The sequence below is a fragment of the Camelus dromedarius genome, chromosome 5 (assembly GCF_036321535.1).
Source record: "Camelus dromedarius isolate mCamDro1 chromosome 5, mCamDro1.pat, whole genome shotgun sequence".
Classification (NCBI taxonomy): Eukaryota; Metazoa; Chordata; class Mammalia; order Artiodactyla; family Camelidae; genus Camelus; species Camelus dromedarius.
Genome location: NC_087440.1, coordinates 43,374,157 through 43,515,395, shown reverse-complemented (window position 1 = coordinate 43,515,395; position 141,239 = coordinate 43,374,157). Strand labels below are relative to the sequence as shown.

Below are 141,239 nucleotides of genomic sequence, written 5' to 3'. Positions count from 1 at the left end.
CAGAGAGCCATCTTACCCAAGATCACCCCTTCGTGGGTGATCTAGTGAATAAATGACAAGGGATTACAAAGGCAGGATCATTTCAGCCTAATGTGAGACACTCTGATCTGCATTCCTCACTCCTGGGCTCCTTGTTGGGTTGACTGAAGCTCTGGAGAACTTGCATTGCAGTTTGATTTCCCCTTCTGCCCAGTCCTTCTTTCTCTTCCTTCTTTCATAGTGTTGATCCCTTAAACCCAAAAATCTGTCTCAGCATTTACTTCTAGAGGACCCAACCTCAGAAGCTAATGAGCCACAGATGCAAAAAGAGGAGATGGCAGAACTTGCACATTTTGGCCCATTGTTGGTGTTAGTCACCCCATGGCTCTTGTCACTTTTTGTTTTTGTGTTGCTGAAGGCCATGTTTTAATTCTGCCCACTTTTTCTCATTCTGTCTATCAATCAGAGTTCTACCAGGAAACAGATGGGTATTCCATTTTGAGGGATGGCATTCTTCAGTGATTGAGGAGTTTCTAATGGACTATTAACAAAGGTATGGGCAGGGTTAAGAGAGATCAGCAAGGCATGTAAAATCTGCAGGCACGAAGGAACAGTACCCACAGCCTGGGAGAGAATCATGGGAAAGGACGGCCCAACAGGCACTTGAAGCCTCCAGTAAAGGAACTCAGTCAAGAAAACTTCACTCGTCATTCTGATCTCCTGATTGTACTTCCTATTGGCCAAACCCAGCTAGATGCCAGAGAATAAGGGAAACTCTGAAGCAGTTTTAAAGGTCTGTATTCTAGGGATGCAGAGCAGAGCGGCAATAGTGGATTGGCAGGAGCAGAAAGATACACTGTCATTATTCCTTTACTGTGTGTTTTTGACTAATAGTGTGCCACATCTTCTGTATCCAAGATGGTGTGTATGTGATATTTGCATATCAGGGGACAGAATTGATTAGTCTCATCAGTTGACAGGATGGGAATTTAGTGCTTGTTGAGTACCAACTTTGCACCAATGAGCTTACTATTTCACAGACAAAACTCATCTTCCAGGACATGTATTTTTTTTTTATTGAATGCCAGCAGTGTGTCAGGCATTATTCTAGGGACTGGAGGCACAAGAGTGAACAGGACAAAGTCCTTGCTCTCATGGACCTTGTACGCTACTGAAGGGAGACAGACAAGAATAAACAAACAAATAAATGAACAAGGTAACTGCAGGTAGTGATAAGTTATTACAGAGAAGTTGTCTGCCTAGATAAAATTGTCAGGAAAGGCATCTCTGGACAGTGACATTTGATTTAAGACGGAGGAGTAGGAAGGTAGAATATTCTGAACAGAGGGAAGAATTAACGAGAAAGTCATTCTTCATTGTCTGAAGTTAGATTGCCAAAGATTTAAAGAAAAAAGGAAAGAGGCATATTGGATGCATTCTAGTGTGTCAGAAACAAAACTCTAAAGGGGAAACCAACTTGGTATATATAATCAAGAAACGTAAAGGTAAATGGAGAGTGGTCGGAGATGAAGTGGGAGACACAGACAGAAGTCCAACCATGCAGGGAATTTTAGCTGTGGAAATACATGTGAGCTTTAATCTAAGTGCAATGGGGAAGCCACAGGAAGTTTTAAGGAAGAGAATGATGTTGTGTTTTTAATCTTATAACTTCACGTTTTTGCTTTACTTACTCCTACTTATTCTTCAAGTCTCTTAGGTTACATCACTTACTGCATACATCACTCAATAACTTTTTATTGAATGAATGAATGAACAAATACATTCATCAATGAATATAAATGAATTGATTTCTTTTCAAGGTCAAGATTCTTCATGCCTCATTACTAAATGAAATTCTATCTTCAGCTGTGTAGCTCAGCTGCTTCTCTTTCATTTCAAAACGAAAGTCAAGTAATTGCTTCGATTAAATTTTCTCTTGTGTAAAACAAAATTTGACAAAAAGGATCGGATCTCATATTTATCTTTGTCACTGGGTCGTTATTAGTAACAGCAGTAAAAAGTCTAAAATATCTAGCAAGCAAAACTACGAAAAGCCTTTGTATCCCAAATACCATAGACAAGTTGCTAAATATGAGTAGGTTAATGAGCAACAGTATGGAAATATTTAGTATACCTAGTAATTTCCAATCATCAATAGCCTGAGTGTCTTTTAAGAATCCATATAGCAGCAACATGGATGGACCTAGAGATGGTCATACTAAGCGAAATAATTCAGACAGAGAAAGACAAATGTATCACTTATATGTGGAATCTAAAAAACATGACACAGATGAACTTATTTACAAAAACTGAAACAGGCTCATAGACATAGAAAACAAACTTATGGTTATCAGAGGGCAAAGGGTAAGGGGGTGTTAATTAGGAGTTTGGGATTAGCAGATACAAACTACTATATATAAAATAGATAAACAAGGATCTACTATATATCACAGGGAATTATATTCAAGAACTTGTAATAATCTATAATGAAAAAGAATATTAAAAATTGTACATATACACACATACAATTCAATCACTATTCTGCACACCAGAAACTAACACAACATTGTAAATCAACTATACTTCAATGAAAAAACAAAAATAAAGAACTCACATGAATCAATTGTATATATTCTTACATGATCTCCGCCAAAATCAGCCTTCTTCACTCCCTGCTGCCATCCTTTCCGCATTTACATACCATTTCCTTCTTGCCTCTTTTAGTGTCTATGCCCATAAGTGTCTCATGACCCTAAGCTTCTTTAAGAAAAAAAGTAATAAACTAATTCACCAAAAAAATCAGCAACTTCATGTTTATGCCTCACCCACATATTAAATTTCACAAGAGTTTATAGAAAAAATTTCTGCATGGAAATGAATAGACAAATCCTTTGTAATTATTATTTATCTATTATTTACTTTATCCATTTCTTTCAAAGATGTATAGGATAATAGATCTGATGCTTTCCTTATTTTTCCCTTTCACTTCTTCCATATTCCCTAGGACAAAGACATAAATGCCCCCTCTGCTAGGACTTGGCAAACTACTTAGCCTCTTGAAGCCTCAAGGTCTTTGTTCACGGAATGAGAGACTTGCACTAACAACATATGCAAGTCTTTTCAGCTCAGACATTCTGTGATTTCTTTGCAATCTCACTGACTCCTGCAATCAGAACATCAAGGAAGGAAGGAAGGAAGTATATAGATGCATCCCACTATGTTAGATACAAGGGGATTGAGATGTGAAAATACCATTAAATAGTAACATTCAACAAAAGGTGCACTCATTCTCTTATTTAACAAAAAGCTTTTGGGTGCCTGCTATGCCCCAGGAACTGTGTGAGGCATATGGAGCACATGGGGAACAAAGTAGACAGTGCCCTGGTCCCCCGGAGAGATTATAACCTATGGGGGAAGACAAACAAGACAACAAAATTCAAGACTGTGAAGGAGATATTCAGGATTGCTGATCAATTCATTGCAAAGTGAGGGAGAAGAGAAAGCAAAGGATGACTCTCCATTTCTTAGTTGGACAAGTGAGAGAGCATGGTACTGCCATTTACCACGACAGGAGCACAGGAGAGGAGCAGGTTTGGAAGAGAGGAAGATCAGTGGTTTAGGACATGCTAAGTGAATGAAAGTAAAGCAATGTAAATTATTTGCAGGAAAAAAAAAATTCAGTGGTTTTGGAAAATTGTATGTCAGCCTGTTTTCAGAAGGCTTACTTTTTATTTTAAAATAATTTTAGATCTTCAGGAAAGTTGCAATTACTTTGTGAATACTGGCCTCACCCCATGGGTGACCTCCTGGAGCAGAAGGGACTGGAGATGAAATGGATCCAGCAGGCTGCACCCTAATTCAAGCACACATGTTTATTTTTCTCCTGAGTCTGTATCTACAGGCTAACACTCAATGACTCACCACACATAAGCCTACTATTTAGTTAAAAAAACAACAGAAATGCACAGTCTGACTAACCTCAAAATAAGCATTTGGTACCATTTTTAACTCATCAAATTCTATTAACAATGTACAACTGCTGATGAAAACAACCAGAAACCATTTGAGAAGGTGATTTCCAAGGCTTTTCCCACCAATCAGAATTAATCCGCTAAATCTACTACAATTACACTGCCAAATACACACATTCTTTTAGCCTCAGGAATAACCATGACTTGAGCTCACCTTTGCTTCATAGAAGGCAATCATGTAACAAATGCCTCAAGCATTTTGTATTACTGTCACCTTAGGAGTTTATTTTACATTTCCTAAAGACAAAATGTTTTCAAACGCTATCTACCATGTATATGAGTCTACATTTCTCATTTCAACAGGACTTCACAGACCAACCTTCTTAAACATATGTTTCCTCCACCAATAATATTTTACTTTACATCAAACCAGTAGGATCCAGGGCAATTTTTACTGACTTATAAAGCTTTTGTGGGGGAAGTTTGCAAGTTGAGATCCCGGAAACACGTGGCATGATGTCATCCAGGCTAGTCAATCTGAGAAGCTGATAACTTGTGACTTTTTTCCGTAGATCATGTGGGATTATGTTTTATTTATTTATCTCTTACAATGTGATAAAAGAGATTGAGAATTCATCTTCACAAGGCACTCTAATTTGGAAGTTTCTAGAATTATCTGAGTGTTATGATTATTATGGTTGGTTTAGGAATAACAAATTTCCTTTCTAGTTATAAAGTTTAAAAGCATGTTAATTATGTCCTTGTTCACTTCACAACATTGAGATCTTGATATCTCTGAAGGAGACTCCAAAGGGTCTCTATTACTATATCAACTTTACTGTTCTTAATAATTTTTTCAGTCTACATGAGTTACCCCCCTGGTCTGATCAGTCCTCTATAACTGGAGGAACATCTGATATCAACTCTCAGTTAACTTCATTAATAATGTGAATAACTAAGTTATTGATATTTGTATTTGGAACACATTGTGAGAGCCTGGGAAATAATTGCCATAACTTTTCTAGCAACATTTCTCTTAAACTTATATTAAAATAAATTTATATTCACACATATGTGCACATATGTGAACTGATGGCAAAAAAGAACCATCTTAAGGTAATCTTGAGGGCAAGATAAATTTTACTCGGATTTTAAGTTTCCTGCAAATAACCACAGAAGTGAAAATTCAGATTATAACCGTTAGATACCATGACTAAGCTTGACTCTGTTATAACTTCTAATATGTCTTCAAGATCTCATACCTATGCCATCTTAAATATCTCATTCCCAAAGGCCTCAGGGCAGAAATTCTGCATCTTTGCACATTTCAGCATTTAAAGCCCTTGTGATTGATCCTCTTGAACTTTTAAGCATGTGCATTATTAGAAACAACATTACATTGCCATTAGTATAGCTATGAGGCGTATGACTCTGTGACTCAGCTGGACAAGACAAATTGCAGAGATAGCCCTTTGAACTCTTGAAAGAGTAATGAATCACTCTACAGACGTCTTGTTTGATTATCACTCTTTATGGACTTAATTCCTCCTCTTACCCATACCCCACTTGCTCCTTCAAAAAAGTACAACTTGAGCTTTGTGGAACACTGGTAACGTTGATATGAACCTAAAATTCCAAACCAGATATAATTTATCACTTCTCACTACAGTTGGGTGATTAAAGTATAGAAGAGAGTTTTTGTGTGTTTATAAAGGATTTTTTTTTTAAGAATAGCCTCAGTGACTGTTATAAGTATAAATACTATATAAAAGCTTCAGTAAAAAAAAGTTAGCTTTATCTATAATTAAAATTCCTACTGGATAAAAAATAAATATGTGAAACAATGACCACCTTAAGTGACAAAAATGGCAGAGGAGTTTTGCCTTTTTTCTTCAAGCTTCAAAAATATCTAGAAATACTTTAACAATGTGGCTACCCAGGAGAATCTAGGAGCACATTGTGAGATAATAAAATTTTAGTTGAAGAAGCACTTTCTAGTTGGGGAAATACTAAAACCCTGAAATCGTCAATAGAAACAAAAGAAGTGCCACCGGTACTATTTTTGTTTGTTTGGAATTTGTAACCCTCCAGCTTCCAGTAGATCACTAAACTACAATTTCACTGAACCGTAAAAACATTGATCATGTCCCTCTCCTCTGTTATGAATTTATGAATCCTCACATCAGCCTCCAAGGACGCATGGAGTAGTTCCACATTTTTGCATTAGATATATTTTAAGAACTATTTGCCTGTTGGATGATGGGCTTTGTACTTTAGAAATTACATATAATTGGAAATAAACTTACCTGTGTGGTTTCTGGAATTAAACAATGCCTAAAGTCATTATTAAATAGAACTATGCTAGTCAGAGAAAGCTAAAATATGCTGTGGTAACAAATAAACCACAAAATCTCTGTGACTTAAAAGATCAATGGCTTCTTCTCACTCACAAAGCCAGCCTTGTAACATTCCTTGGTGGCTTTCTTTTAGGTGGTAACCCAGGGATCCAGAATCCTCCCATTCTGTGATTTTTGCCATCTTACACTAGAGGTCCCTGAAGTTATCACAGAGGGAAAGAAAGTGTGGACGAAATGTATGGGTTTTTATGGCCAAGCCTGGAAGTATATCCTCTCTGCCCACCACCGCTGGACAGACCCAATCACACGGCTGCAAGCTAACTGCAAGGAAGACTGAGAAATGTGTGCCCAGGAAGAATACCGAGTGTCAATTCAGCTAGCTTCTACCACACACAAAAAATTCTATAGTATGGTTTGTACGAATATCCATTGTTAGTTCTGAACTAGGCCTACAGGTAAATGTTGATACTTATTTTTCCTTCCGTAATTTCAGTAATAATCATGACTTCTTTAAGTGAGCATTGTAACTTTGTTCAAATTGGCAAGTGTTGAACAACTATGAGTCTGAGGTCACATTCCCTAACAACATGTAGAATGTAACTATATTGCCTGTTAATGCTGAATCATATGCTTTAACTCAGCAGAGTGGAGGTAAGACTGATACTGTCTTATGAAAGCTGAAAGCTGAGGAGTTCAACAGGTCAAATGACTAAACAGAAAGTCACCTCCTTGCCACAACCTAAGAAGTAGCCAAAAGAGGGCCTGAGGACAGTCCAAGAGCCTTCTCAAAAAATAATCCTGCATTTCTCCAACACGCAGAATGACCAAGCCATAAAGTGCTAAATCAACATTGTCCAATAGAAATAAACAATGTGCCACATATGTAATATTCTGGTAGCCACATTAAAAAGATTTTTTTAAAAAGTTGAATTTACTTCAATTGTATGTTATCTAAGGTGATATATCCCAAATGTCACTATTTAGTTATATAATTGTATTAATTTTCTATTTGCTGCTATAACAAATTACTACAGACAATGGCTTAAACAAATGTACTTACATATTTAGTAATTTATTCAATTTTCTGTAGAAGTCCAATGTAGGTTTCAGTGGGCAAAACCCAAGGCATTGGCAAGGCTCTATCCTATTATAGAGGCCCTAAGGGAGAATCTGTCTTTCCCAGCTTCTTAGCAGCCCCTTCCTCTATCTTCAAAGCCAGTAAAGGTGCATTTCTGTATGGTCTTTTCTGTAGACCTATCTTCCTTTCCATTTTTAAGGATTCTTGTTCCCTTGGATTGTCAATTTAACTCTATAATTTGGATGTTTTTCAATATCCAATGTTCAGAGCAAAATAAGCATAATCTTCCTATCCCATGCTGTAAAATCTTAAAATATCAAAGAACAGAAAAATTTCATCTGCAATGATGATGGAAAAGTTGATACTTTTGTGTTACTCAGTGCTGTTAGTGCACCATTCAAATAAAAGTGAGGAGAGTGCAGGGCAGTAGAGGGCACAGATTATGCTAATGTCTCATTGCTGATGCTGATCTGCTGCAGTAGATGAGCTGTAAGCCTCCACAGCTGTCCACACGGTGAAATTTCTAAAATAGAGAGTTGTCACCTATGAACCAGAGTTTCTTTACTTTCGATTGCAAGAGAAACCACTGTTTCCCATCAATCTAATAAACTACCAATGTATCATATATTTTGTGTACTAAATAGCTGACACTGAGGGATGGGGATGTGATCTGCGAAAATCCATCCACAGTTACGGGATATAAAATTCCTTTACCGGTAAAGAATATGAATACTCAAAGAGGTTACACAAAACAGGAGTTAATATACCATTGTCCCCACAGTGTGAATTTATCAAGGTATATAGTTCATTAGCTAGCCCATAAATCTCAGTGGCTTAATAACAAAAAAAGTTTATTTCTTGTTCACACTACTGTCTCATGTGAACTGTCCATGAAGGAGCTAACTCAGGGCTGTACCATCTAGAACATGAGGCGTCCAAGGTCCCTGTGACTGGAGAAAAGAGCTGGAGACCTACATTTGATGCTGTTACAGATCGGGTCTGGAAGTGGTTTATGTTATTTCTGTTTACATTTTATTAGCCAGAACTAAGGACGTGACTCCACCTAACTGCAAGTGTTGGGGGATAATTTCATCTACCTGTCTGCTCAGGAATAACGATTACACAGCATTGCCTCTGACAGAGAGAGCGTCTCACATACTGAAGTTCCTCAACAGAGACGTAAACTTCTGGGTGATATCCTTAAAGACCATGAATTCTGCCCGGCTCATGAAGCTTGCATTACCATTCTCAAGGAGCATTTTTTAACTACCCTGGCCCCCACTATCACTTGACTATTTTTCTAATGTCATTTTATTTTCAATTGAAAATATGGGTCAGGGGTTAAAAAACATTCGTTCAAACCTTCAGAAACAAGGAAAATACTGAAGGAAACACCTGAAATTAAAAAGATTGGTGACGGATATAGTAGTGTTCCCTTAAGTTCCCCAGCCCAGTGCAGATAAAAGTTATGCTTACAGTATACTATAATCTATTAAGTGTGCAATAGCATATTATATCTAAAAAACAATGTACATAACTTAATTTAAAACATTTTATTGCTAACAAATGTTAACCATCATCTGAGCCTTCAGTAAGGCATCATCTTTGTGCTGATAAAGGGTCTTGCCTCAATGATGCTGGCAGCTGACTGATCAGGATGATGGTTGCTGGAGGTTGTGGGCGGCTGGGAAAATTTCTTAAAATAATAATGAAGTTTGCTGCATCAAATGACTTTTCTTTTCACAAACAATTTCTCTATAGTCTGCAATGCTGTTTGATAGCATTTTACCCACAGTAGAACTTCTTTCAAAATTGGAGCCAATCCTTTCAAACTCTGCTGCTGCTTATCATCTAAGTGTATGTAATATTCTAAATCCTTTGTTGTCATTTCAATGATCTTCACAGTATCTTCACCAGGAGCATTTTCTATCCCAAGAAACCACTTTCTTTGCTCATCCATAAGAATCAAGATCTAATCCATTCAAGATTTATCATGAGATTGCAGCAATTCAGTCACATCTTTTTTTTTTTTTTTTTATGTTGTTGTGGGGAGGTAATTAGGTGTATTTATTTATTTATTTTTTAAATGGAGATACTGGGGATTGAACCCAGGACCCTGCGCATGCTAGGCTTGTGCTCTAACACTGAGCTATACCCTCCCCCCAGGCTCCACTTCTAATTCCAGTTCTCTTGCTAATTCCACTACATCTGCAGTTACTTCTTCCACTGAAGTCTTGAATCCCTCATGTTAATCCATGAGGGCTGGATAACCTTCCTCCGAACTCTTGTTAAGGTTGATATTTTGACCTCTTCCCACGAAACACAAGTGTTCTTAAAGGTGTTTAGAATGGTGAATCCTTTTTAAGTTTTCAATTTACTTTGCCCAGATTCATCAGAGGAATCATCACCTATGGCAGCCATAGACTCACAAAATATATTTTAAATAATAAGACTTACAAGTTGAAATGACTTCTTGATCCATGGGCTGCAGAATGGATGTTGTCATGAAAACAACATGAATCTCACTGTCCGTCTCCATCAGAACTCTTGGGTGACCAGGTGCATTGCCAATGAGCAGTAATATTTCAAAAGGAGTCTGCTTCTTTTTTTTGGAAAATGGCATTTAGAGACTACAATTGGCACTGGGGATTCTCAATTCTATTGAGCGCTCTCTCTCAGTTAACAAAGCTAGGAAATAAGTGAATTTCAGAAAGAAAAATAAATCATGAATTCATATGGGTATTTCCAATGCAAATGAAAATTTATACTTTTTCCCCTTAAATCTGTAATTATTACAATTGTATCCCTTTTCTGTCACACTGAAAACCTTGGTTCTAATGACTAACATAATTACTTACTTGTTTATGCATAAATATATACATATATAATATATGTTATGTGTAAAATAGTTTCCAAGCAGCAATACTAGCATTAGTACTAACAAGAGAACTAAGTAATAGTACTAACAATAGAACACCAATTGCAACTGAATTGTGGTGCTTTTGCTCTTTAGGATATATCCCACCAGGGAGGTATATTAAAAGTTTCAGTGTTAAAGTCATTTGAAATAATTTTTTTTCAGTGTGGTTTACACCATCAATTTTATATACACTGAGGCTCATTTGTATCCATTTGTTTCAGATTTGTAGGAGTTTTTATCCTTTTTGATTCAAGCTTTTTAATTATATGAAATGTTTACATGTTTACATGTTTTTAATTATATGAATGTTTACAAAATCAAAACTATAAAACAAGGTACAGTCAGAGAAGCTTTTTTAAACCCTTTTTGTCCCTCCTCTTCACAATAAAGGTGTTTTGTAAGGTTATGGGATTGAACTGAATTGTTAAGAGAGCCTGATCCCTGAAGGAGATTCAACAGAGTGCATTATTGGTGACAGTTACAGGCACGAGAAATTTCATATTAATGAAATAAGCCTTATTCAAACCAGTAAACATGTTATAGGTCTAACCACAAAAATAAATTTTCCTGTCTTCATGATGAAGTACCTTACCTGATCTTTTTAACTAAGATCCAATCAACCATTGCAGGCAGGTGGGAAAGAGAGACACAGAAGTCTCCACTACAACATGAGGAAAACAAAAAAGCTTCCTGCAAACTAGAAAAACATTCTAAAATTTCCTATATACAAACAAGAACTATGTGGAAATAGAATGAAAGGGAAAAGTTCCTATTAAGAATAGCAAATGAAACCTGCACACAAACCCTGGGGCTAAACCTAACAAACAGGCACACTAGTTTCTGTTTTAGACAGACAATATTCTGAAGATGTTGATTATTCCTAAATTATAAAGTCAATGCAATCACAATCAAAATTACAACTTTTGAGGGAACTTGAAAAGTGATTCTAAAGTTTTCATTAAAAATATACATTTTGGGAAATTTGGAAAAGAAGCATAACTGACAGCAACCCTCCCCTCCTGCTCCTGCCCCACCATGTGTGCCCTGAATCCCACCTAGTCCGCCTGAGACCCTCTGAGTGCCAATCCTAGTCCCTGACAACGTCCCATTTCCACTCTATCCAGATGAAAAATTATCATGAACCAGGAGAAACTTGCCAAACGGCAGGCACAAGTGCACATTGATGGGAAAGGAACTGCTCACAGAAAGAAGAAGGTTCAATAGAACATCTACAACAGATGACTTTTAAAAACAAATTTCAGTTCTCCTCAAAGAAAGTTAGGGGTAAACAAAATCTCTGGTACTGGAGAATAAGTATGTTCGCAAAGCCAGGAACAGTGATGCACAATAACAACCCTGAAGTTCCAGCAACACTGTAGCTGCTACAGGCCATGCTGAGACGAAGCAGCTGACAGAAATGCTACCCAGCATCTTAAGCCAGCTTGGTGCAGTCTGACTAGTTAAAGGGACTGGTTGAAGCCCTGCCAAAATTATCTGTGGATGGAAAAGCACTGCTTGCTACTGGAGAGGATGATGAAGTTCTAGATCTTGTGGATTATTTTGCTGAGACTTTCAAGATTGAGACAAAACAAATCCAGTCAATTTCTGAAAATAAAACTGGAAGAAGTTATGGAGAGTTACTGTTTTATACTATGACTACTTTTTAAAATTTTGTTTATGGATCTGATAAAATATAGCTTGCTAATGTTTTTAAGCCCAAGCCCCTTGGACACTGCAGCTCTTTTCAGTTTTTGCTTATACATAATTCATCCTTTGCAGCTAACTAAATTGTAGAAGCCTGGTAATAAAGTGTGAAATGGAAGTTAATAAAGTACGTTGCATAGTTTTAAAAAAAGCACGTAATTGAGGGGGGTGGGATTTAGCATACTAGATATCAAAGCCTACTATAAAACAACTTTAGGGAATATAATACAGCACTCAATTGAAAAGACTAGGATCCATAAATAGATCTAGGAACATAGGGTAATTTGCTATACATTTCAATACCGGGAAGACAAAGGTTATTCAATAAATTATACTGGGACAACTAATAGCAACTTGAGGGGAAAAAGGAAGTTGATTCCTATCTCTTTTTTTTAACAAATAAATAAACTTCAGATAAATTAAAAATCAAATGAAAACTGAAATTATAAATGTACTAGAAAAAGTTTCACTGTTAAAGAAAAGCAAATCAGTATAAGATTTTTATGAGCTTGCCAAAAAAAATGGATATAGCTGACAAAAATCAGAATTGGTAAGGGATGTGGGGAGAAAAGCAATTTCATGTATAGTTGGTAAGAGTATAAATTTGTATAATTGTCCAATATGCTTCAAAAATCTCTTTGACCCACCAATTTTATGTACTTGAATTTACTTAAGGCCAGTTTTAAAACTGTCTGAGAATAAAGATGAAGCTCACATAATGATGGAGAAAATTTGGTTAAGCATTAAGATGAATTGATTTTGGTTCACAAAATGACACGCAAGCCAAGAAAAGTGCCCTTGTTAAAAGACATTATAAAGTGATGGATTGCAAAATGCTCAAAAAGCAAGAAAAAACTTAGCAAAAATCTTAAAACTTGACTCTGGGTGGCAGGGAAAGGGGAATGAGGAACACATTTTATTTGCTAGATAATAGGTTCACAGGTGTTTGCTATGATCCTGGCTAATTTTTTTAAAATGTCTGCAACATCATTACATAGTAAAAATTATTTTAACCGGAGAGACAAGGATTTAGTGGCTTCTGTTTGGATAAAATTACATGTTGTACTGACTTAATTCAATTATTTCTTCCTTGTTTGCCATATTTGATTTGATGATATCAGAGAAGACATTTATTTTCAAAGTGAAGAAGTTTTTAACAAGATATGTGAACATGTTTGTGAACTTGGAGTCCACCATAAAAAATGCATAGTTGTAGCCAAATTTCCAAAATTACAGTGTTATTCTCTGGCAGTGAGGCTGCTCTGTGCTTGTTACACAAGCATGCGCAACTTGTATAACATTCTCCAGGATGCCTCTCACCATGAGTAAGAATACATACTCACAAGAATATTTTAATTGGATTTTTAAATGATGGGTTGTAGATTTGTGTGTGTGTACACATGTGCATAGATATAGACAAAATAAAATAACAGTGGTTTGAACACTTGTATTTGTAAACTAAGTTGTTTCATTGAGGGGGGAAAACGTGTGATTCCAAGAAATGAATTAACGAATTAGAAGATTTACCTTAAGAAATTATCCAGAATTCAGGATGGAGACACAGAGACACAAAAGATAGGTTCAAAGATACTGAGGAAGGACTGAGGTCGAACATATGTTTATGCTGAAAACGGTGAGAAAAGGGAGAATGAGACAGACGGAATATTTGTAGAGATATTGGTTAGGAATGCAGGCCCCATGAAGGCAGAGGTTTATCTGTTTTTTTCAAGACTATACCCCTAAAACTAGAAAACATTCTGATATAAAGAAAGTGACTGTAAATAGCTGTTAAATTCTATTGAATTCTATTTCCAGTAATATGGGAAGCTGGACCCCTAGGCCAACTATCCCACTAGAAAGCATTATTAACACATGGGTAAAATATAAAAATCTTCTTTAAAGTACTTATGAGACCTCAAGGAAATTTTTATTAAATTAGAGTCAGAAGATGAGACAAAAGAGTTTTTGCAGGGACAAATACCAAACATCTCAAATATGACATCTGAGAAAAGAACCAAAGGAAAAGGAATGAGGTCCAGAAAAATATTCCTTAGGAGAAATAAGCATTTTATGCATGGTAGAGTTGATGGTTCACTGGACCAGCAGAGTTGATGAATTGCGGCACCAGCACAGCACTTTCTATTTTAACTGAAAGATCAGGTTGTTTATATACACCACAAGAACTACCCACAGGTTCATCAAAAGACATGAACAAGTATGTCAGTAACAGCACTGTTTACACTGACCTCAAACTGTGTGGAAACCACACAAATGGATTCATAAATTATGGGATCATCTTTCACACAATGGTATAATACACAGCAATTTAAAAAAACCCTGCAGTTACAAATAGCTAAATTAATGAACCTCACAAACCTTATGTTGAACAAATGTAAAATAATCCATTTATGTAAAACATTAAAACAGGCAATAGCTATTACACTGATTTCTAACAACATGCCACCATGTTCATGGATTGGAAGACTCAGTATTTTATAGGGGTCAATTCTCAAATTGATCTATAGATTCAAACCATATAAAGTCAAAATCCCGGTAAGTTTTTTGTGGAAATTCAAAGGCTGACTCTAAAATGTACATGAAAATGTAGATGGGCAAGAATAGCCAGAAGAGTCAGGTAGGGAGGGGGAGGGGGAGAAGGGGAAGAAGGGGAAGAAGAGGAAGAAGAAGAAGAAGAAGAGGAGGAGGAGGAGGAGGAAGAGGAGACGGAGGAGGAAGAGGAGAAGAAGAAGAAGAAGAAGGAGAGGGAGACGAGAAGAAGGAGAAAGAAGAAGAAAGAAGAAAGAAGAAGAAAGAAAAAAGAGGAAGAAGAGGAAGAGGAAGAAGAGGAAGAAGAAGAGGAAGAAAGAAGAAAGAAAGAAGAAAGAAGAAAGAAAAGAAGAAGAAGAAGAAGAAAACAGCCAGGAGAGTCAAGTAAAACAAAGTGGGAGGATCTGCTCTACCTGATATTAAGACTAAATGTGGAGCTGTGATATTAAGACAGTGCTACTGGCTCAAAGGTAGACTAACAGACCAATAAAATAGAGAGCCTAGAAAGAGAAACATGCATATATGGATACCTGATATAGGAGAAAGGTGGCACTGCAGAGCAGTGTGGAAGGCATGGACTTTTCAAAAACTGAAGTTGGGCAATCTGACATTCATAAGGAAAAAAGAAATGAGGCTTAACCCCTAACTCATACCATACAGAAAAACCAATTCCAGGAAAATGATAGAGCTACCTGTGGAAAGTAAGATAATAAAGCTTCTGCAAGTTAAAATAGGAGACTATCTTCTTGACTTTGAAATAGAGAGGTATATTTTAAATAGGACACATAAAGTATTAACCAGAAAAACTGATGAACTGAACTACATTATAATCAAGAAATCCTTAATTAAAAAATACTATTTAAATAATGAGGTATCACCTCACACTGCTCCGATTGGCCATCATTAAAAGTCCACAAATAGTAAGTGCTGGAGAAGGTGTGGAGAAAAAGGGAACCCTCCTGCACTGTTGGTAGGAACATAATTTAGTGCAGCCACTATGGAAAAGTGTGGAGATTCCTTAAAACAGAGTTGCCTAAAAAATAGAGTTGCCATATGATTCAACAATACCATTCCTGGTCATATATCTGGAAAAACCTCTGAATTTGAAAACATACATGCACCCCAGTGTTCATACCAGCACTATTTACAATAGCCAAGACACGGAAGCAACCTAAATGTCTTTTGAACCAATATCACAGTTGTAGTTACTTTAGTTTATAAAAATTCTTAATATCTGGTAGAGTAAGTTTGCAATTTATTCTTCAAGATTTTAGTTCTTTACCTTTTCTATTTCCATATACATTTTAGAAACACTTGTCAATTCTTCCATGTCCCACCTCCTCCCTTCCACTCCCTGCTGTAATCTATACTGAAATTGTATCCAATCTATAGATCAACTTGAGGGAAATTAGCATTTTTATAGTAGCAAACCTTTTGATTCATTGGTTTGACTGAATCACTGGTACATTCTTTCACTTATTAAATTCTTTAATTTCTCTCAATAATCTTTCATAGTTTTCTACATAGTTTTCATCTTTTCCTTTCTAATCTTCTACCATTTATTTTTATTTCTAGCCTTATTGCACTAGTAGTCCATTCAGTAAAACACTGAATAAAGGCAGAGGTATCCTGTTTTGTTCCCAATCTCAAAGGGGAATGTTCAATATTTTACCATTGTGCATCCTTTTTATACATTGCTTGATCTGATCTTCCAATAGTTTAAGTTTTCTCACTTACGTGAGATTGCATTGATTTTCCCTTTCTTGTACTCTCCTTGTGTCTTATTGCTATAAGGTTAGATAGGCCTCATTAAATGAGCTAAGAAGTGTTTCCTCCTCTAGTCTCTGGAAGTACTTGTATAAAATTGATAGAATTCACTGATGAAATGATTTGGGCCTGGAATTTTTTCCACTGCTCCCTATTTATCCCTCCCCTCAGGGAAATGGTTTGAATTACCTCCAAAGGAGCAAAAATAAGGCCATCATTTGACTTCTCAATAGAAACAATGAATAAAGACATTGTTTTATATCTTCAAAGTACAGAGAGAAAATACCCATCAACCTAGACTTCCACACTGAGCAAATATACCCTTCAAAAATGAAGATGAAATAAAGGAATTTTAGGATAAACAAAAACAGAGAACTCATCACCAGAAGACCCACATTAAAGGAAATACTAAAAAATTTTCTTTAGGCAGAAGGAAAAATGATCCCAGATAAAAGTCTGGAGATGCAGGAAGGTACAAAAAGCAATGGAAAGTGTAAACAAACATTGAATGTATAAATCCATAACACTGTGTTGTGAGGCTTGACACAACTATATGAAAAATTAGCGTATAAATGGAGTAAAATGTTCTAAAGTCTTGCATCATGTATGGATGCATGTTGTAAATTCTAAGAAAATCACATTAAGTGACAGTAAAAGAATGTGTAAGTATCAAGTTAATAGAGGAAAATAAAATATTAATTTTTCATTCAGTCCAAGTCAAGAAAGGAAAGGAAAAGAAACAGAATAGGCAAGAAAAATAGAAGGCAGTTAGTAAAATAGTAAGATTTAAACTTAAATATGTCACTAATTAAGCTGAAGCAGACTACTCCAAATAAAAGACAAAGGCTATCATATCGGCCTTTAAAAAATATATTGCTTACAAGACATATCTTTAGTAAAAGGATTACTAAAACCTGAAAGTAAAAGTATGGGAAAAGATAAACTATGCCAACACTATCCCAAAGAAAGCTGCAGTAGCAATACTAATATCAGGCAAAGGAGACTTTAAGACAAAAGCATTGTTAGAAGCAATAAGGATACAAAAGATTTGAACAAAACAAGTAATAAAAAGGACCTAATTGATGTAAACTAAAGTGCACATAGCTATAGAATCAATATTTTTAAGGCCACATGGAATAGTTATCAAACACAATCATATGCAAGGCCTAATAGCAATTCTCAACAAAATTTAAACAACTGAAATTATACAGAGTATGCTCTTTAATGACAGGGGAATTAAGCTACAAATCAATAATAAAAAAGATAACTAGACCATTCCCATACATTTGGAATTTGTATTTGGTTTTCAAAAGTTTTAAAATGCTTAAGTGTGGTTTTATTTATCCTACTTGAGGTTCAAGGCTATGGGCTTACTGTTTCTTCAGTTGTGGAAAATCCTCAGCCATTCTTCACTGACCAGCTCTGATCTACTGTTAAATTTGGCCACTGAATTCTTGATTTCAAAAATGATGTTTTTCAGTTCTAGAATTTCCATTTGATTTTTAAAACGTTTTCCATTCTCTGTTGAAATTCTCAATCTTATCTTTCAGTTCCTTGAATATGTTGAGTTATTTTAAAAGTACAGGACTGATAACACCATTATGAGGATCCCCTTTGGCTCTGTCATCTGTTCTATCTGTAGTCTTTTAATCACAGGATCTTATCTTTTATCCCTTGTTGTGTTTGGGCAGGCAGGCAGGCCAGAAGCACCAGCAATCCCAAATCACAATCCAGTAAGGTTCAGTCCCTTTGAAGACTGGTCTATTTCTGCTTCACCTTATTTTTGAGTGTAACACTTTAGGGTTCCAACCCAAAGCTTGGGGTGTAGGAAGGTTAAAAGGACTCCCCTTGTTAGTGACTGTTCAACTCAAGATTTTGTCTGTCTGGCACCTTGATTTTCAGGGTCTTGACAGTCTCCTCCGTAAGAGGCTCTTGGGGAAAGATAGCCCAAAAGCAAGGCATCTCTGGGTTTCCTCTTTTCTCAGATATTGGCCCAATAATCCTCTAGTACCTTAATAGTTCTCTAAAGGCTTCAGATTTTTATCTGTATCTATATAACAAAGCTTTTCCAGTTCTCAGTGGGAGGTTGGTCCAATTTAACTACCTTAACTGGAAGTGATACTCGCCTCCATCTCTAGTCCTCCATCAGGCTCTTACCCTCATCTCTCCTGAGACTGTTATTTTGAAGGTCACTAATGACCTATGTTACTAAATCCAATGGTTCTTAACTCATTTTTATTAACCTATCAGCATCACTTGGCACATGATTATACTTCCTGCTTGAAACAGTTCCTTCTCTTCCAAAACAACAGTCTATTCCATTTTATTTCTCTGGCTTCTCTTTTGCTGGATCCTCTTCAGCTGTGATTACAACTTTTCTCTACACTCATTCCTTGGTGATCTTACCACTGATACGCTCAGAACTCTTAAATTTATATTTCCTATAAAGTACTGTCTCCTGAATCCAAATGGTATGCCTAGCTTCCTTTACTTTCCATCTTCACTTGGATGTCTACTAGGAATCTCAAACTAAGCACCTGGATCCGTTCATCTCCACTATTCTCAAACCTGTTCATTCAGGCCCTTCCCATCTCAGCTAATGGCAATTCATTTCTAATTGCTCAGGTAAAATCTTTAGTAATCCCTGACTTCTCACACCACATACAGTCCACCAAAAAAATTCCTTGGGGACTATGTTAAAAATGTATTTAGAATCTGATTAACCACGTCTACTACTAGCACCCTGGCCTAGGTTACTATTTTGCCTAATTATTGCAATGGTTCCTTAACTGTTTCTGTTCTCACCCTTGGTTGCATTTAAGTCTTTCCTTAGTTCTGCAGCTGGAGTAATTCTGCCAAAACGTAACTTCTGTCACTTTACCTCTGGTTTCAAACCTCTCTAACAACTTGCCGTAAATAAAAGCTAAAGAACTTAAAATTGCCTGTAATGCCCCATACAAACTGAGCCTATTACCTCTCAACTACTTTACTACTTTCCTCTCTGCTTACTCTGCTTCAGCCACAATGGTGCCTTCCTTTCTCAGTTCATTGTTTCAAGTAAGCATATATGGATGTGCTGGAAGAGGCAACTGAAAATTGGAAAAACCACCAGACAGAATCACACAAACCACATCAATGGCTTGACACAATTAACTCATATCACCTATAATGCACAAGGACCTATCCCAGGTACCTGATTAGAGCAATTGGGTGAAAAAAAAATCAAAACCAAATTGCTCTCATGGAGCTTCTATTCTAGTGGGAACTAGACAATAAATCAAAGTACAATATGATTATATTTAAATGCTATGAAAGGAGATAAAGCCAGAAAAAGGGACAATGAAGGGAAATAAGGGTTGTTACAAACTTAAAGAGGGTGCTGAAATGGCTTAGCTGTAGGTATCTGAGTACCATGCTAGGTGAAACAAAGAACAGTGTAAGGAATTTTCAGATACCTCAGGTTTATTTTTACCTAGCTGCAATCTTTCCTATTGATTTCTTAGAGTAAGAAGGTCCAATCATGTAAACAGCCAACAGGTTTTCTGGGCTAAGTGCTTTAGTGGCATTATCTCAAGGGTAACTGGGTTAACACTTTTACTCAATGATTTCAAAAAAGGTTTAAAAAAATTCATGTTGGGTCTCTCGCTCCCTCATCTCTGGAGACGGCCCCTGCTCTGTCTATGGAGTGCGTATCTACTTTAACCTAAGCACCCAACCCCTACACCTCATGGCCTTTCTCTGGCCTTCTGAAACAGCCTGCACTCTGTAATATAGATCTCTCTAAATATATCTACCTTTACTCAAAAAAAATAAAAAAAAAAATAAAAAATTCATGTTAAGAAATTGAACACCAAAACATTTTAATGATTATCCTGACAGCACTGGCCCAGATTACTACCCATGTAACCACTTAACTGTCAATTTATTAATCTATAAACTCATTTCTTTGTGGGTTTTGCTTGGCTCAAATTCCTAGAGTATACATGTATATAGCTACCAAAGTTCTAGACAGTACACAGCGGAGCATGACTGGGTACAGCTCTTTGAAGACCGAATTATCTTCCAATTTCTGTGGCCATGCCAACCCTGGAAACTCAGAGCAAACAAGACGTTTCCTAAACAGATTAACAGAGCTCCAAACTAATTTGTCCTTAATCATTAGCGATACCCTGTTCAGCTTCTAAATTTTCCCTAAAAAATAATTTCTAACCTCTAATGGGACCCCTGGAAACTGTTATTATTCTTAGTCTAACATCCCTCATATCTTTGCAAGGAATCAATCATACACATCTCTGAAAATAAATTCCTTAAAATAGAATTTTTAAGAATAAAACATTACTTGGAAACACCAAAAAAATGAAAAAGTTACTCTTCATACTCCAAAGATCTTTCCTCCTTTTTTCCTGCTCATGCATTACAGTCCCATCACTGCCACTGCCATTCCCAAAAACTGAACTTAAAGCCCAAAGTAATCTTTTCTATAAGCACCATGACAACTGTTCAAATTTCCTGGATAAAAATGTGTGAACAAAACTTAACTTGTACAAGATCTTAAATGCATACAATTATTTTAGATTCATTGAATACGGGGTTTTGGGTTTTTTTTTAAGAACCAAGTTAAGTTTTATGGTCATCCCTTTCAAGTGTTTACCAACCTTTCCCCCACCATCGCACACAGTAAAGTAAAATCTGTACTGAAAGCTGGTATTCAAATTCCTGGGCGAAGTGACTCTTGGTGGAACTGGCTCAGGGATGCAGGTAGTAGTTTGAGACATTCTACTACTTTACTATTTAAAAATTGCTTCAAGAAAGGATTTTTTAAAAAAAAAAAGATTCCGTTAACATGTTCACTTACATTTATACAATGTGGAAATGCATGATGACATTTTTACTCTTACCATTTACTCGTCAAGGGAAGGCATAATGAACATTCAAAGTGAAGCCTAAAACTACAATCACAATGTTAAATTATGAACTCAAAAAAGGCCATTTGCAATTTAAGTGCTCTCTTGTATAAAGCATCAGAAAGTTAATACAAGTACTAGTTTTAAGCAGTCACACAAGTCTAAGCCACATTTATTTGCACATTTATAGTAATGGGCAACAGATACTCCAAATTCATACAAATTTATAAAACAATGTTAATAATCATTTGGTACCACTTGCGTGTTATCTTGCTTACAGATTCAAGTGTAGATGAATTTCCTTCATTTTGTAAACTTTCATACAATACTTAAACAAAAATTCTTGAAAACACATATTGGCATGTTTCAGTTAGGGCCAACACAAAAGTTAAGACAAGACCACAAACTCAAAATCCAAGTTTAGAATATACTTTTCTACCTCCCTCCCCTGGAAAGTGATTATTTTCTTTAACAGATCAGATGTATATGTTGTATCACACAAGTAACCATGGAGACGAAAGAATGACACTCCCATAATCATAAAGAAAATGCCAACCAAATCATACCATTTTAAGTTATCTACCAAATCTATGTTTTAAATATGAAAAACAGGTGGAACTCCTTAGATTAAAATAACAAGGGAGATTAGAAAAAAGAGTGATTTTAAGGGGAACAAACTATGCTCCCATCAAAGCTGCAAAGATTTTGACTCTGACAACTCATAAGGCAAATAAAAGTGAGGAAACCTTCAAAACATTCTAATCATGTTCAGTATCTAGTGATAAAAGCTCAAAATGGTATCAAGAGGATATTTATTATACAAGCGTCAACAAGGACATCTCAAAACTAATGAAAGAAATGCACATTTATTTCTACAAAAGCAATGTATGATACAGAATTAGAAGGGAACAGACTTTAAGATTTACCTATTAAAATATACAGATTCTTACTGAAGAGTATAGAGTTTTTAAAAAAGATGACAAGGGATGTTAATCTTTTTTTATTATTATTATTTTTACATATTTTGGAACCTCACATAATTTTGATAAATAACTCTTACAAAATTATGCAAAAGTACAAGAATGTCTGGTAAACAAACAGTCTGTATTTTCCAAAAATTTTTTACAACATGCAATTCTTAAGGCAGCATTCTCCTTACAAGGAAAGATAATCCTTTTATTCAACAAGAAATCTTCTGCTGCAAAGAATAGGCTAAGAAAGCCTGGCTTCTTCCATTAACGCCTTTTGTCTTTCCTGTCTGATTTTCGGTCTCTTTCACTTCTTGAAGATCTTTTGCCTGATCGACTACTCTCTGATATAGACCTCTTTCTGTCAGACCGTGAATTCTTATCCTTTGATCCTTTCGCTTCTCTACTACTACCACCTTTTGAAGATTTGTGACTTCTCTCTACTCCTGAAGTATCCCTCCGCTTCCGATCCACGCTCCTTCTGTGCTTTCTGTCTCTGTTGTGCCCCCGGCCCCTACTCCGACTTCTGCTCTCACTACTACTAGTGCTGCTGCTGCTACTGTCCCTACTGCTGCTGCCACTGCTGCTGGAGCTGCTGCTGGAACTGCTTCGGCTACTGCTGCTGCCACTGCTGGAACTGCTGCCACTGCTGCTGCTGGATGAACTGCTACTGGAACTGCTACTGCTACTGCTTCGACTTCTACTCTTGCTCGTCTTATTTCTAGCTCGACCTCTACTTCTGCTCCTGGTTTTGGTTTTGGTTTTGCTCTCTGGATGTACTGTCAAGACTGGCTCTACTATTACCTCAGTGAGTTTTACAGACTCTACAGGAAACTCCTTCCTCTCAGGTGGTAGATGCCCTTGCTCCTGAGTAACCTGAGGTGCCAGCTGTAAAACAGCTAATGGCACAGTCTCAGGCTGGGAGAGAGGCTGGGTCTGGAGTACTGGCTGGGTCTGGAGTACTGGCTGGGTCTGGGTCTGGGTCTGGGTCTGGGTCTGGGTCTGGGTCTGGGCCTGGGCCTGAGACTGAGACTGGGACTGGGACTGGGGCTGGGGCTGGGGCTGGGGCTGGGGTTGGAGCTGAGGCTGAGGCTGAGGCAGGGACTGAGGCTGAGCCACAGGCTCAGGCTGGGACTCAGATTCTTTTTCTTCTTTTTCCTCAGGCTCATTTTCCATTTCTAGAGCACTAGCACTCTCTTTTGCAGGAGAAAGAGATTTACATTCTTTATCTGGCTCAACTTCAAATTCCATCTCTGGCTCTAATTCTTTGCTAGTTTCATTTTCTGAAGGTTCTACACTTTCAACTTGATTGGTTTCCATTATCTCCTGCTCAGCAATTACATTTTTGACACTCTCGACCATCTCTAGCACATCCATCATTTCTTCAGGCTGACTATCCTGCTGCTTCTCACTTTCCCTTACCTCAGTTTCCTCCTCCATCTTAACTTCCGCTTCCTGTTTTTGTTCCTCCTCCTCCTGTTCTTTCTCTGCATCACTATGAACTATTCCTATTTCCTTTTCCTCTTCCTCTCCTGCTTCCTCTATTTCTACATCATTGTGCTGATTACCTGTCTCCTCCAACTCTTCCTCTCGCTGAGCCACCTTACCCTCTTCTTGTTCCGACTTCTGTTCTTCATTACGCACCACCTGATGCTCTTTTTCCTTCATTGATTGTCTTCTAGGCCTAGCCTCCATTTTATTTATTTGTTCTGCAAATTCGATGCGTCTACCTTCAAATAAAGCTAAAGAACGAAAATTTACACTTGTAACATTTACTATGATTTAGAATAATCCAAGTCATAATTTGACGCCTAGTTACACATTGTCATTGAACTTTATCTAAATTTCTTCTTTGTAAAGAGATGATGACAGAAGACCAATTATGGCAAACACGTAATTACAAATTGATGTAAGATGACAAAAGCAAAGATCCACTGGAAACCTATACACTAAGAAATTAGTAGCAGGAAAACTACACAGTATCTAACCAATGGAAAACCAGGATAATCTTTTGCTATTTTACTTCATACTAGATGAAAAAGAACAAAACTTCTGAACAATTAGTTTTATGGTATCATATCATGCATTAATTTTTCTGATCCCAGGAAGAAACAAATCATCTAGCCACCATATTAGTAGTGTCTACTCTTCCATGTGTGCCCTCTATGGACTACATCAACATTCAATTTTTGATTCACTAGCATTTATGTATGGCTACTAAGACTACCAAACAAAAGAGAAGTCATCTCACTCAAATGCTTAAGAAATAAACAAGTATTAAGCACTGTCTACAATATATGAGCTTCCAGTTAAAATCTATCATGAAACAAATGCTCCTGTGCTCCAAACACCTTAGCATCTTAGAATATCTTTCAAAAAAAAATTATCTATTGAATCACATTTATTATAGCAAACAAACATGTATGTATGAGTGTGTTACCTTACTCATTTAGGAGTTTTTCCAAGGACCTTTTCATGTACACTTACCATTCATCTTTCTCTGTGACTCTTCTATTAGTTTCTGGGTAGCTGGACACATTCTTCCAGGAATATAGAACAAATGGGGCTTTGTCTTAGTTCTTATATATTTAATTATCTTGGCATTATGCTCGTTCCATTCTTCTTGCTGAAGAAAAGGTAAAAGGTCAGTGCTTTTGTCAACATGAAGGCTAACCAATCTTAGAATTTCAAAATATACTCACCAGCTGCGCAAGCTCAACCTTTTGCTCCAAAAGCCGCAGTTCTGTCTGCTTAGCACGCCTCTCTTCAAACAGTTCTCTCCTCTCATTTTCAACTTGCTTCCTTTCTTCTTCTGCCTGCACTTCAAGTTTTTGTTCAATTTCTTGGCGCCTCTTTTGCTAAAGGTAAACAGTAATCTTTAAAAGCTTATTGTATGTTGTGATTGTAAAACACTACAATTTTACTGTTGTCTGCATATATGTTTCACAACTGCAATTCTGGACACCAGCTAATTCAAACTTAGTATTTGAGGTGGATTATAATTTCTGTCAGGAAATGAGGAAGAAAACCTTTATGTAAAAATCCAAATGTTAAGGTCGTTAACCATAATACCAACAACTTCCATTCCAACATAACTTTTAGGTAAGGTTCTTCCATAAATTGATCTAAAATAGAAATAGTACTGTCTTTGTAGATTACATTCAGTTATTCTTTCCAAATCAAAGAATTTAACAGAAGTGATGTCCTCATGAACAAAGTAACTAGCCAACTATAGTTAACTCTCTATTTTAAAAATCTACCAACTTATTCCTCGAACATTAAGATGCTTTAAGCCTTTTACATTCTCTAAGAGTTGACGTATAAAAACTGAACTCTAATTTTATTTGTCTCCTGTACCTGAACTGTTATCTCCCTTTCCTTATAGTTCTCTCCTGAGAAACAATAACTTGGTATTCAACTCCAAGAACACAGTTCTGTAGCTTTAGTAAAAAACTTCCAGAAATATGACCCAGTTAATAAACTATGGAGACCAGGGAATTTAATTTGTGCTTCTGTTTCTAGAGTGCCTGAGATATAACTCTTAAAAATCAAAATTACTGAATAACTTATGATTAACAAGTTCAACTCCCTATTTGAAAGAAAGCACTCTAAGACCTAAAGAAATGAAGCAACTGTCCAAGACCGCAAAATGAGATTGTTATAGAGCTGAGACCAGAACTCAGGTTCTCCTGAATCAGACTTGGCTCTCTGAACTACAAAGAGAAGTTCACTAAGTTACTAAATGGTACCTCAAAAAGGACCAGCTAACAATTTAACAACTTCAGAAAGTTTTACCTTGGCTTCATTTTAGGCTGCAATTAAACCTCCCCGCAGCCCCAAAATATCAGTAATCCACTTTATGAAGCCTGCAGTTAAATCTTAAAAGAACTTCTCAGCTCTTTCTAAAAATACACCATCCACTACTTTGATAACTTAAGGAAGCAAAGAAAAAACTGCTTAAATACCCTTTCAGTAGCAACAGTGGATTCTTGTTTAAATTTCTGAAGGGTGCCCATCAACAAGCCAAATATTCGCCGGTTCCTGAAGAACAGAAAAAGAAAATCCAATTTCAAAAGGTTCCACTTCATGTAAGCCTGCTATTTCCTAACAGGAACATAGTACAGACATCTGAACATTTTAAAAATTTTCTTAAAATTGCATTATTTGACAAGTTTTCCTCCAAAAGAATACAAAAGATACCTTTGCTTTCCCTTTTCATCCATATTTTGATCCTGGATAAGGTCTCTACGTGTGCGCTCTTTGGAGGTAGCTACGACTGAAGACTGCAGAGCTGGCTGCAGAAGAAAAGAAATCTCAGTAATTTAACTAGAATGCGAGTGGCACTCTTTCAAATGCAATAAGGTGAAAACACTATATTCATACTCTATTGTCCCTTTAATCTCAATTACCTTCTTAACATCATCGTCCTCTGGGTCGCTTTCTTGGCGTGATTCTCTCCGAGTCCGACGCTCCCCGCCCAGCCTGACATAGGAAAAACGATTTAAAAGACCACTGCAAAATTGGACTTCAGCACATACCAAGGGCAAACTACTACTTTTTTTAGGACTCATTTCCAGAGGCTTCATTCTATGTCTCCATCACATTTTACTCTTTCCTCTGGTAGTAAAAGGACCAATCCAAACTCTGATCTCCTATACTTCTCAAGCAGGTTAGTTTTTGAAGTACAAGACAGAAAAGTGGCACAAATCGACTTTTTTCTCAGTCCTATTCTTTTCATGACCTTTGCTTTGGTAAAATTTCTATTAACAGTAACTGAACAACTGAGTTCTGAGGGATATCGGCTGTCTCAGTTTAGTCAAATACCAGGGAAACAAACTCAGGGAAAGTGGTATACTACTTAATTCTAATACAACTGAACAAAATAATATTTATTAAATATTTAATTTGCATGCTACCTCAAAAGACAGAACACACAAATATGCCTTCAGAATCTTGTCCCTCAGCATACCTACTGACTGCCCCTTCAAGGTCTCTCTGTTTGGCTGGGGGTCCTCCTCCACTATCTGAGAATCCACGCCTGCAACAAACAATGACCAATATTAAGCACTTGAAATTTTAGATAAATGATATTTTCATTTAAGAAAGAGAATTTAGTTGCAATCTTCAAAAACCCTTCCAATTAAATAAAGCAACCTTAACTGGGCATTTATTCCCAGGTAGTTTTTCAGCATTGAAAAAAAACTACATGGGAATAAATTACGTTTACACATGACTGGTACAGTTACTATATTCTTCAATCTCCATTTCTGCATGTAAATGAAGTTAAAAGGGTAACTATACAGAAAACTAAGGCTGATTACAGCTTTAAACAAAACAAACATTTCTAACATCGGCTCTACCACGAATGTTGTTTAAGTCGATACATTAATTTAGTATAATAAGTGCCAATGATCTTAGCAAATGAATCAAATCCTCAGGAAATCTTACCTCAGCAATAAACTACCACGTCCTCTACCTCCACCAGGACCAGAAAGGGCCAGCAACCTGGCTTGGATGGGCCTATGAGATATTTACAAGTCAGTACAAAAATCATATCTAAGTGCACCAAATACTTTAACGGGCGTAGTTCATCATCAAGAAAAAATAACCAGAAAAGTTCTAAAATGACGGTTTCAAAGTCACGTGTTTGAATCAAGGCAGGAAGTACTATATAGAAACCTCCCTGTTTTTCCAAGATCACTAACACAGAAATTATATTTACCTCGGTGCAACTACCCATTAACAAGCTTGGATCAGGTCGGAATTTTGCCAGCCCCAAGGAAGTTGCACGTGGGCAAGCGCCGAGGGGCGAGGGGGCGGCTCGTCCCGGAAGGGTCTCCGGGCCAGCTCCGGACCGGGGCCTCGGCGGGAGGAAGGCTTTGTGCAGCAGTTCCGGGCCTGCAGGGCCGAGGGCGGGAATCGGCAGTCCGGGCCTTTCCACAGGAGGACAGGAGGCCATCCCGGCGCAACCAGGGCCCGCTCTACTTCCTCACGTACCTGCGCCCCAGGACCTACGGCGGGGGCCTGGGAAACTCCCACCTCAGCAAGGACGGGGTTCTACGGCTGCCCGGGACCAGGCCTCGATGTTCCAGCCTCCTCAGGGCTGGCCGCCCTCCCCGCCCCCAATTCACCCCGGTTTCACGACTGGCCTCGGGGCCGGCATTTCCCATCCGCTCCTCACCTCACATCATTCGGATCCCGCCCGGTGAGCTTGCGAATATTCTCATCCACGTTCTTTAGGCTCTCTTTGGCCTTTTCTAGCTGCTCCTGTAAAGTTCTCACTGCGACCGCCATCTTCTCCCTGCAGCAGGCTTCGAGACTGCTCGGCAGGCCGCGCCTGGCTGGGTCGCGCTGCGAGACGCCAGAGGACTGACAGCAGGGCTCAGCCAATGACGAGAGGAGTTGTAGTTCGGCCTCAACCACTCAGCAACCGGAAGGGGGAGAAGCTGCCGGCCTATGGGACTCTGGGCCAATGAAAAGTCCGCCAGGCGGTGCCTCCCTCCCGGGTTAGCTGCGGGTGGCTGGGCTCTGCTTCTAGCGCAGAGCCGGGGTGGGTTTGAGAGTCCCCTGGTCCTCGGAGACGTGGGTTCGCGGGTCGGCTTTTTGGGTGAGGAAAGCGCAGTTTTCCAGCCCTTTTTACCCCGTGTATGACATGCCTCCTACCGTTTAACCACCCATTCCTGTCAGCGTAGGGCGGAGGCGAGTCTATTTTCCCCCTTCCCCGGCAAATGATTTGATTAGGAGAGGGTGCGGCCATTCTGTTGGTGCGCATGCTCACAGGAGGGGTGGGAGGGGCGCGGGCTTCCCTTGATGAGGGTAAACCAGAGACAGCCAAGGGAAGCAAAGAGCGAAGGAAGGGGAAAGCTTTTCATCGTGATAGCTAATAATTATGTAATTATTGTGAAACACTTTACGTGCCTTGTCCCCCACAAACCAAAAGCTTGAATAAAATGCCTTTTATTACTGATAGGGAAATTGAGACTGGAGATACTGGAGTTAACTGTCGCTAGGTCACAACGGCCTGGAATCATCATTCAGACCTAATACTGCAAGAAAAACGACAGTGAGACAGATGAGATGGGCATTAGCTCCTACACCCGTCCTACAGCTGACTGGTTTAAATGGGGCCTGGGGGAGCAGTCCTGTTGTTTGTATGTGAGAGTGTCGTCAGCTTTTGGTTAGGCTTTACCTGCACTGCCAACCTGAGAACCGGTTTTGTTTCAGAAATGTATTTGCAAATGGTAGCTCAGGAAGCATTTCCCCACAGAGACAATATTATGAATAATCTGGGTTTTTATCCTCCATCTGTCAAGTCAGGCATCCTTGTACCAAGTATTATCATCCCAACTTTATTTAACCCGAGCTACCATTTTAATTCATCTAACAATCCTGAAAGTTCTTACTGGGTTAAGCTTGGCTCTGAGGGAAAAGCCTAAAACAAGATAGCTGCGGTTCCTGCTTCCATGGAGTTTATAGGCTCCTCGGGGAGCAAAGATCATTCATGTACTCATTCATTAAGCAAATACTTATTAAGCCCCTACTATGTGCCAGACGCTATTCTAGGCACTTGGATACATCAGTGTACAATAAAGTTATCTACCCCCAAGGAGCTTGGTGGCAGGGAGAGTGTGGACACAGACGATAACCATAAGTAAATAACATAGCATGGTAGAAATGGGTTAAGTGCTGAACAAAAAAAGAAAAGGTAAAGCTGGGTAAGAGGGATGAGGGTTGATAAATAATTGTTTGATTCTGATGTGAGCATACTTGGTCTCGTTGATCCTTATTACAATCCTGTGTAGTAGGCAGTAGGTGAAGCATAAGAATCTGGTAACAGTAGATCCTAGCCATGAAGGGTAACAACGTTTCCATGGGAAGATGCTTTTAGAGGTAGCCAAAAACGTAGGATCTATTCCTACTTACATAGGATCTATTACTAAGATCCTGGGAAATTTAACATACTCTGATTTTGGGGGGACAATCAAGGGGATGCCATGTTCAACATTTAGTTGAACATTAATATATTCCCCTCTAGCCTCCAAAATATCCAAAGAACACATGTTGTTGTAGTTTAAGAAATCAACCTTAGTAAGTTGCCAATCTTTTGCTTAATCTTTGACCTCAGTGGTGGGCTTGGACACCTTTTCCTTGATGGTGGTGATGAAGAGAATACAGTTAGGATATAAAGGACCTAATTTCACATATGGGAAATTTTAGTGCTGGAAAAATTATGATTGCAAAATAACTCTTCAAAATGAGTGTTTTCAAAGGATTAGGTGAAACTTAAATGCTTGATTTATGTGGTGATTGAAAAAGGTGATCCAAACATTAGAAGGTACATGTTTAAAAAAATAAAGCTGGCACAATTCCAATTACGGGAACATAATCTTAAATTACTGTGAAAGGGTATGAAGAGTTGAGAGGTTACTGTTTAGAATTTGAGAAAACTCGACATGTTAATTTGGGGGAAGCAATGAATTAATTGGGAAAAAAACTCCTTTGTGAATTACTAAGAACTAATCATAGGCTAAGCAACATGTTTAAGTCAAAGTTTGCGAAATTTAAGATGTGCATGTGATTTAACATATGTATTTGCACGTCTGTAGGAGTTAAGTCCCACATCCGCCGTACATTCTTATCTGAACTCCGTCCCACAGTGACGTCGCACTTCTTAAGTCTTTCATTTGAATTTTCTGATTCAAATGATCTTGTTCTTTGCCTACTCCACCCCCCTCGTAAAACCAGTAAACTTGATGATGGCCAAAACGGTCTAAATCTTTTTTGTATACCCAAACTTAATTCAAAATGGATTGAGATAATTTCTCAATATACCTAAAATTCATAGCCTGAAAAATGACGATTTATTCATTTTTTGTTTTTACAACTTTTCATATCAAGGAACATAGGGCATAAGTGGAACCTCTGATGAAGCTAATAGAAATTCTTGTAGTTATAACATAGCTCATTAACACAGAGATCGCAGCGGATCTCCTGTAGTCGTACTTTCCCACCTACCCCGGCCGCCGCGTTCGACGGCGTGTGGGAAAGAAACCCTCTCCTATCTGGGAGCCAGCAGTTCACTCCCGGGAAGGAACTTGGTAACCATAGAGCTGGCGGAACGCCGGGTAGACGGGACCGGAAGTTGTGTTTTCGCCCCCACCCGCAGGGGTCGGATCGGGTCTCCGCGGGCTGGGTTTGGCGCCCGCCGCTGTCAGATTTTCCCGTTCGGCCCAAGGACTTGGTGCCCCTCGGGTGGGCTCGCCCCGGCTCAGGCTGAGTTCAGTACCACCCTTCCGGAAGCTGGGTGAATTCCTCCGTCTCCTCTCAGCGGGGGACGGCCTGCGGACTGAGTGAGCCGCGGCGCCGGCCAAACTGCTCAGGCTCTAGCCGGAACCTCCGAGCCTGGCCCAAACGGGATTCGGCTCCCGAGCTGGGAAGAATAAGCAGGAAATGGCGGACGAGGCGTTGTTTTTGCTTCTGCATAACGAGGTGGTGTCTGGAGTGTACAAGTCCGCGGAGCAGGGGGAGGTGGTGAGTTCGGCCACAAGCCCGTGAGGTCCTTTTGCGGTGACATTCCTTGTATCCACTCAGTGCTTTCTTTCAACCCCTGTCCCGTCGCCACTCATTGCCTCCCAAGGTGTAGACAGACTGGCCGACCTGCAGGTATCCTAAGCCCTAGAACCTGTCAGCTGTCTCCATTCTTTCATCCTTATCTCTTTCGTATCTTCTACTATTTGATACTTCTTTGTCCAGGCTACAGATTTTTAGTTTTGTCCCTTCCATGTGTTGTCCCCACAATGATTGCAGCAGAGTTAACTGCACAGCTGATTTTGGCACCCCTGCTTAATTCTGTCGTCACTTCCAGCACTTCCGAATCGTCCACTGGACAGACGTCTCCCAGCTGAGAATCCTGTCCCTCCCTTCCCATCGCTAACCCTCAGTAACACCGCAGGCAGCTCAAAGAAAAAAGGCTAATGAGAGCTGAGGTAAAAGCAAAGGAAACTTTGCAGGCATTACTATAATTAGGAAACAAAGTTTAATTAATTTTAAAATATATACTTAGTGTCCATTATACGTCAGAGCTAGGCGCTGGGGATGTAGTAATGAACGAAATAATGGCCCCATCCTTGTGGAGATAACTTCTAATGTGTGGGAGTCTTCATTCACTCATTGATTCATTCAGAAAATATATTAAGAGTGTATTGTGGGCCTGACACTGTTAGATGAATAAGATAGTCCCTACCTCCTAGTTATTAGGGAATAGGGGTTCAATGAATAATGAATGCATTGGGTGGTAATTAGATATGGAATCATGGAGTTGTATGATTTTGTAAGTGAGATATTCCAAAGTCTTGCTCAAGTCAAAAGCTCTTTCTATAATGCTGTTGATAAAGAGAGGTAGAATGTGAGGGTAAGAAAGCATCCTAGGCAAAGGTAAAGGCACAGAGGTATGAAAGAGTGTGGTGTGTTTAAGTATGCTTAAGCATTTTACTGTGGCTTGATTGAACAGGTGGAGAGTGAGAAGTATTGAAAGTTGAAGGTAGAAAGAGCCTTGTATGAATGAAAAACATGGACCTTCTCAGTGGAGGATTTTTAAGGAGGGGAATGACATTGCCCATTAGCATTTCAGAAAGAAAATCCAGTATTTGGGCTGGAGAGGGAAGATCCTTGTAAGAAGATTCAGTATTGCAGGGGTCCAGGAAGGAGCTGAAGATCTGGATAAGGAGAAGCAGAATGGTTTTAGAGATAGGAGGTAGAATTTCTAGGATTCGGTTAAATATAGGAGTGAGTGTTAAAAATTATCCAGGTTTTTAGCTTGAGCAGCTAGGTGGTCAAGCTTGTGGAGAGGGAATAAAGGAGAAGAGCTGAAGTTAATGAATTATTTTGGACAGGTTGAATTGTGGTGCCTGTAGGACATCCAGGAAGAGGTACTGCCAGTTTTAAACTACAAGAAGGATAGTGTCTGTTTGGGGTACTATAGCAAAAGTACCAGACTAGGTGGCTTATAAACTACAGAAATTTATTTCTTACAATTCTGAAGGCTGGGAAGTCCAGGATCAGGGCACCAGCAGATCCATTGACTGGTGAAAGCCTCCTCCTGGTTCATAGATGGATGCGCTTTGGCTCTGTGCTCACATGGTGGGAGGGGGCTAGCTAGCTCTTTGGGATCTCTCCTATAAGAGCACTAATCCTATTCTTGAGGGTTCCATCCTCATGACAGAATCATCTCCCAAGGGCCCTACCTCCTAATAAAATCACACTTGGGGTTAGATTTCAACATACGAATTTTCGAGGGAGACAGACAGTCTATGGCATTATGCAGTAGAGATATTAGTAAGAAGGCATCAGGAAGAGTATTGGAAATGAAACAAATTCTGTTCTTATTCAGAACCATCTGTAATAGAGAATTTTTCCAAGTTACAAACTTTTGACTTTGTCATCATCAACCAATAGTTAATGTTTAGCATCTGTGCTGAGTAACAGACATTTGCTGTTTGTGCAAAGATAGTCTTCCTTCTACCTTTTTCCCCAGAGAATAATTAGCAGCACATCCCTTTTACTCTTTTATCATAAAACCACTGCTCCCCACCCCACCACGTGTGTAATCAATTCTCTTCATTTTCCTCTACTTTCTTTCCCTCTTCCAACTCTTGCCCAGGAAAACATTTTTTTTAAACCCTTCTCTTTTTTCCCCAATGAATTAGTGAAAATAAAACAAAACATCTGTTTTAATCATGACTGTTAATTTTGAGAGCTGTGCTAGTCATATGAGAGAAAGGAGATCGTTAAGTTTTTAATCATTTAAACTAAAAATGACTTTCTTTTCCTATTGCAATTTGTAAATGGTGGGGGGAAAAGTTGAAAGTGCATCTAAGCAAAAAGGATTTTTAAAAAGTTATGTGGTAGTCTTGATGATTAGAATCCATGGTGGAATCTAGGTGTATAAAGGTTTATTACATTGCTGTCTCTATTTTGAGTGTGCTTCAAATTTTTCATAATAAAAAATGTAAAAGAAAGACATGATACCTATCATCCAGAAATGGTTTTTATATGTCTTTTCAGACATAAAGTCATAAGTTGACGTGAAATAAAGGAAAAAAACCAATGTTCTCACCTTCCAAATCAATGATTTTCAAACTGTGCTTGAAGAGAAATTAAATCTAAAAATTGAATAACTGGGCATTTACCAATTTATGGAGATACAGTTTTTAACAGATTAATGGATAAAATATTCTCAAGTTTAATTTTTCTTAAAAATTTTTTACTTACTAGTGAGTACTCACAGATGCCAAAGTGAATGAACAGGTAGCAAATTAGAAGGTTTTTACTGGGGCTCCATTCAAAAGCTCATGTGATCATAGTTAAGATTTGAGAATGTCTGCATATAAGCGTATTTCCTGCTTATCAATATATTCCTAGGTGATTGAAAAAAGAGCAGATTGTTCTATAAAGAGCATTGTGACTTACAGGTACTCATTCTACCTGAGCATGTTTGGGAGTGAGTGTGGAAAATAACAGAAAAACTAAGGATAGTGATAAATAACAGATGTATGTTCAGAGTATTAAAATAGTATAGGGCCCAAAGGAGTATCAGAGAAGGCTTCTGGGAGGATGTGATACTTGAGCAGAACTTAAAGGGTGTGCAGTCTAGGGAACAGCATGTGCAGAGGCATGGAGGCAGACAAAACCATGCCTCTGGATTCGCTATAGAAATTTCAGAGTGGTGGAAGAAGCATGTTTGTGGATACGTGGCTGTTAGTGAATCTGGGTAACTAGCCTGGGATCTTTTAAGGAGAGGCACATAATGCCATATGAAGGAGTTTGACTTTAGAAGGTGCTGAGAGGTCCAGTAGAGAAACAACATGATTTGTCTTTTAGAAAGTCTGTAATACCAGAAATACAGAAGATAAATCAAAGGAAGAAAAAACTAGAGATGAGATCAGTTGGAAAGCCCTAATTGAAGATTGGGAGAGAAATAAGGGCTAACTTAAGCAGTAAGGATGGAGAGAGAAGAAGGATTTTGGGAAGCATGTGGACAATAGGCTCCACAGGACTGCAGTGTGTGTGAAAGCAAAGAGGTGAAGAAAATGGAAGTTTTTTGTTCGTGGTAACTAGATAGATGGTGGTGCGATTAGTGAAGTTAAAAGAATTGTGGAGGCAGAGCAGGCTGAGGACATTAAGATGGTATCATTTTTAATTTGCCTAATTTGAGGGGCTATGATGGCTGTCCCCACTGAAGTCTGTACTAGAAATACAGATTTAGTAGTCCAACCCATTAGTGGAGGACATGGCTCCTTAGAAGAAAGTTCAGGGAAAGGTGAGGCCTGTGGTGTGAGTGGGAGACAACAGGCTTCAGAACAGATAAAAATTCTTGCCCTCTTGCAGCTGTATTCTAGGAGAGGGTGGGGATGGAGGCACATGAGCCATATAAAATTAGTAAAATGTACATTGCGTTAAATGGTGAAAGAAGTTTTTGGAGATTAATTAAGCAGAGAAATGGGATAGAACATTAGAATCACGTTTGGAGGGCTTCTTAAAACACAGGTTACTGATCCACATCTGCAGTTTCTGATTCAGTAAACTGGGGGTGGGATTACTGAATTTGCAGCTTTTACAAGTTCCCCTGTCATGCTGACTGATATTGCTAGTCTTGAGACAGTTAAGAATCACTAGGATAGAGTTTCTGAAGTGCAGTGATACTGCAGTTTTAAAACAAGTTTAAAATGGGCCTCACTGAGATGGTGACATGTGAGTGAAGACTTAATGCAAAGGAGTTGGTCAGGTGAGTATCTGGAGGGAGACCTGCCTATGCAAGAGCCCTGAGTTTGGAAACTGCCTGGCATGTTTAACGACAGGTAGGAGATCCGTGGAGCTGGATGGAGTGAGTGAAGAAGAGTAGAAGGTTGAGGCACAAGAATCTGGATTGTACAGGGCTTTGTAGGTCATCTGAAGGATTTGGGGTGTCTTCCACAGAGGGGTGGTATTTAAAGCCTTCAGATTGTCCAAGGAAAAGCAAAGCAACTGCATGATTCTGGGCATATGGTAGGGGGGTCATCAACTAAGACACACTGAGAATTGAAAGCTTGAAGCAAGGGACAGAAGAACTTAGTGACAGCACAGAGGCAAAGGTGATCCTTTGACCTCAGTTTTATAACTGAGGAGAGAATAGTTGAAAATGGAAGAAGGCAAGGGAGGCAGGGAGAGTAATTGGAAAGAGGCTTTGGCATTTTTGAAAAGTAATAATAGTAACAGTTCCCTATTTGTCTTATTGCCTGATGAAAATGATTAGTACTAAGAAAATTCAAGTATGATTTGTAATCCACTTTTTCTTAAAATGCTTCAGTGAAAAAAGTATGAACATTTACATTCATGTTTTTCGCCAACATCTTAAAGTAAATTTTGAATGCTAACATTCTCACATTCTAAAAGCACTTTATTATTTTTTTAAATAGGAAAATGGACGCTGTATTACTAAGCTGGAAAACATGGGTTTTCGAGTGGGACAAGGATTGATAGAAAGGTGAGCAGTATGGATTTGAAAATTTTCTTCCAGGTAGGTTATGAACAAAGATGACCCATTTGAAAAGACTGCATAAAACCTGAGATAGTTTTAATTCCCAAATTTTATTTATTCTCTGGTTTTTAATTCATAGATTGAATTTTCTTTTTTAGGTCTGATGCTATTCTAACTCAGTTATCCAACTTTCATGTTTTAATATTTGAAGAAAATATGTATCTTATGTTTTGAATATTTTTTTTCCTGAAAACTTGGATAGTGAAACAACTATCTGAAATCTTGTTGCATTTCTTACTTAGGGTCTACTAGGTTCTTTAACCGGATTGGAGTTTTGTTTAAATATATAGCTTAGTTTCTGTTATGCATGTAATAATCTTCCAGTTTATAGATCAATTCTTTTTAGTATTCCTTTCTTATTATCTGAATAGTTGAACTTTGATTATATTTTATATAACAATACCATGCTCATGCTTAGTTTTTTTTGATGTGCTAGAATAAATTGTGCCTAAAATTGCTGCTTACTGTGAGACTAATAGACCGTTAGACTGATTTTAGCCCCATAATTATATAACAGAACATGAATCCATTGAGATGGGATCTGTTTGCTTGGTGCTTATCACTTTATGACCGTCAGTAAATGTTCAGTGCTGTTGTGGCTTTTGGAAACTAGTGAATAACTTGCCCCTCCTGCTTTCCTTGGAGGAAAAATACTATATTACTTCTAGTTGATCTTTTTAGGTTTACAAAAGATACTGCAAGGTTCAAGGATGAGTTAGATATCATGAAGTTCATTTGTAAAGATTTTTGGACTACAGTATTCAAGAAACAAATCGACAATCTAAGGACAAATCATCAGGTATTTAGATAAATTAAGGCCTATTTTTTAAGTCTTTTAACTTAATATAAACCTCCTATTTTAGTGATTTACTTATTATATAAAACTTAATTTCTAATCAACTTTGGAATGTTTCTCTTATATGTTGTTAATATATCATTCCTTTTTTTCTCTAATAGGATATAGTGAATAAAGACAAAGGGACAGTTATCAGTCACGATAGCTGTTCCTTCCCTCAATCAAAATTTAAGTTTAAAAAGTAGCAAATAGCAGAATGATAAAGGTTTTAGGATTTGGTTCCTTTGTTATTATTAGTAGTAATACTATGCAGAACCACAAATACATCACATTTATGTCTTTCAGGTAATTTCTGAAGTCTAATTCATGGAGCATATTTAACTCTTAAATAACTCTTGTATTGCTTACTTGCTGTCATATTTTCTACTCTTAAAATACTTTGTAATTGTAAAAATTCATAGGTTGTATAGGAAACTATAAATTTAAATAGATTTATTTTCTAAAACTTAAGGAAATATGTAAATTTTAATAAAGTATAAAAAAATGAAGATAATGTATCTAGTAGCTGCCAATAGAATTCATTTTTTTCATATAAGAATATCAGCCTTAGCTTGGAAGTACTTGAAATGCTAATGGGAAGAAGTGACTTGGATTATTGGCCTTCTAGATAGGAGTTAATAACGTATAACTGCTAATTTCACCTGGACATGTATTTCTTTAGTTTTTTGTTTTTAGAGGTGAGGGGAGTAATTTTTTATTTATTTATAATGGAGGTACTGGGGATTGAACCCAGGACCTCGTGCATACAAAGCACACACTCTACCACTGAGCTATATGCTCCCCGCCCCGACATGTATTTCTGATTCTTTTACACTAGACTGAGTTCTTTAAGGATAGTAACTATGTCTTGTGTATCTTTGTATCTTCTTTAAAGCACTCAGTAAATATCAGTGTTAAAAATGCTGAACAACTCTCCAGCTTGAACAGTGCAGAACTTCTTCATTTAAAGAACCCATTTTACCAATGGAAAGAAGTTTTAATAACTTTTTAAAATTTTTAACTTGTTTTGAAGGGAAGAGATAATTTTTAAATACTATAGATTACATTGACTTTGGATGTTTTTTCTATTTTTGGAACAGGGCATCTATGTACTTCAGGACAACAAATTTCGCCTGCTTACTCAAATGTCTGCAGGAAAGCAGTATTTAGAACATGCGTCTAAGGTATTTAATAGAATAGAAGGTTGGGGTTTTTTATTATGAAAAAAGTAGAACCATGGGGAAGAAAACAGTGCTAATCATAAGAGACTTTCGAATTTAAAATAGTTTTTTAAATTGTTCTTTTTTTATTTAAACATTTTTCTATGAAAATGTTCATATTAAAACAACTTATATTAACTTGTAGCTAAGTAGGCTTTTTTGACCAATTAAAGAAACACTGTAGTTTAAATGCCATTAAAATGTAGATTCATGGTAGATTCTTCAATATAGCATATATAGATCAGAAAAGATATTCAAGCTTAAAAAACTAGCATTAGCTATGCAAAATTATTCACCTCAGAGTTTGTATTTGCAATCTTCAGTAAATTTTTAAAGAAATTTGATGTGGTTAACATTTTTCCTGAGAATACATATTTTAAGTATATCTGTGTTTCTGGGTTTTGTGTATTTTTGTTTTTCAGTCTCAAGTAGGAATCAATGAATAGACCAGATGTATTAAAGAAAAGCTGACAAATTTTAATGTAAGGGTTCCTCTGAAGTGATTAAAATATCTTGGGCAGTATGTATAAGCTGCTATTTATCTGTAAAATTTGTCCATACCTAAATTATCTAACACAAAGGCAGTTTGGTGTAGTGGAAATAGTATAGACTTGGGACCGAATAAATCTAATTTGAAGCTAACTGTACAATTCATAGGTTTGTGACATTGGGTAAGTTATATAACCCCTCTGGACCTTAGTTAAAATTGGTTATATTATGAACAATCTCTAAGTTCTCTTCCAGTTTAGTTTCATGACTCCAGATCTGATTACTTATCAGCACCCATTTATGTATAATTATAAAATAATAATATTCTATATTATTCATAGATATATAGTAGTGTTGTTGAATATCATGCAATACAAAAATGTAGATAATCAAAAATTCCTTGGATTATTTGATTTTTGGCTCTCAATTTTGTCCTGCTTTTTTCTGCTGAATCTTAGTCTCATTTCCTTTCCTTGTTTCCACATTACAGTGTTTTTCAACATTGGCACTTTGATGTTTTGAACTGGATAAGTCTTTGTTGTGGTAGGCTGTAAGTGTTGAATAAGTCAAGATTCTTGGCTGGAGAAAGCAGAAACCAACTCTGATTGAATGTAAAAATATTAGTTTACAGAATTGATGGGAAGGCTCAGAAAATGACTTAACCTCCCATGGTTGTTTAAAGCAGCCAGAAAGATAGCCCACATCACTCCACAAGGAGGGACTAGTTAGAATCCTTTGGGCAGTGCTGACAGTAGACACAAGCTATCTATGCTACCTCTAGAACAAATTCTTACCTGTTTCCATCTTGTTTTTGTCACTCACTCCAGATTCAGAGTCTGAGCTGGACCACCTAGTTGGCTGGGTTTAAATCATGTGTCCATGTTTTAGTGGCCAGGGAGCTGGGAAGTCTAACAACCATTTTTTTAAACAGCAATGACTTATTAATAGCAAAGTTTAACTTAATGTCATATTTATCAATAACTTTACTATCTTAGTAAATCCTTAATATTGTTTATACTTTCTGTTCCTTTTAGTATTTAGCATTTACATGTGGCTTAATCAGAGGTGGCTTATCAAACTTGGGGATAAAAAGTATTGTAACAGCTGAAGTATCTTCAATGCCTGCCTGTAAGTTGAATTGACATGTCTTACAAATGTTTTTAGCAATTATTTTTCAGGTCTGGTGTTTTTTGTTTATTTGTTTCTTGTTTTTGTTACTTAGAGGACATTTAAAATACTAAAACTTTCATTTTACTTTTATCAATTCAAACATTTACTGTGGTATAATATGTAGCATATTTATATTCATAGTGATTTTTTAATCCATAATAGACAATGATTTAAGAAAATGTGCTATAGAAATCCAAATTTATAAGACAACTTAAGGGATGATTCTTAACTTTTAAAGGAAGATTTTCTGCAGTATTCTTTTTAAGATAACAAATTTCCTTGTAGTGCTGAAAATGTTTTCTTTTGAAAAAATTTTTAAAGTTTTCTGAATATATCTTTATATAAAGCTAGATAAAGCCAATTAGTCTTTTATCACTAAACTCCTTTCCAAAGATCTTTCCACCAGAGCTACCAACTGATAATGAAATTGAGCATCACTGTATTTCCTTTCTATTAATAATGATGATTAACAATGAAATACCCAAATGGAGGAATTACAAAGAAAAACAAAGGCACTTATTCACAGACCAGATAATCATCTCATAAAAATGGCACTGACTTTATCAAATATTGTAAAGAGTGTGAAAAGTTGTTTGATAGAGAGTTTCTTGACTGAAACTACTTCCTAAATAGAACAGAAAATTGATGTTTAGGCCTGTTTTCCTTGTACCTAAAAATCAAAGAATGATTTTTCATGTTTTCTTTTTTAGGTAAATTTCAAGTGATGATACAGAAGTTGTAGAACCTACTGAAATGCAAGACTTCCATAGTGTGAAGAGATAAATTATTCCTGTATAAAGTATTTCAAGTAGCAATGGTTTAATTACATTGTTGGACATTTGAATTGATATAAGCTATTTGCTAACTTATATAATGAAAGATGCATTCTTAAGCAGGAGTAAGATTGTATTTTATCAATTTAACATAGACCAAGTTAAAACAGGTAAAAGAACATTCTACCATAACATACACTTGACTGAAACTACTCGAAATGAAAACCTGATTTCAAATAACTAAACACCAACATAGGACCCTTATTTAAACGTTCTTATTTGCTTAGAGTGATGTGTATCTAATCAGAGATGGAGAAGCAAAACTCAGGGTGTGGGAAATTAGCATAAAGAAAAGTATACACCAATCAGAATTATTTGTGTAAGAATTAACAAATTTTGGTTTGTTTTATGAATTTGTTACTTAAAAAAGCAAACAGTACACTAAATTAAACTTAATTATTTTATTGCTTATAATTTATTTCTATTAAGAATTTTTATGCCTGTTTAAGGATTTCATTATATACATTGTGTTGTGTGTGTGTGATATATATATCTGACTGCCTAAGTCACTTAAAAACTTTTATTTCACTTTAATAGAATTCAGTTCTTGAGAGCTCCATTAACGTAACAAAGTAAAATATATAGATAAAGTGAGATATAGACAAGAATTCAGTGACTCCAGGGCCAAAGAATATTAGTATCTCTCTCACCTTCTCTTCCGTCTGATGACCAAGAAAGGACAAGTATAAAGATGAAAGCTATCATCACACTGGCAGGATGCACAGATAGAAAGCACCTGAATTGTGCTTCTGAATTAACCAATCCTGAAATTGCTTTACCTTTGGACTGTTTGTTATGTTGAGATAATAAATTCCTTACATTGTTTAATCTCCTTTTGGTTGTGTATTTTGTTACTTGTAGCCCAAAAGAAGTCTCTCTTGGTAGAGACAAGGGGAAAGTTGTTAGGTTATACAAATAGTAGTATGGGAATATTGAATTTCCTTTTTCTGTGGGGGAAGGAGAACACACTTTTAAAGGTTTACTTTTAAAACAATAAAACCATAAAGTGCTAAAGAAATATGAGGTTAGTTTTATGATCTTTTAGTAGAGAAAGCTTTTTTAAGACATGCAGAAAATAGTAAAAAAAAAAAAAACCAAACTTCAACAGATGGTGCTGAGAAATATCCACATGCAAAAGAATGGAACTGGACCTTTCTACCAAACACAAAAATCAACTCAGAGTGAACTAAAGACAGACTTAAGACCTGAAACTTTAAAACTCCTAAATGAAAACAGGAGAAAAGCTTCAAAATGCTGGTCTTAGCAGTGATTTCTTGGATCTATCAACAAAAGCACAGGTGAAAACAGACAAGTAGGACTATGTCAAACTAAAAAGCTGCACAGCAAAGAAAACCATCAACTGAGTGAAAAGGTAGCCTGTGGAATGGGGAAAAGATCTGCAAATCACATATCTGGTACAGGGTTAATAACTGAAGTATACAAGGAATTAAAACTCAAGAGTAAAAAGCCTAAATAACCCAATTAAAAAATGAACAGGGTACTGAAAAAGATATTTGTCTAAAGAAGATACACAAATGGCCAATAAGTATATGAAAAGATGCTCAATATGACTAATCATGAGGCAAATGCAAATCCAAACCACTGTTAGATACCACCCCACACCCGTTAGGATGGCCCTAAAAAAAAAAGTGTTGGCAAGGATACAGAGAAACTGGAACCCTTACACACTTCTAGTGGGAATGTAACATGATACAGCCACTATGGAAAACAGTATAAAGGTTCCATTAAAAATGACAGCTAGAACTACCATGTGATCCAGTAATCCCATCTGAGAGTATTCAAGAATTGAAATCAGGATCTTGAAGAGATACTTGGCACTCCCACATTCATTGAGCATTACCCACAGTAGCCAAGAGGTGGAAACAACCTAAACTGACAGATGGTATGGTAAAGAAAATATGGTATATACATTAACAGCAAAGTCATTCAGCCTTAAAAAAAGAAGGAAGTCTTGTCATATGTGACCACTTTGAGGACACTATGCTAAGTGAAATAAGGCAGTCACAGAAGGACAAGTGCGGTATAATTTCACTTCTATGAGGTATCTAAAGTAGTCAAATTCATAGAAGCAGAAAGTAGAATGCTGCCAGGGGCTGAGGGAAGAGGGAAGTGGAGAATTGTTCAACGAGTATACAGTTTGTTGTGCAAAGTGAGTAAGTTAGTTCTAGAGATCTGCTGTACAAGCAATGTGGATATAACTAACACTACTACATGAACACTTGAAAACACAAAGGTAGATTTCATGTTTCGTGCTTTTTGCCACACAAAAGATGACAATTTTCTTAAAGTTTATATGGCAGAAAAACTATAAATTATTAAAATAGAGAAAATATTTATAGTTTATACCATGGGGATAAGTGAATATCTGCACTTTAAAAAAGCATTCACTTTTCAACTTAAAACACATATCCTTTAACTCAGCTATTTCATGAACCTAAGAAAATACATGAGGGTGAAGGTGGTCAAAGGGTACAAACTTCCATAAAGTGAGTAATTCCAGGGATGCAATCTACAGCATGGTAACCATAGTTAACAATACTGTATTGTATATTTGAAAGTTGCTAAGAGTAGATCTTAAAATAGTTCTCACCACACACAGACACACACACACACAAACTGCAACTATGGGAGGTGGTAAATAGGTTCACTGATCTTACTGTAGTAATCATTTTGCAATATATAGGTCCATCAAATCATCACATAGACCTTAAACTTACAAGATACATTTCAATAATCTCAAACTGGGAAAAAAATATAAATGAGTATGCAAATTTGTATGTATAAGGATTTTCATATTTTGGTTAAGTGTTCATTGATGGCACTTGTTCGTACTGGCACACAAGGAAATACTGTGCACCTGGGAAAGAGTATAAAATAGTTATGTATTTGCTTACATGGAATGATGTTAACTGGTATTAAGAGAAAAAAGTTTGTTTCAGGATATTGTACACGCAATATATGAAATACAATTTATGAATATAAAAATACATGCTTATGAGTATATCAAAAAGACTGGAAAGTTGCAAGTAAATTGTATAGAAGATTAAATTAAAATAATCCCACAGTAAAGTTATTTTTATTCGGTATCCTTTTGCACAACTTTATCTTAATTATAGTCATCAAGGAACCTAGGTGAAGAGTAAATTTGTTTTGAACAGATGTATTTTTCAAGAGTAAAAACTACACTGTATGAAGGACAAACTATAAACTAGTCAGTAGCCAATGCTAACCGAAACGACAGTTCAATCCCTTGCTCCGACCTGTCAAACCTCATTAAGCGGATTTAAGTCTGGAGATATCATCAGAACCTGTCTTGGCCCATTTGGGCTGCCCTAGCAGAATACCATAGGTTGGGTGGCTTATAAAAAACAGAAACGTATTTCTCAGTTCTAGATGCTGGGAAGTCCAAGATCAAGGCGTCAGCAGATCTGGTGTCTGGTGAGGTCCTGCTTCTTGGTTCACAGATGGATGTCCTTTTTTTTTTTCTTTCTCCCAGAGTTACCTTTTGATTGTGTCTTCACTTGGCAGAATGGGACTAACTCTGGGGCCTCGCCCACAAGGGCACTAGTCCTGTTAGGAGCGCCCTGCCCTCAAGACCTAATGAGCATTTCTCAAAGGCGCTGCCTCCTAACACTATCACCTGAGGGTCAGGATTTGAACATATGCATTTAGGAGGACACAAATAACAATCTACAGCAGAACCCAACATGCAGACTAAAGAGAAGCAAAATCCTAGAGCCAAGGTTATCTGGTGAACTGTTTCCAAGTCCTCCCAGAGTACAACTGTAGGATGGGAGTTCAATTCAGGCCTGGGCAAGCACCAAACTGACTGCAGAAACGGACTGGTGCAAATTTTGGAGTCATTAGAGTTAAGAAAGAAACTGGATAGAAGCCACAAATGTTTTCCAAAGTGCTCTTTGAAAAATGAGCACTGTGATCAGATACATTTTGGATATTCATCCTCTTTTGTCAACTTTCAGTGCACATGAATGGTATGTTACAGATTCTGAAAAAATCAAGTAATCAGCTTAATTTATTTTAAACTAGTATTTGATTACAGTACCTCTTTTTAAGAAACACTAACAGCTCACATAAACCAATATTCTAGGGACATATTATTTAGAAGATATTATTCTTAGAAACTTAGTGGGAATTTGTAACATACATAGCAAAATAAAATCTTATAATGGACATAGGTCAACTTGATCTTTCTCAGTAATTTCTAAAACTTTTTTTAAAAATTGAAGTAGTTGATTTACATAAAACATTTTTATATCTTTTTGTCCCCAGATGGTAAAACTGATAACCTGAGCCACTTTTAATCTAATTCGGCCTCTAATTGGCTTATTTTGCTAAGCACACAGATGAAATAATCTTATTTTAAAAGGTAGAAATGAATACAATTTTAATAAAAGAATTAACACAATTTAATCAATGTAAATGTCCTTTTGATCAACAGAAGTAATGACTCTTTCATGTGAAAAAAAAAATACGGGTACAATCTAATTTACTTGGTCCATGCTCCCACAGTCCTGATTTAAACTACCATTTGGTAGTTAATATTTTCAAAATAAATACTTCTAAATTCCATTATTTAAAATGTGTAGTTTCTCAGTGTACTTAAAGCTTTCTACCTGTGTTAAGACTTGGAAAATTTTTTCTCTTCAATTTCTCATAAAAACCAGAAGATACTTTTTATTGTGAAAGGTCTGATAAACCCTAAGGCTACACTGGATAGTCTGCATACTTACAATTACGTAAGTGGTTTTGAATATCTTTTACTTTTATCTCTACATTCCTGAAAAATATCCTTATGCCAAGTTAAGTCATTACAAAAATAAGTTCTCAGTTAAATATAGGAGTTCCTACAGCTTGCTGGAAAATGAGGTGTAACTGCATTAAAATAATTTCTTATATCACTCGTCTTCTGCACATGCAAAATTGCCTTCTTTTTTATGTTTCTAATCTTCAGAAATGTTAATTCTTTGTGCCATTAGCTATGGAAGAAATGTAAGTTAAAACAACTGACACTTTACCTTTATTAAATCAGTCCCTAGCCCCACCCCGCAAAGAGCAAATCAGCAAAGAATGTACAGCTATAAAACAGCTAGTTGTGGTGTAGGCTGAAAATCTAAACTCTTGATGGTAGACACTGCTGGCTGCCTACCCAATATCCACTCTCCCCTCTTTTCTAACAGAACCATTTTTGGTAGGAGTGACAATATGCTCACCTGAAAAGTTAAATTTTCCAGCTTTCTTTTTAAGTAGAAGATGCCATAACTCTGACAAATAATATACAAGTTGAAGAGTTTTACATAACACTTTGCTCCCCTGGTACAGACCTCCAGAAGTGGTGGTACATTTTTATCCTCCCTGGAATGCAGATTTGAAGTAAGAGATAAAGCAACCATATCATGACCAGAGAAGGATGAAAGCTACACACAAACACTGATGAAAGAGAAATCTGGATGCACCTAGGGCATCTGAGATGTTGTAAACCTGCTGCCCTAGCCCTAAGCTCCTCAGACAAGAATTATTTTATAAGAAACAAAAATAAATTTGTAATTTTTAAAACCTCAGTTAAGTTTCAAATGCAATATTAACTGATAGACTCTTATGACTTGCAACCCTATGCTTGGGAACTTCTGGTCAAAGAAAGGAAAAAGCTATGTGCATGAAGGTATTCATGGTAGCATTTTCTATATTGGATTAACACTGAAAGATTACATATTCAACAATGAGAGAATGTTTAAATTATGGTAAAATACAACTTAGACTACCATTGAAAAATCAGTTTTATGAAGACACAACAGCAGAAAAGACTGAAATATAAAATTATATCTGCTCCATTTATAAAAAGTAGCAAAACTATTGGTTGCCTGATCCACAGTTATTCCTAATCCCCTTTTCCTTTTCCACTTCCCATTAGAAAGACTGGAAAAGCTTACAGTTTCATTTCCCCAGTTTTCCTGAAGTTAGAGGTGATGATTTTATACACTTATGATCAACAGATGAAGACAAATCTGCTGTGGATTTCTAGAGAAGGTTTTGCTTTTATGAGAAAAGGATCAGATGTGGAAGGCTCTGCCTTTTTCCTCCCTTTTCCTGTCTTGAATAGAGACACATTGCTCTGCACTGTAGGGGCATCTTACCACGAGGGAAAAGCTAAGACTCAGAGACCTTGGTATCGTGGAGTCACTGAACCAGTGCCAGTAGCCAGCTCCTCCAGACGTCTTGCTGTGTAAGAAAACAAATCCCTGTGTGAAAAACCATTGCTACTTGGATCTCCTGTTACTTAACATAGGAAACATTCCCGCCTGATATAGAAAGAGATAAATTATAAGTGATATGAACAAAAGATGTGGCAGAAAAATGAAAAGTCAATAATTAGGATGTTACTGAAAATTACTTGCAACGAAAAAGTTTTGTTTATGCAATAAAGTATTTAAAAATAAAAGTTCTGAGCTTAAAGGGAAAACCTTAGGCTAATCTTGCTGCTGATTATGAATACATGTGCCACATAATCTAGATGATTAAGGACATTTATCCATTGTCTTTTGTTCTGTTCAAGAGTCAAACAAAATTTTAACAATCAAAACACATTTTCAATAAAATTTTATATGTATATATGTAAATGAACAATGAAACAGCACCAAGGGCCTTTGTACAATTTCACACAGTTTCTGTGCAGAATGCTTCATCAATAAATGGCATTCAATTTGTTTTAAAAGCATGTGACTACAGAAAACTGTTTAAACTATTCATCAAAACTGGGTAAGATCTTTCAAAGATACGTCAAATATTGAAAAAACACTATCTTCTGAATACCAACTTGAGTCGCACAGGTTAAGATGAAGACTCTTCACATTGTGCTGAAGATGTGATGCAATCTGCACTTGAACTGGCATCGCACTTCCTAAGACTCAGGCTGTCTTCATCACAAGTACCTCCTATCCCTGAGAGATCAGCTACATCAAGATGGCTCATCAGCTAAGTCACGCTGGTCAAAATACCTAGTAAAAAAAGAATGTAATGTATGCTTAAAAATACTAATTGCAGCACTACTTTTTTTTTTTTTTTTTGAGGGAGGTAATTAGGTTTATTTATTTACTTGATGGAGGTACTGGGGATTGAACCTGGGACCTGCCAGCTAAGCTATACCATCCCCCTCACAGCACTACTTGTAATAGCAAAAGGCCACAAACAAGCCAAATGTCCATCAATAGACTGGTTTGATAAACTACAGTACATTTACACTGTGGAAAACCGTGAGGCTTTCATAAAAAAGGAATGAGGAAAATATCTGCACTGCTACCATGTGATTTCCAGGATTTATTAAATAAAAAAAACAAGGTACAGAATGATATGTTTTGCATGCTACCTTTTATAAGTATGCGCAGGAATGCCGATATATTGTTACATATGCTTATAGTTTTTAAAAGAAACAATGAATGAAAGGATAAATTGAAAATTAATAATAAAATGGATAACTGCAAAAGGGAGAAAAGGGCTACAGGTAAAGGTGGATTGTAAAATGCTCCAAAATGTACCCTGAATTGTAATTTTAACTTTGGAATAATGTAAATGTTTTATGAAATTAAAAAATAAGATTAAATTAAAAAGAAAAAATAACTAATCAAACTCCACCAAATTAATCTCCTCCTATACCAAGTTGGTAGCATAACCACACAAAGAAGAATAATTTCAGGTGACCTTAAATGTGATATTCTGATATATGTCCTTAGTGAGATATATCAGAGATAAAAAGAACTGCAAAGAATTCTTAAAATGATTTCAATAGTTTCACTATCAGTAAAACTGTTAGTATTATTAATCTGAAACTATGACATACAAATTGTAGGATAAAGCCAAGGATTATATTGTTAGAAACCAGAATTTTCAGCATTGAAGAACAGAAATATAACATCAGAGAACAGTTAAATAATCTTAAATTAGAACTGAAATATCAATTTGAACTCATGATTTTATTTTTCTCTTTCTAAAAAATACTTCCCAGCTCTGTTGATTGAAAAGGCCTAAACACAACGACCAACCTAGCAACAACGAGCTTCCCTAATGTCCAAATTGTGGGCTCTAGATACCATTTTCTACTTTAAGGGAGGAACCAGCACTCCCAGGAGAAAAATGAGAGTCCAGATCTGGAGCCAGAAGTGTCCAAGATACATCTGAATCATTCTGACATACTAGAAAGTAAGAAAGCTATAAAATAAAAAGAACACAAAGGTTATAGAACAAAAAGCATAAGAATTGATCTGCAGGGCTCCATACTTAATATAAGTATGCATATATTATATTTATATACACACAAACATAAGAATTTAGAATATGAAAACATCTTCAAATAAATTTTAATTTATTTAATTGATCCAACAAGGCTCCAAAGAGAACAACGTGAGTATCAGAAAGCATAATGGCTGCAATACCCCTTTACCTGAATGTGGTCAACTTTCTCACTAGTAAAAGTGGGACATCATGTGCTTCCTGATGTGGCACAGCAGCTCACACGGAGTCTTGTCAAACAAGCAAAATCATTATGTATATTCAAGCCTCGAGACCTACTTCCCAGTTTCCAGAAAATACAGAGGCTAGATGAACACACTGACTACCACTATGAAGACAGCTGTCAAAACAAATTTGTGGGAAATTTTACAAGTCAAAGGACCCAGTTTCTTCAATAAATAAATGGCTAAGAAAAAAACTCAAGGGGCTAATGGGGAGACTTAAGAGACATCAGACAAATGCAATGAGTGCCTCCTACTTGGATCCCGATTTGAACAATTCAAACACACAAAGACATCTTGGGGACAATTAGGGAATGTGAAACACGGACCGGACATTAGACAATACCACAGAGTTGTTATTAAATTTATTAGGTGTGATATTACAGTCATGTTTTTAAAAAGTCCTTATCAGTTAGATACACTAAAACAGGAGAAATGACATGTTGAAGATTTGTTTGAAATACAAAACAGATGGGATAAACCAGATACCCTGGTGAAGAGTTAGCAATTGTTGAACCTGGGTGATGGATTAGTCTGGGGGGTTTATTCTACTATATTTGTATGTGTTTGAAAATCTCCACAATAAGAAACTTAAAAAAAATAATTATCAATGGTAAAATAAGCAAGGTGGCTGATATTTAAGGGATCCTGTTTGAACAAGATCCCACTCATCTGACCAGGTATTTCTATGAATTAGCAATTACTGCCTTAAAGCTATCAAAACAAACAAAACCAACAACAAAAAACACAAGATTTATAACAATACCTGATACTTACATTGAAGCTGCTACTGCAAAGAGTCAAGGCCTAGGTTATCTTTTTTTTCAAACTTGCTGTAAGTTTTCCTAAGTGAAGCCTATACCTTCAGAAACTTCTGTCCTAGAACTTTTTTCCTATTTTTACCTAACTTTTTGAGGAAAAGAAATAATCATGACCTACTACACTTGGACATTTCTTCTCTCATAAAGTCAGATGATATGTTTAAATCTTGATTCTATTAAGTACTAGCTTACTGAAACAGCAGTAACTATCATCAGCATAATTATTACAGATCAAGAAACTACATGCTGAATATGTGTGTACTCTGAAAAAGTATCTTGTTTATGCGAGTGAAAAAATGAGCATGGGATCACTTATCTTCTCAATGTTTAAATATATTATAAAGCTTTGAAAAGTTACTAGCATTGGAATAAAAACACTGACCAATGAACAAAAATATGAAGCCCAGAAAGAGACCTAAAATAAGTATGCATATATTATATTTATATACACACAAACATAAGAATTTAGAATATGAAAACATCTTCAAATAAATTTTAATGTAAGAAATGAAATCAAATGCATACTACATAAAAATATGCCCCAATTGAAAATGAACATAAGACACAAGCAATTTTTTAAAAACTGCAATAAAATGAAACATATTTTACCCTTACAGATAAAACAAAAGCAAATAAAAATTATTTGTATCTTTTTTATTATTAGAATGGAAGTTTTTAAATCAACTGAAAATGCCCAGTGTTGAACAGGAGAAAGGCACCTCATTGACACTTTAGTGGGAACACAGAGTGGTATGATCTTCCTGGAAGGCAAACGGGCAATAAATGTCTCAGTTTTAGAAGTATATGCAAGCCCTTTAACTTATTTCTAGGAATTTACCCTTAGGAAATAATAGAGCTGTACGTATAAGGATCTTCAATGCAGCATTATAGAGAAAAACTAGGAATAAAGGGAATTGTGATACATATAATATTGTTTCCTCATACCCCAACTTCCTCACTGTAAAATGGGAACAATATTCTCTATTACCATTAATAATGCTATTATAAAGCAAGAAGCCAAGGATTACTTACCTGCTAACCAAGCAGATTAATAAATTCAAAGCAGGAACCCTCTCATCATCTTTGCTGTCCTAAAAAGAAAGTTTAAAATGTAATCTGTTGTCCCCCAATATTTTTGAAACAAGTTTCCTTTCAAGATGTGAAACATGAACATTTTATTAGATAGTAATAATCATGTGAAAATAGAAGACATCAAAGAAAAAGGAGAAACTGTAGAGTTAATGATTCCTTGAGAAACATACTACCATAAACAAGACACAAAGCATACTGGGAAAACAGAGGATGGAGAGATTCTTTAAAATTGTGAGGATCAGGGAAAGCATCACAGAACGTGGTAGGATATGAGCCAGACTGGGAAAAGTAAATGATATTCAGATGCAGACTGGAACAGAGTGAAAAGGCACTTCTGGAGAGGGTAATAAAGTCTAGGAACATAGCACAGGGAATATTTACTAACAAGTACATTTTGCTCAGAGTACAGGCCATATAAGTTAGTTTGGGCCCTCTCATGGATGTTTGATGAAAATATTTTGGAATAGCCAATGGTGAACAAGTACACATTTTGCGGAGGGGAAAAGAGGAATGAAAAAAAATCAGAAGTGGACTTAGTCAGGCATCAAATTAATTTATATTGTACTGCTGCAGTTATGAGTTAGAGGAAGGGTCTGATTGGAGAAATTTAAAATGATCATTGTGCCAGGGATTGTTAGTTGACCACTCTAACTCCTTGTCTCCCTCCGTTATTTAGCAAATGAAGCTCATTTTCAGCAGGGCACACTGTGACCCAATTAAAAGTCATCATTTCCCATAGTTCCTTATGGCCATGTGACTAAATTCTGGCCCATGAGCTATTTTGACCAGATGTGTTTGTGGAACCTCTGGGAAGCCTCTTTAGAGAGGATGACCACCTTTTCTTCTTTCCAGCTCCCTACAATGAAATACAATGGCCAAAGCCCCAGCATCCATCCTGGATTACGAGGCGAGCCTGAGGATGGAAGCTGCATGTGGCAGAACCCTAAGGCCTGGGCTACTGCCATCTTAGACCTCACCTGCCGACCGTCAGGCTTCCTTTGTCTGAGAAAAATATTTCCATTTTATTTAAGCTACTGTTATTTTGGACTCTTCTATTATGTAGCTAAATCTAATCCTGACTAATAAAATATTTCACGTTTTCCTATTTCATTGGACTCACTCTTTATCACCACATAAATTGTGAGTGCTTTTGATCTGAAACAGTAAAGTCTGAACTTACCACTAAAAGCCTCACTTCAGAGCACCTTCTTGCAAGCTGCCGAATCAGTGAATGAGCCTCCGGTAATAAAGGTTTTTCAAGGCAAGCCAATAAAGCATAAAGCCATCTTCCCTAAACAGAATTTTAAAAAGTAATAAGTAGGCAAACTACACCATAAATTTAACTCAATCACTAAACTATACCTCAGAAAGGTTATATCAAGTTATATTTCCACCAGCAGTATACATGGCTGCGTTTATTCTGAGCAACACATCACTTTGGGGAATCTTGAAGAACATTAGAACAAAGTTTAAATAGCAATTTGTCAATTCCCAGTACCTCCAATAAATAAATAAACCTAAATGCCCCCCAAATTATAAATAAATAAATAAATAAATAAATTTAATTAATAGCAATTTGTGCAACACACTAAGTTAGCTCCTCAAGCAACCACAAATCAATAAGGCTTTCTCTTAAATAAGAAAATTTACATCCAGCTTTCTTTTACAAACAGTAAGCAAGATTCTCTTCTACATGAAAAAAGCTATTATACATTTTAACTTGACTCAAATTTTCAGGGATACATTTATGATACAAAGCTGACATTCAGGTGGTCAAATGTCCTCTACAGTTAGAAGGTACTTAAACCTCTACTGACTAAGGTGTATCTATACTGAAAGGTTCCTTTTCTCAAACTTAGTGAGCACACTCTGACAATAATAAAAAATATAAGCAAAATCCCAAACCAAATAGCTGAAAATCTTCTTTCATAACTTCACACTTGGATGGCAAAATAAGGCTGTATTTCTCAAAAAATATTAGACAAGCAATCCCCAAAAAAGAAATAATTAAAAGGTCTCTCTCTCTCTCTCTTTTTTTTTTTTTTGGTAGTTTATGATTAGCAAACTTCCTGTTACACAGGTTTTTACTTAAACATTGATATTCTCAGTACTAGAGTACTAATGGTATGCTTACTTAGACAGAGGAATTGAACATTGTTGATTTAAAAGACAGATTACTCAAAATAAAACTCAAAGGATTAACTAGGTTAAAATTTAGTAAATCAGTTAGCATTGGTTCAGAAACACTTTAATGGTTCCTCTGGCAAATATAGCTCTACTTTTTGGTAATATGTTTTCACCAATTAACAGGAAAAGCCAAAATTATCTCCCTCTTGAGTGAGGAATCTTTAAAAGTTAAAAAAAAAAAATCCAAAAATTTTTACAACAAAGAGAATTTAAAAAATAAAGATTAAAGGAAGACACAGAGAATAGGTCAGATAAATAATACTGGTAAAAGGTCGCTATCAGACAGAAAGAATTGATATAGAATTTAAAGTTCTAGATTCCACTAAAATAGTGGCCTAAGAATATGAACAAAGTTATCTACTGAAGGTGTAGCTAATATACCAATCCATGGAAAAATTTTTGTGTTATGATAATAAAACATACTACATTTACTTTGAAGCACTACTATATATTTACTAAACTTGAAAAATAAACACAAATTATGAAATGTTAGCTTGAACCACGTGGAACTGCTGATAATCAAATGTTTTCAACCTACAAAAAAGAAAATTTCATATGGTTCAACTTAAAGTAGGGTTGTAGGGAAGAGAAATAAATTGAAGAATCCATTGCTGGTGTTACACACTGGTTCAATTCTTCTGGAAATTAATCTGGCAGGATGTAACAAAGGCTTCCGACACCGTGATCCAATAATTCTATTCTAGAAACATCTTAAGAAATAATAAAAAAATAAACCAGTATAAATGTTTATAATTTAGTCATGGAAATAAAAAGATGCAGTACTACCAATTCTGGAGTAAAGTCTCTTTCTCCAAACCAATTACTCAGATATTCCAAGACACTAGTTACTGTTGCCTAAAAAAAGGAGGAAGGAGATGGAAGAATAGTATTAGTAATAAAACACAAGTTCAACCTGAGTTTCACTAAGTTTAGTTAGAAAGCAACTGTTTAAAATGGCCTCATTCTTCAGACTTCCAGAGAATGCTGTGACTATTCAGTAATTTGATTAGATGGTTCACTCAGTGAGAAGAGGCTTCTTAGACAAATATGCTTTCAAGTATCAATACCTCAGTTTAAATCCTAGGATTTAGTCTGCAGCTACTAATCTAGTTTGTAAATACTTAAAAAATTCCGTATCTCTTAAAAAAATCTTTGCATGAATACCTTTAGCTCGTTTTCATTAAATCAAAGTACAAACCTAAAGAGAAAGCTGGAAAAAGATCAGTTTTAAAGCCATGCAGATAGAATTGAACAAACCTGAAAATATTATCTGACAAATTCAAATATAGATGGACACTTTAAAAAATCACTCATTGAATTTAGTATAACTACTACAGTATCTTAATGTAAATGATCAAGTAAAGAAGTATATGATTTACATCAGAGTATGACTCTTAAAAAAGAAATCTATCTTCCAAGGGTACGCAATGCTAATGTGAAGGCAAAACAAAGTTTTTATTTGCTCTTTAAATGGATAAGAGAGTTCCCAGTCCTGAAAGACTGAAAAATCAAAGTCCATATTTCTTCCCTTTTGATCCAAGAAATTCTCTTATTTCATTCTTAATATAATGTGTAGGACATCTGGAATGAGAAATAGCAATCTAGCCTTAGCATTTATTTCAAACCCCAGAATCTAAGACTTACAACTGAAATGTATACATGGCAATAGTTTAGCACTATAATCAAGACCACGAGTTCTGAAATTAAATCAACCTGGAACTGAATCCCAGCATTGCCATTAAAACTTGCTGAAAAACCACCTGCACATGACCTAATCTCCAACTTTGTTTCCCCAACTATAAAAAATGGATCATTAATAATAATCCCCCATTTTAGTGAGGATTAAATAAGAACTGTTAAAGAGTTTAGGACAGGGTCCTACATACTGTAAATATTCAGTAAATGTATTCAAATACTTTAACACACACTGCAAACAAACGAATGCATATATTCTCATTATTAGATTGATTTTACCTGATTCATTCTGCTAACAATACTAAGCAAGGGAGGAAAACCAATCTGAAAGAAAAGCAAGACTCAAATTTACTAAATGGTGTTATAAGGAAGGGCTTCATTTTTTTTTTTTCAAACTGGTGAATTTCTCAATACACTATTATTTAAAAACAAAGGATAGATAAAAGAAAATTTTTTCATTGTCCATTACAATAAAACATTCCATGAACTACTAGGTTGGTAATGCCCAGGAAAATATTGTCTTGAAATCTGAATAATGGAAATTTAAAAATAAAGAATGATTTTAGTAATTAAGATATTAAAGTATGAAATTTTCAAAAATGACACTGATATTAGTATGTTGTACATACTTCTTCAAAATCATCAGCTAAAGCTAACATTTTCAGGAATTAAGGGCTTTTGGATGAGTTTTTTCAAACGTAATCTGCTTCAGTTAAAAAAAGCACTTTGGAGTTTATGTTGGGAGCCATAATTATGAAAACAGCACTGATTCGTGAGAAAGTTAGCAGAACATGCATTAAACTCCGATGTTCTTAGATGGTTTTTCACATGGTATATTTCACTTGTATACATTTTGTAATAAACTAAATATATTTTAATTCTTTGTCAAATTAAAACATTGTGAAACATAACATTAGGGATATTACCCAAAAGAACACAGGTTGTATATGAAATAGTGTCAAATTAGCTTCCTTAGAGATTTGAATCTGTCTACACTCCCACCACCATATGTAAGAGTACCTGTTTTCCCAGCCCTGTTAACACAGTATATCAAACTTTCTTTGCCAATATGTTATATGAAAAGCACCAACTCAGTGGAGTTATAAGCTATATTTCTATTATAATTGAGTTTGGGCATCTTCTCATATAAGAACAATTTGTATTTCCTTTCTGTGAGATGTCTATTTGTCTCCTTTGCAATTTTTTAAAAAATTGGGTCTTGGGTCTTATTTAGTGATTTTTAGAGCTTTTGCATTTTGAGGATAAACTAATTTTAAATGGGAAAAACACAAAGTGGTACCTCATAAAAAACAATAAATACCTATTCAACAGAACAACATAGTATAGGGAGTTACCAGTAATGCAGATGTATTCAGTGGGTTTCATAGCAACATCTGCAAACTCGAGGGCAGGTGAATCCTGAAGGACAAGAAGCAGCTGGCCCCATAATTTATGATTAAAATAAAGCCATGTGAAATTTAAATATACCCTCAACATTTGTCTCCAGAAAACGCAAATTTACTAAACATTTTTAAGCACCTAATTATGTCATATGTTTTCCTTTGTTTCCCTAACTACTCATAACTCATTGTTGGTCCCATGTCTCATCATTAAAAAAAAAAAAATCCTGTCTAACTCAAAAAATTATTTAACAGCTAAAACATGAGATATGAGGCCATCTCTAAAAAAGTCACAGTACATTGTTTTATAAGCTAGGCTGCCAATTTTTAAGTCAAAGAGCCAATAAACTAAGTCAAGGATTGGCAAATATTGTCTGTAAAGAGCCAGACAATGTTTTATGCTCTGCACGCCACATGCTGTCCCAGTCACATACTACTTTTTTTTTTTTTAACAACTCTTTAAAAACATAAAAACCATTATGTTTTTATGTTTAGCTCACGGGCTGTATAAAAACAGGATGCAGACTGGATTTGGCCTAGGCTGTTATTTTCTGAATCTTTATACTAAGTCACGTACAAAGTTATAACCTTTTTTGGTTTGTCTGGCCACATTATCACCTACTTGCACGTAATCGATTCCAGGACTTTCACTTGCAGCTGGTCCAGCAGCCCCTTCAGCACATAACCTTTCACCCAGACAAAATTTTTTCCAGCCTTCTTCATCTTCAGATTTTGGCTAAAAGGAAAAAAAAAAGATTTTACTTACTCCAATGTATTTTTTTAATACTGAATAGTGAAAATAGAAGTGAGGATTCCTGCATATTCCCACCACCTCAATACAAAGATATAGTGCCTGTTATTGTGTGAATTGTGTACCCCCCAAATTTATATGTTGAAGTCCTAACCTCTAGTACCCTGAAATGTGACTATTTGGAGACTGGCTAAGTTGAAATAAGCTAATGAAGGTGGGTCCTAATCCAATCTAGCTGGCATCCTTGTAAGAAGCGGAAATTTGGATGAAGAGACGTGAGGGACATGTGCACACACAGGAAAAACCACGTGAGGACACAGCAAGAAGATGGCCGCTTGCAAGCCAAAGAGAGACATCTCAAGAGAAACCTACTGAAATCTTGATCTTAAGGCTTCTGGCCTACAAGGCTGTGAGAAAATGAATTACTGTTAAGTCACAGTCTGTGGTGTTTTGTTACAGCAGCCTGAGCAAAATAATACAGGACCCAAGTGGTCACACATACGTGGGACGTGTTTAGCCTGAATCATACTTTAATTGACGCTGACAAGCAAGAGAGTGTCCAAAAGAGGGTGACAAAGATAGAAATTGGTATGGAAAAAAATACACTAAGAATGCTTATAAGAACGAAGGATGTATACTGCAGAGAAGATTACATACTTCCTTACATTGTCAGATGAAAAAAGCAGGACCATTCAGCTCAATAAGGCTATCTTAATTTTTTAATTTAAAAAATTATTTATTTTTATTGAAGTATAATTGATTTACAATATTGTCTTGGTTTCAGGTGTAGAGTACATTGATTCAGTTAACAGAACAATTTTTATTTGGACACATCACTTTGCAAATTACTTTACATATATGTAGTTTTTCCCTTGAGAATGAATAACTTTCATTAGAGTCTCAGAATGAATATGAGATCCCAAAAAGGTTGAAACCTGTTGTCCTAGAACAATAAATCCATCTCTTCCCATTACTCCTTTAGGTCAGAGACTGTTTCTACTTCAGGTAGCATTGAAAACCCTGATTATTAAATATAGTGGGTGCTTAATAAATGGTTGGATAAATCAATCAGTCAATGTTTACATTTACATAGTTGCCATCAGAGTGTGCTTTAAAAATTCTTCACATTATTATTTACATAATGTTTACATCTGCCATGATGAACGCACGTTATTGCTATGTAATAGTCCACTGTTTTGATGGACGATCTTCATTTTTGAATCAATTGTGCTCAATCATTTACATTTTTGACAAAATTTATCACCACAATGTTATTGTTACAGCTTCTTTTTGAATTAGCAAGTATGTACCCAAAAGTCCTTACCCTAACCAAGAAAAAAAAAATGTCTACCTACCTACCACCTTTTCCCTCTTTTTACAAGGAGGCCTCACAGCACAGAGAAAGGCTTTAGAGTTAGACAAAGTTTGGTTTGAATCTCAGCTATACCTTCTATGAGTTAAATGATCTTGGGCAAGTGATGCTAGTGCCTTTCACACTTTTCCTAGAGCAGAGCTTCCAGCTGATAGGGAAGCATATAGAGAGGTCACAATGATCTCTCAGCTTTCAGCTGGTATCTGAGGCTATGGGAGCAGCCTCCTTCATTTATCCCAATGTGTCATCATATAAAACATGTTAGGAAGCACTGCCTAGAGGAGGCTTCAAAAATCTGAAATCTATAAACTACCCGAAACTATGAGCAAAATTGGATGCAAAGGTGCATTTTTTTCCCTCTGAAGATAAATAGCTTTCATGTGATTCTCAGGAAGAGTATGAGATGCCCTAAAACGTTAAAAGTATTGTTCTGAAACAATGTATCCATCCCTTCCCCAGCACCCCCACTAGATATAACAGCTCTTCAGTAGATTATGTATGTCTGGATGTAACATATCTACTAAAGAGCTTAAAATTGTATCTAAGCTGATAAAATGTAGGAAACACTACTTTCCAATAAGCATGACAAACTTTACTAAAATGTCATTCACTGGTATTGACACCATTACTTCATTAGGAAAATCCAATAAGCCTTTATTCAATCTTTTTGTAAATACTGAGAATGTATTTAATTTCCTAAAAGGAAATGTCTAGAAGAAACCTTAAAAGCATGTAGAGACCTATCCAAAGTCTTTCAAGATGCTGTGGATTAAAACTGTCATAAAAATATTTTCTATTACTGATTCTGTATGTTTTAGGCTACCAAGATAATGGAATTATTACTATCAATGGTAGATGGGAGAGAATGAAAATCATATGGATTTAGCAAGTGAACCTTTAAGGACTGGAAGTAAATATGGACTATTTCAAATAGTTATACATTGTGCAACCTAAACAGAGAAACTTACATACCATGGTCACGTTACTATCCAACTGTTGTGATTTCCAGTGACTCCTATGTCTGTTCACGCTCTAAAGGAAGAAAAGTCACACAAGTGATCTTCAGAGAACACATAACTGAAATCAACTGCAGTACAACATTCTAACAATCCTAAAACTAGGAAAATATGTTTCAAACTGTATTGTGTCTGATAATTCCAGTAATAATGTAATAATTGAATCATAAGTATTTTATCTTTCTACATTAGAATCCCAAGCCATATTTTTCCAACTACAGTCTCAGAAACAAATCTGAGGGAGGGAAGGGTTTAGTGTGATTAGATGATGAAAATACACTTACCTGCCGAACAGCTGAAAACTGTGCCACTTGTTGCTGTTGCCACTGAAGTGTAGGGGAATATCCTTCAGGGGCAGGCTGGCATCCTGACAGCTGGAGATCAGTTCAAAACATTAGAATCAATGTTAGTGTTATAACTAGAATCTGTAACTTTGCCTCTGCAAAGTAAAAGGAGGATCAGGGTGAAAAGTGAATAATAAAGCAAGTAAGACTATACAATAAAGACAGTATTCTTTGCAGATGCAAAAGAAGAAGCACTTAATTATTCACTTAATTATTTATGTCTGAGTTTAAAACGTTAGGAAAAGACCCTTATATAGTCACCTCAGTAAGAGCAATCCAGAATGGTTCACAGTTGGAGTTTCTAAGAAATTGAAATATGAGCCCTGATGATATAATCTAGTCCTAGCTTTCTGTAATGGCAAAACACTTTATATTTTAATAAGTTTTTAAAATTCAATTTTATTCATTTGGGGGGGTGTAATTTGGCTTTATTTATTTATTTATTTAAACGGAGGCACTGGGGATTGAACCTAGGACCTCCCGCATGCTAAGCATGCACTCTACCACTTGAGCTATCCCTCCACTACGAGCAAAACACTTCAAAACCAAAAGAGAGATATATCCCAAATAAAGAATTTTGGTATGAACAGAATGTACTCAAATATTTAAGACACTTGACTTTACAAGGACTACTTCTGTTTCCTAAAACAGCACACAGGTCACAACTGATAACATACTGTCTTGAAATAAAACATAGTGTGGTCACTTTTTAAAAGCCAGGTATACAAGACATCATCTTCCATTCAACTAAAAACCTGAAAATGAATTACATGAAACATTATAGTGTCTGGATTATAATCTCCCAATTATAAACATAGGATAAAGGAACTACTTAGGACTAAAAGGAAAGGAAATTATCACAGTTTAAAAGCTGCTGTTCTCCTTCGACCTTAGGTTAAATAGCACCTCCTCAAAGACCTTCTATGGCAACTCTACCTAAAGTTGTTCTCCCTGTTACTTACTGGTCTTTATGTGTTAATTTTCTTCACAGCAACAGTCACAATATGTAATTAATTTGTTCATTTTACTGTCTTCCCCAGGAGAATGTAAACTCTACAAGGGGTAGGGATTTTTGCTGTCATATTCTCCTGTTGTATTCCTAGTTACTTAGTAAAAACAAATGTGCTGGATAAATAAACGAATGAAAGTGTTCACAGTGGGCAGAAAAGTGTGAGATATGTGGGTTTCTATTCTTAAAAAACAAAACCCAAATTCAGAACGTGCAAACTACACTAAGATTAAATATCAGCCCAATAATAACTATGAACTGGAAAAAGTTACCTTGAAAATAAGATAGCATAGGTAAACTATTTAAAGACTCCTTTAATATTGGTGCATGTTTCTAAAGTATTGTGAGCAGATCTCCACAAATGCCGGGGTTACTGAAAGCCTCTCTGGAGGCAGTAAATGCCAACTGTCCTTTTCGGGGGAAAAGTAAAAGCAAATATCTAACTTCGTATGGAGTAGTCAAGTCTTACCTACATCATAACTGATACTGTCTGATACTATAGGAAGAAACTTGGTCTTTTTTTAATTTGTGCGGGGAAACAAATTCCCTGACGGGTAATTGAACTCACAGAAACATTCACACTTTGCTTCCTTTTCAACTTCTTTGGGTCAATTTGAGCTACCACAACATCTGGACATTGAGCTGCTTCGATCCTACAAATAAGCAAGAAATGTGATTGTTATTGTTCGTGTGTAGTAAAACAACCGACCCACTTCTACAGTTCATTATGAAGTCAGAAAAAAGTTCAGAATTGAAATCGAGGTACTAAACAATGTATTTCTGAAATTATCTGGATTGAAAGCAAAGAAATCTAAGAGCACATATCTTGTCACGAGTAATCCAAGTTTAATAAAATTAAGTTCACAGAAACTCGCTCACGCAAAGACGTCATCAAGGGAACTTGATCCCACCGGCTCGCGTGGATTGGGGACGAGAACAGAGGCGGGACTTATCACATTTCAGCGTCCAGCGGGGCACGGCGCACTGTGCCCAGGGGAAGAAAGGAAGACCAGCCCACCCGCACAGGGTCAAAGCACTCACTGGACCCGCCTCAGGTATTCCTGAGGAGTCCTCGGAGGTACGCTGGGATCGAAACCTTCGGTCAAATCGCAGGGCTCCACTGGCAACAGCCGGGGCATCAATTCTTCCACAGCTGACTCCGCAGGTACCCACGCCATGGTTTTTAATCCTGCCAGTCCCACCCAGCGCCTGCGCGAAGTCTAGGTCGCAGCACAGGCCCGCATGTGGGTACCTTTGGCGCGGAATTGAGCAAGAGGAGGGGCTTGGGGGCGCAATTGCGCATGAGCGAACCTGCTGGTTGTCCCAAGGTTAGGGCTCCGGTGGTGTAACGAAGGCTAAAACTTTAGTTCCTCGTAGAAGTGGTTCTAGAGTGTTTCTGGGTGTTACACCCTGTTCTCTCTTCTAAGTAAAGACTGAGGGTTATTAACTTTTATGCGTCCCTAGTAGTGTGGGAATTTTAATTTTTTCAGTTAATGAGCAGGTTACTGTAATGATCATTTATGGAGCTTTAAATTCTTAAACCTCTGGTGGATACATCACATGCATTTCCTCATTCAAGTTTTACAACTTTTTGAAGAAAGTAGTAGTATCCCGATTTTGTAGGAGATGAAATCGACCGAAAGAGGGGTTAAGTACTAAGTAATTATGACTTTCTTCCAAAGGGAAAGAGCCAGTTCCAACCCAGATTTATCTGAAAGCCAAGTGAACAGGGAAATTCTGCTTTCACCAGGTTTAGACTTTTGCTTATACAATCAAAGTAAGTGATTAGGGGCTTCATTGTTACTTTCATTTTGGCTCAGTGTTACAGTAATTGGCCACTCTGACATCTGAGAACTCAGTTCTCCAGCTCATCAGAGCACAAAGACAAATTCTTTGATTAGGTATTTCAATAACTCTTATCCAGAAGGTAGAAGAAAAAAGAGAAGTTAATGGTATACTTGGTAAAGAAGCAGCAGTCATATTAGACAGGTTAGGGAGGTATTCGGTCATTTTGTGGTTTGGACAATCTTGATTTTGTCTGAGTTCAGACACTATTACAGAATGGTCTTGTTTTTGTCTTGATCCTTCAGGGTCACCGAGTGGTCTTATCTGATGTTGGTGGCTGTGAAATGGTTATATTCAATAGAAGAAAAACGTGGCCTGGCATGAATGTCAGGGCAGCTCCTAACAACGACTAGGCCCACTCGATAGAGCCAGGTCAATTTCAGGCTCTCAGAGGCTGCTTTTCTCTTTCTTAGGGCTAACTGTTTTATATAGATTATCACATTTATATAAATCCTCACATTTAGTATATTGTTTTTCTAAGTGGTAATTACTATTGTTATCTTCGTTTACAGATGAAGGAAATGGCTCAGAAAAGGTTACATAACATGCCCAGTTCACACAAATAGGAAGTGGACGGAGTTAAGATTCTATTCTGGATGGTCAGACTTATGAGCCATTGCTGTAACTTATTTTGCTTCAAAAGATTCAGCTCAGCACAAATGAGAGCTTTTATGACCCACTGGTTATAGATTAGAGAGAGGCAATTAATTCAGATGCAAGGAGATCCTAGCCTTAGTATATACCTTCTGGGCATGAGCAGTCAGTCTCTTTATCTCTGAGAATGCTGTCCTTAAGCTTTGGGGTCCAGATCTATCTAACTTGAGGCCAGAAAATTAAGACAAGGTCTAGTTTAATTATGGAACACAAAACCCAAAATTTTACTCCTCTTTTAAAGTGAAAATACAAATCTAGCTCCTTCCTTTTAAAGTAGGAGTTCCCTTCTTTTCTACATGGTTTTAATAATTCTTATGTCCTTCACAAATCAAGTAAACATTAGCTAAAAAGAAAAGGAAAAAAAAAGGTAGTTAACCATGTTTTGTTTCTTTGGCTGTAAATGGTCTAAAAGCAGATCACAGGATTTCATTTGTTTAGTTTGATGAAATGAACTCTAAGTAATAATTCTGGAGTTGGTCAGAGTGGCAGAATGAAATGGTATTGGAATGAGTATAATACTGCTGGGGTACCCTGGAACAGAAATGATTGCTGTTTAAACAAGAACTAGAAATTCAATACCAATTCTTGTCAGCACTGAAAGAGGAAAAGACAGGCATGAAATCAACATTCAGTGTTGTAGGTTTTAAATGGACATCAGCACCCTGACCTTGGATATGCTACTTAAACTCTCTTATCCTTACATTCGTTATGTACGGAGATTGGACTAAATGAACACTAAGGTTTATTTGAGTTTAGAATTCTACAACTTTATGTGTAATTTATTAATCAGCCTATTTACTATCATATCTGACATGACTGTGGTCATTGTGTGTGCAGACTAGAACACCAGACAGATATAAGTATATGGATTCGACACACTACTGAGGCTGAGGATTACTTTTTCTAGTGAGTAGTCCCCAAATACTTGGCCAGTGCCTTATAATGTCACCATCTGAACAAATGGAAGAGAATCCATGTTAGAAACAACTGCAAGTGCTTTATTTACCTTAGAAAACAGATTAAACCAAAAAGAAAAAGTAGAGGTGAAAGCTCCATCTGGTGGTGACCATATAGAATTTCAAGTTTGCATTATTATGCTTCACCTGACTGCATACTACTGGAATCTCCAATTTGGAAACTTCTGTGGGTTCAAAAGTAGAAAGGAAAATATTGGCTGTTACACATTAACTAGTGATAAATATAACTAATGACTAAAGACAAAGTCATAGGTTGTTTAGAATACCTGCCTTCCAGATGGTCCCAGAAAAAAGTTCCAAGGTCAAATATCTTTGGGAAATGTATGAAAATGCCACTGTTAAAGATTCACAATAAATATCAGCATGTTAAAACTTTTGACAAGTCAAGAGACCTATTTTACATAATTTAACTTTTCCTGACTTTATTTGACCACAGTACCTCTCCCACTCTTTCTTTTTAATATTCTCTGGCATTTTAAAAAATGACAGTTTGAAGAATTATTCAAGTCCTGTATCTTAGGATTATTTGCTTTTTAGAAAGACTTTTTTGGGGAGGTGGGAATTATGTCACATTTTATATTTTTACAGTCAATCTAAATACAAAAAAATGATGATGATGATAATTATATTTTATAATTGTTTAGTTTTTCATGCGCAGTTCATTAATATTTAAGGAACAATCATTTTGTGCCAGGACCTGCACAAGGTGGTGAAACTAAAAGCAAACAATTATAATCAGTTGCATGTTGGTAAATGTTTAACAAACATCCTTCGGATTACAGATTGATCTCAAATGCCTTGGTCCAGGGATGTCTATAGATTAAGTTAGATCCAGTAAAAATTGTTTTTGGAGAATTCCTCTTTCTCCAATTCGTAGTCTGACTCCTTTCTCGGGAGCTCAAGAAATTTTCCATTCTCTCTACTCTTCCTCAGATCAAAACCTCTTAACTTTCAGTATATCAGAAAAAAATAGTCTTCACCACATACCATCTGGGTCCAAATGGATCCTTTTTAATTTTTATATCTTTAAGTCGTTTCATGAATAATTTATACATGTTAGAATAAAGGGATATTCAGTAAAGCTGCTATGAAACAAAAGTGAAGGGATAATAGAAAGCAACTTTATTGGAAATTTAAATAAGTATCTAAACATAGAAAATTACAATTTTTATTTTACATTTTCCTAGTTTTGAAAATATATCCAAAATGGGCAATGTCCTCTAAATGCAACCACCTGCACACTACCTGTGATGCATAAGTCTGGAACATACCCATCTTGTAAATAGTGACTACAATTTTCAAAAACATCATGATTATATACCAACTTATTGTTACTTCTGGTTCTTCTTGTAGTTGCATCATCAAAACTCAAGACATAAGAATTTTTTGAAATCTTTAAAGGCTCATCATTTTGTTGAAGAGAGGGCAGCTATTTTCTTTGCTGCCTAATTGCAAAAATTTGTATTTTTAGCTTTATAAATAAGCAGACCAAAGAATTTTTAATTTCTAGATTACCTGTTTCCTTCCTATCATCTTTGTACACACAACTGTCATTAGCATTTGTCCACTTAAGAATCATATCCATAGAAGTTTATCCATATTAACATCATAAAAGGTGAAATAATATTAAATATATGTCCTTTTAGCAAAATAAGATCATCTAGATTCTTGTTGCAAAAATTTTACGTAATGAAATTATTCATTTTGAATGAATAATTATATGAGAATAACATATTTTCTTTTTGTCCTTAGAAACATATTGTTAATTCATTGATTCCTGAGTTTGAAAAATTCATCTAGGAGATGGGCATCTAAAGATTCCTAGTTTAAGATTTCACTGTCATTATTAGTTAGGGTCTAGAGTGCTATTCTCTATCTCTGCTTTCATCTTCTGAATTCTGAATTCTCAACTATATTGAATGAGAGCTAAAAGCATAGTAGAAAGATCTTGAAAGATGCTGCAGTACTTCGGGCATTGCAAAAAGAAAACTGAAGGATAATGCAATAATATTGACTTAGTTCACTATTCTATCATCTTAGGTAATTCTGTCATTCTTGCATTTTCTTATTACTTTAGTATATTTTTAAAGCATACTTTGGAACAATTAATGAGTAATAATGAAGTAATTCCATAGGTGATGAAGTAGCAGAATGTTTGAAGATGTAGGAAAAATAAGATCAGTAAGATTCCATAATGTAGCCTAGATTTACAAGAGTCCAATGAACCCATATGATAATTGCAAATAAAATGTCTTATCCTATATTTAAAAAAATGTTTTCTCTTTGTTCTTTGGAAGTCCTTAAGAAGGAATAAATGTTATGAAAAATCAAAACCTTACATATAGAACTCCCAAAATAGGAAACCTCAGAAAACTAAAGTTGGGTCCAAGAGATCCTGATATATCCAAGGGTTAAATTCTTAAACTCATTCACCTTAAAGTACATAAAGACAGATACCTTCTTTAAAAAAATTAATAAGTAAACCTAATTACCTCCCCCCACAATATTTATTTCATTGTTATAAATAGGAATTATGACTTCTTAGACTTCATTGAGCTGGATGGCTAAGATTCTGTTTTCTGGGGCCATGAAATCAATGAAATTTGGTTTATTCCTCACTGAATTCCAGGATCCCTGTGGATCCTCTCATTTACCTATAATCCTACTCATTCTTAGATCTTATTTCTTTTTTGTGAATGTCCTTATACCACCTTTATATCATGTTCCACAGCTGTACTTTCAGTGCAGAATCCTTTTTAAGGTAGCACCCTGAGCCCACTCTATTTGCAGGTCTATATAAAATTTTGGCTTTTGATTCTCATTTTCTCTTCAGGATTGTATTAAAATTTGGCGCGCAAACTTACCCTCTTTTACCTTACAAAACAAGCTTAGAGAAAGAAAAATGTATGTTTGGTGCATATCTTATTTTTTGTGAATATAAGCTTTGAAGAACAAAAGATTGATCTTTTTTTCTCTACTCTGTAAAATGCTTACAGGGCTAAGCTTTGCAGGATTTTAGTTCTCATATTTGGAATTAATTCCGTGAACAACTGCTCACTGAAGGATGGGGTTGCCTGAGACCGCCGAGGTCCAATGTCTTTCCAATCTGTTTCTGTCTGTCTCATTTTGCAGTTTTTTTCTTGGAAACAGAAGCAGAAAACGCATCAAGATTAATCAAAGATTGTAGTGTATGTGTGTGTGTGTTAGGGGAGAGAGGGGGCAGAAGCAGTGCAGGAGTAAAGAGGTAAACTGACTAGGAATATATAAATAGTATATAATCTTCCAGACCAGGGATTTTGCCTGTTTTGCCTACATCATATCACCAGCATCGCTACTGTGCCTGGCACAAAGTAGATGTCCAGTAAATATTTGTTGCACTAAGTGAAAGAAGGAACTTCTTATTTTGTTTTTTTCAGGGGAGGTGTGGTTTGTGGTTCTTGGATTCACCTAGAGCCCTAGGGTAAAGGATGCCCTAGAGGACGCCTCCATGTCTCCGGGTGAGCTTAAATTAAAAGTTCCTACCTCCTTGCGGCTACGGCGGGCGGGGAGTAGAGTCCGCTGCGGCCCTGGGAGAACCGCAAGGCGCGCCATGGCGCAGCCCCACCCTCGCGCTCTCATTCCAGGACCCGCGCCCCACTGGCGTACTGGTGTCAGGATGGTCCCTGTGGCCCCGCCCCCGGCTCCGTCCCCGCCCCTGCCCCTCCCCTTCCTCCCTGCCCCGCCCCTCTGGGGGTCCTCACCTTCCCTTGCAGTTGGTGGCTGGGTCGCCCCGCCCTCCCCACATGCCCCGCCCCTCCCCCTCCCTTTGACGTGGCAGAGGCGGCACCAGCCATGTTGGTCCAGCGGAGTTCTTCGCCGAGGCAGGGGGCGGGGCAGCGCCGGCCCTGATTGCGGTGCCACGGCGGCTGCGGCCCAGCGCGGAGGACTGGTTTTGTGAGGCGGACCCCGCGACAGGCGCAGATCTCGTACTGGGTGTTACTGTGGTAAGGATCGACTTCAGGGCCGTCTCTCGGCTCCTTGGAGGGCCGCGCGCGCTCAGTGATAAGCGGGGGAGGGGCGGCTGTGAGGCGACTGGTCCGCGGGCCGGTGTCTCCGGGGTGGTAACCGCTCTGCCCTCTTGGTGCCCCGGGGCTGGCGGGGTGCCCCGGGGTTGCGACCGGGCCCCGCGGGGGCTGCCTTGAGCCTTGAGCCTGTCACGCACCACCCTCTACTTAGTTCTCTCCAGGCCTGGGGGCCCGGTCCCCCACCCAGCTCCGATGGATTAGGTATGAAATGTGCGAGGCGGGTGCAAAACAGAAGTTTGGGTATCTCCCCCAGCACCTTAGCCCTGGCTCGGGGCCGATCTGCCTTCCCCACCCCACCCCACCCTATCCCCACTTATGGGCACTTTGGCTTCTTGGTTCATTCCTTGCCTGATCTGAAGGGCTCTAGACTTTGAACCGAGGTGACTTCGTCACCCCTAGTTCGGCCTTGGGAGTTAAAAGGGATAGGGAGAAATGCCAGGTAGAGCCAACACCTTGGGCCTTGATTACAAATAGAGTTCAGTTTTCAGATCAGACCAATCTTACCGACTTCCATTCGGCCGTAAGTGTTTTCCCGTTTTGGTGGGAAAGAAAAAGTCATAGTAAATCTGCATGTAATCACTGGAGTAAGTATGTTGAATTCATGTTTTCATCTGAACTTCCTGAAGTTCTACTCCTCAAAGCCGTGCATAACCAGCCAACATAACTTGGTTAAAAAAAGTTTTAGATTTAAATATAAATGCATGTTAAGTCTTTCTTCTCTCCCTTCTCCAGTAGTCTGACTGACATCTTTTTGGAAGTCCAGTCATTTAAAATTGGCTCAGAATTTTAGATTTAGAAGGGGCCTTGTAGTTTTCTAACCCAAACCCTTCATCTTACTGACGAGAAATTGAGGATCAGAAAAGTTAAGCTATTTGTCCAATATAATAAAGCCATGGGAAGTAGTTGAGAATTTTAGGACAGAAAAGTAGGAGAGGAATGTTTGTCTGTTAACAAACACATTTGATTGGAAGGAACTCAAATTTAATTTGCAATTTATGTTTTTCACTTAGTTACCTATAAAAGAGCTAAAATCAGAATACAGAAAGACTTAATTATTGAATAGGTAAAGCCTTTTAAAATACTTTGGGCACGTATTTGATATGCTAGGTTAAAGTGACTTAATACTTCTTTGCTTCTAGTTATACCATGAGAAATTATTTAACTAAATTAACTGCCAATGATTATTAGTTGTACTGATAAGCATTTCTTTAGAATGGTTTTTTGTGTTTTGTATCCCTTTATTTTAAAAAACATGACTAGTGTATTAAGTCTGCATCCCAACATAGTGTTTGAATCATATTTATTTGGTTTTATGCTTTTATATAAACATAATATTAGGGGAGAGAGTACTTATCAAATAATGCTATTTTATAAAAAGCTAGTTTGTAAAAGGACTTATTTCAAATATGCTATTGTTGGATATGGGACCAAGCCTGGCAAATTTTGTACTAGACTTAGTGATTTTAAGATTGAGCTGTTCCTCCCTTGGAAAGGTGAGGGAAGTTGGGCAGGTGTTTTGAATGGCCGTGTGATTGGACCAGTTAAGAAGAAACTTGTGGGAGGTTTTTCAGACTATTGCTGGGAAGTGAGAATGTAAGAAATAGAATAGATGTGATTTAGTGAGCAAATCTGATCTTAGATCAGAGAGGTTGAGAGGAAAAAGAGTAAGGAAGAGGAAGGGAATCATGCTCAAATATCGTGATATTAATATGTCTCAAGAAAAAGTAAGGATGTAGAGTTATAATCCAGGTTTGTTACCTGTTGTAGAAACTTAAATCTGGCCACTGCCTGTGTGTAAATGTCTTCATGCTAAGTTTCATAGAGTCTTTTTCTACTGGGCTCCCTGATAGACTTATAAGCCCTAGTGTCCTAAGGAGGTAATTCTCAGGACCCCTTTAAACGTTATAGAGGCTCCAGAAAAACAAACAAACAAACAAAAACAACCTGGCTTAATAGGAAACAGGTGGATTTTCTTACGATTTCTCTGCAATCTATTGTTATATGTTGTTTTGGTTGACTTGTATGAAGGAAATCTGGCTTCATATAAATACGTGATTTGAAAAAGGAGAGAGAGCTTAATAACTTTGTCTGATAATTGTGCATAGTCTTTGATACTACACCCAAAACTCGACAGTTTTCATTAAGAAATCAAGGGTTAATTGCAATGTGGAATCTGAAACCTTAGAGTTGAACTTTTTGTACTTTATTGCATTAAAACCCATTGGTCTGTCCTGTACTTTGAATGGATCATTTACCCATGCTTGATTTCATAACATCATGAACTGATCATTTGGGAGCTCTTGCTTCACTGAATAATGTATATCTTCCAAATGTTGATATGTTTCATTATACAATATCTAAAAAATCATTATTATCACCACTGATCTCATCAGAAAAATCTTTACATACTAGGAGGCTGTGAAGCTCATGGTAGCAGATAAAAGTTTTCAAATTTTTTAATTTTTTAATTTAAATTTGAGAAAGCTCAAATTTTATCATTGGCAACAAATGCTGTGGATGGTTTTCTAGGTGATGGGCTCACTTCATCCATTTCTGAGAAAATATATGCTGAATACCTAAGTACCATTACCATTCTTAGAGAATTGAGAAAAAAGTCACATGTTTTTGTGTGTGTTTTGTGGTTCAGATGAACAACCCTGATGGGTCAAGTATATTTTAATAGTATTTTAATGCTTTTTGGTGACGTATTTTATTTTATTTTATTATATTTTAGTGATGCATTTCAGATGCATCTCAGATTATAGGTGCATAGTAATAAATAGAAAACTTCATTTGCTTTACGTTCTGTAGAAATAATGGGAGGGATTGTATAGTCCTAGGATTTATACTCACATCTGTAACATGGAAGCTGCTGCTAAAAACCATTTTCTCTCAGAGGAGGTTGTTTCTCCCCTTGTTACCTGTGTTAAAACTGAGGTTGGCATCTTCTAACTCCCCTCTGATTATCTTAGACCTTCATTCTGTCATTATCTTTCAACAGCCACTTTTTCTTGAAAACTCATAGTGTCTTTTTCAAAGCCATCTCCTATATTTACATTCAAAATATTCTTTTCTAAACAAATCTAGTTATCTTAGGATTTCTCTCTACCCTTTATTAATTTTTGAAAAATCCGTAATCACTTAAAAAATTTTTTTAAATTTGTGGGGAGAGGTAATTAGGTTTACTTACTAATTTTTTTAAAGAAGGTACTGGGGACTGAACCCAGGACCTTGTGTATGCTAAGCATGCACTTTACCACTTGAGCTACACCCTTCCCCCTGTAGTCACTTTTGATTAGCATAAAGTTCTCTAGCTGTCTCTGAAACTCTGATAGGATGAAATATGTTTAATTTTTTAATAAAATTTTTAATTGAGATATAATTGATATATTCTTATTTCTTTTAAAGAAGAGATAGTTTTTATCTGCTTAAGATATTAAGACTTGTTAAACTTCACTTTCTATAATTTGTATTGTCAAAATATGTTTGAACATTTTTCTAAAGTTAAAATTGTTGCTATATCTAACAATACCTTTTCTTTCTTGACTTACATTTTAAAATCAGTTCTTTATCCCATTGTTGTTCTTAGCAGTTTGAGCATCCACGCTGCCTCTGTTGGCAGCTTACGGTCATAATTCTTTGGTTCTCAATGTCCTTCATCTCTCCCACACATCTTTCGGCCAGCCACATAGTACTTGGAACTCTGTGCTCTCAGACCTTTAAATTTTACAGTTTCCTTCCATCACTAACCATTGTTGCAGTTTCAGAGCATGAGATGGAACTGTTGCCTAGGTAGGAGAGCTGGCATCCTAGACAGGCAGTTAGAGAGTAACAAGAATATGTCTCTGTCTCTCTGTCTCTCTCTTTTTTTTTAAGTTTTATTTATTTCTTAATGAAGGTACTGGGGATTGAACCCAGGACCTTGTGCATGCTAAGCAGGCACACTACCCTCCTTCTGAGATGTCTCTTGATACTGATCCCTAACCAGAGTGGCATCTCCCTCCTCTGGTAGCAAATTTAAATGATTATATTGAAAGTATATATCTCAAATTGAGTTTAAAATGTTCTCATAAGTTGGAATGTTAAAAGTATTCTGAATTAAGTTTCTGCAAAAGAGGTGAAATAGCATATAAATCATATGGAACACCACTTATTACACACTTAGTTATTGTTTCTCAAATGTCCTGTATTTGCATGATAAAAAATTACCTGTCTCAAATATTATGTACCCAGTTTTAGAAAAATCTTTTTGTTATATATCCCTGAATATTCTCTTCTAGCAAGTTTAATGGAAACTTCTTATTTTCTGGTAGAAAAGCATGTGAATTTTAGAATTTAATGTTTTTGATAATCTGTTTATTAGAATACTATAACTCAACAAGACTGATGTGGAAAACAGGGGATCTAGATTTTCCCCCATTTTTGCCTCAAATAGGACCTCTATTTTAGTATTCATTATTTTTTGCCTTAGTTTTTTCAAGAGTGAATCAAAAAGGATAAAATACCTCTTATTGGGCCTAATGGCCATTGGGTTCTGTAGAGTTGTTTATTATTTAGTTATAAATGAGGTCATTGTTGCTTACTGATTTTTTTTCTGGTGTAAATATTTTCATTTGGTCATGATTTCTAATGAATTAATATTGGTGGAAGTGGGAAAAACATACTTATTTTGAATTGTCTTAAGAGTATTTTGAAATATTTGTAATTTTGTTACAGAAATAAGAATAAAGCTCTACAATGACAACCTACTTGGAATTCATTCAACAAAATGAAGAACGAGATGGAGTCCGATTTAGTTGGAATGTTTGGCCATCAAGTCGACTAGAAGCTACAAGAATGGTTGTTCCAGTAGCAGCCTTATTTACACCACTGAAAGAGAGACCGGATCTGCCACCTATTCAATATGAACCTGTCCTGTGTAGTAGGACCACTTGCCGTGCAGTTTTGAATCCTTTATGGTAATTAAAGTGTATGGAAAAAAACTAATGTGTCAGTATGATTCTTTTAAAAATGTAGTTTCTTTCTTGCTCTATATAAGAATACCTTTGTTTTGGTTTATAGCTATTTTTTCAAATTAAAATAGATCCAAAGAGCTGTAACATTTTAGGATCTTTCTAGTTGTAATGAGTTGATAAGAAAGCAAATGCCAAATTGTCACTGTGTAAATGGCTTGACCCTATGAGTATTCTCTAGATACTGATGTCAGGATATGTATCAACTCATCTTGTGTCATTGAAAAAGTCATAGTTGAGTGGTATGGTGTTTGAAAAGTGTTATGATTTCCTGTTACATAAACCAGATTCTCAAGAATCACTTTTCATTCCTCTTTCTACTCCCTCTCTCCCTACCCAATCTACTAGTAAATCTGGTCAAGTCTATCTCCAGAACATTTCTGATTTTATCTCTTATTCTCAATCTCTGCTGGTACTTCAAGGTGTACCATCTTTTTCCTGGATAGTTTCACTATCCTCCTAACTGGTCTTCCTGTTTCCATTCTTGCCTTTCAACAGTATATTCTCCAGAATATACTGTTTCACGAGTGGATATCAGATTATTAAAATCTTTCAATAGCTTCTTGTTACACTTGGAATGAAAAATCCAAACCTATTTTCAAGACCTGTAAAGCCTTATATGATCTAGCCTCTGTGTATTTCTGCCTTCATCTTGTACCATCCATTTTCTTTGTTCTCTTCTGCATTGTACCTTACCCTCTCTTTGATCCTTGAATATATCTTAACTTATTTCTACCACAGTAGCCCTCCCACACACATTCTCATGTCCTGCTTTGTTCTCTTTCATTTTTATTACCACTATCTAAAAGTGTCTTCTGTGTTTATGCATTTACTTGCTTATTGTCTATCTTTCTCTTCTAGAATATAAGCTCTATGATAGCAGCCACCTTTGATTTCTTGTTAATGCTTTATCAGTACCTAGAATAATGGCATTCAATAAATATATTTTTATTGAATAAATGTCCTATAGATCTGAGTATGGAAGTTACTGAGTCATTTGAAAATGAGAAAAAGTAGGCTTATCTTAATTTTATTGTTGGTATTTGCTATGTGTTAAAAGTTACAATATATTCTTTTTGGAGAACTTGTATGTGTTAAAAGTAGGAATTAAATATTGGCAACACCTAAAAATACAGGGCTTTTAAAGATTGCTTTGACTATCAATTTGAATGCATTCACATTTCAGAAAAATTAATTTTATTAAAATTAGGATTATTGTATAATTGAACCAAACCATGAGCTATTGTATCTTTTCTTAAAACAGTCAAGTGGATTATCGAGCAAAACTCTGGGCTTGCAACTTTTGTTATCAAAGGAATCAGGTAAGAAAAACCCCATTGCAGATGTTTGCTATAATACTGGTCTAAATGTGTGGAAAAATGTATGTTTAAAGATAAAGGCTGAGTAACTTTTTATATGATGAAAATATCTATTTTTTAATAATTAAATTATCAGGAAATAATTATTTTCAGTGTAAAATTTAATTACTTGCAAATTTGTTAGAATTTTTTTTTTTTTTAACCTATAGTTTCCACCGACTTACGCTGGTATATCTGAACTGAACCAACCTGCTGAACTTTTACCTCAGTTTTCCAGCATTGAATATGTAGTTCTGGTAAGAACGTAAGAGTAAATCTTTTAGAAAGTTTTAAATATCCAGTAATTTACTTTATATCAAAATAATTGTTAACTTGAGCTGACTTAAAAGGCACCATTCTTGATTCTCACTTTGAGTTAAGGGAACATTTCAAAGGTAAAAACTGTCAAGGTCAGTTTGAGCAAGGTAGTCTCTCTGTTGCAGTTATTTGGGTGGGCTGGTGTGATTTGCTATACTAAATAGGTCAATAAGCAGTAAAGTATCAATCTCACTTTATAGCTGGAAGGTCACTTCACAAATACTTAGTCAATATGATGCTGGAGCCTGATGATAGATCCTCAAGTCTAATGATGAAACTACTCTTGCATTGGTCCTTATTAGGAAAATAATTTTTCTTCCCTCCCTGAGCAGCTTTACATAGTTGTGTACATATTTAAGTATTAAAATAATATCTTTTACGAATGTTGTAGAGAAAGCAGAATATGGTTCACTTGAGCTAGTCAGTAATTTGTCCAGCCTGGCTAATTTCCAGTTCTCTTACAATCTAATTTAGGTTAGATAATTATCGTATAAAAAATCACCTCATTTTGTTTTTAAGCTTTGTAATTATTATTTTCTTTCTTCTTTTTTGGGGGGAGGTAACAGAATTAGATTTTTATTTCATTTGTGTGAATTCTGATCTCTTTTTTTAATGGAGGTACTGGAGATTGAACCCAAGACCTCATACACACTAAGCATGTGCTCTATCTACCACTGAGCTGTACCCAACCCCCTATAGTTACTATTTTCTTATTTTAAAAGAACTAATTGCTTGTTACAAGAAATGAAACGTCATGCAGTTAAATAAAATTGAAAGTGAAGATATCCTCTATCTAACTATAAATAATGTTTTTGAGCTCAATGTTTTTCACTTGATGATGTCATAGATACCTCTCCACAGATATATATAACCTGTTTCATTTCTGAAATGGCTTTATTAGGATTCATTTGTATAAGGGTAAATTATTAATTAGTCCTCTATTGGTTATCCTTGTATATTGTATTTAAGTATTAACACTTTTAAAACAACATTTTTTTAAAAGCGTGGTCCTCAGATGCCTTTGATATTCCTCTATGTGGTTGATACTTGCATGGAAGATGAAGATTTACAAGCCTTGAAAGAATCTATGCAGATGTCATTAAGTCTTTTGCCACCGACAGCTTTGGTTGGACTTATTACTTTTGGGAGAATGGTGCAGGTTCATGAACTTGGATGTGAGGGCATTTCAAAAAGCTACGTCTTCAGAGGAACAAAAGATCTGTCTGCCAAACAACTGCAGGTAAACAAGAATGGTAGTTTCAGCCTGTCTGTGAGCATTACTCTATGAACGTCTATAAATGCCTTCTGGATGTAAGTTTCTAGAAAATATTTTTATTATGAATAACTGATACAATTGTAAGAAAGCCTTTAGATTTAGTGTTGGCATCAGCTTTCTTTCATTTGCCTTAAATTGTTATTGTACAGGTTAAAGACCCTTCACTTTAACTTTAAAATTTAGAGTGAAACGGAAGGTATTTTAGTGATTTGAAGGGCTTAGAGAAGAGTCATGCTAACGACTGAGAGACGGCAACCACAGAATTTTAGCTTTTGTTTTTTTACATCTCACTTAGGAACTTAACACTTTTATTATGTTTGACAGGAGGAGATATTTTAAGGCTTGAGAGTTTATAGGTAAATCATGAGTATATATATTTTTTCATTTACTAGAACATTTTTAATCTTTGGGACAAATTGAAGCTTTGTCTTCCAAGGTAGGGAGTTTTGTGTAACATACTAGGATTATCTTGGGATAATTTTCAAATCTTTTTTCTGTGCAGAGATTTTGATAGATCATGAGTGAGTGGGTGAATATGTGCTTATATTGGAAGGTGATTGGGAGGGTAGAGATTGTTCCTGTAAGTGTTTTGAAAAACTTTCTAAGTGATTCTGATACAACCCACAGTTGAGAAATTACCCTAGAAGATGGTTGGTAAGCCTTGCATAAAGTAGACAGACGTGAAATCAGACTTTGGAGGCAGTTGGGGATCCCAAAATGGAGAAAGATTCTGAGGATGACTAATTGAAGCTTAGCAGACTGAGCTAGTGGTGCTGCAGTTAGCTGAGATAGAAAATCCTGGAGGAATTTGCAGGTTCGAAGGGGGAGAATACTGAACAGAGTATACGATAGTTACTGAATAGTGAATAAGATTTGAGAAAATGGAGAAAATTAGTTTGTATTCTTTCAAGAGGTTTGCTGTTGAAGGCAAGAAGGCGATAGTGTGAGAATTTGAGAGAGCAAGAACTGAGTTAAAGAGTTCTACTTTAGGAGGGACACTTGAATGTGTTTATGCACAGAAGAGAGACTAAAGAGGGTGAGTGAGAGCTAGAGGGAGATGAAGAGTGAGGTTTCACAGGACATGCTAGGGATTCCTTCAAGAGCATAGGAAGCACAGTGAGGATCATCTATTTCCATGACGAGAGAGAGAGGGCAGGTTTTAACCTCTCTGCCTAGGTTTTTTCATCTGTAAAAAGATAATAAAAGTGTCTACCAGATAGTCATGAAAGTTAAATGGATTGTGCTTTTAAGTATTTGCTATATTGTTATTTTTTAAACTGTAGATTTATTTAAAGTGGTTTATTAGTAGTTCTGATTGTAGAGTACATTTTACTTAAATTTTATAGTGCATAAAACATCTGCCTTTTTGCAACAAGCAGTGAATGCCTGCTGACTAAAGTTTTTTCCCTCCATTAAAATGTTTTTATTTTCCTTCTCTGTCCATCTTGTTGAAAAGAGCCTGGTCTTTGCTCCCCAAATAGTCCTGGATTGAAATCTTAAACTCTTCTAGTTGTGTGATCTTGGGGTGATCTCTTTGCTTGTTTTCTCATCCTCTGTGGAAAGGGATAAACAGTATCTATTTTGCCAGGTTATTGTTAGTGCAAAATGAGATAATGTAAGTGAGAGTACTCAATAGTGTAAACGCTTACAGAGCTTTATAGCAAAACCTGGACTAATATCTTGCTTTGCTGCTTCATAACTGTATAACCTTAAGCAAGTTACTTACCCCTTCTGAGTGTCAGTTTTCATTTGTAAAGCAGGGATTAAAAAAACCTACTTCATTATTTTTGTGAGGAAATAGTATATATAAAGAGTTTAGCACAGAATCTGACACATAGTTAAGTCCTCAGTGAAAAGTTGCTATTCCTGCTAGCAGTATAGGAAATACTGCAGAATTGGTTCAAAAATTTTTTTCCCAAATCTTTAGACTTTCTGATTTTCTCTTGTATACTTTTATTCTGTTACTTCATGACTAAGCGTTTCTAGATTCAAGCCAATTTTTGGAAAATAACGTTATCTTCATGTGTCTGGAGAGGAACTGTGCACACGTCTAAAATTCAAATCAAAACTGGAAGTTTGGTTGGGCATTAAGTCAGAAAATGAAAAAGCATACATGTACAAGGTGTGTGTACCTTGTAACCATCCTTTATACCATTCCATGTATTTTTCCTTCGTATTTATTACAGTTGCAGTTTTACACTCAGTTACTTAAAGATATTAACTCATCTGTTTTACCAGGATTTAATTTTCATATGGTCAGGGACTATATATTTTTTTCACCATTAAATGCCTGGCACATAGCAGGTACTTGAGATGTACTTCCTGAAGGGGATGAATGAATACAAGATAAGAAATATAGACATTCAAGTTAAACAGTAGTTTATTTTGACTGTTAATTAGAAATAAAGTATTTCTGAGCTAGTATGTCTCTTTGCTCACATAGCACCTTGTACTTTGCTCTCTTATGATGATTACTTCATTGTATTACTGTTTACCTGACAGTCTCCCCACCTGGACCTTTTGCATTCTGAGGAAGAGACTTTGTGTTCTTTATTTTTGTGTTTTGATGCCTAGGGAAACACCTTGCATTTGGTAAATAGTTGATACATCTTTGTAGGAGTAATTACATGGATATCACAGAAATAATCTCTTTACAGGAAATGCTGGGGCTCTCTAAAGTACCAGTTACTCAAGCAACACGTGGTCCTCAGGTACAGCAGCCACCTCCTTCTAATAGGTAATAATTAAATATGGCAAAGACAATTTTATGATTGATGCAGCTGTTTTAAGCATCCCATGCCCTTAACTTGAACATAGACATTCAGTGATAATATGTTGTTAAATATTTTTAGGAATAGAAATATTGCATTGGCCTTTAAAAGAGTTGAGGTAGAATCACATCACTGAAATGAATAGTTTCTCATCACAATGTAAGGAGTTACTTTAGTTTTGATATATTTCTGATTTTCTATTTTTATGCTCAGGAAAACTTTTTGTGGTTGAGGGCAGCCAAGCAAAAGTAGGGCCCCCAAAACTTTTTGTTTTGCATTCTTAGCCTTATAGGTAGCTTTTTCCACTAAACTTACTAATAAGAGGTGGTATTACTAAAATTGAGTTGATGTGTCTTCTCATAGTTAATTCAGTAACCTTAAAACTTACCAGATTAGGGGGGATGGTATAGCTCAAGTGGTAGAGTGCATGTTTAGCATGTACGAGGTACTGTGTTCAATCCCCAGTACTGCCTCTAAACATAAATAAGTAAATAAACCTATTTATCTCCCCGCAAAATTAAAAAAAAAAAAAACTTAACTAGATTGGTAGATGAAAGATGCAGTCCTAAGGTAATACTTGGTTTGAGTGTTTCATTTATAGTAGTTGTAGTCACAGTGTGGTTCCTCACTAGCAGACAGCATCATCTGGGAACTTACTTGAAATACAGATTCTTGGTCACCACCCCTGACTCACTGAAACAAAGCTCTGGAACCAGCAATCTGTGTTAAAACGAGTCCTCCCACTGATTCTGATATACACAAAAGTTTGAAAACCATTGGTCTACTGTGTATTCAAATTATTTTTCTCTATTTTTAAGGAAGTGGACAATTTGTTTCTTAAACCCTTATCCACAAACATTTATAAATGGCCTTTTATTTGATTTTGTTTTGCAGATTCTTGCAGCCAGTACAGAAAATAGACATGAATCTCACAGATCTTCTGGGAGAACTGCAGCGAGATCCTTGGCCTGTACCACAGGGAAAGAGACCCTTGCGTTCCTCTGGGGTGGCACTTTCCATAGCTGTAGGACTGCTTGAGGTAGTGATGATAGCTTTGTTATGGAATGTAAATGTGTATGTGTGTGTATGGAATGATATGCACAAGATAACATTGAGTGGAAAAATCAGGGTATAGGACAGGAAGTACATGATTGTATTTAAAGTTTGATCTGTGCTGTATCCTTTTGTGTATAGAGAGGCTTCTGGAAGGATGTTTACGCAAATGTTCACAGTGGATACTCAGCTGTCCCAGATTTGGCCAGTGGAAGCCCCTTTAAGCTGGCTCATAGGTCCTAATTATATATCTCCATCATTGTTCGAACATTTTCTTGCTTTCTAGTACAGTAAGATGTTCAAGGCTCATCTTACATGTTCCTTGCCCTGGACCTGAAATCAGCCATTTAGAAGCCTTGGCTCTTTTTAGCCTTGGGTCCACCAAGCAGATCTAGATACTTCATGTGGTCACTGGTACTGGAATGTCATTTCTTCCAGGTCCCAGTGGGTGGAGCTAAGAAATAGATGTATGTGCATATGTATATGTGTGTATGTATGTTTCTATAAATGTATGTATATACACACACTCATATAATAAAGTATACATGTGTGCATATGTCACATATATCTGTGTACCACTGTGTACATCTGTGTCTCTCTCTATTAAAACCACAAACCGCTATGTATGTTCTTTCAGATATTTCTCATTTCAATTCAGTAAGGGTTTATTCTGTCCTTCCCACTTTCCATATTTATAACTCCCTTCTCTGACCATGAAAAGCTGACTCTCATTATTCAAAATATGTTTGCTTATTTGCTCAGTTCTAGTATACACATAGTATATAGTTTTAGAATTTCTAGCTCAGACCTCTGCTCTGTGAAAAAGAAAGCTTGAATTTAGGGCTTACCATTTGTTTTAACATTCTGAGGACATTTGGGGCAAAATGCACTGTACTCAAAAGTGATCTGGGTTTTTTATCTACACCCTCCCCCCACTTACTGTGGTTGTGTTATTCATTTGCTGTACATTATGTTCATTTCTTTTTTTAAAAATCCCATTCTTGTTTTGCATGTGTCTATATGTGTAGTGAAATATTAAAATGATTCCAAATCAGAATTGTACAAAAAGATATACTCAGCAGTGTCATTCCTACCCAGTCCCTTTGTTGTCTTCTAGTAAATTTCTTAAGAAGGCTTAAAGGGTATAGAATTTCCTCGACTGTTGAATGTTTAAACTCTTTTCCTATTGCCTTTTTATACTTGAAGGACAGCTTGGTTGGATATAAAAAGCCTCGGTTCTCACTTTCTTTCCTATGTTTTTTTGAAAATGCTGCTCCATTGTTTTCTTGCCTTGATGTTGTTTTTGAGAAGGCTGATGTCAGTCTCTTTTTTTAAATTGAAATATAGTAGGTTTACAATGTTGTGTTAATGTCTAGTGTATAGTATAGTGATTCAGTTATACACACACACACATATATTCCTTTTCATATTCTTTTTCATTATAGGCTATTACAAGATAGTCAATATAGTTAGTTCCCTATGCTGTACCGTAGGACCTTGCTGTTTATCTATTTTATATATAGTAGTTAGTATCTGCAAATTTGGAACTCACAAATTATCCCTCCGCTTCCCTTCCCCCCAATGGTAACCATTAGTTGGTTTTCTATGTCTGTGAGTCTGTTTCTGTTTTGTGAGTAGGTTCATTTGTGTCCTTTTTTTAGATTCCACATATATGATATTTTTCTCTCTTTCTAGAAAGCTTACCTCACTTAGTATGGCAATCTCCAGGTCCATCCATGTTGCTGCAAAAGTGATCCCAGTCTCTTGCCCTTGTAAATTATTTGATTATTTTGCTTAGAGATCTTGAGGAATTTATCTTTGTAACTTAATAGTATTAGTAGTATGTCTTGTGGGTTAATTTTCTCTAGTGCCTGGTCCTTTTCTATCCTTCTTTATACGTGTATTCAGATCTTTTATTTCTATAAAGTTTTCTTTTATTGTAGTTTTGAGTATTGGTTTTATTTCATTGTTTTGTTTATCTTCTTTAAGATGTAAATTATACACAATTGGATATTTGCTTGTTTTCCGTTTCAACCACTTCTTTATACTTTTTTATTTCATTTTCACGCTCTAGGTTGTTTTCTTGGTTTTCTTCAGTGCCCCTTAGTAAGTTTTCATTTGAATCTGGCAGTTGTTCTACGCCAGCTTCTAGCTTCCTTTTTCTTTCTTCCATCTACGTGTCCCCAAACTGCCCTTGCTCTGTGTGAAGGCTTGCATGAAAGATAGCTCCCTGGGACTTAGTGTTTATCTTTTCACTTGTAAGTAATTTGAAGTTTTAATGTTCTTTTTTGATCTAGTTATGAAGGTGTGTGTTTTGTATGCTTTTATTTGTTTTTTTTTTTAATTGATGTTTCAACTTTACATGACTACTATTAGCTCAGATACCCAAGATGAAAAGAGTATTTTTATTTGTTTGTTAAACTAGTTTAAGAAAGTTATGGAAGTAATAAGTAATAAAAACATTCAAACAATATGTAAGGCTTTACAAAAATGAAAAGTAAAAGGTAGCTTTCCTTGCTCTTGCCCAGATTTGTTAATCATGTGATTTTTAAAATTATCATTAAAGTTTATATAATTTACATTCTTTTCTGAAGCTATAATGTAGCGCAAAAAATGCACTCCATATTTTTGTCCAATAACTATTTATAGAAATACAAATGAAAGCATTTTGAATATGATTATATAAATATTATTAATTGTGGAACAAATAGAGTGATTATACACATAGAGAAGTAATTTTTAGTCATTGCAATTTTACTGCTTGATGGGGAATCTTTCATTTATCAGTTTTAGGATACCTTAAAAAATTTTTTTTCTAGATTCCCTTATTTCTTTTGGATTGAACTTAGTTCTTTTGTTTCTTATAAATTTTGAGTTCATGCATATCTAAAATTTAAAAAAATTTTTCCTCTCACTTCATTTGTACTTTAGGTAGCTGTAGAATTATGGGTTCCAGATAATCTTCAGTAGGATCTTCGACCCATTCCTCACTAGTATTCTAACAGACAGTTTATTGATGATAATTTGATGTAATCTCATTCTTACTCCTTTTTAGGAAACTCTTTAGCCCACTGAACATTTTTAAAATGTTCCCTTTAATTTTAGAATTCTGAAATTTCAGTAGGCTGTGTTTGGGTTTGATTCTTTGTTCATTAATTATGTTTGGTTCTTGGTAGGCCCTTTCATTCTGAAGACTCCTGTCATTCTTCAGGTTACTTTTTCTTTTTTATTCTATACTCATTAGATTGATGCTGGACATCTGTATTTCTTTATATCTTTATTTTTTTTCCCCTCATATTTTCCTTTGCTCCCATTTCTGGGAGATTTCTTCAACTTTATTTTCCATATCTCTAACTTGATTTTCACGCGTGGTTTTCAGCCCATCCATTGAGGTATTTTTGTTTTTGCAGTGATTTTAGTTCTAGAATCTCTTGAGAGTTGTCATATTTGTTGTGGTATCTGTTGTAACACGTGCTCTGTTCTGTATCTTTCAGCCCCCAGTTTCTGTGCTAAGAACCGTCCCTGGGCAGATTGCCTACTTTCCTCAGAGAACAGTTCTCAGGAATTGCTGATGGCAAAATCTGTTGTCATTAGCTGCTGTTTCTGGAGCTGACTGCACTTTGGTCAATTGCTGCTTTTTGTGGTTTTTTGACTCTAAATGTAGAGCTTCTAAGATTTTCCCTTGGAAGATCTAGCTTACCTTGGGTATCTGGAATATGTTTTTTAAAATTCTTTTGTCAATCTAATACAGTCTATTGTTTGGATTTCTCAAAATTTCTGGTCTACTGATAGCACTCTTTCTTATTTATTTATTTACTTATTTTTTAAAACAATACCATTTATCTCATTTCACTGGTATCTTGAGAGAAAGGGGAGGTAGATTGGAGTACTCAGTCCATCAACTAGAAATTTAAATTGTGCGTATGTTTTAAGCATAGAAAACAAAAATAAAATAACAGCAATAAAACAGAAGAAGATGCTCTCTTTTCTTCTTCCTTCTGTACTCCTCTCTGTCTAGGACTCCTCCCAGCCTAGGACTAGTTAAGCAAGAGGAACATCCTTGCTTACAGGGATCAGGTTTATAGATTATTTTAAAATTAGGAAGGCACTGTTATTAGAATAGAATTTCAAAGGAAAGATACTCAAACAAACATCTTGTTTGTACATTTTTTTTGAACATTTGATTATTTCGTGGAAAATGTATGCTTTCCTGTTGTCTAGAAAAAATGTATCAAAATTCACTATCAGGAATGTATATCTGTATGTTTTCCTTTAAACTCTTCTAATGAATTACTTTTTTTCTGATAGTGTACCTTTCCCAACACTGGTGCTCGTATCATGATGTTCATTGGTGGTCCAGCCACTCAGGGGCCTGGAATGGTGGTTGGAGATGAATTGAAGACACCTATAAGATCATGGCATGACATTGAAAAAGATAATGCCAAATATGTTAAAAAAGGAACTAAGGTAATTTTGGTTTTGAAGTCTTTTTGCCTTATTAGAAAATTTCATTTGATGGAAGAAGAATACAAACATCTTATGTTAAATCTGATATTGTGTTGATACTGCAACTGCTATTCAGAATTGGAGAAATAGTATTTTTTTCTTGATAATTTACATTATAATTTTTCTGATTTTAAATATTTAATAACTTAATAGTGGACACCAGTAAATATCTCTTTAAAAACTACTCCTGAGAGAAACCCTGTATGCCTTTTTTAATATTCATATTAAAGAATGTCTTTCCTATTAGTAAGAACTCCTTAAATTTTTCAATTCTTCATTTCTAAGAGGCTGTCCTTTAGATATGTATATTGTTCATAGCTGAGTCCATCATTTTCTCATGAGTTGTCTTCTGTTCATGTAAATTCAGTTTTATCTGGGTTTGTGTCAGCACATTTTCACTACTGTTGATTCCTGACTCCCTTATTGGTTCTGCTTGTTAATGTCTACCTCCCCTCTTTTTTTTTTTACTTCTCTAGAGTTCACAAATTTAGTTTAGTTGTGCTATATTATCTCATATTTCTTTTTGGTAGTCATTATTTATTATATTTTTAAAGGTGTAATTAATAACAGATAATTTTTGTCACTGTTAATGGAAGCTTTCTTCCTGCGATCTAACTTGCCTTTTGAGCTTGGAATTTTTCTTAGAGCTTCAAAATAAGTTTTATATTTGTTTATCTTAATGCTTTTGTTATTGTATCTCTATTTTTGATGTTACTTGACTGGATTTAGTCAGGAAAAAGTATTCTATGTTGTTCTACCATGTTTATGTATGAAAAGCAAGATGTTCATTATGCCTTTCTTCAAAGTTAGCTTAATTTAGGCATTCATTTAGAAATAATGGCTTTTAAAAAGAATAATGTGCAAGTAGCAGACTTATGGAAGGTATTGTATCATAAGACATTATGAAAATTATATTAGAAAAAATCACTTTTAAATTATGGATTATTCCTTTAGTTTTTCTTAGATCATTTTGATCTATTAATGGGAAAAAGATTTATAGGGCAATTAAATTTGTACATTGCTTTGATTTGATTTTAAAAAATCTGTTGTAGCATTTTGAAGCATTGGCTAATCGAGCTGCTACGACTGGTCATGTTATTGATATCTATGCATGTGCATTAGATCAGACAGGTCTTCTGGAGATGAAATGCTGTCCTAACCTTACTGGGTATGTATTTAAATTTATATAAGTTTTGCAGTTATAAACTAATTGTGACAAGTTTACAAATATAAACCAATAATGACAGTTTTGCAAAAAAAACCCAAAGCAGTCATCATCCTACCACTCCAGGACAACAGCTATTAACAGCTTTTGGTACTCCTTTCAGTGAAGCTCACTTTAAATTTGTTGTAAAATGCAGTTAAAAAGGCACAAGCTCTGTTTTAAAAGCTCATCTTGATATCCTGCAGTCATTGTTTTATTTCATTATTTTAGCAGCTTTTTTGAGATGTAATTCACATACCATAAAATTTACTCATTTAAAACATACAGTTAATTTTTTTTTAGTATATTCCAACCATCACCATAATTTAATTGTAGAACATTTCATTACCCCAGCAAGAAACTCTGTACCCATTAACAGTCACTCCCCATCCCTCTTTCCTTCCCCTTTCCCTTCCTCTTTCAGCCTAGACAACTACTGAGCTTCTGTCTCTATAGATTTTGGTTATTCTTTATCTTCAGGGGAAACCATTTTGTTGTTCACCGTTAAGAATGATTTAGCTGTAGGTTTTTGTAGATGTCTTTATCAGATTGAATAAGTACCTATCCCTAGTTTGTTGAGGTTTTGTTTTTGTTCATGAAAGTGTGTTGGATTTTGTTAAATGTTTTCTTCTATGTCAATTGAGATGATCATATGATTTTTTTTCCTTTTTTTTATTAATATGGTGTTTTGCAGTGATTTGGTATGTTAAACCAACCTTGCATTCTTGGAATGACTCTCACTTGTGAATAATCCTTTATATATATTGCCAGATTTGGTTTGCTAGTATTTTGTTGAGGTTTTTTTACATTTATCTTTATAAGGGATTTTGATCTGTAGTTTCCTTTTCTTGTGATGTCTTTGGTGTTGGTGTCAGGGTAATACTTGCCTCATAGAATGAATTGAGAAATATTCTTTTCTCTTCCTTTGGGAGTCATTGTTTTGGGGATAGTTTGATTAGGCTTTATAAACCTCAGTCAAGTAAGTCAACTCATTTCTTAAGTTTATTTATTTATTTAATTCATCTAGTGAATATTAGTGAGCACCTACTATGTGTCAGACTGTTTTAGGTATTGGAGATACAGCAGTGAACTAAACCTAGAACTCTGCCCTCATGGATCTTATCTTCTAGTATAGGACTGTTCAGTGTTATTTTGTATTCATCATATTCTCTGTGTTGTCCCATTGCAATGCAACAAGTATGACTGGGGAAATGAATTTTTAATTTTATTCAATTTTAATTGATAGACATTTAAATTTAAATAGCCACATGTTAGATGGACAGTTCTAGTGAGAGGAGATGAGACAAGTAAAGTAGATAGTACGTCAGATGGTGATAAATGTTAGGGAGAAAAGTAAGTCAGGACATGAGCATAGAGGTTTGCAGTTCTAAATGGGGTGAGAAGGGAAGGCCTCATTAAAGGTGATGTTTTAGCAAAGACTTATGGAAGTGAGAGAGTGAGCCACACGTGTATATGAAAGAAGAGTGTTCTAAGCAGAGAGAATAGCAAGTGCAAAGCTGAGAATGTACCTGGGGTGTTTGAGAAATACTGAGGAGGCCAAAGTAGCTGTACTGGGGTGAGTCAGAGGGACAGATTGTGAGGGAATTTTTACTATTGTAAGGGTTTTGGATTATGCTTGGAATGAGATGGGAAGTCATTGGAGAATTTTTGGCAGAGGAGTGATGTGATCTGACTTAATATTTTAAAAGAATCATTTGACTTCAGTTGTCTTCAGTAGAGGAATATAAGAATACCCAGTGGGGACATCACAGGTAGTGAGAAGTGGTTTGATTTTGGATATATTTAGAAGGTAGAGGATTTTCTGATAGATTGGATCTAGGGTTTGAGAAAACCGAAAGACTTTACTGGAAGGATTGATTTGCCCTTTATTGAAATGCGTAAGAGTGAGACAAAGAATATTTGGGGAGAAGATTAGAGCTCAGTTCTGAACATGTTTGGTTCAAGATGCCAGCAGATATCCATGAGAAGATATTGAGTAGGCAGTTGGATATTAGAACCTAGAATGCAGAAGATAGGTCTGGATTTATATCTGGAGATATAAATGGAAGTTGTCAGAATACTGGTGGTTTTGTAGAGCAATAGAAATGGATGAGATTCTAAGATTGTGTAATTTAACACTACAAAGATCATTGGTGACCTTTTTAAGAGCATTGAAAGTTGACTTAGAGTAAATAAGAAAAAGAACAGGAGGAAGGGATTGGAAGCAGCTGACATACACCGGAGCTTCTCAGATTTTCGTTTCACTTGTGCAGGTCAACTGGATATCTTGTTAAAATAGATTCTGGATTTAGTGTGCTTAGAGTGGGACTTGATTTTTATTTTATTTTGGGGGGAGGTAATTAGGTCTGTTTATTTATTTACTTTTTGAATGGAGGTACTGGGGATAGAACCTAGGACCTTGTGCATGCTAAGCACGTGCTCTACTACTGATACCCTCTCCCTAGAGTGGGACTTGAAATTCTGCTTTTCCATCAAGAGCCTTGGTGATGCTAATGTTGATGGACCAAGGGCCACACTGAATAGTAAGGGTTAGACAGCTCTTTTATAGAAGTTTGCTGTAAAAGGGAGCATATAAGCAGGATGTGGTGTAAGTTGCTATTAATTTAGGATGCATTACTAGGTTTAGTGATACCATAGACCATCATAGATGACATGTTTGTAAAAGTAGAAAATCTGAAAAAATCTACATACAAACTGTTAGAATTAGTATGTTGTCAAGGCTTTTAGATCAAGGTCAGTGTACAAAAGTCAACTGTATTTTTATATATCAGTAACAAATACAGTTGACCCTTGAACTACTTAGGTTTGAACTGTGCAGGTCCCTTTATATGTGGGTTTCTTTCAATCAGTACATACTTCAGTACTATACAATCCGTGTTTGTTTGAATCTGAGGTTGTGGAATCATTAATAATGGAGGGTCTACTATAAAGTTTTACATAGGTTTTCGGCTGTGCCTAAGGGTGGGTGCCCCCAACCCCTGCATTGTTCAAGAGCCAGCTATAAATAGAAAATAAAATTTAACAAGATACAATTTATAATAGCATAAGAGATAACGTAAATTAAGACTTTAACAGTATCAAAAATAAAATCACCAACCATTGATTAATTATACCACATCAGTTTTATTCTTTTGCCTAATTTAATTTTTGATTATATTTTAAAAACTACTTAAAATATTTTGAAGATACGAGCAAATATATATAAATATTTTATGCAAATATGTATACGGATGTACAGATCCCCTTCATAATTTAAACAGTAGAAAATTTTATCTTCCCCTACTTTGTATTTTTTACTTACATCCTGAAAATTGGTCTATAGCAGTATAGTTTACCATTGAACAATTCAGAGATTAGGGGAACTGACCCTTTGAGTGATGGAAAAAAATCCCAGTGTAATTTATGGTTGGCCATCCATAAACGTGGTTCCTCCGTATTTGCAGTTCTGCATCCTTGGATTCAACCATCTATGGATTTACTATTGAAAAAAAACCTATGCATAAGTGGATCCATGCAGGTCAAAACCTATATTGTTCAAGGGTCAACTGAATATTATTCCATTGTGTGGATGTACCATATTTTATTCAGCTAGTCTAATAGTTGGGCATTTGGATTGTTTCTAATCTTTTATTATTATAAATAGTACATCATTGTATAGACTTGTGCATAGATTTTGCTTTTTGTTTTTTTTTTTTTTGCTAGATTATCTTTAGGATAGATTCCTAATAGTAGGGTGACTGGATTAAAGAGAAAATATATGTGTAATTTTGTTAGGATATTGTCAAGTTCCCTTGCACTGGGGTTGCACCATTTCCATTCCCATCAGCAGTTATGAGAGTGCCTGCTTTTCCACAGCCTTGCCAACAAAATATTGTCAGACTAATTTGCTAATCTATTAAGGTAGAAATAGCATCTCAGAATAGCTTTTATTTGACAGTTAATTTTTTTAAAAGTTAAAAAAATCTATAAAGATATATGCTACTGAAAAAAAAAACTTAAGTGCATAGAGTGAAAATACTTCTAAGATATCCTTCTGTTCTCATTCACTGGGTATAACACAGTTAAGTTTGATGTGATACACAGAGACAATATTTGTAACAGATACACATACACACATAGATATTTGTCATCAGGAATGAGAATGCATGCCATGAACTGTGAGCTGTCTTTACTGGTAGGGAGAACTGGGTGACTGGGGTGGGAGAGACCTATTTGTTACTGTGTACCCTTTTGCACCTTGTGAATTTTGTAATGTGTGGGATGTATTACTTATTTCAAAAAGGAATTCAAAAAATCACTGAGGACAAATACAAGTGTTAGGGGCACTCAGGTACCCTCAGGATTGATATTATTTGTGGGATTTTTTTTCATGTATTTGAGTTTTTAAAATTAATGGTAATATCGTACATTTTGGGAGATATCTTTAAATTTTCTTGGTATTGTTGAGAAATAATTTATTTTTCTAGTTTTAACACATGGACTTAATACTTGTGTCACATTGTTTTTTGTTTTTTCCACGCAGAGGATACATGGTAATGGGCGACTCTTTCAACACTTCCTTATTCAAGCAGACTTTTCAAAGAGTCTTTACCAAAGATATGCATGGACAGTTTAAAATGGGCTTTGGTGGTACATTAGAAATAAAGGTAAGAACCAAAATTTGACATGTATGGTATGTTAACATGAAAGAAATTTGTAAGCTTGACCATAATTGATACCTAACTGAACGCACAAATGATAAGAAAGTCAAACAGCCTGATTGCTAGAATGGAGAGAGTTTTGGTGATGTGGATAGAGGATCAAACCAGCTGTAACATTCCCTTAAGCCAAAGCCTAATCCAGAGCAAGGCTCTAACTCTCCTCAGTTCTAAGAAGGCTGAGAGAGGTGAGGAAGCTGCAGAAGAAGAGTTTGAAGCTACCAGAGTTGGTTCATGAGGTTTAAGGAAAGAAGCCGTCTCCATAACATAAAAATGCAGGATGAAGCAGCAAGTGCTGATGTGAAAGCTGCAGCAAGTTATCGGGAAGATCTAGGCAAGGTCATTCATGAAGGTGGCTACACTAAGCAACAGATTTTCAATGGAGATTTAACAGCCTTCTATTGAAACAAGATGCCATCTAGGACTCTGAGAGTAGAGAAGGGAAGTCAGTGGCTGCCTTCAAAGCTTCAGAGGATGGGTGACTCTCTTGTTGGGGGCTCAAGCAGGTGATGACTCGAAGTTGAAGCTAATGCTCATGTACCATTTCCAGAAACCCTAAGACCCTTAAGAATTATGCTAAATCTACCCTGCTAGTGCTCCCTAAATGGAACAACACAGCCTGGAGGACAGCACATCTGTTTATAACATGGTTTACTGAATATTTTAAGCCCGTTGTTGAGACCTACTGCTGAGAAGAAAAGATTCCTTTTGAAATATTACTGCTCATTGACAGTACACTTAGTCACCCAGAGTTCTGATGGAGATGGACAATGAGATTCATCTTGCTTTCATGACAACATCCATTCTGCAGCCTATGGGTCAAGAAGTCATTTCAACTTTTTAAGTCTTACTATTTAAGAAATATATTTTGTGAGGCTATAGCTGTCATAGGTGGTGATTCCTCTGATGAATCTGGGCAAAGTAAATTGAAAACTTAAAAGGAATTCACCATTCTAGATGCCTTTAAGAACATTTGTTTCGTGGGAAGAGGTCAAAATATCAACCTTAACAAGTTTGGAGGAAGGTGATCCAACCCTCATGGATTAATATGAGGGATTCAAGACTTCAGTGGAAGAAGTAACTGCAGATGTAGTGGAATTAGCAAGAGAACTAGAATTAAAAGTGGAGCCTGAAGATGTGACAATTGCTGCAATCTCATGATAAAGTTTGTATGGATTAGGTCTTAATTCTTATGGATGAGCAAAGAAAGTGGTTTCTTGAGATAGAAAATGCTCCTGGTGAAGATACTGTGAAGATCGTTGAAATGACAACAAAGGATTTAGAGTATTAAGTACGCTTAGATGATAAAGCAGCAGCAGAGTATGAGAGGATTGACTCCAGTTGTGAAAGAAGTTCTACTGTGGGTAAAATGCTATCAAACAGCATTGCGTACTGCAGAGAAATTGTTTGTGAAAAGAAAAGTAATTTGATGCAGCAAAATTCATTGTTTTCTTATTTTAAAAAATTACCCCAGCTACCCACAACCTTCAGCAACCATCATCACCCTGATCAGTCAGCAGCCAGCATCATTGAGGCAAGACCCTTTGCCAGCACAAAGATGATGCCTTACTGAAGGCTCAAATGATGGTTACCATTTTTATTAATAAAATATTTTAAATTAAGTTATGTACATTGTTTTCTTAAGATAATGCTTTTACACACTTAATAGACTATAGTGTAGTGTAAACATAATTGTCGCAAAGTTATATAATGTAAGATTATAAGATTACTTACAATACCTAATAAAACGTAAATGCTATGTAAACAGCATTGCGTGTGTACAAGCAAATTCAAGCTTTGCTTTTTCGAACTTTCTGAAAACATTTTTTTCAAAAGTTTTAATCTGAGATTGGTTGACTCTGCAGTTGTGGAGCCCACTGACATGAAGGACCGATTGTATGTTCTTATTTTGCAGACTTCAAGGGAAATAAAGATTTCAGGAGCTATTGGACCCTGCGTGTCTCTCAATTCTAAAGGACCCTGTGTGTCTGAAAATGTAAGTCACCTTTATTCTAAAAAGAAAATACAGTTAATTCTCTGGGCAGATCCGACAAAGACCTGGGGTGACAGTCAATAGCATTCCTTTCAAAATTATTGTTTGGGCTGTTTTTCAGTACAATGTGGTTCAGCTTCCACTGGTATACCTCTGTTTGTGGTTGTTCTTTCTGCATGCCCTTTTTCTTGTCCATCCCTAAATTAAAACTTTTGTACTGTCACCAGTCTTCTATTTTTTTATGCATAAATTATTCCTTGCCCCAGTGTGCCTAAAAAACCCAACAACTATAATTTGGAAATTTGGAGACTTCTGAAAGTCAAAATTAATTCTGAAAATTTTTTTTTAGTAGAATTTCCATCAAAGTAACAAAATCAGCCAGATTTAAGTTTCAATTCCTTTCTTTTCTATTATCCCATCTAGTGGACATATCATATGAACACTTGTAGAATGGTAGAATCATGTAGCTGTGGAGAGAATGATGGAACAAATGACAGAGTGGGCTTTATAATGACAGAGTTTGAAAATTAATTTTAAACAGTTTGCATGGTAAAGATTTATATCTAAGAAGTTTTCTTGGGAATTAGACTGCTTAAATTATGCAGCTCTGATCCAGAGAACCTATATTCATATACGCATATCCTATATGTTAAATTAACATCTCTTTACACAGATTAAATAGTTGGATAGAAGGATAATGTTAGTTGTAATTACTTCATTAAATGATGTATATTTTTAAAGTCTACAATATGAAGAACTTGTATTAATATGTGTAATTTACTTAGCAAGAGTTTGGATCATTTTATGATTTTATTTGTGTTAAAATTGCTTAATTTTATTTCATGATATATTTATACAATCTTAAAAAATTTTTAAGCTTCTAACATTTACTGAATTAGTTAGAATCCGGAAATAAGATTTTTTCTTACTGGCATTTTTCCTCTTTCTGCCTTCATATACATAGTAATAAATTGTATTCTGTAGCTTTTGAACATACTATGTTTTATTTTTACAGGAGATAGGAACAGGTGGCACTTGTCAATGGAAGATATGTGGACTCAGTCCCACTACAACCTTAGCCATATATTTTGAAGTTGTCAACCAGGTATGACTTTTTATATTTGAATATTGAAATGTGTATTTGAAAAAAATACTTATTTTAGGCCATGAATATTTCCAGAGCTTGTGACCCAAAGCTTATTCTGTTTTGGAGTTTTTGTTTGTCATTTTCTGTTCCTCAAGGCTAAACTCCTTGATGAGAGGACATACTGCAACAAGGTGTCAGGGAAGCCTGCAAATGCCCAACCTTGGGCAACCCAACTTTCAGTCTCAGTTTTCTTTTTTCTGTTTTTAATATAAAATTGAAGCATAAATAAAATCTTAAATTCTGTTCCAGTTATGCATTTTTGTAATTAGGTATCTACCTCCTCCTAGTTGTCACAGGGTGTATAGTGATATATGAATCCTCCTATAAGAAAGTTTAATAATATCAAAATCCATAGAAAAAGACTGTAAGGTAAAGGTTCCAATATTTGGAGAGATTTTTGTCTTTTGCTGCAGGTGGAAGTTGTCATATTAAAGAATGATATAATGTATCAATTATTAACTTATATACTAATAGTAATTAGGCATAAAATGAACAACAAAGTATTAGTAGTCCGCCTTCCTCAGACAGGTGCAGGAATTTTTTTTTTAACAATTAAAATTTGTGAAAAAGATAGTGGCTCTTATTGACAAAACAACAACAATAAGGAACAAAACAAGAATGTCTGTTGTCAAAGGGCATGAAGAAAGTTTCCTTATTGATGACCTTTTGAAGATTGTTATCATATATTACTATTGTTCTCTTTTCATTAATGGTTTTTTTTATTGGTCATCTGTTCATCATGTGATTATCTTACTAAAAGCTCTGTTTTCATCTTATGTACCTAGGGAAGAGAACTTAGCTCAATTTCTCTTTATCCAATAACTCAGGCAAAATTACCTCACTTATGTCTGTTCTTATGTGTTAATTTCTTTACACTTCTCCCTTCATTTTGTTTTTCACGTTCCACTGAATTATATATTCCTTGAAATTGATTTCCTAACTGGACTCATTCCTATCCATCATAATTTTTCTCCTCTCTCAAATCCATTTCTCTTTCATGTGGCAAATCACAACTGTTTTGTATGCACTGGAAAAAGCATCCTTCTGATAGATTTTAGAATGAATTTTATTAGTGTTAGGATATGCAGCCCATGACTGTGTGACAACAATGTAATAGATTTTGCTTAATTTTTACTCTTTTATTTTTATATAGCATAATGCTCCAATTCCTCAAGGAGGGCGTGGTGCAATCCAGTTTGTGACTCAGTATCAGCATTCAAGTGGGCAGAGACGCATCCGAGTGACTACCATTGCTAGGAAGTAAGTTGTATCCGTTAGAGATTTAATTACATATCAAAACTGTTCTGGGTTGTGCTCCCAAACTAGCTTCCTATTTTGAGTGACATCCGTGACTAAAGAATGAATATTTATGACTAATAGTGTTTTATTTCTTTCTAATCCAGATTATTTGCTAAAATATTCATTGTCAAGAACTATAAAACAATTTATAAAAATTACTCCTAAGACACATTCTTCAAAATATTCTTCTATTTACCTTGTTCCCCTGAGAGGAGGAAAAACTGTAAACATTATCTTGTAATAGACAATAATAATATACATACATATAAACATTATATATCCATATATAACAACATAGAACAGTAAGTAATAGCATTACTTTTCAATTGATTATAAAGTTCTTAGCTACTTTTATTACATATTTTTCAAGTGTTATTGGTTATTTAGTTAACTTATTATACCTTTATTCAGCATCTACTTTGTGGACTAGGTACTTTTGAGGGAGGGTATGGAATGCAAAAGACTTGAACATCCTTGGTTTGCTATATGATGATGTGGAGTAGACCAGTCCCCAAACTATCTGTGGTGAAGGGCCAGGTAATTTTTTCCCCCCAATCCTTTGGAGACTAATACTTTTATTAATATACTCAAAATAAATTACTTCAAAAATGGAATTTTAAAAAATCATTCAAAATACAAATTCCTATTTTTATTTTTGTTAGATTCATCAGTCATAAAATTATTTTATTAAATTGCTCAAAAGTTTCTAAACATTTATTCTCAGTTTCTGCTTTTACCTGATGGCTAACTGGCTAGCTTTGCACTAGCAAAATCAAAAGCTGCTCATAGCTTTTAGGTTTGAAATATTCTAAAAATGAAGAGTTTTTTAAAAAGTTAGGTTACTCTTTCAAGAAGAGGGGAGCTTTTGTTGTGAGAAGTTTTTCATGTTGTGAGAAAATTTTTAGTTTGTTTGCCCAGAATGTATGAGCTATTTGTAGAGACATACTGTGTGTGTTGTGGTGCCACTTGTATCACTATGTCTCACCAAAGCACCCATCCTTTCAAATTAACTCACCCTGACCATTTTCAGTAGTCAAGGCTTATTCTTTATTAGGAATACGATTTTAGGGGCCCTGGCAAGTGCATAAGTGAATAAGCTACGTGAAAATAAAAGACTCAAGTTTCTGAGATAGAATCCATTACCCTGTGTTTCATAGAGAAAATAACTTTGATCTGGAAAGTTTGGCTTGAAACTCGTAATTGCTACCTAAATTTTCTTGGGATCACTTACATCATAGAGTCATGTAAAGGTGGTCCAGCTTTTCACCACATCTGTAAGTATTGCCAGAATTGCTTAAAGTGAGGTAGTTTAGAACTAGGATCAGCTGAAGTATTGCAAAACCCTGTGAAGTATGAAACAAACAAAAACTGTCGCTGCATCTACCCAGGGTTAGTTTGACTGAATTAGATTAATAGAATATGTGAATTTAATAAATTACTGCTATTTTATACATAATATCAAATTAATCCCTTAAACTAAAATTTTTGATTGGTTTTAGTCAGCGTGTTAACATGGAGAGAAAAGAATACATAGTAATTTTAATTATGTAATTTTATCACTAATAATTGAATTAAAGACCAACGAGAAAAAATTCTGATAGTTTATATATTTTCCAGTTTAGCAAATAAGAATTACTTAGTCTGGAAGAAAACTTTATTTTTGTATTTCCGTATTTCTGATTTTATAAAATTGAAGAAATGAAATTTTTAAAGTCTGATATGCAAGCTTGTGTACTACGTGCATATGCACACACACATACCTGTGCTATTATTTTTACTTGTAAAAATCTTAATGTTTTAAGGAAAGTTTGGAAATCTTCCTTTATAGTTAGTTACTTTGCAGGATTTTATTAGGTTTGGATATATTTTTCTGAAAAACAATGAGTATCATACTTACTATTAGTGATTTTTTTTTAAAGCTTATTTTTCTAGGTAATATTGGAATTTTGAAATGTTGAAGTAATTTTCTATATCTTTTAATTTTCTATATCTATATCTTTTAACTTGAAATCTGTGTGATAGCCATGGGAGGAACAAATGCCAACATAGTTCCTCCAAGATGGACTTTTAGGAAATTTCCATTTAGGAAGATTAAAACATTATGTATATTTTAACCTTTTTGTGTTTAGGACAGCAGAAGAGTTCTCTTGAATTTCACTGTTATTTAGCAATTTGACATGACCTTGTGAGTATAATTTCTGTGCTTTCTTCTTGTCTTTAGCTGGGCAGATGCTCAAACGCAAATCCAAAACATCGCTGCGTCTTTTGACCAGGAGGCAGCTGCCATTCTTATGGCTCGGCTGGCAATATACAGAGCAGAAACAGAAGAGGGTCCTGATGTGCTTAGATGGCTGGACAGACAGCTCATTCGACTGGTAAGACGTAAACATCATACTTTTCTAAATCCGTTTACATTTATTTGTAGAAAATATTTTCTGATAATCTCTTTCAAGGTGCTTGACAGTATAACCGGGACTGTATGAGGGACTCCTAATCAAGTTGCTGAGAAAGACATAGCAATGAATGATGGAGTTCATTTATCTCTTCCAGGAAACTAAAATGCCTTTTTTCCTTAATAGGAAAGAGTGACAATTGTGTAACCTATTACTATTATTTTTTGGCTGATATCAGATCAATTCCCAATTTATTCCTAAATGACTATAACTTTTTTATTGCTTTTTTTGCATATTTTTCTCCATTGTTATGGTTTTAATTTTGTATTTTCATTATACTGGAATATTTTAAGAGCAATTAATTGGGATATAAAAATTATACATGTTAACATACACAAATACAGATAAGTCTTTATTATCTGGATCTAGATTACCAAAATGTGTGTTAGTAGTTATTGATAATGATGATTTACTTGGATTTTTAACATCAGGAACCTGTTACTTACATTGTGACCTAGAATGCTTAGTTAAATTCTGTTCTTAATACTTTATTTTTACTCAGCAAACTCTGGCCTATAATTTCCTTGAAAGTACTCCTTCAATTCACCTTTCAGCTCAAACACCCTGTTTTGAACTCTCTCTGCTAAGCTATTGGATTTCTGTTTGTAGCAGGTGTTTTTTGTGCTCTTTGTCTAGATTTTCATGTAGTTTTTAAAACATTCTTGAGTTAACTAGTCTTTGTTTTTAATAAAGTTAGCCATTTTTGTAGTATCATTCAGAGCTTTTTTTCCTTTCATTTCTGAGTGTATTTTTACACTAGTATCTCTTAGTAAGGAGAATAGTATTATGACAACATCAACCTGTCTTTTAACAAGAGGCATAAAATCTCTCCTAGAGTCAACCATTGATTGGACACCATCAGTACAAATGCCAACATAGTTCCTCCAAGATGGACTTTTGTTTCCATTTAGGAAGATCAAAACACTATGTATATTTTAAGATTTGTGTGTTTAGGGCAGCAGAAAAGTTCTCTTGAATTTCACTATTATTTAGCAATTTGGCATGACTTCGGTGAAATTTGTTGACTCATCAACTGAATAGAGAAGCTGTTATTTTTCAGCTAATTACACAAACCTCTTCAGCATCATGAAACATGTCATGAATGCATTCACTTGTTATCTTGTTTTAAAATGGAACCTTTCCAATTTCTCAGACTTCATCTTGTTCCCAGCATTTTACTTACTATAATTTTACATGTTAGCATTATTAGGTTCTCACCAACTGTAAGACTTTTCCTTTTTCAGACAATAAATTTTGCTCTGAAATATCTTGCTTCCTGAGCCTTTTCATTGATTATGACTTTGTTTTAATAAACACTTTATTGTTTTGAGAGTCTAAGGGCTGTTTGAAGGAATCAGCACCTTCATTTGTCAAAAGGCTGTGATTTGTGGTAAAGTGCTTTTTCCATTTTGCTGGAGCTATTAGTACATTTGTAGGTTGTAATACACAGCTCAAAATTGAATAGTATAACTTGGTTTCTCAGCCCACATAAAACCCACTGACAAGTAGCTTTTCCTGTGTACCATTCCATGGGTGTAGTGAAATGACTCATACTCTTGTCATTCTTCAGAATTCTCTGGAGGCTTATGTCTAGAATCTTTCTCTTCTATCTCACACCTCCGCTTCAAAAATTGCCATATTGTTTGACATGCTTGTAAAATGCTAACACTAATATAAAATAGACTGGCCTTGTAAATAACTAAATGAGACAGTTGCAAAAAATCTCACAGTATAATTCAATTCTAAGCTACGTATTTCTGCAGTGTGCACCATTTACAACAGCAGAAGTTGAGGGTAGAGGACAGGTAAGTCATAATGAAAATTTTACTCTGATCTTCTGTCACACCAATATAGCTTGTCTGTTCCCATAAGTCAGTTGTCAGCTGTGTGTGAGAGGAGATTGGTGGAAGAAATTTGGGAAGGAACGGCTGCCATTATCAGACTATTGCCCTGCTTTCTGTGCAAAACAGCTTTCACTAGTTACCCATAACCCCCCTTGTCTTGTGTCAGATGCTGAGAGTGGAGTTATCCAAATGAACACAGCCCTACTGCCACATGGGACTAAAAGGTCTACAGTGAAATTGCTAGCAGAATAACTTGAAAATAGTGCATCACTGTGGCTGGCATCATGTGGTGTGCAAAGTTCAAAAAACAGTTTTTAAAAATCACAGTTTCTTATGGAAACTCTAGTGATTAATATATGATAAAAGTGGTGAGAATGTGATCTTTACATTCTTTAATTAATTGAATCAAATTAGTGTACAATTGAAGTGAAGTTTCAGGTAATGACAAATGAACCTTAGATACAGAACCTACTCTAAGTAGCTAATAAAATATAGCCTTATTTTTTTTTTAATTTTAATTTTAATGTTTTACTGATTTTTGTACTGCCGAAATTTCAGCTGTAGCAATGATAGCAACACAGAGAAAGGGTTAATACCGTTTAGGTACTACACTTTTCTGAGTTTTTTCCTAATGAAAAACCTGTGAGATTATACTAACAAACTTCTTTGCCTCAACTTGGTTGGTGAGTATAGTTGTTCAGTTTTTTTCTTGATGACTAAGAATAACTTTAATTAAAAATAAACTTTTTCAAAACTATTTTGTAGATAATGGCCATCGTATGGCCACATTGATGCTGGTACCACCTTTGCTTCATTGACAGCTTCGTTCCCCTTGGTCAGAATCACTTGCAGTACTGATACCAATACATGATATGCTGCTTCCATTCTCATTCTCTTGTTTGGGTCCATCTTGTGTCTGGCTTCATGGATTCGTTCCTTAACTTTTTGCCTCCTGACCTTTTCTACTGAGTAATACCTTTTATAATTTAAAATTGATATTTAATTTTTTTTTCATCTTTGACCCTTGGTTTGCCCACTAATACATTCTTCCTTTAGCTGTGCTGTTGGCTACAACAGATAAACAGTTCCTCTCTCAGGAAATCATTTCCCAAGAAATCATTTCCGAAGAAATTTCATTCCCAGGAAATCTCTCTTGTTTAAAATTCTTGGGGCTTTCCTTGCAAATTTTATCACAGCTAGGTTTTTTTTTTTGCTATCCCAGTGGGACCAAGCACTTTAGTTGTGTTATTTTTAGAGATGACCACTTTGGCCATTGCCGTTTTCTTATAGAGGATAAGCTTTGACCCTTAGGGCCCTTTTATGTGGCTGGATTTATGCATAATTAATTACTGAATTAAAGACATGACTAGGCTTCTTGCAGGTGTTATTTTCCTCGAGAAAATTGTATTCCTGATGCTTTATCTGCTTAATCTTATTACTTCTAAATAACTCAGTGGATCTTTGCTATACCTCATTTATGCATCAGTCTTTTTTCTTATTTGTATTAGTGTTTTGGTTAGGTTATAAATAAGGACTACTCGTGATTCCAGTAGTTAATTCTATGGCACTTGATGAGTGTTCAAAAATATTTTAAGAAGTAACCCAAAGATTAGAAACTTATGTGGGTGTATTATACAAAATTTTTATAGTTATCTGTGGTATAGATTATATTTATCAAAAAACAGGTTAATATGTATTTAACCTCTGGGTGCAGAGGATTTAAAACATGAGACAAAAACCAGGAGCCATTAAAGAAAAATATTAAAAGATTTTATTACACTAAAATGAGACAAAAAAAAATCTGTGGTAAAAATACTATTCACAGAATATAATGCCAACATTTGTTATATGTATGACAGAATGTGAAAATTTTCATATATAAGAGTGCTTACAAATCAGTAATATTTGGGTAAAAGATGAACAAAGGTCAGAAACAAGAAATTAGAAAAATAAGGAAGGCAAGTGACTAATAAATGTATGAAAAATTTACCAATCTTATTTATAATCAAAGTTGGAAAATAGAATAAGGCAACAATTTTTGTTTGTTAAACTGGTAAGAATTGGAAAAACAGGGTAATGCTTAGAAGTGGTTAGTATTCAGGGATATGGACAGCTCCATAGCTTTTAGGTTTGGTGTGTGAATCTGTACAATCTTCATAAACATCTGTATAACTATATATAGAAGGCCTTTGGTGACATATATGAAAAGCTTAAAAACTGCCTTTTACTCAGAAATTCTACTGCTAAGAATGTATCCTGAAGACATAACAGGACAAATGTAAATGCTAATAATGAGAGATTGGTTAAGAGAGTTGTGGTATATATATATATATATATATATATATATAATGGAATTCTAGATAGCCATCAAAAATGAAGTGATAGATTATATTTAGTGACATAAAAAATGTTCATAATAAGAGCAAATATTTTGGACATAAGTATTCAATGTGTCCCACTCTGGAAATCAGTTTTCTAGATACCCCTGATTACCCAAGCAGAAAATTCAACAATCTTTTTGTTACCCTCATTAACCATAACATCATATTTGCCTAATGCTTTATTTTAACAGAACTCTAGGCACAATTTAAATTGTGTATATGTAATACAATGTGATCAGTTGTTCTGAATACTGTGTGGCATACTGGCTTTTTCACAAAATCTTTTCAATGTGTTTGATATTCTAGATCTCAAGTGTATTTTATATTCTAGGTCAGCACTGTCCAGGAGTGGACAATACATTTTCTATTATTGGCACTGTCCGTTATGGAACTACTACCTACATGTGGCTCTTAAGCACTTGAACTTTGGCTAGTGCAACTGAGGAACTGGATTTTAATTTAATTTTAATTAATTTAAATTGCCACATATAGCTAGTGGCTTTCATATTGGACAGTGAAGATTATATTATCCTAACCTACAGGTTTTGTCAGTGAAGTGTGATTAGGGAGCAGTGAAAACAGAAACATTCTTATTCCCAGCTACCAAAATCTGTTTTCTGAGGATTAGCTCTACAGCTATAGCTTTTCTATCTTTTGAATAACTGGTTCTGAAATGATTTCTCCTGAAAGCCAAAAATGTGTTTAAACCAATTATGCCTTTTTCTGTGCTCCTTAAGGCACAGATAACTACATAAATTATATAGTTGAACATTTGAGGCTGTAAAAGTCCTGTACTACTTGCAGCAGTGAACCTTTTGTTATTTTTTGCTTGTTATTTTTGCCCTTGATCATATATAAGTACTGGTAAACCTTGCTAGGAAATAGACTAGTTGCATAAGACTATAAAAACTTTTCAGGTCAGAGACTTTGCTGAAGAACAAAGAGAGGAAGCTAACATTTCTTGAGTGCTTCATGTCAGTCACTGTGCTAAGCACTTTCTCATGTGGATTATCTCAGTTACGTAGATGCCTTTTGTCACATTATCATGGAGGCCTTATTTTTTTGTTGCTAGTGTATGTGTCTCCTTTATTTCCTTGCAATTCTGCCCATGTGTTTCTTCTTTGTTTACCAGTTTACCTGTTGGTCTTGGATTTTCTTTTCCTCAACAGTTCTTTCTTTTTGGTATTGTTTCTAGTGTACCCAGTTTTGTACCATCAACTTGCTTTTGTAGCCACTGTGGTATTTTGATAGTGTATCTATCAATCAATGGACTGTTGTCTTTTTTAGGTAGAGTCTTAGGGGGCGATGTTGAGCTCTTTTAGCCATCATCTAAGAGCTCTTTGTTTGCTATCAGAGATACTTAGTTTAAAAAAATCCAAACATTTTAAGATGAGTTGTTCTGCATTGGAGCAATGTATTGTTTGCTTCTGAAATTCAAATTGTTTTCTTTGATTTTAATCATTTTCTTGGTAGGTCTATATAAGTAGTATTCCAATTTTATCCTGTATCGAGTATCTACCTGCTAAAGAGTAATAACTTTTTAAAAATGGGGTATGTATAGGCAACAGTTTATCTCTGTGCCAGGGAATATATTACTAACATGTTTTATTTTATATAGTGTCAGAAATTTGGCGAGTATCACAAAGATGATCCAAGTTCCTTCAGATTTTCTGAAACTTTCTCCCTTTATCCACAGGTGAGTAGATTAAAGGTTCTTAATATTGACAGTGGCACTGGGTCTCACTTTTCCTTATGTCTTTTATTATTCATCATGTAGGGTTATTCTTTTGGTTAGGTTTTAGGTTTTGAGATAGCTAAGAAATTATGCTTGAATAGTTGGTGAAAAATATGTAGTATTTTTGTGATGGCTTTGTATATAGTATTTATTTGTGGTAAATAGAAATTTAGACTGGAAGCCTACTGTGGAGTAGAATTAGATGTGAAGCAGATTAGCTTTTCATCTTATATAAGGGATCTGATTGCAGTAGTACTGAAAGGAAGTAATTTTACCAATCAGCTAGTCCTATAGCATGGCATCATTGCCTGAGAACAACTTAATGGAGACATACCAGATAAATAGAAAAGAAGCTAATTTGATTTATCTTACAGAACCTTTTCCACTTGGCTAGTGGAGTCTATCTGTTGTTTTGATAGATATTTTTAAAAGTCTAGGTTGTTTATATGATGAGTGATATAGATAACATTTATTCAACTGAGTATACTATGTGCAAGGAACTTTAGGAGAATAAAGATGATTGACTACCATCCTACTTTCAAGGGGCTTTCATATGAGGTCTGAAATACACTACACAACACAGAATGGAAAGTGAGAAATGCTGTGAGAGATAAACAATGTTGAAAGGAAACTGAAAAGAAGCCTTCCAAATGGATGATAGTTTGATATATATTTATAGAAGAGGTGGTACTTTATTTATTATTTATTTATTTAAATTTACATATATGTACTGTTTATTGTGTCTAAGAACAGTTTAGAACTTTAGCTTTTTAAACTGACATAGTTATCAAAGGAATAAAGCCAACCACAAAATACGAATCAACAGAAAGCAGTAATTCAATCATAAAGGACAGTCAAATATGTTTACACATATTCAAGGAATCAGTCATCTTAAGTTATAAATAATAAGTAGTTCATTTGTATCCTTTTTTTTTTTTTTAGGTTCCACATATAAGTGATATCATATGATATCTTTCTTTCTCTTTTTGGCTTTCACTTAGAATGATGATCTCTAGGTCCATCCATGTTGCTGCAAATGGCATTACTTTGTTCTTTTTTATGGCTGAGTAGTATTCTACTGTGTGTATAGACCACATCTTCTTTGTCTAGTCATCTGTTGATGGACAAGAGGTGGTGTTTTATTTTAGCTCATCTGGAAGGATGATTAATAGTGAGATATGGAAATTCAAATTTTTGCTCATAAAAACTTTGCTTAAAGCTTTAACTTTCTTTTCAGAGCTACTCCTATTTTTTGAAAATCTTTTATTGGTCTATAACCTAGAAACTCCAGGTTATAGAGGGAGACTTCCCTAAATCTCTTGGTGAGGTTTTGGAGAACTAGGAAAACGCAGAGTCTACTTATCTTAACAAAGGCAACTCTTTGTGTTTTGGGAATTCTCAGGCCTCACATTCACAGCAGAAACTAACAGGAAAGGCAACAGAGGGCAGTAGTCTAAGCATTTGATTAAATCAGTCACACTTTCCTTCCTCTTTCTTCTCTCCCTACTTCAAGCCTTCTCTTTGGGTTTTTGGATCTTCCAAGAGATCTGGACATCCCATCTTTCCCTCTAATTGGCAGTAGAGAGCCAGAGGACCCAGAAGTACTTTTTTTTGGGGGGTAGTTTCAAAGCCTTAAAGATTTTCTAAAAGGTGATATAGACTACATTTAAGGGAGATCTTCATTTATAAAATATTTACCCCCAAATTTACCAGTTACACATTCTTGTGAGTAAATAAGAATGACTGAAGTGGTAAAGGATGAGGAAGCCTCTCAATAAAGTATAGATCACCGAAAAAAGAACAAGAATGAGAATCTCAGTGAGTGGCATGTGTTGGGAGAGAGCTGTGGAATGAGTCCCAGGCAGGGCAGCTTGCAGGCACTTGAGACCTGAGGGCTGAAGGAAGTGAAGTACCTGAAAGACAGGTGGGAGTACTTTGGAGCTGATCCTATTGATTATATTAGAGACTCTTTCAAAGGACAGTGTAGCTGTCCTTCCTTCAGGCTCATTCACCCCTTTTTTTGATCTCTTTCACATGAGGAGTAGTTAGAAGGGGATCACATGAAAGGAGAAAGAAATTATGAAATAAAATCTAGAGAATATTTCTTAGAGACAAGGAGGACCTTAAAAAGTAAGAAACAAATTTTAAAAAATTAAGAAACAAGTGTGTGTATGTAAGTCCTTTTCTTTTTTTTCTTTAAACCAGTGCAGACCCTTTCCAGTGCAGTTTTGGGGAGCTATACAAAAAGTAGAAAAACTGTTAATCTATGTTTATGTTCTTTTGGAGTCTTTTGGTGGTGGTAGTGAATAGAAATTTAAAAAAAAGCTCAGAGATATGGCCAGAAGGATGAAGAATGAAAAAAAGGATGCCGCTAATGCATCTCCTGTCATCAGCCTCTACGACCTTACATCTGAGCAAAGGGTTTTTGTCCCTATTCTTGTTTTCCTCTTGAGTCACTTCTTTTACTTTAGTTTTTTTATTGTTATTGAGTTATATTTTTAAGTAACTGATAAATATGAATAAGATTCTTTCTGAGGAATACAGTTTAGAATGTTCTTATTGTAATGTGTTGTTTCATCGTGTTAATAGTTGTAATCAAATGCTTTTGTAGGAATATTAAAATCAGTAAAAGCAATCTCACATGTTTTCTCTTGTAGTTTATGTTTCATTTAAGAAGATCCCCTTTCCTGCAAGTTTTTAACAATAGTCCTGATGAGAGTTCATATTATCGTCACCATTTTATGCGTCAAGATTTGACCCAGTCTCTGATCATGATTCAGCCTATTCTGTATGCGTATTCTTTTAGTGGACCACCAGAGGTAAGAGGGGCGGGAAGAAATTGGTTTTGTTACTGTGATATGTCCTATTAAAAAAAAAATGAAACAACTAGGTTTTTCTTGAAATACAGTCATTAAATGTAAGAATTTAATTCAAGCATAGTTAAGTTTTATCTATTCACTTAAAAATATTGATGAGTACTGACTATGTGCTAGATACCATGCTAGGCTGTCTTAGGAAACCCTTAGAAAAATAATATGACAATGAGATGGAAGAGGTTTTTTAAAGATCATTTTGTCTAGTCATTTGGTTTATCAAATCCTATAGGGCTCCTGATTATTCTTGTCTTTAACAACGTGCAGAGGTGGTGATTCTAGAACAGTTTTTCCATTTTATGGTTATAATTATCTGTTTCACTATTTAAAAGCATGTAATGACAGTATTTGAAAACAATGCTTTAGGAAGGGTCATAGAAAGAGAATATATTATCTACTGATCAGTGATTTCTAATGATGCCTGTTTTGTAAAAAAAATAGTGGGTAAAATGTATTTTGTTACTAAAATTTTTTAAAGTAATTTGTTGTAGTTTCTACCTTTCTAGAAAATTCATTTTTAATGTGTTGGTCTAGCTGTATTATTGGTCTTATAGTTCTTTGAATCAGGAAAAAAAATTTTAGAAATAACTTTTTTTCTTATTTTATATTAATATATGCAAACTGTATGCATCTGGCAAGTGTAGAAAAGTGTTTAGAAGACAATTGGAATCCCAATGCCTGCTCCTATCAAATTCTAAACTCACCATTTAATCCATGAATCCCATTAGCTTCATTTCTTAAGACTTTGCTTTTGGAGTTGTCCTCTTTCTCTTCTGCATAATCACTTTCTCTTGTCTGGATCATCCTCACTAACATAGAAACCTTAATAGCGTTCATGTTAAACCAAAACCCCCTTGATTTCACATTTTCTCTACTTGCCACTCCATTTCTCTGGTCCCGGTCATGGCTGAACTCAGAAAGTTACTTGTTCCCACATCACATTGTCTTCTCAACCTGTGTTAGTCAGATTCTCGTCCCTAAAATTATACTGAAACAACTCTTATCAAGGCCACCAAAGCCCTCATCTTGCCAGAACTCTCAGCAGCATTTGCCTAGTGAGGACTCACCTCAAAAACCTGTTTGCTCTAGTCTCTCTCTGCTGGCTTCTGCCTTTCAGACCTGTAGGTGTGGGCATGCTCTGAGGCTTCATCTCTGGCTCCTTCTCCAGCTTTCCTCTCTCTAAGTGGTGCAGTTTGCTCACATAGCTTTACCATCTTCATGCATGTGATACCCAAATTTATATCAGTTCAGGTCATGTCCTTCTGTTTCATATTCGGAACTATCTTCCCATCGCCAAATTTGCTCTTTCACAAGTGTTTCCCCTCTTACTCAGAGGTGCCGCCGTCTGGCTTAGGAGTCATCCCTGATTTCCTTCTGCCTGGACTCTATTTTCAATTATTACTTCACTTTAGAGATTCCTTACAAAGTTAAATTAAAATGTACTTTGAGAATTCATAATAGTAGGAGGTTTTAAATAATAATATAATAAATTAGGAAAATTTAAAATATCCTAGAAAGATCAAAATTATGTCTTTAAGTGATTTATTTTTCCTTCTTCCTTTTTTGCTGTTTTCTTCCCATCAGCCGGTTCTTCTTGATAGCAGCAGCATACTTGCAGATCGTATTCTCCTCATGGACACATTCTTCCAGATTCTGATTTATCATGGTGAGGTAAGATTCCACAGCATTTAAAGACTGGGACATTGTGCTGTACACCAGAGACTGACAGATTGTAATTGACAGTACTTCAGTTTAAAAAGAAAAAGGTTATTTTCAGGTTGTCTAGATTTTGCTATAATAAATATTCTTAAACTTGAAAAAAAAAAAAGATTCCATAGCATTTAAAGCCATGCACATAGGTTCAGTGAAGTCTTTTTATTCATGGAAGCTTTCCCCCATTTACTGTATAACTAGTGTTTCCTCTATGATAAATTCTATTTCCACTTTTATAAGATAGGTGTAAAATGTGATTATTCTTCTACAGGATTTTAGACTTAATTTGCAATTGACCCATCTGTGGTTATTTTGTCCACACTTAATTGGACAGATGGATTTTATACAAAGCATAATGTTGTCAGAGTAAGACCATTAGCATGTCATACTTTTGGGTTTTACCTGAAGACATTAAGAGGGGAAAAGTCAGCCTTTGGGGTGGGCAGACTTTCTTTTTTTTAGTAAATTATGTCAACTTTAATAATAGGCTGTTATTTTACCAGCAAAAATGAGTTTATTCAGGAATAGCCAGAGGAATGCAATTTAGGATATGTGAACTATGACAGACCATCGGCAACTCCAGAGAACAAGGAAGGGGAACTTGCCTTAATAGGGAAAAAGGAGGGGGAGATTGGGGGGGGTGATAACCAAAAAGACTTTCCTTTTCATTATTTCATGTAACCATTTAAAAAGTACTCCACATAAAGTATTTAAAGTATTTTAAAAATATCCCACTTGATCTTGAAAACTCATTTAAAACACAAGTTAATTAAAATTTATAACTTCACTTAATTGGAATGGTAAATGATTGAAAAGAGTAGAATATTTGAGTAGCAGTTAAGCTTTAATCTAGGTATTTAGCAGAACTCTGTTCATTCCTGCATTTATTTATTCAGCCACTGTTTAAGTGCTTCCTCTGTATAAGAAAGCATGAAAATCTTGGTGCTTTGAATGATACAGATCTCTTTTTCACAAACCTACACTCAAGCTTATTGTCTAGTATTCTACTAAGTTGTGCAGATGTATTTTTTTCAATTGTTTTAATTGTAAATGATTTTAGAGTTGCACTGTAATAGTAAAGGCATTATTCAAAATATCCTTTTAAGTAATATTATCCAGGACTTTCAAAGACCTATTGACTATTATTTTTAATTGATAACAGTTACTAATGCCCTTTACCTTTTAAGAATAATACGTATTATATGACAGAGCTAGACTTTTTTTGCTTATTTTTTTGATAGTTTTTGTTTCTACAAATAGCTTGTTAATATGCTTAAATGAGAAATCAGAAATGTAGATGATTGTTCCTCTATTAAATACAGAGAGCAACGTGGAGTATATATTGACTTTTCAGTTAACTTAGAAACCACACCACGTTTAAATTTTGGGATGATTTAATTACATGATTTTTTGGAATCATTTATCTTAATAAAAGAATTGATTCAGATGCTCTTTTACAGATATATTATCTTTATATTATTATTGCTATTGTTATTAAAGTTTTTCTGTTTATATATTTTGTCAGAATGTAACTACATTGGTAAAGACTTTATAATAGTAGGTCATTAATTTTGAAGTCTCTGGGAAATCTTCTGTAGCAAAAATCCCTCTTATCTATCATAAGCTTAGGTATATAGCTTTTAACTAACATTAATATGATCAGCATAGTGTTTTAAAATTTCTCTGGGTTAATTATTACTTCTTTTTACTTTTAAAGAAGAAGAAATACCCTAATTTTGTACCTGTTTACTCAAGAATACTGAATTTAGTATTCTTAAGTTAAAAAATTGAGATAATTAGGATAATGTTCTGTAATTTTCTTATTTCCTCAAGATTGCTTCATTTGAAAAAAATCTTCTTTTAAAGTTTTTAGGTAGGCAAGCAAAAAAAGTAGTAATTTCTTTAACTGTTTTAAAATTAGACCATAGCTCAGTGGCGCAAGTCAGGATACCAGGACATGCCAGAATATGAAAATTTCCGCCACCTTCTGCAAGCCCCAGTGGATGACGCACAGGAGATCCTTCACTCCAGATTCCCCATGCCGAGATACATCGACACTGAACATGGGGGCAGCCAGGTCAGCACTGTTCATTTGTTTGTTTGTTGCTGGTTTTGCAGTGAGTTGTTCCTCCTTGCCTTCTGACTTAAATTTGAATAGACTGCTTCACCAGGCAAATGAAAGAGGAAGGAGGTGGACAGGAGAAGGTTTCCAGGGAAAGGTATGCTTGCTCTTTGCCTTATCTTTGAGAGCAGAGCAATACGATTATTGAGGAGTTGCATAAAGCTGGCAGTTTCTCCCATATTCTGCCTCTAGCCCAGGTCTAATGACAGCCAGGATGGTGTGATGTGATTTGCCAGCTTCAGTTGAGCAAGAAGACTTGAATAACTTGGGAAATAATTTAGTGTGCTTTTCTTAAATCTGTTTATGTACTGATAAAGTCTGTGAATATGAAGTTTGTGGTAACATATTTTTCTGTTTTACTCGTTCTATCATTTCAGTTTTCTAGAAAATGTCATGTAATAGGAAAGCATTATGATCTTATAACAAGGTATGCAGTTTTTAGAACTATGAGGTTTAAATAAGATACATGTACATGTGCAGATAGCCCTTTTGGGCCTTTCAGAAGACTTAGGACCCCTTAACATACACTCTTAAAACAATTTTACTGCTCCCCTGTAATTCTTACTAGTATTTTATAAATTAATTATAAGTTCTTATAAGTCTGTTTCACTTGCTCCTTGAAAGCATAGACCTTGCTTTGCTTATTGATGCAGCCCTAGTGCCTAGAAGAGTGTTACAAAGTAGGTGGTAGATATCAGTAACTGTTATTCAGAAATGATAGCAATTATTATTAGGGTTTTACTGTATTTATAATAGAAGCTACCCTGTACTGAAAATTTGCAAAGCTTATAGTTAGCGCTTTATGAACTTAACAGTCCTATCATTATCTCCATTTTACAGATTATAAAACTGAGACTTAGGTTACCTGTGGCCAAGGAAACACAATAAATGGAGGAATTGGGATTTGAATCCAGATGTTCTGACTCTAGAGCCAGTGCTCTTGTGTTAAACTACTTACTTTTAGAGGAGAAAAAGAAAAAGAAAATAGAAATTGTATGATACTAAGTTTCAAAAGATAAGACTGTTCTTCCAACATGAAATTGTAATTTATGACTGGGTCTCTCATTGATGTCTCACCGTGTGTACTGCTGTCTTCCTCTTTTACTCTGGTTATTTCATGATGATAGGGCATAGTGGATAGATAGGTACAATGTTGGGTGGGTGCTCTCATGGAATAGTCTACAGTTTAAAAAAGTTTAAGAGCCATTGTTTAAAGTAAAAGAACATATAGGTTTTAATGTTTTTTATTTTTATCATTTTTGGGGACTTCAAGCCTCTGGTGACGTTTCAGACCAGGAGTTTGGTAAATTTCACACTAACCTTGTCATAATTGTTGCACGCATATTTTTTATATGCCAAGTTTTGGACTCAACAATTTGTATTTGCTATTATGAATGTTCTTATGAATAATTTGTTGAGTAGAAGGTACATTTATTATTTCTTTGTAACATACAATGGCCTATGTGTTTCAAAATTTAGTTCATTTTTTTAAAGTTGCATTTTAATCAAATTAATTTTATGAAAACATATTAAATAAAATTGACTTTAGTTGGCGTAATGTATTTGTGTAGCCTGTGTTGACTAAATCTATTTTTGATGGATAGTCTTATTTCTTCTTTGCTTTTAAGGCTCGTTTCCTGCTTTCGAAAGTCAACCCTTCACAAACTCATAATAATATGTATGCCTGGGGACAGGTAAGTATAAACAGCAGATCTTGGAAATTACTTCTTTATGTATTTATAGTTTATTATTTTAATGAAAGCTGCATTTTTTCCCTATGTATTTGGTTAATGATTTCTGTTGGAAAAGTTAATGAAAAAATAAGTTGAAAACAGGACTAGCATTTGGTGGCACCATAGAAAATAAAAAAGTGATCATATCAAATAGATAGAACCCCTTTATATTCCAAGTTTACACTACACCCTTGAGACAAAAAGCAATAAAGTGTGTGAGATGGGAAGTGATGATTCAAGCTTAATGCCAGGCCATGAACCACAAAAGACAACAATAAGCAGGAAGTGGTCAGGGCTTGTGTTGAGCAGGAAAGTCTGGAGGCCTGGATATCATTATTAATATGTTTTAATTTGGTAGACATGTCCTACCTTTTGATAAAATACATCAACATTTATCAAATGTCCAATCTGCAGGACCCTGTGTTGGTACTTTAGGATCCGCAGTGATCATCCCTGCCTTTGAAGAGCTTGTAGTCTAGTGTTAGAAATAAAATACATACCTAAGTAGTTAAAATATACAAGACAGATTGGGATATGTGCTTTTATAAAGATTTAAAGTATTATAGGGGATAGAAGAGGAGGAGAGGAAGTGGTCATATGGTGGCAGCAAAGAGAAGGGTATGTGATCAGACAAGAGCGCAGAAAAAGGGTATTTCCTTTTGGAATGGTTTTTATTTCAGTAAGCAGAAATTTCTTGAAGAAGGTAATTCTAGGTAGAAGACAGCATGGACTAAGGTGAAGAGTGCATGTTGGGATAAATAGTAGAACAGTAAATTGGAGATTATTGTGCAGCCAGATTGTGGAGGATCTTGAATGCCAGGTTGAGGACTGAGGAGCTTAGTCTTTGGTAAATAATTGAGTTTTATTGAAAAAGATAGAAAAGTAGCACCAATAAACAGAGTTAATGGAAGTGGTGATTAATCAATATGAAGAGGAGGTTAAAGGATACTTTAAAATAGTACTCATGAGAGGTCACATATCAAATGCCCGTGAACAAATGAATGAGGCTGGCTAAATAGAAGCAGACCTGACACTCTCAATGTCAAAAAGCAATACCTGGGGCGGGGAGCTACAGCAGACTAGCGTTTGTGGGGAAAGTATACAAATCCTTTTCTAAAGGGGGTACTTGTTCCTCTTCTCCAGATTGTTGCCATTTACATAATTCAGTTAACAAAATGTGGTGAGCTTACATTATGAAGACCAAATAAAATATATCTCTGTGTGGCTGAATTTCTGCATTAAAAAGGCGTGGTTTAATTCATGGAAATAATGACTTGTTCCTTGTTTTGGGGGCTTTAAATTCCTACATGGAGATGTAGTTGGTGGTAGGCTTATGAAGTAAAGAACTTGTTGAGTTGTTAAACATGGAGAGCATCATTCTGGGCTGGTAGTTGAAAACTCTGCAAGTTACTTATCTTCTCTTTGCCTTCTCTTCCTTGTCTGTTACAGAGTTCAGTGACACATACTTGATATGCCCAGTAATACTCAGTAAATATTATTATTAGTTTTTCTTGTTATCATTGGAGAAAAAAGTCTCTCTCTAAAGATAATTCAAATGAGAAAGAAAACCTGTTTTAAACTTTGAAGTTTATTACTGCCCAGAAGTAGGGGCATTATAGAGGCATAGAGAAGAGAGCCCTAACACTTAAGCCAGACCCTGAACGACGGAGATCATTTCATTGGGTGAATATGATGGAGAAGGAAATTCCAGGCAGAGGAACAAACATGCATATTGTTTCTCTGATTCACTCAATCATTTATCCGTCCATCCATTCATCTGTTCCTTATTCAGTTTTGAAAGCCATCATCTTTGGAGAAACTTAAATGTGCTTACTTATTAAATGAACTATTTTTATCCACTTGATAAAAAGTTGTTTAAATATTTGTAGTCATGTTAAATATTTTGTCCTTATACTGTATGGAGGTTTCAATTACATTGTTATCAGGTTTGTCTCTCCTTAGATTTTTTATAAACTTTTTTTCCTCAAAGAGGCAACTGAAGGCAATTTGGATTTCTTCTCATTATTACATTTTAGAAAATATAATTGAAAAATCGAGGTCAATCAGTTGCAAATTTTTGATAAGATTTTGTGTTTGATTTAGCAAAATTTAGGAATTAGTTACAATTAAGCCTTTGGGGGAAACTGACATTGATCCTATCTTTTATGAATAGATTCTTACAACAACAAACTAAAACATTCTTAAAGAATGTTACTCTTCTTTTTTTCAGCTTGGTTCCAAACTATCTTTTATCTTTATTAGTTTTGTTCATGTATCTAAAACAATGAAATTTTTGTCTTGACATTTAAATCAATGTTTCTCAATCTTTATATTTTGATAAATTTGAAAGCATCCCTTTTCTGTAATGCTTTTTGAAATGTCAAACTTAAATAAATATGATAAGTGAAAGTAAGAAAAAACCCAGGAGCCTAAGGTCTATCTTGACATAGGATTTCTGTAAGAGAAATTATGTTAATATTTTAGATGATAATAACTAAAAAGCTGAATCTGTACTGTTTTAGTCATTACACTAAACTTCTCATGCCCTTCTGTTGGATAAAACGTGCCTGTGAGGTAGGCACTATTAATCCTAGTTTTCAGAAGAGGAAATTGAGGCTTATATAGGTGAAGTGACTTACCCAGAAATCATATAGCTAAACTGTGTCAGGGTCTGGATTGGAACCTAGGCCAGTCTAACTCTAGTATCTGAATTCTTAATCATTAAGCTAAATTGATGATTGAAATTTAGGGAGTTAACCTGGTAGCCAAGCATTTCACTAAAAATTATGGACTCTCATACCTTAGTTTTCTTTTCGTCAGTAATCAAGTACCCAGTGATAAGTATTTTCCATACATGGCCTGAAGAGGGCACCACTGCAACGCTGCTTCTGTGACAGTTCTGGAGGCCTCTGTTGTGTAGTGCTTCATATACTAAATGATCTAAAGCTTGGACCTTTCTGCCTAATCTTGGATATATTTTAAAGAGAAAAACGATGCAGTTGAAAAATTGAGATCAATCAACTGCAAATTTTTGGTAAAATTGGGTTGAGCATTAGTATTTATAATTTCAGATAAAATCACAGTATATAAGTTAGAAAATCTATGTATATTTTGTCTTGGCTAAGAGAAATAGACCTGGGATTGGGTGAATTGAGGTGGAAAATGTGTAAAATCAAAAAAATTAAGGTATAGTTACAGAAAGGAAAAAATAAGAGCTACTAGTTTATTATAGTTTAAGTCACATTTTTGAGACCTTTGCTTCTCTATATTAACTATGAATGTAGAATAAGGAAAAGTATTTCAGTGTTAAAAAAATAATAGATTTTCCAAAATAGATTAAAATAGCTAAAACATGTTGTATGCCTACTGTGTGTGTCAAGTATTGTTCTGTTTGCTTCACACAGTTTAATTCATTGAATCATTATAACAACATGTGAAATAGGTTCTGTTATTATCCACATTTTACAAATGAGGAAACTAAGACTCAGAGAGGTTAAGTAAATTCCTCAAAGTCACACAGGCAGTAAGTGGCAGAGCCAGGATTTGAGCCCAGGCAGCCTGACTCTAAACTCTAAGCTCTTAATTACATTGCTGTTGTCTACCTTCATTATCAAGTTTTTCAAGTTTTCATAAATTAACATATGAAAACACATAATAAAATTGATTTTCCTTTATTCAGGAGAGGTTATGTCATATCTGTGGCTATGCCAGACTAGAACTACAAGAGCTGTAAATTCTCATCTCACATTTGCCACTAACTTGCTGATATCCTCTGAAAATTACTTAATTTCCTTGTCTTAGACATTTTATATTTACTGGTAAGTAAGAACTTGGATATCAGGTGAAAATTTAAAAAAATCCAGATATAAAATATTCTAGAAAAACCTTCTTGCTACAATAAAATTTCATTAATAGTAAATTGGATCACTAAAGTCATTCCATCAACACAGTTTTTATTAAAATAGAGGTTAGATATTTCCCCTAACTCTTGTTAATTACCCACATAAATCAATTAAAATGACTTGAATGAAAACATATAAGCATAGTTTATCTTAAAAATGATATAAATTCTCTTTCTTCCAACTGGCAGTTCTGCTAAAATATGTGTAATTGGAATTTTATTTTAGTAAATAGGCAGTGATAAGGGAGACTTATTTCTTACTAGTGATAAAAGCACCAAAACATTCAGGACAAATGAACACTTCACTACTTTAAAGATTAAGGTAGGTATAGAGCATTCTAATGCCAATTGGTAAACTGCAATACAAATCTGACTATGACCACTTGGGGTTAGTGTAGACCCCACAAGTTAAAGGACATAGTCCACAAGACTGCCCCTACTTCAGATGCTGGCTGCTCGTGAGATCGCAGGCTTACCTGCACTTCTGACCAGCCAGCTACAAATCTTTGTGAGGTCCTGGGGGTGAAGGGGGGTGGATAGGGAGTGGGTTCCCATAAACTGCCTCAGGTTTGATAATTCCCTAGAACAACCCACAGAACTCAGGAAATCACTGTATTTATGATCACAGTTTTATTATGAAGGTTACAAATTAGGACCTAAATGAAGAGACAGTGAGGTCTGGAATGGTCCCAGATACAGAGCTTTTGTGCCCTTTTCCTGTGGAATCAGAGCACGTCACCCTCCTAGCACAGTGATGTATTTGTCAGACAGGAAGCTCCCCTGTGCTTTGGTCTCCAATGTTTTGTTTTTGTTGCTTTATGTAGGCATGATTGAATCTCAGGCATCCCCCTACACACACACACTTCCTCTGCCTGGAGGTCAGGCTGTCTTAAAGCCCAACCGTCTAATATCATGGTTGATTTTTCTGCTGACTGGCCCGACCCATCATGAGTCATCTCAGCTCATAGCATAAACTCAAGTGTGATCTGAGCAACTCATGAATGACAAAAGACGCTACTATTAGGAAATTCCAAGGATGTAGTCTCACTCTCAGGAACCAGGGACAAAGGCCAATCAGATTCTTTATTACACAATGGGAGCATAGGCCTTATTCTGCTTAAATGACTCCCTTGTCCATTTAAAGATTTGCTTATACATTTTAAGGTATCATCCTGTGTTTTAATCATAGAAAACATTTTTCTTTCCTTCTAGGAGTCTGGAGCACCTATTCTCACAGATGATGTTAGTTTACAGGTGTTTATGGATCACTTGAAGAAACTTGCTGTGTCAAGTGCTGCTTGATGTGCTAAACACACTAAGGACACTTAAGAGGATGAAGTAATATTTCAATTTCTTTTTTTTTCCTTTTTCAATTAATCTGTGGAAACCAACAGAGAGATCTCTCTATACTCTGTATTAATATGGTTTGAGACAACATATGGAAAAATGTTCATGTTTGTAGATTAAGCTAGACTATAAGAGCAATGAGAACAAATTTTTTTGCTTGCCACAGTATTATAACTGGTTTTAGAAATTTGAGGTCTTTATAACTTAATTATATTAAAAAGTAAAAATAGAGTCTGCCTTGTGCTATAGAGACACTCATTTGTATATTGCAGACAAATCGAGTGGCACTGAGTGTTCTTGACTTTTTGAAAACTTGTTTCTTAATTTTAATAAGAAAGTAAACAAACTCATCAACAGTAAAGATAAATGTGAACATTTTTGCCTATTCATATAATATTTTTCCATAATTTTCAGCACTTACATGTACACTTTTTCTGTACTTATTCTGTAAGGGCAGATTTATTTTTATGATGATTTGTTTAGGAATTATTTGATGTAATGTATGGTAATTTTCATGAAGATAATTTAATGTTTTTGGTCATTTGAAAAAAATAGTTTAGAGATGAAAGTTTTTTGGGGTAACAATTCTACAACTGGCAACAAATGTAAAAGTCCCACAAAGTACCCAGCTTACATGATTAAACATGATAATTTTTTAAAAAGGGAGATAGAAAATAAAGTTTGGTCAGAGTGCATTTTAGAAAGCCTTTGCAGTAAAATGACTGTTGTAACTTCTAAACCAAATTTGGTATTCACTGCATGGTTTTGTTGTTTCCCCTTATTTTTCTGAGGTAAATTTTATGTTATATCTTTCAGTATTTTAAACTATTTTGGGAGTTTACACATTACTTTTTGTTTTTGCTTCCATTTTGTGAAATTTATTAAGTTGTAGTTCTTATTGAAACAGTATTATCTAGTATTTTGTTGAAGTATATCATGTGGTGATGCTCAGTTCTACTTTGATTTATTCATTAGTATCATTCACTTTTACCTTTTAACGTTTACTTCTAGCAAATGTTTACATTGCTAAAGCCAGATATGTTTGACAATGAAATTTACATCAAGTACTGCAAATAAAAGGTGGTGCTATGATATGTGCTTAGGACAGTTTGATGATTGTACTTGCATGAACACAATCATTTGACAGTAAAATAGAAACTTTAAAAAATGTTTATAAGTTATATTCAATTAGAGTAAATAAATTGCTCTGTTCCGTTTTATTTGAATTGAACTGTGCTAGGCCTAAACACCAATAAAATATACTTTTTCTCTGTTTTCCTGCTTATTTTGAAACCTAGTAAGCCTGAAAAGTCTAATGTAAAATTAGAGCATGTATAAAATCCACTGTTAGTGGATTAAAAAGTTGCTCATTTAAAAAAAATAACAGCTTTAGTGAGATTTAATTCACATACCACACAACTCACTCATTTAAAGCATGAATCTCAGTGGTTTTTAGAATATTCACGGAGTTGTGTAACCATGACCACAATCAATTTTAGAACACTTTCATCCCCAAAATAGTTATTTATTTTTGCTATAAGGAAATCATGTTTCGGAGTTAACATGTTTTGAATTGAGGAAAGGCCCTGTGATGATGATGCATGTTTAGTTTGCTGGCCCCTCGTCCTGTGCCCTTTAAGAATGCGTCGTTATTTCTTCTATTTTATTTTATTTTACTTTATTTTATTTTTTTATTGAAGTATAGTTAATTACTATGTGTCAGTTTTTGGTGTTCAGCACAATGTCTCAGACATGCATTGTTATTTCTTCTATTGAGTGTTAAGTTGGCACTTAACCTCTAAACTGCCCTCTACTTCTAAATCAGTTACAGCTGAAGCTGCTAAAGGACCTCTGTATTTAAGGGATAGGGGTGAACAAATACATCATCATGCCCTTTCAGCTTACCATTTGAAAGAAATCACCCTGGATCATTTTTTTTGTGTATAATTTAGCTATTACTAAATTGCTAGCTACTTAAATAGACGTGAAGGAAGAAACGTTTGACCCTTTTAATGAACTTAAAGTGGGTAACAAAAATTTGCTAAATCACTAGCAGCACTGAGAAGCTTTGGTGTGTCCAGAACTATTTTGGAATTCATTTTTGAACCTACTTCCTCTCAGTGGCCTTATCCCTAAACACGACTTTAGCCCTCATCTATGTACACTTATATTTGGGTGTAACAGAATAAATTCATTCTTTTATTGGTTGATTCCAAAAGTGATCTGATATTTTCTCTTTCCAGTTCTCCACTTGATAAACTTCCGTCTCCTATTCCCTAGTCCAGACTGCATCTAATGAATGCGCTTGTTGTCCAGGCTAGACCAGCCACCACTCTTATTCTCCTCAATATCTTTGGTACCAAATGATACCAGTTCTCCCTCTGTAACATCTCCTCATCTGTTTACTGTTCTTCATCCTGCTGCTGTTCTGCCTCATCGTATCCCGCCTGGTGTGGTGAAGTAGCTTCCCAGCCAGTCTGCTTTCTCTCAGTCTCCTTTTCTCCATCTCTCTCTTCAGTTCACTCAACTACAGATATGATTATGTCATTCCCGCTGCCCTCATAATAAAATCCAAACACTTGGATCTGGTAACATTTTATGATACACATGAAATCCATAGCTCTTCCCTAGAAATAGTACAAAGAACGCAATTGAAAAGGTAGTCCTGGAGAGTGGTCTCTGTTTCTATCTCTGCCTTAGTCTTAGGTGTGATACAGTGACAAAAACAAATGCATTTTTTATTGGTTGTTACAAATTAAATGCTGTGGTTTATCATGCTTGGTTTTATTTTAAATGGACACTTCTTTCTGTTGTTTTTCAGACAACACTGACAAATTAGGATTATTTTCTTTCTAATGCCTACCTTTACATTTTAATTTGCTTTTTCCATGTTTCCAATTTACATGCATATGTTCTTCTTTTACTCTTATGTGCTTGATCTGTATTCATCTTGAGCATTTTATCAAATAATTCTAGAGAGTTTCTGTTTCTTGTTTGCTTTTTAATAGTTTACCTTATGAAATTAATACAGTTTCCTTTCTTATGTTCATTCTTCCTTCTTTGTTTAATACATTGAAACAAAAGCTGGTTTAAATTTAGTATATCATCTGGTGAATATAATAATAGATATGCAATACCAAGTATGGAATAGTGAAGTTACATTACTAAATCAGATATTTTTCCTGCCTCATCCCTATCTATGGCTTATACTGAATTATAAAGCCCAATTATGTTGAGGATGTGATACCAAGAAATTGTGGATTTTTTCCCCTACGGGAACATAGAAAAAAATATGCATATAGTAATATGTAGAGCATTTGGAAGGTGCATAAAAATATTAACTTTTGGCTTTGTTAATCAGCATAAAATTAGCTATGTATTTTTAAATGTTAAGGGTAACAAGGACCAAACCAAGATACATACCTTTTAAACCAGAATGTGTAACTTCTAAACCATTGGAGAAAAAAAGCAATAAACTAATTTGATCAATTGAAGAGAAGGCAGCAAAGGGAAAACATGGTAAGAAACACAAAGAGGAAAAGATAATGGATTAATACTTATTAGTGTATTTTATGAAAATTGAAAAATATATATTGGTCTTTCACTGTAATAAACAATAACATTACAAGCACTATTTTTGAACCTTCTGCAAATGTGTTTTAAGACTTTATAAAAATTGGTCTTTTCATATATCCATGCTCTACAGAGTTTAGCCAGACTGGTTATTCTTTGTTCATAGTTGATTGAAAAGCATTTTTTATTAATTTCAAAAGTTATTTTTTTCATTTCAAGCAACAAATACACAGATAGGAAAACTCTGAAGATAAATTTGATGAGAATCATAAAAATCCCAATTTCACAGTAAATTCCTAAATTCTTAAAACTGCTTCTTTAGGAGAACTTTCAAAAAGTTCTCTTGGTCTAAAAGATTCCATTAAAATATATAAACCAGAAAATTCAAGATAAATTCCTATTACATTTGATAAAATCCTCCAAAGCTTTTCTTCTTTTGCAAAGATGAGAGTAAATGGCTGAATGCTATTGAACACTGACATTATTTGATCCAGTGATTTAGATCAAAGGTCCATTTATGGTGAGAATGATGAAGGCATTTGAACATTGCTCTTTTAATTTCTTCTTGACATTTAAGACCAACATCTTTTTGCTGCTTTCCTGGCATTCTTTGAATGTGACTCTTCAGTGTAAATGCCTATTTTCTTACATTCTGTTATTACATAGTTAATAGTCTCTACAATTGCTGTGTGCTAATCTTTAAAGAACAATTTTAAAGCTTAGTGCTTTGCTGTACACTGTTCAAGGCTGTTTATACTGTGACTATTTTGATTTCTGATTAACCTCATCTAAAACTTAACACCAAGAAAAAAATTTTTTAATTGTGCCATTTATGCAACAATTTATTTTCTTGGTTAGTCCTTTAGTTTTAAAACAAAACAGTCTAAAAAGATAATTTTAATTGTAAAGATAATCAAATTCAGTAAAAGTTTCTGTATATATGCTAAAATTCACACTTACAAAAAAATTGCACCTCAAAGTTCACACTCTGTTTCAGTTTTAAAATTTAATCACAAACAAAAACTCCAAGTGGTCATATAGATTGAGAGAATTGTTTCTTCATCTATGTAATTACTGTGCTGGTGGTGTTTATCTGAACCTACTGTTTAAACACCAGGATATTTAGAACTATGGGAACCGAAGACACAAAATCTCCCCAAGAGAGCTGAAATTATTTTTAAAATGTTATAAACATAACCTTCCAAATTCAAGGGTGTCTATGTTGGGACTGGACTGTATAACTGGGAGTTCTCTGAATTAATTTCCATGTAGAACACAATGTTTATTAAAGGATAAGTAGTAACAATATACTAATCAGAAGGTTACACACTTATTATTAAAACTCAGCAGTAGCCACAGCAATTACATAGATTTTTGACCAATAAAAATTTTTTCAGGTTGGAATGTTTTATCACTGGCATTATTTGGAATTGCTGGCATAGGGTGATAAAACTCAATCCTACTGCTCTATCCTTGTTACACCACTGGGCTTGGAAACTAAACAAACAGGCTTATTGACTCATGAATTAAATAAGAAATTTCAATGAAAATTATGAAGCATTTAGAACTGCACAATAAAAATATTATCTATCAAAATTTGTGGTATGGGAAAAAGGATCATTAGGGGGATATATGTTGTTCTAAATGCAACTAGAGAAAAAGGATTAAAAATAAGTGAACTTTGTTTTCAACTCAAGAAAATGAAAAGGAACAACAAATAAATCTAAGAAAGAAGGGAAATAATAATGGTAAAATTAGAATTTTAATGAGATACAAAACAGAACAAAACAAAATCAATGAAGATGTTCAATAAAACCAAGAAGACAATAGCTTTAAAAGTCTTAAACCAATTTCTGAAGATAAGGAAGATCAGCTCATCTTCTGAATAGTAAAATACATTTTCGTAAATGGAAATCTTAAATAATTGTTCGAAATTTTTTGTCTAGACCAGTTAAGAAGTATAATTGTTTAGCTGTTTAAAGACCAAGACATCTAAAAATCTCTCTAATGAATTTCAGGGAAAACTTGATGTTACAATTATATACTTACCACTCATGAATGTAGAAATACAAAGTTGAGAATTTGTGGAATTTTGGAGTTAAAAGGGTACATTGAGGTCATTAAGCCCTATCTCCTTACCCAATTCAAGAATTCCCTCACAATATTCCTGATGATTGGTCATCTTCCAGTGACAAGTGAGACAAGACAGATGTAAATTGCTGAACGCTACAGGTGACCTACACTTTCAGAGAAAAGATAATGTTAGTGAATTGGGAAGGATTAATATGTACATACCAAAATAAGCCTTGACCAGAATTTGATGGAGAATATTCAAATCTGTTTTACACAACACATTCTGAGGACATAACCATTGATCTGCAAAGCCACTGGCACTCTCTGATATTGTCATTAAAAGAGAGACTGGGGCAGCCCATAATGCAGGAGGTGTCGTGCCAATATAGAAATAAGCTTTCCAAGCAGGACATCATTCATCTACGTTCCAACAGAGCTCTCTATGTTTCCCAACTGCAATAACCAGAGTACATATTTAGGCAGAGAAAAGGGCACTGCAGAGCATGGTGGTGGGAGTCTGTTTCCTATGGAAAATGTGGCCTGATCTTCTGGGGAAAATGTTTTCTGATCTGTGTCAAGATCTTGCTCAGCTGCCTTGACAGGGTGAAGCAGCCACAGAATGATCCTATGTGTACATTTAACCTGTTCTAGGGAATGCCCTATTTGTTTTCATAAAACAGGGAAATCCATAAAATCAACAATTTTTATAGAGGTTAGAAAATTGACTAAGAATAGCAAAGCTAGAGATTACTTACGAGTTACAGTAAATGTGCCATTTGAAATGGTAAGTATACTGACTGAAGAATCTCCAATAAAAAAAGATCACATTTCACTTTATTTTAATGGTTTAGAGCAGATAGTTCCTGTCTTCAAGGCAATTTAAAAATAACTTAATCTGCAGAGGTTTAAAAATTAATCTCCATAAAATCCTTGTGAGATGCTGATAGGTCGAGTATTTTGCATGTTTGAAAACATTTGTGAAGAAAAATTCAACAGAGATGAGAGAATCAGAGCAGTGCTTCTCAAACTTGAACAGGCATAGGAATCACCTGGTAATGATAAAATGTAGATTTTGAAGTAGGTTGGAAATTGAGGCTGAGATTTTGCATTTCTAACAAGTTCCCAGGTGATGGCGTTGCTACTTTCTGGACCACAATCTAAACAGCAAACTCAGCAATAAGCAACATTTTATTTTCACCATGGCTTGGGACTGCCATGGGAAGAAGTCCAGCAGTCAGTTGGAAATGTGCATTCTGGAATCAGGGTACCCCGGTTTGGGGAGCATAGGCATAGAATTGATAACTGAAGCTATGGGTTAGATAAGATTTCTCTTACTTAATTATTTACTAAGTACTAACAAGGTAGGTAGGGAGCACAGAGCCAGTCTTCCAATGTTGAGCACAGACTATGTCATCATGTATGGTCTCTCGTAATGTTTAATTCTAAACTTCTACTTTTAATGAGAACATTAAGCCACCTGATTTATGAAATATATCCTTTTCAGCAAGGAAGTATTTCTATTAAAAAAGCTATCAAGTTACTGAAATATTCATGGGAGTGAAATTTCATGTACCCGAAGAGAATGTTTCCATTAACTCCTGAGTTTTGATAGTACCCGGAATGAAGTTCTATATTTTAAAAGGGGTGTTGAGAAAATAAGATCCTGAGTAGTAAACTGGGGGATGGCTTAGTTAACAAGTGTCTTTAATTATTTTAAGGAAGATGCATCCCATTTTTTAGGGCTGTGAAACAGATTGCCAAGGCCTGTTATGAAATGTTCTTAATTAGGTATGTTTATTAATTGCTTTCATAACTATTATGGGTTAGATAGACTTGGATATTCTTGGAGTTAGAAAAATAAATTTGACAGTCTGAGCAGTCTTTAGACCAACAGACTAGTGTTCTTTGTATGTTATGGCTTCTTATCTTGTATATTTATTTACAGTGGGCCTTTTAAATTATGTTCACTTACGGAGCATCATACACGCTTTTAACATTTATTGTAAATGACTCTAATGACTGGTTGCGACTTGGAGTCTAAAGTCCAGCATGGTTTCAGGGAGCTAATATTTCACTGTTGCAGGTTCTCTGTTGAGAGAACACTCACGGCGCCCGCTCTGCTTACTCAGCCTGTATGGGTGGCAGCTACATCTGCTTCTCCATCTGCACCTTTCCATTTAAGTCGCTGTCATCGGCTGTCCGACTGCATCTAATGAAGGAAACTAACTGGATTGAAAAAAATCTCCACCCTTCTGCAAGACCTTCCAAAAAAAAATACTTATGTGGAATGATGTGAGGAGTTCATATGATTAAATAGATCGTGAAGCTGTGATTGTCAAACAGAAATATGTTTAAACATGTCCAGAACTTACTTTTATTTATTAAGAATATAATCGCAAAATGTGTTGAATAAGGATGTAGCCATGCTATATGTTATATATGGCTCTGTTCCTGTCATAGAGGAAACCCACTCCTAACTAAAATCTAAAGTTGCCACTACAGGGTAAGAAAACCAAATCCTTAATGTAGTATACTAGACCGTCTACACAGCATACGAGACCACCAGTCATCCTGCCTGTTACACTCAGCACGTCCTCTGCTTGCAGCCCCTCTACTGGGCTAAGCAGCCAGCCCCAATCTCTTCATTACGCAGAGGCATGGGATCTAGTTTCCTAAAGTCTCCTAATTCACAGACCAGCTGCTGACCTATGAAGTGACTCAGTATGAAAAAGTTTTCCCAGCAGGGATACTGGTAATTAATAGATGAAGTATAATCTCCACCCCTAAAAGCTGAATAGGAAAATTCAGAGTGCAGCTACCATTCTGTAGTGAGAGGAAAAATGATAAAGAAACAAGGTGTGGAAGAGGCATACTGATGGTGAAATAAGAGGGTGAAGTTTCACAAAATCCCGCTGGGGGAGGGTTCCTAGATGGCCTTGAATCTGGAAGCATGGCTATTTCTGGAATCCTTTCACCCTTACTCCCAATGTGGCCTTACATCAAGTCCCCATTAATGAAGAAGACTTAAACTTATTGATGAAACAAAGATCACAGTGACCACGATGATACTATCTTTTCAGCTGAGAACTGGGATTCCGTGTTCAGAAAAGTAATCAGAGAAAGTGAAATGCATGGCACATTTGGACAGAGTCCAGGAAGATGCCCTGTTTTATCTTCTCTGTTCACTGGGAACAGATAAGGTTCATCTGGGTTAGATGTCTTTCTAACACTATCCAGGAGGATTCCTACCTTATAGCTTTCTGAAGACAGCAAAAAGCCTTAATATCAACGAGTAACAAGAGTAACATATAGTTCCCTTCATATCTTTGTAACTAGTACATTGAATGAATAGGGATCATAAGCCATAATTATGAAGGCTACTGTGTTTTTCTCTCTGTACCTTTAAACTTACTCAGTGTGTGTAGTCTCCTGTCTGTCAATCACTTGATGAAGACCCTAGCAGGCTGATAATTTGGGGTCACTTTTACCTAATTGGCTTTTTTACCTAATAGATCACTCTAAGTCATAGACACAGTCCTACGTAACAGTGGCCAGGTCCTGTGCTAGGTGGGACACCTGCATCATCTCATTTACAGCTCTGCGTGGTGGTCTGTCTAATGGCTCACTTTGGAATCTGCAATGTATGTTATCTTATTCAAGTCGCTTACTTCACGTTCATCCACAAGAAGAGTGTTAACCATACCCAGAGAATCCCACCGTCAGTTTCTGGTTCTTGGCTCAGGGATACTTAATCAGCATGTCTTGGGAGTAGTTCTGTTCGCTATATATTCTTTTCCTAGGACCTGGAGATTTCCTCCTGGGCCCCACCCATTCACCTCTTCCTCTGCAGTGTTTGCTCTGTGATATATATAGTTCTTACTTTAGAACCTTTATTCCTAGTCACAGGATTTGCTTATAAACAGCTCAGAGTAAACCTGAAGAGACGAATCTTCATCAACGAATTCTAATGAAAGGCTACACTTGCCGCTCAAATGCTGCACAAGGCCATCTGTCTGCTTCTCTTGTTAATGAAAATGGGGACTGGACGCAGCAGCTTTGTGCAGAATGTCGTGTGGTTATGTTCTTCTCTGCCTCCTGGGTCTGCTCTGCCGGTGGGGATGCTTTATGCGCTGTAGCCATGGGAAGAGTCCCTCCCTGCATGGAGGCTGGGCTCAAAATGGACACTCCTTTGCACAATGCTATAACACTTTGTGTACCATCAGTAAGTGTTTCTTGGCAGGTGTAGCTAAAAAGCAGCTCAGAGATATTACCATTCAATCACTTTGTATGCAATAGTATGTAAGTTACATAAGTGCTGATAGACTAGAGATAAAAATAATTTATGGAGCACTGCCTTGAGCTAAAAATATCAGTTGCTGATGATTCTAAAAAGTTAGAAATAGCCCTAAGCTACCAGCCAGATATCTGCAGGGAAGGAGGCAAAAGATATTTCATCATTTATCCTTCCTGGAAAGAAAATTATAATTTCATTTCAAATAATCAGTGAAAGATTTTCTGTACGTTAGATGACTCATACACCAGAATATATTTGTCCTTTATTTCTGACTTCTGCAATTTAACAAAATTATTACAATTTTATTTCTAGCCAAGTCTTTCTCACTATTAGATTTTAGGACTGTAAAACTTGTCAAGAGAGAAAAATTATTCTGTGCTTTTTTTTTCTGTCAAGAGATGTGTCATTAATATTTCTTTGTATTATTTTCACTTTCTACTTATTTGTAGAATTGCTGAGCTGTCTCTTGAATGGGGTGAATATTTTAATTCACTCTGGTTTTTTGTATTGTTAAGTCTTCAACAAACAAGAGAATGGCTAAAGGAATAAAATAAAGAATGGCATGATAAAAATAACAAGGAAAGCATTTCAGAGAAACACGTTAGAAAATGCTAAAAAAAATTTCAAGTGGTAAAAAGAGCTTGAAGGCACTAATACTTTTTCACCTCAGGGGGGCAGCAGCTACTACATAACTGGAAAAAAGTTATTTTAATGTATCTTTCTCCTCCACTTTAAGTTCTGAAATTTTCTAATTCTTTTTGTGATTTTTTTTTTTTCTATCATTGCCCATGCCTTAGTGTTTGATTTTTGAAAGCTAATCCCTACTTTTGTCTAAAATAGTTGGGTCCCAAAAGTAAAAAATAGTTTGTTGAAAGTGTACAAAATTGAAAAGTACAACTTCAGCTCCACATCATGTATGAAAAGTTTTCATCAAGTCTGAGTTCCCAGAAAAAAATTATAAACTCATAAAATTTTAATTTTCTTTGTAAATCAATTATTTTAAAAGTAGCAATTGTGGACTCTATAGCATAATTAACAGAGGATGAGAGAGGATTTTGGGGTCACACATCACCCCAGCATCTCAAGATGGGACCACATTTTTGACCTATAATTTCTTGCAGAATATTTAATATTTTGGCCACATTTCCATGTTAGAAATCCTCTTTCTCTTGTTAAGTTTACACGCTTGAATGAATGACTCATCATATGAGTGGAGATCTTCCGTGGGGATAAACAACTTTGGTAAATGTTAGATACAGCCAGAGTTCCAGCTATTTAAAAAAAAAATGAGTGAGTTTATTTTCTGAAATACCTCAGTTGGTTTTATTGCTTTCACAAGTTCAAGACAACCTAGCCGTGTATGAAGTTCCTGAGTCGAAATGCGTTTCCCCTTAGCTTTAGTGGAGCTGGACAAGGTCGGGCTCAGAGCAGGCCCCAAACTGGCACAGTGCACGGTGTTCTTGGCGTCTCCCGTGCCCGGGGCGAGCACCGGCACCACAGGTGGCCAGGGGGCCGGCGGGCTGCTGCCTTTTCCCCGGCAAACACCTCCCCACCAACTGGGCCTTGTCTTGAAGCTCCCGCACCGAAGGTGCGGATGAGCACGGAGGACTTGTGGAGGGCCGGGCCTCAGTTTCAGTGTCCTCTGGGGTCCCCCGGGGAGACTGCGTAGGGCGCGGCCCTGCTACAGCCCTGGTGGCCCCCAAGTCACGCGGGCCAGGAAGGAAGCCGACTCCTCCGAGCCCCTCGTGCGCTTCACAAAGGCCGTGGACGACCCGTGCGTCGGTGACTGCGCAGCCGCGTCCTCTGAGGAAGGCCTGCTGAGGCGGCGCGCTGAGCCAGGCTGCGGCGCGCTGAGCCAGGCTCCGCCGCGGGGTCCACCCTGCGCCCCACCCTGCGCCCCACCCTGCGCCCCACCCTGCGCCCCAAGCTGCCGCGTGGCAGCTGGAACTTCTGCCGGCGGACGTGGCCGTGCTGCTGCCGCCACGCGGTTCACCCCGCCGCCGCCTGCGCACCACGCTGTGGTCCCGGACCGGCCCCCCAGGCTCGGCTGCTGGCTCGCTGGGCCTGGTCTCCTGCGTCGCCCACACGACGTCCTCGCGCGCAGCTTGCGCCGCGTGTGGGTCCCGGGCGGCCGCGGCCGCAGGTGAGCGGCCCCGGCTTGGCCCGCCGTCACGGACTGGCCGTCCCGGTCTCTCCGCCGTCCACGCACAGCAGCGCCCTGTGCGCCAGGCCCGGCCCGGCGCGGCCCCGGCAGGTGAGTGTTTCGTACTGAATACAGCATCATTTCTTAACCTAGTTACGTCGCGTAGAATGATCTTTGAATGTATACGTATATGGTTTAAAAATGTTTAGGGGTCATATAGTCTGAACAAAATAACTAAAATAGTGTAATGTTTAAGAGTCATTTGTCCATGGTCGTTTTGTAATTTGTTCTGTAGAACGAGGACAGGGGACTTATAAATTAGTTTCTCACTAGAGCGTGTGGTTGCTACTCCCAGTTAGTACTGAGTTTTAAACTTGATTTTCTTTTCTAGATAACATTAAGTAGAAGGTGTTTTTTTTTCCTCCCTCAAGCATGACTTTTATTTAAAGTATTTTTTAAAAAATAAATTTTGGACTCTGTAGCAAATATTGAATACATCTGATTGTATAATAGATGGCTTACAGTTGTTGGCTCAGGAAGGAAAAAAATCTGTATTTTTAATTCTACTTAGTCTGAAGAAATGCTTTTTGTAATGAGTGCTCATGGTTAGAAATGAACTCTAGTAACCACAAAACAACAAAACCCCAAAACAAATGAAAAATGAGTTTCCCCTTAAATCTTTCAAAAGATTTTTTTTTTGCTGTCTTTTGGCTTTGAATGTTGCAGTACATTATATTTTAATCCGGGTCTGGAAGAAAAAAATAGGCGGCAGTATAGTAAGTAGAGCAGTTCAGAACACTGACTTTATCTTAAATTGAACTGTACTCGATTTATGATGTTGTGTTAGTTTCTGGTGTATAATATAGTGATTCAGGTATACATTCATTATATATATATTCCTTTTCATGTTCTTTTTTGTTATAGGTTATTACAAGCTGTTGAACATAGTTCCCTATGCTATACAGTAGGACCTTGTTGTTTATCTATTCTGTGTATAGTAGTTTGTATCTGCTAATCCCAAACTTCTAATTTATCCCTCCCTTTCTTTCTCCTTTGGTAACCATAAGTTTGTTTTCTGTCTGTGAGTGTGTTTCTGTTTTGTAAATAAATTCATTTGTGTCCTTTTTTAAAGATATTACACATGAGTGATATCATACGGTATTTGTCTTTCTCTTTCTGACTTGACTTAGTATGATAGTCCCTAGGCCCAACCATGTTGCAGCAAATAGCATTATCTTATTATTTTTGATGACTGAGTAGTATTCCATTGTGCTTGTATATACCACAACTTCTTTATCCAGTCATATGTTGATGGACATTTAAGTTGCTTCCATCAGAGGACTGACTTTAGTACCTCACCAACAGAAGTTCAAGGCTTTTTTCTGCCTCTTACCTGTCTACCAATGACCAGACATAAGATCTCAGGAAGTTAGCCTCAGTTTCTCTCTAGTATAAGGAAGGGACCTGATGATGGTATTTAACCTCATAGGGTTATCGTAAGCATTCAATGAGTTAATTTGTATAAAGTATTTAGCCCAGTACCTGTTATGTTACTCATTTATTATTTATTTGATTACCCTTTCTGTCACAGTTTGGACTTTTTTTCCTGGAGATTTAGTTGTCTGAATTTCAGTCTTTTCTTTCTTTTTCCTCTGTGGTCATCATCTTACTTCTTATTGTTTTTACTTTTAGTATCTACCTCTATATTTTCTAAGAGTATACAAATTTAGTCTTATTTTTTCTTTGCTCAAACCTGCCTTTTTCTCAACCTAGATTTTAGTTCTGCCGTGTTTCCAAAACTTTTTAATCATGAAATATAATGCACATACTGAAAAGTTGGATATATTCTAAATGTAACATTGAGAAATTCTAAGAGAATAAGCCAAGTGTACCAGCTCAGGTTAAGAAACAGAACACTGAGGGGGAGGATGCAGCTCAGTGGTAGAGTGTGTGCTTAGCATGTACAAGGTCATGGATTCAATCCCCCATACCTCTATTAAAATAAATAAATAAATAAGTGGGCCCAATTATCTCCCCGTCTCAACATACAAAAACTCCAAAACCAAAGAAACAAACCAAAAATAAATAAATAAATAAATAAAAATAAAAGAACACTGCAGTGAACCAGAGCCTCCCAGAGGCTCCCCGCATTCCTTATTCCCAAGCACAAACTCTGTTCCTTTCAGAGGTAACACTCTTCTGACTTTGATAGTAATCACTGCCTTACTTTTTCTTTTTTTAATAATTTGACAACCTAAGTATGTTTTCCTAAACATCACAGTTTAGCTCTTAAATTTCAAGAAATCAACCTATAAATTTTTGTCTGGCTTCTTTCACAAGTCGTATTTGTGGCACTCATCTGTGTTGTGGTGAGTAGCTGTAGGCTGCTCATTTTCATTTCTGTGGATTTGTTTATCCCATTGTTGTGTATACCACCATATTATCCCGTCTGCAGTTGGGCAGTTGGTTTATCTGTGGTTTCTGGCTACTAAAAAATGGCTGCTATAAACATTCTTTAAAATTTTTTAAAAAATGTAAGTTATATATATTTAAGATATGCAACATGATGATTTGATATATATATATACACACACATAGTGAAATGATTACTATAGTCAAGCTAATTAATTATATTTTCTCCTCATGTAGTTTCATTTTTTTTGCAATTAGAGCACCTGAAATCCATTCTCTCAGCAAATTTCCAGTATTCAGTACAGTATTGTTAGCTGGAAATTTGTATCCTGGTGTACCCTGTGATGTTTCTTAGGATAAATGTTATACGCACAAGGGGGTTTGTTGGCTAACAGAGCATACATATAGTCAAGTCTAGTAGATGTTGTCAAACCACCATCAAAACAACACTGTTGTGCTATAATGCTTTTTGTTGCCTTAAAATCATTGATCATTTTACCCTCTCACTTCAGCCTGCTTTTACCTTGTCCAGCTTCTCTTCATTAGATCCTGTATCTTTTTATATTGTTCTTAGAAGGCTAATCAGAGTTTGGAAATTTTCTTCTGGAATATAAAAAGTTTATTTTCAGAGGTTAGCTCTTTTTTCTTGGTCTCTTACATACTGTTCTCTTTATCCTATATTTTTTCTCCATAGACTCCTGTTGGTTTTTCTTCTTTCTTTTCCTTGAACAAGATGAGATGAGTCCAAACTCTGTTTTTGTCATCAGACAGGGTGGGTAGACTTTTTTCTTAGCCCATATCTTCCACAAACTGTACTGATGTACTGATACAGTTCAGACATGTTCTGGTATGGTCTCTTTTTCAAAGGAGATGTGAAGGGCAGGTCGATGCATTGTGCTTTCAATGCATTTTCCCATTTCTAAGTAGGCATTTGTTCCACTGTAACACCATCTCACTCTAACGCTTGATTTTGTGATATGTGAAGCACTATAATGCACAAAACTCCAATCTCCAGTATTCAGTATTCCTGTAGCAGAAGACATGGATATCAGCAGTCCCTCCCCGCATTTCCTGCCACCTCTGTACACATATTTATTGCTCCTCTGCTTCTGCCGTTTGCGGTCTCTGCCTGGATGCAGAGATTTGGAGGATTCAGGTAGGGAAGGGGAGTCTTGTGTGGTATTGTGTTTGACACGCAAAGACGCACCTGAGCAGCACAGAGGGGAGCTTCCTTCGATTCTGGTTGCTGCGTTCTTTTGGACCCTGACTCGGGACTGAAAGTGGGGGAAAAGAAAAATCTTTTTTGAATTGTAAACGAAGCTGCCAACCCTGATGGGTGTGGTTAGTGGTTGGCAGGAGCCTGAGGGAACCCTGTGGGTGGCTGGTAGTATTCTGTCTGTTGATCTGGGTGCTGGTTACACAGATAAGCTGGTTTGTGAAATTCAATGAGCTATACACTTACGATACATGAACTTCTCTGTATCTATATTTTACTTCAATAAAAAATTTTTTTAAAGGTTAAAAAATAATTTTTGGTTACATATTTTTCCTTAAGTGGCTTCTTTTTCATGATGCAAGCCAGAGTATGCGGTGTGATGAACAACAATTAGGTTTTCCTCAGTGTATTTTCAAATGCCTTGGGCTTTATGTTGATTCCACAGATATTGTGACACGAGGTTATTGATTACTTCGTTATTGATCACTTCGTTATGTGTGTGGTGAGTTTTTTTCTTATATTTTCATGGATTATTTAGTGCAAATGTAGGAGCGTCTTTATGGGAGAATGTTAACTAGATTCTACTTTGACCTGGAAATTATAGAACATTCCATTTAATTATTGAAGTAGAGAAACATGAGGGCAAGGTATATATTCTTAAGTCTGCTGTGCTATATCAGCTGGAAACATTATACTAAAGATACATTAGATCTGTTCAAACAACCAAACCTAAATGTACCTTGTCATTTTATGGGGTAATGGTACCACTTTTAGGCTGACTACTGAGATCTACTAGTGAGACCTTTTGAGATATTAAACTGGTTTTACATAAGCCAGCATTAAAGAAGATGGTTGATGACATCTAGTGAATTGAAGATGTCAAAACAGACAATCCACATAATTAAAAATGTATCATCTTTCACATACCATTAGTATGATATGTGCTCTGATGAATAAAAACCAAGTTTTTGCTGAATTAATTATATTTTTAAATGGATCAGAATGGTGGCTTTCAAACCTGACTATGCATCAAAATCAATTGAGCTTATTAAAAAGCACGTACTTTTTTGCTGTCATACCCAGACTTACTAAGCTAGCATATCCTTGAGTGTGCCAGGATATGGGGCTGCATTTTATCATATTGGACTGGGCACATAGCCTCTCCTGCTTTTCTAAGCTTCTGGGATACTACCCTTGCAGGTATGTCTGGCCCAGAAATCACTGGGACTGGTCTCAGGTCTGGTCTCCTGGTCCCAAGTGCCTCTTCTACTCAGACTCTCCTGAAGGGATAAGAAGGAGTTGCTGGGATTTTGTAACCATTTTAGGAGTTGGCATGGATTTGAAGGAAAAAGGAGCAGCATCCAACTAGTAGTATCATTCCTAGGGAGCTGAAACTTGAGTGTTTGGGGTCATGGAAGAAGCTCTCATGGAAAATCAATGGTGAAGCTGGAGCTTATACCCTCCTGGCTACAGGTGTCTATGAGAGCAGTGTGATGGAGTGGAAACAATGTGGGCATTGTAAGCTTAAAGATTTGTGCAGTTGCCCCTTGGACAACATGGGTTTGAACTACATGGGTCCACTTACATGTGGATTTTTTTCAATAGTAAATACCATGGTACTACAGGATCTGCAGATGCAGAACCAGGAATATAGAGGAACCAGGGATACGGAGGATCTGCTTATACAGAGGGCCAACTATGTATTGTACACAGATTTTTCAACTGCGTGGAGGGTCAGTGCCCCTGTGTTGTATTTGTGTTAACTGTATTTGTTTTTTTGTTTGTTTTGTTTTTTAAACATTTTTAAATTGAGTTATAGTCATTTTAGAATGTTGTGTCAAATTCCAGTGTATAGCACAATTTTTCAGTTATACATGAACATACGTGCATTCATTGTCACATTCTCTTTCGCTGTGAGCCACCACAAGATCCTGTATATACTTCCTTGTGCTACACAGTACAATCTTGTTCATCTATTCTACATTTTGAAATCTCAGTCCCTTCCCACCCCTGTACCCCTGGCAACCACAAGTTTGTATTCTATGTCTGTGAGTCTGTTTCTGTTTTACATTTATTTATTTATTTATTTTTTAGATTCCACATATGAGTGATCTCATATGGTATTTTTATTTCTTTTTCTGGCTTACTTCACTTAGAATGACATTCTCCAGGAGCATCCATGTTGCTGCAAATGGCGTTATGTTGTCGGTTTTTATGGCTGAATAGTATTCCATTGTGTAAATATACCACATCTTCTTTATCCAGTCATCTGTTGATGGACATTTAGGCTGTTTCCATGTCTTGGGTATTGTAAATAGTGCTGCTATGAACAGGTATCATTTTGAAGTAGGATTCCTTCTAGATATATGCCCAGGAGCGAGATTCCTGGGTCATATGGTAAGTCTATTCCTAGTCTTTTGAGGAATCTCCATACTGTTTTCAACAGTGGCTGCACCAAACTGCATTCCCACCAGCAGTGTAGGAGGGTTCCGTTTTCTCCACAGCCTCTCCAGCATTTGTCATTTGTGGACTTTTGAATGATGGCCATTCTGACTGGTGTGATGAGGTGATACCTCATCGTAGTTTTGACTTGCATTTCTCTGGTAATTAGTGATATTGAGCATTTTTTCATGTGCCTATTGATCATTTGTATGTCTTCCTTGGAGAATTGCTTGTTTAGGTCTTCTGCCCAGTTTTGGATTGGGTTGTATTTTTTTTTATTAAGTCGTATGAGCTGCTTATATATTCTGGAGATCAAGCCTCTGTTAGTTTCATTTGCAAAAATTTTCTCCCATTCCATAGGTTGTTTTACTTTACTTTACTTTGCTTTTTGTTTTACTTATGGTTTCCTTTGCTGTGCAGAAGCTTGTAAGTTTCATTAGGTCCCATTTGTTTATTCTTGCTTTTATTTCTATTGCTTGGGTAGACTGTGTTAACTGTATTTGAATGCAAGTTTTTACACTTTATAAGTGCTTGACCTTGACCAAATTAATTTACTTGTCAGAGTCTCATTTTCTTATCAATAAAAAATTGTAGGAAAATAGTACTACCTCTTTGGGTTATTGTTGAGAAAAAATGTAAATTTGAAGATGCCTTGGTATAGTGTCTGGGACAGAGAAGATTATCAATAAATGTTATTTTCTCTTTTCTCATGCCTTCTCCTTTTTCTCAATCCACTCTTCATAAGTGGATTTTTTAATGTCACATTTGTTGCTATGGCAGTTTTGTAGCAAAAACAATAAAAAAAAATCAAGAATTCCATTCATTTATTCAGTCAACAAGTATTTTTCAAGTACTTTTTCCCAGTTATCCTTTATTACATAATAAACGCCAAAACTTAGTGGCTTAACAAAATAAAACTTTATTTTTCTTACAGTTTTTTATAGTTCAGCCAGAGAGTTCTGCTGCTGATCTTACTGATGGTCACTCTGGTGGCTCATTCAACTTGTGGGTGATTTGGGGCTGGATTAAATTGGGACACTGGGACGATGGGGCCTCTCTCCAGTGGAGTCACCCAATTTCTGATTTAGTAGCTCAAAACTCCCACAGACTCAGAAGCAGAAGTTCCAGGTCTTCTCAGGGTTTAGGGTGGGAACTGGCACAGTGTCACACTGCATTCGATGATTAAAGCTAGTCACAGGGTGTACCCTGATTGTATGTGGAGGAAAGCATACAAGTGTGTTCCTACTGGGAGTTTTGGGTCATTGGGAGCCACTGATGTAGTAGACTATCACAGTGACTACTGCTGTGGTAGACATCGACAATGAGATGGGGATATAAGGAAGGGAAACTGATGTTGAAAAGTATATTCTAATTGGAGATATGGTGACTATACAGGTATCCTTAAGTAACACTGGATTGAGGCTATAAGACGTTATACAAGTGCATGCCAAATCCTTGCTAAAAGAGGGCATGGAGTGCTGAGGCTAGGTCTGAGATATGTGGTGAGTGAGGTAGATTCTTGAGAAATGGGTAGGAGTTTCCCTTGGAGGAGAATGGTAGGCTCTGTGCATCAGTGGTCATTAGCTCTGGAATAGTTCATATTCCACCCGTGGGTTGTTTGAGGTCCTTTCTGAACAGCTGCTTTGTTTTAGAATCTTTCTAGGCTACCACCAGTCCTCAGATGTCTTCTGATTCGTTGGGCAGAAGTTAGCTTAGGAGGGAAAGAAATGTGGGCAGGAGTGTGGTCAGAGCAAAGATGATAAAGCTTGGTAAATCAAGGATAGGTATAAGACCGTGTGTTTTTTTAGGGTTGGTCTCCCTTTAGGGGATCATGTATTCTGCAAGAATGATGCCTGAATTTCCATTGTTGGAGTTTTCTGGAGGCACAACAACTAAGGTTATCTTCTGTTCTTTTTAAAACATTTTTTTCTTTTCTTGAGGTAACATTGGTTTATATAAGTTTCATGTATATGACATTATATTTCAGCTGCAGCATGCTCACTGCCAAAAATGTAGTTTCCATTCATCACCCTAAATTTGACCTCCTTTATGCATTTCATCCCTCACCTCCCTTACCTTCTGGTACCTCTGCTCTGTTCTTTGTATCTACTTGTTTGTTTCTGTTTGGTTTATTTTGTTCATACATTTTGTTTTTTTGTTTGTGTTTGGTTTTTACATTTCATATATGAGTGAAATCATATGGTATTTGTCTTTCTCTGTTTGACTTATTTCACTTAGCTCAATGCCGTTGGGGTCTTTCCATGTCAGAAATGGCAAAATTTCATCTTTTTTCTTTTAATGGCTGAGTAGTAGTATGTTGTGCGTATACACACACAGACACACACACACACACACACACACACACACACCATATATATGTGATATCATATATATATGAAACAAATATATACCACATCTTCTTTATCTCTTTACCTTTTGATGGGCATTTAGGCTGTTTCCATATCTTGGATATTGTAAATAGTGCTGCAGTGAACATTGGGGTGCATGTGTCTTTCTAAATGTGTGTTTTTGTATTCTTGGGATAAATACCCCAAAGTGGAATAGCTGAATCATATGGTAGTTCTATTCTTCCTTTTGTGAGGCGTCTCCATACTGTTTTCCATAGTGACTGCACCAATTTACATTCCCATCAATAGTGTAAGAGGGTTCCCTTTTCTCCACATCTCCAATACTTGTTATTTCTTATCTTTTAAAAATCTTCTGTTCTTGAAATTCTGTTTGCTTCACAAGATAGGATTTTCAGTTTAAAATTCTGTTTTTGCAAAGAAATCAATAGTTTCACTGATCTATTTCTGACTTTATATGGAGTTTAAAATTTCAGTTATACAATAGATATTGGATGCTTATAAACAGTCTGACTTTGCACACAAAATCTCTATCTTTGAATAAGTATCATGGGAAGAAAAAGCATTTAGAGCCAAAAGATCTACGTTCAAGTTCACATTCTTCAAGTTCCTCAACTTTTCTGGCCTTCTGTTTCCTTTTAGTGAAGGTGGTTTCTGTAATAACATAAACTTCCCCAACTAACTCACCAAGTTGGGAGGAGAATTAAATGACAGTGACACATAAATGACACAATTATTCTCAGAACAATTTGAAAATTTTAGAATACCATATGTTATTTAGCTACCTCAGTTCCTTTGTGGAATAAGTAAAATATTCATGGCCATTGTTCTCCAGTGTCTGGAGCATAGTAAGCGCTCAAATGTTGACTGAATCAATACACGAATTTAGAAAAGTCCCCCTGGATTAACTGGATATTTGATCAATTTGAGGCTGAATAAATGGTAATGTAACTGTTAGCTAAATTAATCATATATGCACATTGATAACCTAATATTCAGTATGCGAGAGGTATGACTTTTAAACCAGCAGAAGATGTTTTCTTGGTGTCAAGCCTCAATGGCTTCAGTTCTGGAAAACCCCAGCGAACATGGTTAAATGTTTTTTTTGTAGGTCCTCGGACTTAGGACAGATGTGAAAGAGCTCAGCATACTTAAGCACCATCACACTGAAGCCTCAACTGGTTATCACCTCTCAAAAAGTTAACCTTCAAGTGTCAGTGTCAAACTTGTCATATTTGCTTTTTGCTTTTATCTTATTCCAGTAAAGTCATGAGAAGATACTTCTAAAAAACCCTGGAATACTCTAGGACAAGAGTTGGCAAAATACGGCCCCTGAGCCAGTTCTGGCCTCCTGCCTGTTTTTATATGGCCTGTAAGCTAAGAATGTATTTCTCAGTTTGAAATTGTTGGAAGAAAATTAAAAGAAAGTAATATTTTATGACACATGAAAAGTATCTGAAATTCAAATTTCCGTGCCATAAATAAAGTCTTATTGGAACTCAGCCATGTACATTCGTTCATGTATTGTCTAGAGATGCTTTCAGCTAGAGCATTGTGTAGCTGCAACAAAGACCATATGGCTCACAAAACCTGAAGTTTGTACTGTCTTGCCTGTTACAGAAAAAGTTCCTTGATCCCTGCTCTAGGCTTTTCAGAAAGGAAGCAGAGCATCTGGAATTATCCCTATAGCATAAGGAGAAGCCAGCATTTGGGATTTCCAGATAGGGCATCGGGAGCATCTGGGGTCTAACACCCTTGGAAACACTGTCTGTTGGCCTCAGTGATGCGAATTCCGCACCCCCCCCCCCCCGCCCCGTTGGCGGAAATGTTCAGCCCTGTGGAGACTCTGAGGTTTGCACTGGGAATCTCATTTTTGTTTTTTTTCAGCAAGAGGAATTTTCTCATTCAGCAAATATGTATAGAATATTCACTATCTATGTGTTTCATACTAAGCCAGAAGCTGAAGGATAGTGAAAGTCTCTGCTCTCTAGGAACTTACTGTCTAGGCAAGTGAAATAAGATGTACACACATAAATCTGGGGTAGTAACAGTGCTAGGTTAGAAGGATGACTCTGTGTGTGTGTGTGTCTGTGTGTGTGTGTGTGTGTAGCATTGTTCCTTTTGGTGTCTATTCTTTTTGGGATCCTCTCCTCCTCCTCCTCCTCAGTGCATGGGATTGTGTGGAGCTGATCTTGATCCCCGTTCCACAGATGAGCGTGTAACTCAGAGCTGGGCCTTCTGCAGCAGCCCTAGGACTTGTGCTAGAATTTGGGGAGAGAGGGTCTTTTTCTCCTGGGAGCTCCAACTCTTAGGATTATACTAGCCACCTTGTGGGGAGAGCTTTCCTGAGAAAGAAAATGCACGAGAGAAAGCCGAGCCAAAGAGATGGAGAAGGAGGCAGAGATTCAGTGACACTGATTAAACCTCTGGACACAGCTGGGCTTAATTCCTTTTATTTCCTGCTATGGGAACCAGTTCATTTATTAGATTTCTTGCCAGTGAAAGGACAGTGTGGGTTTGAGTGCCAGGGTGAGTGGCATAAACAGAAAGAGGCGGAAAATCAGAGGTCAAGATCAGAGGGAGCTGATGCAGCTGGGAAGGTCGCTGTTGAAGAGGTGGAACTTGACTTGGCTGGGCTAGGAAAGATGAAGGGGTACTCTGGGAAGAGAGGGGAAAAAGGACAGAGAAGTGTGTGGAAGGAAAAAGCTCTTCCATCATTGAAATGCAAACAATAGAATGTGAGAAAGGGTAGATTAAAGCAATCTCAGAGCCAGGTCAGGTCTTGCAAAAGTGGAAGTTAATTAGGTTTCTTCTTATCCCAAATATTCATGTCTTCAAACAGATCTTTTTCTTAGTAAAGGCAGACTGAATTCCTC

At 35.9% G+C, this 141,239-nt stretch overlaps 4 protein-coding genes, 1 long non-coding RNA gene and 1 other non-coding gene across 17 annotated transcripts; 2 read left to right on the top strand and 4 right to left on the bottom strand.

Moving 5' to 3' along the window:
• Positions 1-21,381: 21,381 nt before the first annotated feature.
• PNN (pinin, desmosome associated protein) lies at positions 21,382-28,561 on the bottom strand. Its single transcript, XM_010983778.3, has 9 exons — positions 28,377-28,561; positions 27,644-27,715; positions 27,165-27,233; positions 26,605-26,677; positions 26,396-26,490; positions 26,161-26,236; positions 24,898-25,053; positions 24,683-24,821; positions 21,382-23,937 (listed from the first exon to the last, which is right to left on the bottom strand). The coding sequence occupies exons 1-9, from the start codon at positions 28,487-28,489 to the stop codon at positions 22,463-22,465; spliced, it is 2,268 nt and encodes a 755-aa protein (XP_010982080.2). The 5' UTR covers positions 28,490-28,561; the 3' UTR covers positions 21,382-22,462.
• Positions 28,562-31,337: 2,776 nt separating this feature from the next.
• On the top strand, positions 31,338-42,145 carry TRAPPC6B (trafficking protein particle complex subunit 6B). 2 transcript variants are annotated; one of them, XM_010983779.3, is made up of 6 exons: positions 31,338-31,726; positions 36,649-36,716; positions 37,452-37,569; positions 38,706-38,789; positions 40,349-40,442; positions 41,195-42,145. In XM_010983779.3, exons 1-6 carry the CDS (start codon positions 31,646-31,648, stop codon positions 41,224-41,226), a joined length of 477 nt encoding a protein of 158 aa, XP_010982081.1. In that variant the 5' UTR covers positions 31,338-31,645; the 3' UTR covers positions 41,227-42,145. The 2 variants fall into 2 exon arrangements, with proteins under 2 accessions (XP_010982081.1, XP_064341987.1); XM_064485917.1 differs by lacking the exon at positions 31,338-31,726 and adding an exon at positions 31,777-32,181.
• TRNAT-UGU (transfer RNA threonine (anticodon UGU)) lies at positions 38,335-38,407 on the bottom strand. Its single transcript has one exon. It is a non-coding gene; the product is annotated as a tRNA-Thr (tRNA).
• A 5,028-nt stretch (positions 42,146-47,173) lies between the features above and the next one.
• GEMIN2 (gem nuclear organelle associated protein 2) lies at positions 47,174-62,844 on the bottom strand. Of its 6 annotated transcripts, XR_010380938.1 has the most exons (12): positions 62,589-62,842; positions 62,116-62,200; positions 60,479-60,568; positions 60,151-60,210; positions 57,678-57,791; positions 55,935-55,979; positions 54,747-54,815; positions 52,954-53,064; positions 51,714-51,772; positions 49,791-51,442; positions 48,171-48,351; positions 47,174-47,575 (listed from the first exon to the last, which is right to left on the bottom strand). XR_010380938.1 is itself a non-coding variant. In XM_010983781.3 (10 exons), exons 1-10 carry the CDS (start codon positions 62,723-62,725, stop codon positions 48,312-48,314), a joined length of 810 nt encoding a protein of 269 aa, XP_010982083.1. In that variant the 5' UTR covers positions 62,726-62,837; the 3' UTR covers positions 47,937-48,311. The 6 variants fall into 6 exon arrangements, 2 of the variants coding, with proteins under 2 accessions (XP_010982083.1, XP_064341986.1); XR_010380937.1 differs by lacking the exon at positions 47,174-47,575 and having other exon boundaries at positions 47,937-48,351; XR_010380939.1 differs by lacking the exons at positions 47,174-47,575; positions 55,935-55,979 and having other exon boundaries at positions 47,937-48,351; positions 62,589-62,843.
• Positions 62,492-119,119, top strand: SEC23A (SEC23 homolog A, COPII coat complex component). Of its 6 annotated transcripts, none has more exons than XM_031453627.2 (22): positions 62,501-62,625; positions 68,440-68,520; positions 68,841-69,006; positions 73,804-74,045; positions 75,364-75,421; positions 75,628-75,714; positions 76,779-77,015; positions 79,709-79,788; positions 80,717-80,861; positions 85,184-85,342; positions 86,434-86,549; positions 91,129-91,252; positions 93,219-93,299; positions 94,312-94,401; positions 95,597-95,703; positions 97,964-98,117; positions 104,039-104,116; positions 106,813-106,974; positions 108,613-108,699; positions 110,663-110,818; positions 112,492-112,557; positions 117,710-119,119. In XM_031453627.2, exons 4-22 carry the CDS (start codon positions 73,825-73,827, stop codon positions 117,797-117,799), a joined length of 2,298 nt encoding a protein of 765 aa, XP_031309487.1. In that variant the 5' UTR covers positions 62,501-62,625; positions 68,440-68,520; positions 68,841-69,006; positions 73,804-73,824; the 3' UTR covers positions 117,800-119,119. The 6 variants fall into 6 exon arrangements, with proteins under 6 accessions (XP_031309493.1, XP_031309487.1, XP_031309491.1 ...); XM_031453628.2 differs by having other exon boundaries at positions 62,606-62,712; XM_031453631.2 differs by lacking the exon at positions 68,841-69,006.
• Positions 64,833-68,797, bottom strand: LOC116153523 (uncharacterized). Its single transcript, XR_004137329.2, has 3 exons — positions 68,546-68,797; positions 65,290-65,358; positions 64,833-65,187 (listed from the first exon to the last, which is right to left on the bottom strand). It is a non-coding gene; the product is annotated as an uncharacterized LOC116153523 (long non-coding RNA).
• Positions 119,120-141,239: the final 22,120 nt, after the last annotated feature.

Excerpts from the sequence above, each read along its gene's own strand:
- GEMIN2 (XM_010983781.3), bottom strand. The coding sequence starts at position 62,725 with ATGGCGTGGGTACCTGCGGAGTCAGCTGTGGAAGAATTGATGCCCCGG. Across the intron at positions 55,980-57,677 it reads CTGGAATCGATTACGTGCAA|ATTGGTTTTCCTCCCTTGCT; the intron begins GTAGGTGATAAT and ends CTTTTCTTTCAG. Across the intron at positions 53,065-54,746 it reads GAGACTTTACTCCAGAATTG|GGAAGATGGCTTTATGCTTT; the intron begins GTAGTACTGCAT and ends AATTCTGTTTAG.
- TRAPPC6B (XM_010983779.3), top strand. The coding sequence starts at position 31,646 with ATGGCGGACGAGGCGTTGTTTTTGCTTCTGCATAACGAGGTGGTGTCT. Across the intron at positions 37,570-38,705 it reads ATCTAAGGACAAATCATCAG|GGCATCTATGTACTTCAGGA; the intron begins GTATTTAGATAA and ends TTTTTGGAACAG. Across the intron at positions 40,443-41,194 it reads AGTATCTTCAATGCCTGCCT|GTAAATTTCAAGTGATGATA; the intron begins GTAAGTTGAATT and ends TTTCTTTTTTAG.
- SEC23A (XM_031453633.2), top strand. The coding sequence starts at position 73,825 with ATGACAACCTACTTGGAATTCATTCAACAAAATGAAGAACGAGATGGA. Across the intron at positions 75,715-76,778 it reads GCATTGAATATGTAGTTCTG|CGTGGTCCTCAGATGCCTTT; the intron begins GTAAGAACGTAA and ends TTTTTTTAAAAG. Across the intron at positions 112,558-117,709 it reads ATATGTATGCCTGGGGACAG|GAGTCTGGAGCACCTATTCT; the intron begins GTAAGTATAAAC and ends CTTTCCTTCTAG.
- PNN (XM_010983778.3), bottom strand. The coding sequence starts at position 28,489 with ATGGCGGTCGCAGTGAGAACTTTACAGGAGCAGCTAGAAAAGGCCAAA. Across the intron at positions 26,491-26,604 it reads AGGACGATGATGTTAAGAAG|CCAGCTCTGCAGTCTTCAGT; the intron begins GTAATTGAGATT and ends TTTCTTCTGCAG. Across the intron at positions 24,822-24,897 it reads AGGTTGAGCTTGCGCAGCTG|CAAGAAGAATGGAACGAGCA; the intron begins GTGAGTATATTT and ends CCTTTTCTTCAG.